This window comes from Anopheles marshallii, chromosome X (assembly GCF_943734725.1).
Source record: "Anopheles marshallii chromosome X, idAnoMarsDA_429_01, whole genome shotgun sequence".
NCBI lineage: Eukaryota > Metazoa > Arthropoda > Insecta > Diptera > Culicidae > Anopheles > Anopheles marshallii.
The window spans coordinates 12,002,464-12,146,642 of NC_071325.1; the positions used below are offsets into that span (position 1 = coordinate 12,002,464).

The 144,179-nt window shown below is 44.7% G+C and overlaps 7 protein-coding genes across 7 annotated transcripts in view; 1 reads left to right on the plus strand and 6 right to left on the minus strand.

Annotated features, from left to right (window-relative positions):
• Positions 1-15,549: 15,549 nt before the first annotated feature.
• LOC128719737 (odorant receptor 43a-like) lies at positions 15,550-16,845 on the minus strand. Its single transcript, XM_053813370.1, has 3 exons — positions 15,976-16,845; positions 15,658-15,855; positions 15,550-15,597 (listed from the first exon to the last, which is right to left on the minus strand). Exons 1-3 carry the CDS (start codon positions 16,843-16,845, stop codon positions 15,550-15,552), a joined length of 1,116 nt encoding a protein of 371 aa, XP_053669345.1.
• A 392-nt stretch (positions 16,846-17,237) lies between these two features.
• On the minus strand, positions 17,238-18,610 carry LOC128719758 (putative odorant receptor 83c). Its single transcript, XM_053813392.1, has 4 exons — positions 17,856-18,610; positions 17,693-17,792; positions 17,359-17,604; positions 17,238-17,288 (listed from the first exon to the last, which is right to left on the minus strand). Exons 1-4 carry the CDS (start codon positions 18,608-18,610, stop codon positions 17,238-17,240), a joined length of 1,152 nt encoding a protein of 383 aa, XP_053669367.1.
• An 11,325-nt stretch (positions 18,611-29,935) lies between these two features.
• LOC128712731 (netrin-B-like) lies at positions 29,936-88,221 on the minus strand. The gene is made up of 7 exons (XM_053807610.1): positions 87,015-88,221; positions 35,993-36,181; positions 32,423-32,572; positions 31,836-31,931; positions 30,483-30,548; positions 30,149-30,350; positions 29,936-30,077 (listed from the first exon to the last, which is right to left on the minus strand). The coding sequence occupies exons 1-7, from the start codon at positions 88,219-88,221 to the stop codon at positions 29,936-29,938; spliced, it is 2,052 nt and encodes a 683-aa protein (XP_053663585.1).
• Positions 88,222-93,955: 5,734 nt separating this feature from the next.
• Positions 93,956-95,435, plus strand: LOC128713140 (uncharacterized). Its single transcript, XM_053808004.1, has 4 exons — positions 93,956-94,058; positions 94,129-94,828; positions 94,904-95,105; positions 95,187-95,435. The coding sequence occupies exons 1-4, from the start codon at positions 93,956-93,958 to the stop codon at positions 95,433-95,435; spliced, it is 1,254 nt and encodes a 417-aa protein (XP_053663979.1).
• A 465-nt stretch (positions 95,436-95,900) lies between these two features.
• LOC128719769 (glycine receptor subunit alpha-2-like) lies at positions 95,901-97,168 on the minus strand. The gene is made up of 3 exons (XM_053813403.1): positions 97,089-97,168; positions 96,381-96,561; positions 95,901-96,308 (listed from the first exon to the last, which is right to left on the minus strand). Exons 1-3 carry the CDS (start codon positions 97,166-97,168, stop codon positions 95,901-95,903), a joined length of 669 nt encoding a protein of 222 aa, XP_053669378.1.
• A 9,337-nt stretch (positions 97,169-106,505) lies between these two features.
• LOC128707054 (uncharacterized) lies at positions 106,506-112,624 on the minus strand. Its single transcript, XM_053802003.1, is given in 10 exon segments — positions 106,506-106,569; positions 106,633-108,066; positions 108,139-108,324; positions 108,393-108,572; positions 110,038-110,148; positions 110,391-110,560; positions 110,628-110,925; positions 111,004-111,973; positions 111,976-112,078; positions 112,166-112,624. Coding segments are annotated over 10 exon segments (3,975 nt in total).
• A 29,422-nt stretch (positions 112,625-142,046) lies between these two features.
• The window catches only part of LOC128708548 (uncharacterized), a 4,064-nt gene continuing 1,931 nt past the window's right edge, over positions 142,047-144,179 (minus strand). Inside the window, exons 6-10 of the mRNA XM_053803529.1 lie at positions 143,460-144,179; positions 143,337-143,396; positions 142,687-143,267; positions 142,295-142,619; positions 142,047-142,214 (exon numbers count right to left, since the gene is read on the minus strand). The exon at positions 143,460-144,179 is cut by the window's right edge and continues 56 nt beyond it. Coding sequence (XP_053659504.1) covers positions 142,047-142,214; positions 142,295-142,619; positions 142,687-143,267; positions 143,337-143,396; positions 143,460-144,179 — 1,854 coding nt within the window. The remainder of the gene's footprint in view (positions 142,215-142,294; positions 142,620-142,686; positions 143,268-143,336; positions 143,397-143,459) is intronic.

Below are 144,179 nucleotides of genomic sequence, written 5' to 3' on the forward strand. Positions count from 1 at the left end.
AGATAAGCCTGGGAATCGATGGTTAGATTGTTTTGCTTATGAAAGTGCTCGACAGCTGCTCGACAAATATCAAAACAAAGCATTTTTCTAGCAGGTTTAAACTAGGTTAGGCCATATTTCCCATAGGCTTAGGATGTTAAAAAAGGAAAAAAAATACATAAATACGCATAATTAATACTTTTTTTTTAATTTCTGGTGTTCTGGTGTTTAACAATAATTATTTTTATAAAAAAATCAGTTAAAAAAATTTTATCAAAAAAGGTAAATTATTATTTCAATTTACTTGCAGTTTTCCAGTTCACAGTTTATAAAATCTAAACATCACTTAAATATTGCCTTGAAAATAACACGAAACATAAATTATGCTTTGAAACTGAACCGAAGTTTGCGTCCTCCGATTATTTCTCTCGATTATAATAGCATACAGATGAACATACCGTTTGTTGTTGCGTTGTGATGCGCAAGCTCATTTAATTTAGCTCACCCTCGTAGCTTTTATCCTTTTAAAAAATATGGTGATGTATTACTTTCTACTTCATGGAGCTGTTTCGTGCATTTATACATTTTTACACGGAACCCAAACTAAGCGATCTAGAGTAACTAACATTTTGTAGTCCTTTACTTTAATTAAACCCATTGCGGTTTACCGTTGTACATGGAATTTTATATAAAAGACCCTGGCATTCTGTTAGATTCGAGATTCACCGACTGCTTTAAAATTAAGCATGTGCTGTTAAGAATAAACAGAGATCTTAATTACCTGCACCATTTGGAATGTCAGTTTTGGAAAATGGGATGCTTGAGAGTGCTATGTATCAATGCTATGTGATGCTATGCTATGTAATGTATCAATTATCGAAAATTTCAAATCTATGCTTAACACGTTAGTTGCCGGGTATTTTCTTGAAAGTCAGTCATTTGATTTACATATAACTTATATACTTTTGGCTATCAAACATAATAGCCATAGCTACCAACGTGTTTAACAATACATTAACAACCTAATTGCTTTTACTTACATGTTGTCGCTAGGATCACAAAAAGGATGTTTCTTTAATCACAGTATTTAAACGAATGAGAACGAAAGAGCGAATGAGATATAATCCTTTGATTTTTTTTAACATGTGGCGTGACGGGTGACGGGTTAGTTGTCAGCATCGGATTGAATTCTTGAGTTCTTCGCTCGACTCAACAATCGATAATTTTTTTAGTTGAATGTTTTTTTTAATGTTGAAATAAAGGAATTTCATCCTTTATAAATCACATAAAATTGTTTTTGACTCACGATACTTGAGGAAATTTCTTAGCTTGTATTTACGTATTCCCATAAGTATGAGTATAAAAAACGGTTTGAACATGCTTGAACCAATCTTTTGAAAGACATGTAAATACCGAGTAGGATTAATATGCTCATAAAGGTTTTTGAACCGGCTTTTCTTGTTGAGACGGCTCAATTGACTGAGATATAAATAAGGTTAATTATTATAAGTATCTATGTATATAAAAAATGTAGATACAATTTTAAACTAAAATAAAAAAAAAATATCCTGAAAATCTCGGTACAGAATACCTAATGTCATTCTTTATGTCAAAAATCTATGTCCATATGTGATTGATGCAACCAGTTACCGATTCGCCGCTCGAAATCTGCTCGATTATTTGACACATACCGGCTTAAGCTTAAGCTTTCTAACTTTTGGGATGATCTACCTCAATGATGGGCAACTTTCCCTAAAAAAAAAACCTTGCGATAAAAGCAACCGAGCAGTACCGGAAATGCTTATACCGTTGTTTATGCTCCAGCACAACTATCTTTACCGGGCGTTGGAAAATTTGGCACACAAACCCACCACCAATAAGGCTACGATTTTCCGCTGCTATCCAATGTTTCACAGATTTCCCGCGGTGATTTCGGAGGTCGGAGGTGACTATTACGCTAACGTACATCATCTACCGAGCGCAGCCGAACCAAAAGTCGGCGCTACTGTTTTGCCTTTAATTATAATTTTTATTGCGCCCCAATTTGCGTTTCTTCCCGCGGTGTGCGTATTTTCTTTTTCCACCCCCCCTTTAACGTATGGTTGTTTGGGCCTTTATCGAAATGCGGTACGGGTTCGATTGCTGTTATAGGAAAATACGCACCGGCGGTAAGCATGGTGTATGCGTACACGGTATGGGGGGGAGTGTTAAGTATGGCGGAAGCGCCATGCTAATTGAATTTTATCGATTCGCTGCCATAACAGCAGCAGGTAGCCGATCGGACAAAACTATGTTCATTTCATTTTTGCTGAAGGTAAAAAGACGTTTTGCGCGCTTATTCATTGAGTGTTTGTTCCTGTTCCAAAATGCAAATGAGAAACTTGGTATGGGGGTGCGAAGCTGTAAGATTTTTTGTAAAGATATCGAAACCAGATCACTTGGGGTCGTTAGGAAACCCTTGAGGGAAAGAGAGATGTAGATGTAAACACAAGTGCTTAGCAATACGTCTGGAACAGAATATTAGTATTTCTGTTGAAGATGCTATCGAAATTAGTTCAGGAATTTAGCTCCAACATTGATGTGTAATTTCTAGTAGTACTATTCCTGAAGTACACACTAGACATCATTGCATTTCACGAGATCCATGAGGACCTCACAAAACTGAACATCGCGCCGAGATGATCTTCGACACCTTCGATTAGGTGTGAATAGGAACGGATAAGTGTCGCGGTTCATCCCACCTTTGTTATACCTGTCAGTTAAAGTCAACTCTGAGCGAGTGCCTTTGGGGTCGACCGGAGTCACCTGGCTGTACACCAACACCTTCGGTTAAGAGGCCTGTCTTGAGACGACTCCAATGCCTTCCATCCTAGCCCGTCAACGAAGTACCCACGGGGTGCAGCTTCACGCGTCATCCTAAGTGACGTTATAATTGCTTGTTCGTCAGCTCGTAGAATCGGCACCAAGGAAGTTGTCTAGCCGTGCACAATGCAATCAATCGCGCCCGTTTCTTCTTCGCAAACTGTTTCCCCGCGTTTTCCGTTCGCATCGCTGCCAATTCCTGTTCCTAGACGGAGTCTCGTACTCTCATTCCTGCGGGTCGCACTTTCCAGCCACCATGGTTCCCTTGTCTCGGTGCGGCAGGTTTGTGCATTTACCACTGAACCAGTCGTGTGACGGCACGGCTAACATTACACCAGATATTGATTGATATCTGGCGGTACCGGTGAAGTAAAATGTAAATATTTATTGTTACCTTCGGCTAAGGACCACGTTGCCGATCTGCCAGTAATGATGGTCTTTGCGTTCGGTAATGAAGATGACGATAATGACAGTGTTGGGGTTCTGCTGCCCCGTCTGTTTCTGTACCGTGTGGCACAGTTGTGCCGTTGACGCGTTGCGCACGCTTTGCTTTCGCGGTGCGAGATGAGCAGAGCACACAAACCAACTGCAGAACGACTCCCGCCTGTGATGACAATCCATTATGCTCCAGATTGTCAGGCAATATGTCGCGCAGCTTAGGCGGTGAAGAATAAGGTGGGAAATAGCAAGGAAGACAGTGTTGCCATCTGTTCCCATTTCTCACTCGAACGGCTCAATCAACCATCTCAGCATTGACTGTGCCGTCTCTGTTCTCATTCTCAGATTTCTTTATTTCTAATCCTAAGCTTTAACTTCCTCGCAGCATTCCATTCCGATTAGATATGCTCAATTATTAGCATTGCTTGAGGTTCTCCCAGACAGCACATTCTGATACGTTTTGTCACACAAAACCCCTCTTCTCCGGTGTCAATTGTTTCCGGCAGAACTTCTCCAGCTTGGTCGTTGCGATTCTGCAGTAGCTGCGCTCAGAAACAGGTTAGCCCACCCGTGTCAATCACAGGTAATGTAAAAATAATTATTGTAATTTCTTAATGATGATTGTGACTTTATTGCTCACCGTCGGTGAGATAATTTGAGTTTTGTGCTACTTTTGTGTGTTATCTCTGGAGTGGAGTAGAGGAGTCGGGAATAGACCTCCGAGGTTGAATTCTTTCTTCTTTATGTTGCCAGAATATATAATAACGTATACCATCGATTTATAGTATGAAGTGTTTATAAAATATTATAGCGACAGTGATGGCAACACTGCCATCACACACAGACCTCGAGCACGATGCGACTGCGGAGCTCGATCTCTTCTCTCGACGTTATTATTTATGATTAGGTTATTTTTAAGGTTAGGTTTAGGTAAGTTTACATGTCGTGTTAAATTTAGGAATAAATAAATTATAATAATATGTATAATATATGAAGATTGTAAATGCAATCTTATCTGTTTCCATCGTCTTATCTGTTAGCTCCATAGTGTAGTGCAACTCAGGAAGAATTCAATTTCTCAGTAGAATTACTTCCAAATGTTACTTAGCAATATAAGTAAAGATAGATAGTCATCTTTCATCGTGTACTTTATTCCGCCCGAACAATACATCAACGATTAGTGTTTCACTAGGTCACTCATACCAGCATCACAGTCACACCTGTATTCAATCAATTGGGTGCTAAGAAAAAGGACAAAATAATTAGCAGTCTCTTCCTGCTTAGTTCTGTAGTCTGCTTTGCAGTGTTACCATTTAGCTCGCTAAAACGGAAATACCTTTACTCGCACATTACTATTCTAACATTTTGCCAATAAATTCCACATGTGCACATCCCTCTCGTGCGCTTCCCTCCTGAGTGCTCACAGCTGCTTTCATGTTCGAGCCCACATGAAAAGTGTAATCCATTTTTCCGGTGCTAAGCATGTGCAAGATTGGAAACTAATCTGCCGAGAATAAAGGGTACCAGGTGCGGTATGGAAATAATCGAAATTACAACGCATACACACACACACACACATCAACACCTTCCCGGAGTCTCCGACGAGTTGGAACACTTCGGTATGCATGACCGTAAGGTGATGAATTTTACAGTGCGCTTACGACACCCGATCGCTTCGAACATGGGCTAGAAGTAATTACAGCTATCGTTACTATATTTAATTAAATTATGAATAATTTATATTGGTTTTATGGTAGCTTTCTCCCGGCCTGCTTTCACATGGCAAAAGGGTGCGATTTTGGAGTGCGAGTGGGGTGCGATTCTTCCCATCGCATTTTTGACGAGAGGTTCCACAAAAACCACAACCTTCAGCGCCACATATACATGTGTGACTGACTAACACACTCTGTCACCCATGTTGCTCTGAACGTACTCAATTCCAACATACCGTCAGCAGAGCAACGTTAACTTTAATTCCATAATTCAGAACTTTAGACAAGCTCTGCCCGTAGGCCGTTATTGGTCGGTAACTAGTTTTCATCTCCTGTGGCAGAAAGTTGGCGGAGTAGCCTGCCATAGGGGGAAAACACATGACACTTGCTTAGCTTTTTCCGGCCACAACTTTCTGTTGCACTCACGGTGGTAAATTGTGTTAGTAGGTGTCGAAAAGTGGACAACGAGTGAAAAAGAGCACATTGACACCCATCGCGCAAAACATTTCCCATCCCGATTGTGCTCGGCAAGATATATTCTACGCTTGGGCAAATTAAAACATCCAAACTTTCAGCAAATCGGGATGGAGTTAAGGAAGAGTTGTTTTAGGGCAAGTTTTCCACAACTTATTTCAACCAAGAGTAAGACAATCGATGGGGAAGAATCAACTGGAATGTTTGGTTGCCTGTCCAACGGCAACTAAATGGGGAGATAAAAACCCACAAAGAAAGCAGTAAGTAGCCGAACACGAACGGAGCAAAGCGAAGGTAACGATATCCCATATGAGAGGTTTGCAGAACTTCAGCCATATTCAACAAACGTGACTAAGCGTCTCGCTACATATTTTCCTGCCGTCGTACCTTTTAGCTGAAATTCTTTAAAACTTCATAAAATATTCACCTTTACCTCTTCCGGCCCAGTACTGGAAGGCCTCCAGCTTTCAACAGGGCCAGAGATGCGGGAGGTATATGAATGTGCCCTCAGCAACATTTAAGACGAAGCTTCCACAATGTCCCAAAAGACGCAAAGACGCGGAAGCAACCAAGTTGAAAAAACAAGAAGATTTCAAGTTTTAAAATCAAAAACTTCTTTAAAAGCGGTGCAGCTTGTTTGTGCCTTCAGACTTCAGAACTTTAGACATTGAATCACAGAAAATTTTGACAGCTCGCATTTTGAAGGTTGAATTAACCGGGAGCTTTATACTGCGGAGATGTTACAAAACCCCTGAGCTGTTGTCTAACGCATACAAACGCGTTCAATGATAGTAGCTTGCTGACGGACATTTCGTTCCAAAGCTCAAATGGCATAAAATGCGCACCGCTCTGGAAGTCACCGGAATGGTGCAAAAATGTTGCAGCTACACCATCCACCGTGCAGCATCCCGAAAAATCTCTCCGTATGCAATCGCACGACAAAAGCGATGACAATCATGGAACATATTTTTCATATTTTCTTCACGCCTCCCTCTCGGTGCCCTCATCCAATGGCACCCGGCTGCACCGTTGAACTTTGCATCGGTTTTCACCGGCAGCAGTTGCTTTTGCTTCCCCAGCCCCTAAGCCTTCTACGTACCGGTTTATGCTTGTAATTTTCAATTGCTACATTAAACCTGGGGACACGCTGTTCCCATTTTTTTTTGCTTCAGAATTCCAACAGCAGCACACAACTTCTTCGCAGTCTGCCACGGGGGCCTTTGTTGTCGGTTCGCATTCGCTATTGCGATTTGCAGATTTTAAACCGATCGCGTCGTCGTCCGAACCGATCCTGTTTTTTTTTTCGTTTCTTCCAAAGCAAATCGTTTCTTCCTGCTTCCAATACCTAACGGCCACTCCAGTCGCTACAATTTTTTCGATATTTATCGTACATATCGTGCGTGTGTGCTGTGAGTATTCGGTACAGAAATGGTCGGTTAGCCGAAGTTACAAATGGGTACGGATGGGCAACGGCAGCAAACTGAAGCCCTTTTGCTGTCCCGCAAAAGGAACGACATCTCGTATTTAATTCATCGATTCCAATCGGTAGATGTGATGTAGCCTTCGGTTACCAGGCGGATATTAAAGGCGGCATCCTCGGGACGCAGTGGCAGTGAGATCTGCTTTCCTGAGTTTCCTTTTTTCTTGTCCTTCAACCACTTTCAGCCACGGCCGAACCGTGGTGGTCAATAAGTTGCTTGCATACACTTTTGGATCACTTAATCCCCACGGCATGAAGATCGGAACCGATGTTGCTTTCATTGCCCGTTCGCCGTAGTAAAACGGGGAAGTTTCCATCCATTTTATTGCCCATTGTTGATTTCTACGTACGATGAAGCGGGCAGAACGATACCGACTGGGTGGGTGGCTAGACTCTCACAATTAAGTTGAGCTGCTTTTAAAAATATCAAGACGAGTATCGTTGACTACATTTGTACGGTAGTTGGACAAAAAAAACATAGCGAACCCAATAAAATCTTATGGGGAGGGTTCAGGTTTTGTGGTTATGAGAGAGTGTGCGGAACGTGCACGGTTCGATTTGGAATGCTTAATGTCGTTGGTTGACAGCTGGACTAGAAAGAATATTATATGTATCTCTAGGACTGTCGCAGAACAGCCAAAGCGCGCGTGACATCATGCAATGTTGGGCAAATAAAATAAGAAACCATTAAATTGAGCCTACTTAAGGATTATACGGGTGCACAAACTGAAGGATGTATCACGAGTTACTACCTTAAGCTAACATCCTCCAGACAGTCTTTAGTTGTTTTATGTTTTTGCCTCAGCATAACAATCTTTGGGTACAGAACAATATCTAAATTTTGGGAAAACAGGGCTACGGTCTGTGGAGTTTTTAAAGGTATTTGTGCTGTGCTCCGCTTTTGAACAAATCAGAATGATACGAAAATCTCACAATCCTCAATACGTAGAATTTATGGAACTCTGCTATATATGAGCGAAAGAGATTTATTGCTACATGCCGATGTCTAGTTAATCTATGTTATAGACCAGCGGTCTCCAAACTTATCAGCCCGATTGGTTGAAACTATGATAGCGTGAAGGCCACTTACACATTACAGGGTTTTACATTAGATAGGATATGATGAATCCAACCTACCGAATCGCGCAAACAGATAAGATAGACACGAATATCGTTATTCTAAAACAAGTTTACAGTAACACAAGTAACAAGTAAAACAAGTTACATAGTTTACTGAATCGCTAAAACTGGACATGGAATCGCGTGCACAATTTAGTGCAAGTCAAAACCAGTCGGACTGTTTACGTGCAAGCTGGTTCAAGAGTTGGACTTCAAACTTAAGCAGAAAATTTATCATCAGTATTTATCATCATCAAACCTAATTTATAATCGACAATTTACCCATCCTTCGTGTAAAATTTCGTACATTAATTTTGTGTATTCTATCACAACTCTTGAATCCAGCAGGTACGTAAACAGCTCGGTCGGATTTGACATTCTCTAAATTGTGCCACCGAAGCATTAAAATTGTAAATTTTCCCGTACGTAGGACTGATTATCCAGCTACGGGTAAATAAAGTCACAGAAAGCCAGAAATGACAGACATAAACCTAATGAGGTTGTTGTACCGGAAAAGAAAAAGAAGAAATTGTGCCCGTCCCTCTATATCCAGCGTTTGCGATTCAGTAAAATGAGTTGTGTTACATTATCAATGTCCCCGTTTATCTTAAAAGCTTAAACGATTCATTAAATTGGGCTCGTCATATTCTATCTGTTGTAAAACCCTGCATCTTCCGGATAATTTACAGAGATGTTGCGCTCGAGATGATTTTTATCACAATTTCTAGTATTAAATACTACTAACTATTACAGTAATTAATATTTTAAAAGTAAAAAAATATCACAACTTTCCTAAATTACAAATTTTCATTAAAATGGTAATATTAGCAATAGCGTCACAGGCCACACTGGAGACTCTCGAGGGCCGTAGTTTGAAGACCCCTGTTCTAGACCAACGCTGGATGTTTGGAAGAGTTTTATGAACTCTTACAAAAACCCTCAATAGTGGGGTGTCAAGATGTATTCTTCGGAAACTTTGAACGTCAATAAATCATTGTTTTTACTTATTATGAGGTATTCTGAAAGTGTCGTAATTTTGAATTTCTTCAACTCTTTTATGAGCTTTGCTTGTATCTTTTTTTAAATGAGTCAATTCTAGTCCCTCAAGAAGGAACCAGTGTTTTGCATCATACTGATGGTATAAGCTCTGTAACAAGATTCCAGGAGATTCCTGAAGAAAACTTTAGTTTAGATTTTTATACAAATTGCACAACCATACCATTTGTTGTCTTGGTTGTCCAATAGCTCACCGGCAGAACTAGAAATCATTCCAATATTAAACTAGTTGAAACACCACCTTCGCCGTCAAACAAAATATTATCATGGCAATTCCAATTCAAACATTGCCTTGCCTGTATGCCGCTCTGCTAAGATTCCACAACCGCGCCAGGTACGCGGAAGCACACTCGATCGCGTGATTGTATCGTTTGCGTAGTGTTTACATATCGGAGACATTTGTTAAATTATGCGAATTTATCTGTTTTAGATTCTAATCGGCAGCCCCGGTTGACTGTGCCATATCTCACACACAGGTTTTGCATCGTGCCCAGTATGCCGAAGGGTACCACCAACCGTTCGGCAGCAGCAGTCTGATATGACTGAAATATTAATCACACCGCGACGATATGATCTAATGAACGTCCTCCTTTGCTGGCTCTTCCCTTACGCGCTCGAACATTCCGTCGAGCTGAGCCGGCAAAAGCATACCGGTTGACTAATGGCCGGCAGCCATTTAGCACCCGCATAAAGCGAGCAACCATTTTGTCACCTGCCACCGGCAAACCGGTGGGAGCAACTGACAGACGCGTACGCGGCGAAAGCAATAATAGTTGCCACTTTATCACGCAGCCCCGGGTTCGCAACTGGTGGACCGTCCCGGGGGGGAGAGCGATCGATAGCGTGGGCGTCAGGAAGCATGGGTTCCGTGCACACCGTCAATAGGCAGATAGGCGCGAAGGCTCGCTCGGCTCCACCGGGTAGAGGGTATCAGGATCAAACTCTGCTCACGTCCATGCGACCAGTAGCATATTGATGGCCGTCACTTTGTTAGGTGACATTTGTGAGAAACTGCGTCGTCCACCGGTGGATCGGTGGACATACGCACAACCTCACACACACACACACACACACACACAATTCCGGAGCACCGGCGCGGTTGAAATACCAACCGGTGCTACGGTCGGTGCGTAATCCCAGGCAACTATCGCCACTCGAAACCATTAGCTAATTGACTTCAGCATCGGCGCGCGGGTTTCGCTTTCAGGGTTTTCCACATTCGCGCTTCCTTGCGTGTGCGTGTGTGGTGTGTGGCGGCGAAGGTGTCATGTTGTTTGTGGTGGTGGACGAGCCACGCACCAACCAACCGTATGGCACATAAATCAAAATATGGAAAACAAAAATGCAACAGTCGCGCCTATTCGTGGAGCTGACGAGCGGGAACCGTGGCCGTCGGTAAGGTGTTAATGGGCTACATGCATTTAGCTAATACTTGTAGAACGCTGCAGGTTGCCGGACCAATTTACACCCATTGTCCGTCACCCTCGATCTCCTCGAGAGAACGTCTCGCATTTGCGTAGTTCCTTCCGCGCCACTTTTTAGAATTCTTGTTAAGAACGAAAGGCACATAAATAAAAACTCAAACACGAGCTCCCCGGTTCGGTTACATTGTGGTAGGGTTAATTGATAAGCTACAGTAAATCAAATGTATCTTGGTGTCACGATCCTGTTCCAGGTTGACATCGATAAATCTCGCAACCAGCAATTAATCGATTTGCTACGGTGTACCGCACCGTTCATCAGTCGTTGTAGTCTAATAGATTTGACAGCTCGTCGTTCTTTGCCCTGCAAGCAGTCCAGTGTGTTGAAGTTACGGGGATGGCTTCAATACCATCTGCAGGAGTCACTCTTATCACTGGAACAACTAGTGACTACGTGATCATTTTGTTGTTGTTGCATCAAGATACCGGAGAATCAAACTGCACCGTTTTGCCCGGGCTATTTTAGTCACCTTTTCCGCACGGTCGCTTAATGCCAACACCTTTCCAGCGAGCTGACAGCAGGAATTCACGCAGAGACAATGAGCCCCTTGATTACTGTTGCGCCACGATGATTAACAATGCAAATTGTGCTGTGCGGAAGAATGCTGCGCAAATGAGCACGGGACCAGTACGCGCGTCACCCTTAGCAGTGACACCTCCATCCGTTCAGGTTGCTTGAGATTGTTGGAGATCCCGTTTATCTCGCCGGTGATTGCATGTGCCCCCACCGCAGCACGGATAGAAACCATCCTCATCAGGTATTCCGTACGGTTGTCCACGGATGTCATGGTGCGATGAAATGAATTATCAGAATTTTATGAAAATGTCCGTCCACCTCGTCCGTCCATGTTGCGCCGTGTCACAGTTGTGTTCCGAGAAAACCCTGCTATATCTACCCCCTATCTGGAAGGGCTACGTTTGTGGGGCGCTGTAATCGAACCGTTTGCCATTCGCTCTATGGTAGGCTTCGTTTGGCCTCCGTCGTCGATCAAAATCCATTTACCCTTCCCTAGCGCGCTGCTCGCGCTGTTCCAAACTAAGCCCCGAGTACCTGGGCGATTATGTCAACTTAATCATGTTCGGATCGATTTGATTTGATTTCTTGCACGAGCCGTTTCGGTACGAAGTGTAACTCGATGTGGGCTGACTAGACTTGCGCGTAGATTGTATACCGGAGAGTAAACATACCAGAAGTAGACGGGGGTGAAAAAGGCGAAACAAGATTTTCACTCTTCACCTCACTCCGCACACTCGTGTCAAAAATTTACCGACCCTCAACGAGGGTGCCCCGACAGGGTACGACGCAGAGGAACACGAACTGTGATGCTCCGGTCCCGTGAAGGCGTCCTCGTCCACATCTGAAATGGATCTCCCAAGATCTCCAGAGAACCAATGGGCCGGTGACCTTCCGCAACCTGAAGAATGGCTCCATCAGGAAAATATCTCCAGCGGTGCATTAAATGACGCGTTGTTCCAAATTTTAGCACTTCGGTGTTATCTTTGGACAACTTTTGATTTCTCTATCTGCCGGATTGATCTGCCAGCCACGGTCGAGTGGCGTGTTATTGCGTGCGCGGTGGGAATGCTGGAACCGTTTTCTTTCCACGGCGACTGCGCTCGTCAATACCGCATCCCTTCACGCACACCGTACCGCCTGGGTTAACGGTGAATTCCGGGCCGGGTTTGGGTGGTTACGGGAGGAGAGAAAGATCGCGAACGAGAGCCCACCACAGTGTCTTAGCTAATAGCTTCTTTGGTTGGCTACTTTGATTTCGATCATATTTTATGGAAGTTGATGCCTCGACCGCCACACGTTCGGGAATGATGGACGTTCGAGCGTTCCAAGCGTAATGACCGGCACCGACTCGGTCGCGCCGTGAATGTGCGGTTTGCCAGGCGGTTTTGGGGACCGTAAAACCGGTGAACTTTGGGGAGCGCCCCGTGCGCACGGCGTTTGCTGGTGTGGGCATACATTAGGCGAGCGGTTTCGGTGTGTCCGGTGCGCGTTTTCATAGTTCGAAGACTAAACGACGCACCGCAAGGAAAATATGGGAAACAATTTATCGGCTACTTCTGAGCGTGTGATGTCACGGAAGCGACCTTTAGTCGGTGGGATTGGCCATTTATTCTTTGTTCCCGGTGCTCTTGAAGCTTTGGAATAACTTCCAATTTCCATCTGGGAATAATATTCCTCAAAGATGAGCAATTTACTTTCGTTGATATGTGAAAAGTTCTTATTGGAGTTTTAAGAAATTTTTGAGTAATAAGAAAAAATATAGTTATAGATGGTATAATTACATTATATGTAAGATAATGTGATGTCATACCCGAACCACACAACCTTGCACAACTGACAGTTACGCCAATGTCAGTTGGATGAGCCGCTCAAGGCTCTAAAACAGACACTCCGAATCTGATCTTAAAGGAATAAAGAGCTCGTTCAATAAAAGAACTCCCACGACTTATTATTATATATAAACAACAGTTCCAGTTTTATTACTAAAAACGTATATCACAAAACAATCTTTAAAGTTGCACGTCCCTGCTTCACTCAGCGTTGCGCCAAGCCAGTTGAAGCAAACCGACAATGTTGCTTATTCTAATTAGACCACCCAATCAGGTACTACGTATTGCCATATTGAATGGTTATTGATACCATAACGCAAACATTATTAGACGGAGAGCAAAATAAACAGCACTGCTTTACGATTCTTTGTCAAAGCAGCATGTTTAACTATTCTGCTGATGTATCTAGTTGATTTGGATACGCAACTGGTGGGAATTATTGCAGCTGCGACGTTTGTGAGACGTGCTGACAGCACTATATTCAATTACAAAAGAATGTCTTACAGAATGGGGGTTTACTAAACGAGTACGAAATCATAAAATTGGGAATCTTATGGCTTTTGATTTCTAATTAGACTTTTTAATTGCCAAGTACAGAGTGACCAGAGCTACTTCAAGGAGTTGGTAGTTCCTGCTTCATTCATTAGATACATCTAATAGTTATTGTACACAGAAGTTGTAGGAGTTTTAAATTAATTGGGTGTATTTTGCTTAAAGATATTCTACTTTCAGCTGTGCTGTACTATTATTGAAAAAAAGATACCAAAAGCAGATCAGTTTTGTGACATATGATCTCGATGGTATCTGTTAAAGTTTAAGGCAAATTAGAGTTATCTAAGCCCACCATCCAGTCAGCAACACTCTTGTGAGAGGAAGCAATGGTTTGGACGTTCACGTTTATCGTCTGTTCGCACCCATGTTGCTTCCGCACCACCACGCCACTCGGCCAACGATGCCGATTACCAGCGTTGTCGATGTTTGAGTTTGAAAAGTTTCAAACTCTCCAGCTCTTCTGAGGCACACAACGTGACGAATACGTGGCAAGAGGAAACCAGGCGTTTACGTGCGCGTGTGTGTATATAGAACCATTCTCTTAACGCCCACGATATCCGCACACAGCGAGATGGCAATCGTGACGTTAACCCTCGAGTGCTACGATCGAAGGAAGCAGAACATGCGAGGACACCAGCTCCAAGAGGCAAAACTGCTTTCACTAGCGTTCTATTGCTTTCTCCCCCCCGAAAAGACAGTGCGAGCCGCACAATCGCACATAAACTTCCTTTCGAGAACGTGCAGCTATTCGAGTTTGCTGCTCATTCAAGCTTGGAATCTCGTAAAACGGGAGCGTCCCGATGCGTGTGTTGCACGGGTACGGTTGGCCGCTGCCCCCTTACGGGGTCAGAGCCCCAACGCCACGCCAGCGAAACGGGCGCAAACGCCGACCGAAAAGTGTTTCATCGATAAACATTCTTCCGCTGGTCGTCGTCGGGTGCGTTGAGTTGCGGGTGCGTATGTACGTGGTCTGCGATATGAAATTAATTAGACAAATTAATGTATTAACACGTTTCTCATCACACAGTACCGGGTGATGCGTGCGAACGCTTTTGAGCGCTTGGCAAACAAGTAAACAGAAGCGTAAAGGGCTCACGACTGCCGTACGATGGTGCAGGAGAAGCGGCATATGTCAACATCCGGAATCACGTTTTCTTTCCCGCTGCCTCTTAGCGTCGGCGAGCGAGTTCGTATCGTGATGGATGTTGGTGTTGAAGTTTGGAGAATATGGCCAGGCACAAGCACAAGGTAATCATGTATTTGCAGGTAACGCACGGAACAAAAATCATTTAAAATCTAGATCCAGCGAGAGCACAGACGACATTGACTTTACCACGATAGCCAGATCATGAGGGAACGCAAAACGCATGTAAGCTACAATATCCGACCTCAAACAAACGAAACAAAAAAAATTCGGATAATTTACAAAACAGGATCATGCTGAGGTTTAATGTCCGGAGCATCCTTTCACGCAATCATTCATGCAATCCTGCAATGATAAATACTTCATATTTGTAATTGCTCTTCAATTTTCCCCTTCGACGTATGATTCACCTTTATAATTTCAACTTACGCGTAAGGCGAAACTTGTACAACAAAACTGTGGTTATTGTTTTTATAATGAAAATAAAATGAAGGTGTGCTTGCAATTATAGTTTTATTTGGCAAAAGTGCTTTACGCTAATTGAAGCTTAAATCAAGCGTTCTTTAGTTGAGAATAACGAAGCTATCAAATGATTTTCTATCGCTTGAGATGTTTCGGATATTTGTGAGCTATATTAACCCTTACGTTTATGCGAATGTGAGATTGGAATAGCTTAAAATTGAAATCAGCGGGTAGGTTGCAAAGGTTAATGAGCGAGTGAACAATCGTAGGTGCATGAGGGTTAATACAAGAAAATGTCACTCTGCACAGGACGGAGAACTCTCTCTCTCTCTCTCTCTCTTTTACTCTTGAATTTTCACTTGCTCTCTCTCTCTCTCTCTATCTTTCCCTCTGTCTCTCTTGTCCTCTTTCTATTGAACTCTCTCTCTTTCCTTGTTCTCTTTTTTACATGCTTTTCATCATCATAAAAATCGAGTACACCTTCTTCATGACCTGCAAGAAAACAATACGTTAGTAAGGTGCGCAGGCTTCTATCACCGGACATGGTCGTACGTTTACAAACAGATTCAAGTCAATGTCCACCATTCCGGCACAGGTGAGTCCGCTCGGATGCTGACTGCGATGCAGCAATAGGTGAAAGATACGCTTGTTCTCCTTATTCAATTCGTGCCAGGCAATGCCGTAGATCGCTTCTGTAAGCTTGGACGCTTTCACCTGAATCAGCATACCTGGTACGCACAATATAAACAGCTGTATGGTGCAGAGTGGTATCAGAAATAACGCCGGTAGCCACAGACTCTGAAAAACCACACCATCAGTAATATCTCACGAATAAAGTATGAGCTCGTGTTGGGCAAACGCTCAACTTACAGTGCGCAGCACGTAAAGCATCAGAACAATCTCGAACGACAGTGACACTACCTCCACGATTGCCTGTCCTGAAAAGATGTACTCAATATATTGGACGAACTGTTCCAACCGTCGCTGACCGATAATGATTTGGCAGAGTTTCTCCCTCACGGCGTTGTCGTTACCGTGCTGCTCCGTCCGGTGTAAAATCTCGTCTAGATCGGCTATATGTAGCTGCAGCACATCGTACTGGATACAAATGTTGAGAATAAATCCAAAGTAAATGTTCTGGCTGGCGGTCAATCCGGGAGGTGTACACAGGACACAGCAAATCTGGAACATATAATTCAACTCGTACCCTGCCTGGCTGTTCGGGTCCATGAACGGCAGGTACACACCGAATGGCAGTATCTTCTCCCCGTTGTATAGGAACAACAAGGCCGGACTCAACGGTGCGAGGGTAACGCCGATCAGAAACATCATCGAGTAGAGCATTACACCGCGCCAGAATATCTCCGTATACCAGCGCAGAATGACGGTCTGTCGTTCATCCTGCATTCCGTTGAGGTACGTGTCCCGTGCCATCTGCATCAGCTTCGGTAGGTCACTCCGGTATATCCAAGCCCCGGAAACGCGTGACGAACCAATCACACAAAAGCCTAAGGTGGCCATCACAAACGACTTCTGGAACAGGTCGTCACGAAACAGTACGAAAATGTCGTAGAACGAGGAAGCGAAAAACAATCCCGCCAGCAGCACTACAGCCCCCGAACGTGGATTGGCATAGAGTGTTTTGGTGTACGCGTCCATGCCCAGTATACGAAGGATGTGGTACTGCCAGGACAGGATACGATCGAACCGGTCGATCGGAATTTCGCTGTCCACTGCCATTTTGAAACAAGCGAGTCGAGACGTTCAATGCGCTAATCCACAGTCAACTATGTCTAACGAATAGCTTTTGCAATCATACTTCAAAGTGATTACCAATTAAAATGGGGTGAGAAGATAATTAACTACGTAAGTGGGGTTTCATTCAGAATACCTCATTAGTGTTGGTTGTAGAACTACGAAATGTGTTGCTGTAATATTTAAAACCCTAAGCGAGGTCATTTCTGGGCGTTGCATTTCTTTGCACAATGCTGGATGTGGATGAAAAACACTAGCGGAACTTAGCTTTGGCGTGCTTAGCCAATTCCTGAGGAATGGGGATATTGTGCGTTACAAGCTGGAATACGCTGGAAATGAATGGCATGCAGAGACCTCTCATATTTGTCTGGGTTTGATTACGTAGTATTTCTTAGCATCATGAAAAATGAGTAAAACGTCCGCGACATCTGGAATGAAAGATGAACCAATAAGTATTTTTAAGGTATATTGCTTGTGTCTCACGCTACTCCCACGCACATTTAGGAACAGATTCAAGCAAATCGGTGTCATACGCGCGCACGTGAGCGTTTTGGTATGTTGGGAGCTAAGCAGCAGCAGGCGGAAATTCTTTTGATCCTTCGTTGACAGCTCGTTCCAGGTAAGGTTATACACATTTTCCGAAAACTTGACACCCTTGTGCTCAATGACAGTGCCGAGCAGACAGAACAGAAAGAGCTGAGTTGAAAACGTCGGTATCAGTACCAGACCGGGGATCCAGAGGGACTTAAAGAAAGAAAGCAAATAGCGAGACACACCAACCACGACGTATAAGACACATGCGTGAGGAACACGATCGGTTAACAATACGTACAAACTGCAATACAAAGAGTGTGATCACAATCTGAAGTCCAAGTGATAGTACCAGCACACCTGAGAGTACGGTGTGCGAATCTTCGATGGTTGAGATAAAGCTGTCGAGAAGGAATAATAAAATGAAGCTTTTTGTAAGCATTCGCTCGCTTACCTAACCTCACCTCACGAGTCGTTGCTGACCGCGCAGAATGCTCCGTAGCTTTTGCGAGATCAATGCCTCCCGCAAGGGACCTTGAGAACGGATTAGCTCGTCTAGGTCTAGTAACTGCACTGCCAGGATATCATACTGAATGCAGATATTGAGAATCAGTGCAAACACCATAGACTCCGACGCGACTAGTCCGGCAGGTGTCCAGATGATGCAGCTAACCTGATAAATGTAGTTCAGCTCGTACCCCACCTGGGAGGATGGATCGACGAACGGCAGCACTACACCGTACGGTAATATACGCTCACCATGCAGCAAATACACACCGAGAGGAAATAGGGCTGCGGCAAACGACGTCCCAATAAATATGATCGAGTACGCATCAACAGCACGTTCGAAAAGTTGCGTGTACCAGCTTAAAATACGCTTTTCGCGCTCGTCATCCTTAACTAACCGGTACGTATGGTAGGTTTGGTCCAGTAAGTTCGGTAACAGGTGATAGTACGCCAAACACACCGATATCCGACCGAAACCGATGGTAGCAAAGAAGATCGTAATCAGCACATAGACAAAGTTAAACATGTCATTCTTGAAGAGAACCAAGTCGTACAACGATGTCAGTAAAAACATAGATGCCAGACACACCACCATGACGGTTGGTCCGTTGATACGATAATTCCGGTCGTAGCCATCTAAACCGATCAGTTTTAGTAGCAGTCGTTGTCGTTTAATCATTCGATTCAGGGTGTAGATCGGATCCTCTGCCATTCTGATGCGATTATTGGATGTGGCCACACTAGAAGGTACGTTTAAACTGAAATGATTTGGCACGGCACGGAATGGACATTGAGCTCCAATAATTATCCGTATGTGTATTCATTAATTTTGAAAATGGCCGTTGTCAGTTGTTGGTGGCTACACAGATATTTCTTTCCAGCACTAACTATCGGTATTACCCCAGCACTCCAAGGAAGGTTAAACGCATTAAATATGGCGTTTCATGAAATTACAGACAACTGCTATCATCTTCACCCAACAGGATCACGGTAATCGGAAAGTGAGATGGGGCGCGTGGATCAATGGTCGGAACCATACTCTAAGCCAGTTTTTTGTATGCCTTTTGACGTTTCTAGGCTTATCCGCTAACAGCTCCGCCATACAAATGGCAAGCAAAGTTCCCTGTGGGCCGGATTGTGCGAATAGACTAGCTGTCAAACCAATCAGCCTATGCTTCCCTTGTGTAGATATGTGCATGATAGCGAGAGTGTGTATCACCTAGCTCGTCATTTGCCTTGTGTGGTTTTGTAACTAGCGTTGTTGGCAGTAGTGGTGACTCGACGTTAGTGCCAAGTAAGTTGCAGATTTTGAAAAGTTTGTCAAGGAATGCAGATCAACTGAACAAAAATTGTGCTACGAATTTGCATCTAAAAGTAAGTACCTATTACATACATTAGCTGGAAATTGTAAAGAAAGTCACAGTTTCTATTAGGCATGTATCATAACTACATTTCCTGATGGAAACTTCACTGCAGGAACCAGCACCAACTGCAGGAAGCCGATATCGGCACTATGGACGAATATCGCGGACAATCCAATACTGATCCTGGAAGTAGATTTTTCTGCTGCGATGATCATTCCGGTGGGCATCATCATCGTCATCGCAAGCATGGACTGTGTTCGTCGTGACTGGAGGTTTCGGTCGTGTGTTCCAGTTTCGTTTGTGAAGCGTCGCTAGAACTTTTTTGAATATTTTGCGGTAATGTATTGTGTAAAAACATTCTAGTGAAATAAAATATTGTTTACAAAAAAAACAAACTATTTTTAATAATATTTAATAACCTTGAAAAATAATAATTATTATGAACCTTGAGGGAAGCATCAGAGCTGTCAATCTGAATTGTATTTGTAGATCTTCTTGTCCGTACGCCTAATCGTACTATTCGGTCTATTCGGTGTACTTTTAGCGATTTTGTGCCATGTAAGCATGTTCAAAAAATGTAAACAATTTTTTTAATGAAAACAGCTGAAAAAGGATTATTTTACTAATAAGACTAATATATATTATTTCAAATGAATTGAAATTAAAATTAAAATTTTAAACTTTCTCAATTTTTTCTCCATTTGTATTTTCACATTAACGATTTATGTCATTCTTTATGTCAAAATGCTATGTCCTTTACGAATCTGTACAGAATGATACAGCCCGGTACCTGGATTATTTGGCAGATACAGGCTAAAAGCTTAAGCTTTCTAACTTAGAGTATGATCTGCCCAAATGCCGTAAGGATATTCATTGCAAAACGGGAAACCCAAACGTTATGACATTTCCAAACGCTGTTGTGAAGCTTTTTTTTGCTACATCTACATCTGCTTGCTTGCTACATCTTGCAGCCATTCATGTTTCACACCACCGCATTCACGGTACGTGCGCGCACTTTAGAACGCTAACTTCACACAAGATGGTGCGGCCAGAAAACAGTGAGGGAATTTGCATTTACCGCCGCAGTAGATGATTGCCAATGGGCAAACGGTCGTACACGAGGCGTGAATATATCGATCCCCGGTACGGCTGTACGCTATTCCGTTACGTTTTGCCGCCCCGTGGTCAGCCTCTCACCACCCCCACACAAAGTGACGGCCCATTTAAGGATCAAGCTCGGAGTGCCATTAATTAGCAGCGCACGGTGCGATATCGTGAGCTATAAATCATCCCCTTGGTCTTGGTCTTGGTGCGAGTCGGTGGGTGAGCGTGGCGGTACGATACGTGCGGCATACCTCTATTCGTAGCGCTGTAATTGCGCGCCAATGCAATCTAGTAGCTTTTGGGTGTGTGAAAAAAAAGTGTTCGTAGTGCAATAAATACATTGTTGAGACGGTTCCTGCGATGGGCTGCATATCCTTTTTTCTAAGATACAATAGTTTTGGACCTTTACATTGTTAAGTTTATGGGATAATTACTTCTTTTTTGCCCATAACCTATTGTCTATATCAATCGCTCACTAAAAAATCTTGATCTTGGTACCAACATTTCATCTACTTTGCGCCATCTTTGACGACAGTGAACAGAAAACTTTGAACTAAATCAAAGACTTTTTCTTGCCACAAAAAAAAATATGTATCCAAAAGCATCTACCAGACAAACTCTGGAGAAAAATACGGCCTCATCTCAAGACCTCGATGTAAGGTCGTCCTCTTTGCATTGTTCGACCGAGCTGTTGTCCTCGAATGTTTCGTCTGCACGCACCTCGAATACTGGGCGGCTGTTCCGTCTCTTCCCCGTGCCAGACCATCGGGAACCGTTGTACCATTGTGTGTAAATGGGACGAACTTATCACGGATTCGGAGAAGACGCTAGCACAGGCAACACGGTTGCGAGATGCGCAGCAGTAGTCGAACGAATTTAAAATTATCCTGTTCGAACAGAAGCTTGTCGATTGCCAGAAAGCAAAGATGCCGTTCGCGTACTCTTATTTCTGCACACTAGTCTTCACCGCTTTTTCCATCCCCCACCATTGTCCCACAGGATGGCCGCAGGAATGCTGCGAATGTTAGAATGATTCGCTCCCCCTTTTAAGGACGCATCGTTGTGCAAATGCAGTTTTTCTCGGTTGCATATTCTGTTTTCACATTTCTCATCATCGAATTGAATTGTTTTGCTTCGTATTGTTTGTTCGGTACCGGTGGTTCGTCTTCAATATTTTATTCGTGATTTTGGGAGCGCACGGGCTGCTCGTTGTCGAACATTTTTCGGACGTCCCGGGGGCACATAAAAATGGCACACGATGGCATAAAAAAAGGGCTGTAAGAAGGAAACGGATTCGCTCAATTCATACACATGCTAAAACAAAAACATACACAGCCACACAAAAACAGCACAACTCCCATGCACAGGCAGGAAAGCAATTGTGCAGCGCATAATACGATCGTAAATCAGACATTGATCGACGCTTGACAAATTATACGTGCCATAAGTGGACTTTGTGCGGTTTCCGTGCGGTAAAGGTGGTTTTTTTGTTGTTGCTGTTGCGGAAACCTAGCGATGACAACGATGTCAGCGGGTTGGGCGGCGAATTTATGGTTGCTGATCGCTATCGCTTTTGCTGCTGCACGGTTTGAAGGAAGAGAGCCGGGCGCAAAAGGTGGACAGAAACGGGCGAGAAAAAGGAAACTAAAATGTAAGATTTATTTTTTTACGATCACATGGTAAAACGCTACTTATGGCACTTTAGCTAAAGTGCCGCGGCTAGGGTAAGGAAGAGCCATTGGGTTATCTTTTAATGCGAAACGTTATAAATGCGATTCGTGAATGTTGTTGGGGTTGTCGGTAAAATCTAAAATTATTTTTAGTGATTTTGATGTTTATTTTGTGTTTAACATAAAATACTTCTTCTTGGCATTTTAACTCTGGTGAAGTTCATGCAAGGAACGATGCAAGTTGCGAAAATCAGAGATTAGAAAAATTGTTAGAAAATAACAACCAAGTCAGCTAGAAACTATTCTCTACAGCTGATTCTATATTTTTCTACGATTATGTCTAATCTAAGCTAATCAATATCTATTCTAGACTTAATAACATTCTTTTGGCAAAAGATTTCTGTATTGTTTTTCTGTGTTGTGATATAAATTCAGATATGAATGCCAAACCATACATTTTATTCATGGCTTATGAACTCCCAGGCCGTGCAGGGTGTGTCATTAATAAATATTTAACTTTCATAAAACAAACAAACAACCTTGCGCAACATTTCACTGGTACATCGCCGAGTAATTCCAGTCGTGTGTATCACGCACCGCACCTAGCGCCCATTTATCACTCCAGTTTATACTCCACGGCAGATTAGTACTATAAAATAAACAACGTTAGCTCAACCGTGCACAACTTATGCGAAGTAATAACGAACAGGCACGCATGTCCACACACATAGGCATCTTTCCGCCCGTAATGCCACTGCGAGATCTGAGTTATGTGTAGAAATTTTCCTAACGAATCGACCCATTTACCAACCACCCTCATTATTGGTTTCGCAAAATCCGTCCGCAGAACGTCCTTCGAAAAGGAAGGCACAGAAGAATGCCAGAATGTCCTGTCCCGCAGCGTTTTCGACGGCGTCGAACGGAATGAGGAATGAGCTGATTAATAAGCCTACTGTAGCCTGGCGAATGTGCAACATCTGATGGGAAACGCTGCGGAGGCCGCTTTGTGGCGGTTAGCGGTTGTAATAGGACCAATTAATTTCTATTCCTTCTGCTTACGGATGCCGCCAAGAACACGTGCGCATGATGTAGCATTGGCGCTGGCAGTGTGTACTGATTCACTTCAGCGACCTTCAGAGTGGTGGTCCGAAATGGATATTTGACCATTTCGGAACATTGCGCAAAGCCTTTTACTAGAAAAAAGTGAAAAATTTCGACGAAGTTGCATCATCTACTAAATTGAAGTGACGATGGATTATTGCTCTTGCAAAAACTTTCAGAAAAACAATAATTTTTTTACAAGATATCTTAAGTTAGAAATATGTAGAACATCCAACGCTCCAGTACGGTCAGCTTCTACCCTCTTTAATTCTCCGTACATTCCGGACACAGGGATATTTCAACGCCATCCAGTAATCTCACGAGTGCGAAATAAAAAAAGCCCAAAATGAAAGTAGTTTCGCTAGGACCAACAGAGACTTAGCTCGGATTCGTAACGCCGTAACGCGATTAGATGAACTGTCGAAGCACCTAAAAATTGTCGAGCGCAACGAGCGAAGAATAGCGAAAGGGCGTCCGAATGCCTGACGGTGCGCGCTGGCAGAACGGCCCCCGAAACCACCCCGGACGAAGATTGATGTTTTTTAATTAAATTAGGATTAAACGAATTTGCTACGCCGCTGGCGCTGATGGCGGTTTCCCCGGTGCACTGCCACCGCGTTGCCTTCCACCGTGCGGCGGAGCGAAACGGTCCTGAGGGTCGATAGGTCGTTAAGCAGATTAATATGGCCGACCTGTGTGAATGATTAGCTGGTGGGCGAGCAGGAAGCCGTACCGCAGGACGGAAGGATACTTTCGTTGCAAAACTTCACTGCGGCAAAGATGAAGACTCCGGGCAAAACGGCTTCGACCAGGATGAAGTTAACTCTCCCATCGACTTTTCGCTCAACGAACTTTCCTTCCGTTATGCTGCGAACACGCAGCAAGCTGCACTCACGGCAAACTCACTGTCAGACGATTCGCATTACTTCAGGTCTGCTGCAACCTGGAGCAGTAGCGCCACTCCACCACCGGGTCGTGCCCGTGGACACGTGTTGGCGGGCCCGAGTAGCGAACTTCCGGAACCATTTTACTGCCACTTTGCTGACTCACATCAAAACCCTGCGATAGTGTCGAGTGTCTCCAAACCGTGGGTGAGACGTGGACGCGGCGGATAGGGCAATGGGTGAAACTTCATGAAATAATTACTGGTAAATCGTTACCCGAGCAGTGAGACTCCCGCCGCACTTCGGTTCTTTCGCGTTACTTCGGTCGCGTTCTCTGTACGGCTAATTACATTTGATGACTTTTTAAGGAAGTTTTCCCAGGCAGGCGTTTCGCGGAAGAGTTAGATTGAACTTGGCTGTCGAAGTCAGCGGGTAAAAGGTAAACTAACAGTCGCGTCGTGTCAGTCTCAGTGTTTGCCATTACGAAATCCGTGGTGCAGAATGATTTAAAAAAATCGAGTTTTTAACTCCGAGCGTTATAAACCAATGTCGATCTACAACTAATAACAACATTTAAAGTGAGTGATAATAAAAGTAAATAAAAACTGTAATATGACAAACATTGCAAAAAAATTCAGATCCTAGCCATTCAGTTCCATTTTTTCTCCCAACTCCAACTCCAAGATTTGTGACTTTGGTGGTGTAATCTTTGTTGATTAATTTCTATAACTTCATCATTCTTTGTATGATTAGAATTCAAGTAAGAACAAGTCTTCAGTAATAACTTTACGATATTAGACGAGATTATTCAGTTTTTTGTCCAAATGTCCACAGATTCATTGAATCTATAACATTATCAATACAAACATCTTCGGTGTTTTGAGGAAGTAATATATTCCATACGAATAATCGTTGCATCAGCTAAGAGCGCTCTACGGTTATAAACTGCTATCCCACGGCATTCCTTGACCCTGTCCAACGCATCTCCCAGGAAAAAGTGATCATCGTAAGGTACCTTCCCGGGCCGTTTGTCACATTCAGCGGACGGGAATAGTTGAATAACCGGGCATGGGCAAGTTTGGGCCGCAACTCCAAACCGGAAGATCCACGGGAGGTCTACGCATTGGCGCGATTCTAGCTCCGTACCATTGTTACGTCGTCCCGTTTGAAGAGATGTATAAATCAGTCAGAGCTGCCGCCCCGCCCATCGGGGCCACAGTCACCATCGTACCGTTCCAGCTTCCCGGCCGGACGGATCCCGGCGATACGCGAAACGTTTTGCGGGAAAGATGTCGAATGAAGACACCGTAGCGCGACCGATCGGATCGTGGAATAATTGTAACAATACATCGGGCAAAACCTCCGTTCGGGATGGAGTTGAAGTCATTTTTCTCTTCTACCGCTCCCATCCGCGCCTTCCCCCCTCGCGCTAAGCTGTATTGTTTGATGTGCATAAAGCTATTGCACGGAAACGCCCGATACCGACCCGTGACTACTGCATTTGCATTGAACAAGCAAAGGCGAAACAAAAAAACAACGAAACGTGAATATTTTAATACCGCTGTACCACCTTTCTTGTCAGTGCGCGTTGCGTCCTTCTGCGGCGGGAAGGATGGTAAAACCTTAAGCGATAGAACAACGGCAGCCCTTTTGCGCGCGTAATGTCTTCCCGAACTCGCTTGTTCTCGCTTCCCGACGTGAAACTTGCAAAAACCGCGTGAGGAGGGAGGATTTCGCATTTCGTTCGCGGCACATCTAGCAAAGCCAGTCGTGAGACGATCGGTGGCGCTCAGATCCCAGATCGCAGACAGTGCAACAAAACCGGCGGGTCAAAGATGAGGCCCAAAAGGGGTCTCGGGTAGCTCGCGGCACGTATCTTGCCAAGGATTCGGTTCGCAATATCCCCCCCTGCTGATCAATGAATGGGTGAAAGTTTTGCCGTTTCGGCGCAGCAGGTTCTTCGATTGGAACAGCCGTCGGGTTGTTGCGATGCACTGCAAGTGCGGCATTTCGTTACCGTGCTGTTGTGGTATGCAAAATAAATGTTGCCTACTTTACAGCGCTTATGCATAGGCCGCTAGTGTTTTTTTTTTCGCAAAGCGGGATGAAACTGTTTTTCCGTGGAGGGAAAGGGAATGCATATCTACCGCTATTAAATGTCGATCATTATCATGTACATTTCAAGTACAGGATATTCAAGAATTCGGATCTTATGTTCAATATAGTGTGATACCGATCAATAGATATTCTTAAATAGTTTTTATTGGCGAAGCAACTTGCAATAAGAATGCTTCAATTACAATTTAATGTCTTAAGGATTTTATATGTCTTCTAAACAACTTTTTTGCATGAGTTGTAGTACACAAGTACTTTGTCTAGAAAGTATATTAGTTTAAGTTCTTGAACAAAAATTAGTTTATTTTTTTTTTTTGTTAGATTGGTCCGGATGGGGTTTTGGTCCGGTCGGTTCGTGTGAAGACCGACGCTGCTACCATCATGCCACCGGGCCGCCCAAAAATTAGTTTTTATTCCATCCATCCATTCGAGTTTGGACAAATGTCTAAAGATGCGAGCAAAATCGTAGTAAATTACTTAAATCATAATTGATGCCTGGAGGACGTTTTTTTTGCCCATGAATTTCTGGGAATGATATATTGTAAGCACGAAAGAGCGAAAAAACACTTACCTTGCGGAAGTTTGCACGTTAAGAGCAGTGTGTTTACAGCTTCCCATCCTTTGTTTTTATAGGAAGGAAACAAAACATTTTGCAAAAAAGCAAAACTAAACCATTTCTGGCATTTGTCGCTCTGCGCTGTTCCTGCACAGTAATGCTTCGGAACAATGTGATGAAGTAAAAGGCCAACTTTTCCCAGACAGTACCGCCGGCGTAAGACTTTCTTCGTGGCACTTTTACATTTTCACTGGTTTTTCTATGCCATCCTTTTACGCGAAGCTTTACGGTAGCTTTTCACCACGCGTGGCTATTGCGGGCTTTTTCTTACCCATTCATGGGTTAGCTTTCCCCATCCCAGGAGTATGTGTATTCGGTGCTTTCAGCCAAACCCGTCAACAGCAGGTGAAAAACTTTCCGTTTTCCAGTACACATTTTTCCCCGTGCCTTCCCGGTCGCAAAAAAAACGTTGTCCGCCTGTGCACGGTTTCCAGGCTACGGTGGACGACACAAAACTTTCGACATAAAACACTTAATACCCTCTTTTCTTATTTTCGTGAAAATATCCACGTGCGTACAGACGAGCAGCCATTGGCGGGAGGAGTAAAAGTTACTCATAGGATGCTGCTGGCAGGGCGGACGGAAACATCCGAAACTTACCGAAAATAGAAAACAACACCACTTTACTGCAAGCGTTTGACGTAAATAATGAACAGCATCTTTACGGTCACGCAGCGTAATGAAACTTGAATAAAAGTTAAATACTGTAAAAGAGGGTAGAAAAGAAAGGACATACAACCAGTACTACCATTAAAGATACGCCAAAACTTGTAAGCTACAAAAAAAACCTCTCTGTAACATATGCGGAGAATGACGCCGAACAACCACTAAAACAATTTTCTTTCACTTATGTTTTTTTTAATGAAAAATGGTAATTATATAAAAAAACGACACGAAAATAACAAATGAGTTATTGGTTAGGAAAACTTTATAATATATACAGATAAAATTCTCATCACAATCGTCATGCAAATTGTTTCCGCCTCGTGTACAGTACATCTGTTTATCGTTCTCTGTTTTTTTTTTACTTCTTCGTGAGCACATATACCATTTGCCGCTGCCACTCCGCTGTCACTAGTCTACTAGCTTCACGCTTCTTACTAGATGTTATCCTCTTCCATTATTCTTCTTTCGCTTGCTTCTACCCCTTCTTTGCTGTGTGTTAGTATTCGTTCGATTAATTATGCTTTGTGTAGGTATGCACTAAAAGGGACTTTTGCGCTTTTCCTTCGCACCTGTGTGTACCTCGGTTGAAGGATGCAAACAATGAAATGATTCGCTACAGCTAATGTGTTATATGTGTATATATATGCGTGTGTTTGTATATATATATATATAGATTTATGTTATGTTATCGGAAGTAACGCTCGTAAACGAATCTCCTGCACGCTACAAGAGCAAAAATACCCATTGGTGGTTGGCCTATACTTATGGTGTAAAAGTGAATCCTAAAGACGAACAGCATGGGACACAAATACAACACGCAAAATGCGCACAATATCTACCGCCCCTCCCTCTGTCGTTTACGCACCGCTCTTGCAGCACGTTGTGTACCGCTTGTGACATGTATTTGTGCGCTTCCATTTTGTTTCATTTGCGTTAGCCCTTTTATTTCCTTCTTTTTCATCAGAGTTTCTGCTTTTATTTTCGTTATAATTTTAGTATGATACATGGACCCTACAAAGTCAAGTCAATATTTGCTCCGGTTTGATGTGTATGTGAGCGCGCATGTATGCATCTCGAGTGCAGTGTGGATCGGGTGTAATCCACTAATTAATGTCAAGCGTTTTCGAGACCAAAAAAAAACATTTTTAAAATATGAAAATCAAAAGCTGTGTAAAATTATTTACAAAAGAAATCATTATCAAAAAGAAAAAAATGAAAGTCAATACGGAAACAAGAGTAAAGAACAGCGATAAACTAGGCAAAGTGAACATATTACAAAAACATATTAAAAATTAAAAAGAAATTCTCAAAAAAAAAACAAAAACGTATTAGAATTGATTTGAAAATACGGAAAACAAATGATAAAAGGTAAATATAAAACAGTTTGCATAAAAAATAGCATATCATGAAAGATGGCAATATTCGCACACAAGCACAATGTCTCACACTCACGAATTTTATCTTTTGAGCATACGAGGGGAAAAAAACACATACAATGTACGGAACAAGTACACGCATACACACCAACACACGCACAAATTCGTCCCTGGTCTGAAGTAATGAGTGGCGGTCAATGTTTGCCATGTACGACGGCTGTACTGCTTGGCTAAGTGCATAAACGCAACACTGTACCGGAAATGTGTCCCTTATTCACGATTCCTACACTTACGCGCTACTATTTAACTTCTCGCGGGTTGCTTCCTTTTTTTCTGTATGTTTTTTTTTATCTTATATTGCAATTCTGCAACCCCAACTCCCTACTGCAAATGGCACCGGAACGAAACGGTAAATCAGGCTACAATCGGGGATTAAAAGGGGTAATTAAGGATAAATGGAGGCGTAACATAACAGAGCCTACGAAATGGATGCTCCTGTTTGATTTACCTTTTCGTTTCTTTTCGTTTTTTTTCCACCCACTTCTTTGTTTAACAATTAAGCTTCTAAAACTGAAAACAAGAGCTCCTGTCCAGCTCCTGTCGAATGATATGACCGAATCTGCCTGACGGGTGCACACTACGCACCATGGCAAGATCACCTCAATAAACATTACAAAAAAAACTCTTACTGATATGCAGATAAAGCAGACCGACACTAGCGTACAGATGATTAATAGAGATTACATTTGGGTAATAATAATTTAGTGGAAACAACTTCGCACTACTGGCGGTGGTGCCAGGCAAGAAACGTCACGCTCGCCGCACCTGATTCCATAAGAAAAAAAAATCGAACCTGGTTGGCGGCGGGTATTCGGTGGATTCCGGGGGAAAAAGGGTGGATGATTGGTTTATTTGAGGTTAGGGGGGCATGAAGAATACTATTGGCGGTATGCCATCTTGCCGCTGCACCAGACGGATCCTTCCCGGCCTGTCAAGTACAGCACCAAAGAAAAAACATCTACACTCTAGAACTCACTTTCCTTCACCAACGATCACGCGCACGAATTACGGATCGAATTTGTTGGGTTCCGTTTACGTGGTCGGAAATTCGAGGGCACTCCACTGGATGGTGCTGGTCGGTCTAGTAGCATGAGCCCGCCTGTTGCTGATAGCGGCGCAGCCGCCTATTCCAGTCATCCTTCCACTCGATGATGATCGTTTTCGGGCCGAGCATTAGATTTTCCGCATTGCTCTTCGCATCCATGCCGAGGATCAGGTAAGACCTATTGCGACAAAGAGAAGCGAACAGTGGCAACACCTCCGGCAAGGTAACGTTTCACACCCATTCACTTACTTGTTGATCTTGATGTTGGGACAGCGGCAGTCAAGATTCTTCGACGGTACCAGCAGCCCAATGCTAGATTTGCGCTGGCTCGCCAGTAGCAGCGGTCCGTTCGATTTGAACACCGATTGCACCTGAAGATTGAAGCGGACCTCGTCACGGGGTGAATTTTTGCCGCCCGGGGTCGTACGGCCCGTCACCTTCGCCATGATGGCTGTGTTATTATACAACGAAAGAAAAAAAAAGGGAGAGAGAAAGAGCGGTGTAAGGTGTCAAGAGATACAGATAGGCTGACAGAGCCAGGCCAGACGTGTAGTGCAAATTGGAATTGTAAACAACCAATTACCATAATCGCGTTTGCAGAATTTGTTCAGGTTAAGCCGCTTCGTGTCGAATTTACATTTGCCACAATCTGAAAGTAAGAAGGATTATGAAAAAAAAGGAAAGCAAAAGATTTAATTGAAGGAAAGGAAGGATCACAATAATATTTCTGTGAGCGTTTTATTTTATGTAAATCTATTATTACTAACAAGTACGAATAACCAGGCGCACCCATTAGGTTGGAAAAGTAGTAAATTCTTCATTGATTGCTACCATAATTTAGCTTCAGGTGTAGAATAAGTTCTTTAAAATACGTCTTCTTTCAGGTTTAGTAAATGATAATTAATTCTTGTTAATGCTTAGCTAATCAAATATCCGGCATTTTGGGAAGAATTACTTCAAGCTTGGAAAAGGAATTAATGACAGACAATTTGCATAATATGATGGATCTAATTATTTTATCTAGATAGCAATAATTTTTTATAAATAAAATGATGTTGAAATGATAAAATTTTATATAAATACAATTATGAATATAATTTTTATAAATATTATTACATTGATTAGCCTATAAAAACATTTTAACCTTTTACTTTATATACTAATCCCTTTCTATTACTTTAAAACTTGAAAAATCATAAAACTTGCACAACAAAAATGTGCAAGTGAAAAAACATTTAAAGCTTTTCTAGATATCTATAATCTATTTTTATGGTTTTTTAAAGGCAAACTTGTGTACAAAATCTGTATTATGAACGCCAAAAAAAAAAATGCAACCCTGAAACCATTGCTGAACTCAACACGTATGAAAATATTTTTGTTTTAAAATCTCCAGTGCAATTTATTTATATGCAAATTTTTTGCCACCGCACACCAATGAAGCTGATGCTGGTGATTTTGTTTTTGTTTTTCATCGCACACGATACGGTACGCGAGTTTGGAACGCGCGTACGGCGGCCATTTTTCCCCCCCTTGCATCGCTTTATTATTGTATGAATTATCAGGAAAATAAATTCCAATAAGTGAAACGAATCGAAAATAACAATATTTTGGCCCGTGACCAGGCAGCATAGAGCGCTACTAACAAAACAATCTAAAAGAGCAGAGCGCAATAAAAAAAAACGCAAGCAGTCTGGCAGCACCGAACAAACAGGATGGCAAAAGGAAATGCACCGGTGCGATAATAATTGCACGGGTGAAGAATTGGCACATGGCAAAAACAATTGTTTTCGTACTATAAATTTATCTTCGTGAATGTGTTTTTCTTGTTTTATATCTTTCGCTTGCGTCTAATGCTCCGTAGGGCTCGTTGCCCTGTGGAACTTCCAAACATCATTCCTTATCGAATAAACATAAACAATACGGTATGTATACTTACTTTCTTTGGTGCTTTCGCTTGCATCCGGATCGTACTGGTAGGATTCTGGTGCAGTGTTCTGGGCTTGGTGGTTGATGTTAATGACTCGAGGTATTTCTATGTCGTTGGCGAAAAAAAAAAAGAGGAACACACGTTACGAACCAGATGCTAGGAGAGCTCAAACTACCCCCGCCTAAAGTTGAGTAATTTATATTTTTATCTTTAACAATTAATTTTGCATCTTTCATGTGTTGTTTTTCTTTTCTGTGTGCATCGCTAGTAGTCGCCTTCCTACCTTCTGGGAGACACCGATAAAGGGGACACCCTTATACAGCGGACCACTGGAACTGAAACTGACAACACCGAATGGAACCAGTCATTTTCATATTCAAAGTCACTTACACAGCTACGTAAGGAAACACTGGTTCATTTTAATTAACTGTCTCATTCGAGTGTTGCAGCTCCGTCCCGAGTAGCTGGTGCACAGTGCCCCGAAAAGGTGGAAGGCACGGCGCGGTACACGCTGGATGCCCTCTACCGTTTGTGTGCCCCGCATGTTTGCTTTTGTCCCCCCCTCGTTCAGCCCTCCGCCCGGTTGGCTTACGTACTTATGCACGGTGCGATATGCGAGCGGCTCTGCTGGTAGCCGCGGGCGCATCGGTTGCAGTTCAGTCCCGTTACGCCTTCCTTACAGGTGCACTGGCCCGTCGTGTGGTTGCAGCTCTTACCCGACGACCCAATCGGATGGCAGTCGCAGGCTGTCGGAGGAAGTTTTGCCGGGGTTTGTTTGGCGGATGTAACAGGCACAGGTAGGGAGAAAGAGAGAATAATAAAAAAGGGGAAAGAAAATGAGAGAACGTCGAAACAAGGAAAAATAAATCAAACGAAACTAGAGTAATAGTGTAGTGGAATGATTTATGGAGCTGGTGAGCCGTGTGTATCGGAGCGTTTGCGGCAGGGATTGTAAATTCAGCGGTGTTCGGTGCGCGGTACGATGTGGTACATTGGGAAAGGGCTGCAAACAGAAAGACAGAGTGAGATCTATCGATTGTTAGTACTGGCCCCACCGGTACCGATGCAGCAAGGCCACGGACTTGCTGTTATCTTCTGCCCTGTATCAGCCTCCCAACCCTGAAGGTTACACGTTACGCTGGAACGTTCAGCACATTCTACTACTAAACGATTTCTTTCGGAGCCCGGGGACTTCCACTTTATTTCGCGAAGCATACCGTTGGTAAATTGATTTGAACCGGTGGAGCACTATTCCCCCCCCTCTGGGAGGAGTCCGCACCAGCAGATTCCGCTACTGGCGCATGTCTGGAGCACCCGGGAACGAATGCTAATGATGATTGACTCCTGCAAATCGAGCATATCGTTTCCGCTGTTTCACGACCGATGAAGACGGAACAGTAGGCTAATTAGTTATGTCTGTCTGCATCAGAACCACCCTCTCGGAGACCTCTCCGTGCACTGCCGTACCGGCAGTGGCTGCAGCAGTTCTTGTTCTTGTTGCCCTTGACAGTGAACTTTAATCAAACTAGTCGTCGGTGGTACTATCGCAACAGTTAGTTGCATTTTGCACCGTGACTAGACAGATTGCAGATATCCCAAACTTCATTCTAAATAAAAACCTCGACATAGAATGGGAGATAGCTCAGAAAATCTGGATCTTCGATGCACAACATCATGTAGATAGACGAATGATACACCTGGAAATCATTTGTTTTGTTCGTCTACATCTTCCACGCGCTAAACAACTTCACACCAACAGCTTCTATGCACAAAAAAGCAACATCCAGCGATGTGATTCGCTCCAGCATAAATCTTGTCGCGTGTCGTGTGTCGCCCACGTACTCACCGCAATTCACTTTCGGTGCACTTCGGAACGTCTCTATTATTTACCTTAATTAAAACAAACCATCCGTTCATCACGCACCCTCCAGTGTAGCTCAAACCAGTCATACCGCAGCTCAACAACCGACATAGCCCGCAGAGTCTGGCACTTCCTTTACGTTGGCAAAAACGTGAATGGCTCCTAGCCGATGCGATTTTGTTATTTTATGTGACGCTGTTTTGTCACAAGCAAACCATTTCAAACAACACACACATTTGTCTCATTTCACCTAACACACGCACGGTCTAACCACGAGCGCACAAGCGGGTGGGTGGGCAGCAAAGGAGCCTCTCCAAAACAAAAATCGCGTCGAAAATCGAGCGGCTACTGAAGTTACATGTTACGTCCACACAAGCGCGGGCGCTCGATCGTTCAGGTGTTGAAGGACAAACACACCAAGGGTGCCACATCTGTTACGCACAACTGTTTGCTGCCGGATCAAACTCAAGCGACGCAGCAATCCCTTTAAAAAAACATCAAAGCGGCATCGGTTGGCCATCGCACTTTGCAAAAGCCGAAAAGTGCTACAAGTCACTCAAGATAAACAGTTACCACATGCTGCTCCCACGAAATGGCCAGCAATGGTGGTTTGATTCAATTATTTATTGAAATGAGTCGGATAAATCTAATCCAGTGGTCGGCAAAGTCCTGGTGGAGATTAAATTTGTGTTTCTATTATACAACAAATTTAGAGTACGGTAGAAGAGTGGGACCTCTCGTTACTGTGCATCGAAGGTCGTGGCACTAATCACATCAAAACCTGCACTCTGTAATAATTTCATGATTATCCGGTTCTGAGGATACATTAAGTAGAATGTATGATTAGTATGCTATGACTTAGTTCGGATTAAACCGATCACTAGTAACTTAGCGGGAATTAATCCAGTTATACTCTAGAACAGGGAGTATCCAGTGCAGCCCACAAGGCTATTGCTTATATAGCCATTTTAATGAAAATTTGTAATTTAAAAAAAGTTGTAATTATTTTTCGAGCTGTTCAAATATTAATTACTGTAATAGTTAGTAACATTTAATTCTAGCAATTGTGAAAAAAAAAATCATTTCGAGCGCAACATCGCTCTAAATTACTCGCAAGATACAGGGTTTTACAACAGATAGAATATGACGAGCCCAACTTAATGAATCGCGTAAGCTTTTAAGATAAACGGGTACATTGATAATGTAACACAACACATTTTACTGAATCGCAAACGCTGGATATGGAGTGACGGGCACATTTTTTTTTCTTCTTATTCTTTTTCGGTACAACAACCTCAATAGGTCTAGGCCTGCCATTTCTGGCTTTCTGTGACTTTATTTACTCGTAGTTGGATCAGTCCTACGTACGGGAAAATTTACTATTTTAGTGTATCGGTGGCACAATTTAGTGAATTTCAAATCCATCCGAGCTATTTACGTACCTGCTGGATTCAAGAGTTGTGATAGAATATACAAAATTAATGTACGAAATTTGACACGAAGGTAAATTGTCGATTATAAATTAGGTTTGATGATGATAAATACTGATGATAAATTTTCTGCTTAAGTTTGAAGTCCAACTCTTGAACCGGCTTGCACGTAAACAGTCCGGCCGGATTTGACTTTCACTAAATTGTGCACGCGATTTCATGTCCAGTTTTAGCGATTCAGTAAACTATGTTACTTATTTTACTTGTTACTTGTGTTACTGTAAGCTTGTTTTAGAATATCGATATTCGTGTCTATCTTATTTTTTGTGCGGTTCGGTAATTCGTAATTACCATATCCTATCTAATGTAAAACCCTGTAATGTGTAAGTGGCCCTCACGCTGTGATAGTTTCAACAAATGCGGCCCGCGGGCTGATAAGTTTGGAGACCCCTGCTCTAGAACTTTACTATTTACTTTGAATAAGTGCAACTTTCAAGTAACAAAACTACTAATCAAGTTTTAGAATTTTCAAGGATTTTTCTAAGAATAGGAGTTATACGAAAAATTTGTAAATCTCTGGAGTAAATTGATGTCAAGGCAAAGGTTTTCTGTGGCGAGGAGAATAGACATCATGTGCTGAGTGATAACTGTAGCGTGGGTGTTTTCACTCTTGATCGATAAACGATTTTGAAAGACGAACTTAACGCCATAAAATTGTTCAAGATGCTGTTGATTGTTCAATGAGGGACTCCAAAAAAAAACGGCCACATCACCATAAAATATATTCAAACAAAACTATGTCAGTCACCTACTGCCTCTGAAAGCTTGAATTAATAGTAGGTGTGTGCTAGTAAGTGGTAGTACTGTATACTTACGCTTGCAGGTTTTCTTGTGGGTGATCGGTTTGGATGGATCCTTGTAGAAGCCCTCACGGCAGTAATGGCAGTGGCGCCCGGCTGTATCATGCCGGCAGTCCGTACACACACCACCCGAAACACGTCCCGACATCTTGTACAGCTCGAGATTGAAGCGGCACTTCCTGGCATGGCCGTTACACTGACAGGCTGGGGTAGAAACGGGGGAAGCGGAAGAAGAAAAAAAAAACAAATGGAAAACGTTAAACACCGTAGCTACGTATCGAAGGTTCTATTTGGGAACGACATTCCCCAGAGTGTTGTTGGGGAAGCAGCAATCAGGAACGAACGGATTGGTTTGCGCGTCTTCCAACATTCCGTTGCCTCGCCACATGTACAAAAACACTCACACGCTTGCGTTTCAAATTGCCTGCAAATTGGGTCGCATATTTTAAAAATCAAAAGGACAGGCCACCCCTCCCTATTTCGACACCCGTGGTTCCGTGGTTGAGTAGAACGAAAGGACGTAATTGATAATTCATTGCTCCCCAGGGGAGTGTGCCGGAGCGCATTGCAGAAGGGCGCCGACATGGACGCATGCAGGCAGCACCCTTTTAAGGCGATTACGCCGATAGTCCGCCAATCCGGAAGGACGCTGCGCAAGCAGTGCTGAGCGGTAAGAGGTAACGAGGTGGAACGTGAAGAAAAGGAAGACATCAGCAATTTGTCGCTTCAATGAGAAAGTGCATCTTGCGGTGTGCAAGATACGGTGGGGATCTTCTTCCCATGCAATACACAGCCCACCGCCACGATGGTTCGGGGCGATCAATCGAGCAAACGACGACGTGTGGACGAATATGGAAACCTGCTCCTGCGTGATGCCATGTCGTCCACCAACAAGGCAATGCGCCCGAAACGGCATGATAAACGGCAAGATACGAACCGTGTGATAGCGAAGCGAACGGCAGTGCCGAGGGATCGGTTGGCTGTGTGTGCACGAGGAGATCCCCGTGTCGTGGAATCCGTCCACAGTTCCGCAAACTCGCGTATAAGGCAAGTCAATCGCCGCATCTCGCGAATTGCCTCGGGGACTCTCCGGCAGCATGCCCAGTATGGATGGATGCGCAGCACACCGAACCATGCAGCTGAAGTGAGGCCCACGGCCCGGGGTTGCTCCCGGCGGTAATGCCGTTTACCGAAAATTATTTCAAACCCGCTTCAGACCCCAAAAACGGTGTTGATCCGATTCTGCTTGCGGACCCAGGATCACAATGGAACAATAAGCGAACCAGACCGGCAGTCATGTTTGTTGCGATCGTGTTCGATGTCCGGGAACAAACAGCTGCTGTTCGTGACGGTTTCGCTTCCCTGGACCGCCGACTTCATGCAGCGTCTGGTCGTTTGAAGGTTACGGAGCTCACACAGCGATACCCACAAAAAATTGTCATAGTACACCGGGACACGATTTCTGTGCTCCGCACTGATTGTCAACAAATTTGCTGAACCCACCAACCCGTGCAGTATGACATGAAAGCGAGATAGACCGAGAGCAGCAGTTTTTTGTCTTCCACGCCTTTCTTGAGGCGGATTTCATGTTGAAGCATTTAGCAGTGGAGCGGGAGTAGTTGTCACAATAGAAACAAGACCAACGGCTCGGTTGAAGGGGAAATGACACGCGGCTCCCTATTAGCTGCGGTACAACTACTAATTCTGCCTCAATATCTAACCCGGGAAAGGCTTGGTTCCACGCAAACGTGACCTACACACACCGTGCCACCCTCTCAAAAGAAGACCCTTCTTGGTCACAGCGGTGAGCAACAAAAACAGAACCCCAAAGAAGGTCGTCCCATCGGCAACACTGGTTTCACTGGTCTACCACTCCTCTGCCACCTGCTAGATACCCGGGAGTAATTGCGAATGTCGACACGTCGTCGTACATCCTGAGAAGGTGGCAGCAGCAAGAGCCATTTCTGCGTTTCTCACCACCAGATAGCCAACCCAATAGCTGCTCCATTCTGTCCGTATCCGGACGCATTCCTGTGGAACGGTGTGCGGCAGGTGCGCAATGCCCAGAAAAGGCAGTCAAATTAATATCAATAATCATTTGCCACGAACGTTTACGTTTGGTGGTCGTCTCCCGGCGTACCGGGCCGTTGCGTACCGGTCGTCCAAAAACCAGACCCCGGTGAGTGACGTATTGGCGTTGATCGATCGATCGATTGGCCGCCTGCTACGCAACCTGTCCTGCTGGGCCGGTAACCAATCGACTTGGGCTTGCATGACAATTCGTCTTCGGCGTACCATACGCTGTATGTGTGTAAAACATGATCACCGCTGTTTTTTTTTTCTCAGTTACGCAAACATGCGTGTTTGCTAAGGATAAGGAAAAAGGGCAGATAGCGAAGGTTAGTGCTTTTGCGGGAATTGTGTCACTGCCGAAGGAGATGTCGTGTTTCCGCGTCAGTCGTCGGATCACTCTGCGCCAAGTTCTCGACGCCGTACTGTGTGGACAATCATCATACGCAGAGCCTTTGTGAGGCGAAAGGTCAACCGGCACGTCCACTATGTCTGAACAAGATGGCGGAAAGAAGATTACCAGCAAGCGACCATAATTCCTTCGGAACCGAACGTTGTAGCATTGTGTTCTTTGCCTTCGAATCGTAGCTATACAAATCAATCTATGAGTTTCCAAAGCAACTAACGAAAGAGACTTTATGACTCCTCGAAAATCAAGGTCATAAAGTCCCAGATGCCTCTTTCGTCTATTTCTCTCGGCCATCCTCAAGACTTCCAAATGCATCGTAAAATGATGTAAATTTTAAGGCACTACAAATGCAAGAATCAATAGAGAGTCCACTATGATATGGACAAGAAGGATATCCATTCTCAACAGGAAAAAGGAAACAGGAGTCAACAGGAAAAATCCTCTGGAAATACGATTGAAGTGACAATCTTCTGCGATCACAATGTTTACAATAACAACGGCAGACCCACCTAATTTCGGAGCCATTCGAACGGTGATGCTATTGCAGTTTAGTCACTGGTTCATGCTATACCCATTTGCAGCAGCTACTGGCTGCCTACCAAATCGGGTCTTCCATTTCCATCAATTGCCAAATCCATATATGGAATTAAATCAACACACTGAACACGTGTTGCTTCTGCCCCGACAGTGCTATTCGGGTCAGTGTGATGCATCACTCCGTTCGCAGGTGTGCAAAAAGGCATAATCTGTATGAAGGTGTGACTGCGCGATGGGTTCATCTTGAGTTAAGTTAACGATTAATATTTCACATCTGTTTTATTTCTTCTCTCCAATGCCTATTAACTTGTACCCAAATGATCAATAAAATAAGCGCCATCTAGAAAGTATTTAGGTGGATACCTTATATGTCTTCGCTTCTTACACCACAAGGTTCCGTATAAGTGTAGTGAACATGGGAAATAAAACCAAAACTTTCGTTCCCTTTTTTTTCCTTTTGGGACCGTCCGGTGGTGCCCGGGCACAACGTTTCCAGTTTTATATGCCCGAAACAGTCAACAAGGGAACAAAGAAAGGTACAATAAATCAATTAATTAGTGCCTACTAACGCCTCTGACCTACGGAGTAGAGAACAGCTCCGAGCAAAAAACAAACCCCCACCCCAACAGCAGAAAGTGGCAAACGGAATTAATTGAAATTTAAACGCAACCTGCTGCTTGACACGGGAGACCGAAAAAGAAGAGAAAACCACTCGTCCAATAAAATAACGACATAAAAGAAACTACAACCCACTTCGGTGTCTCCAATCAGTTTATGTGAGCGGTGGCTATAAAGTTTGGTGATGGATTTGTTTAGTCCGGGCTTTGTTCGCAGAAAGCACTGGCCAGTGTGTGTGTGTACTGTGCACGACTTTTAGGCATTGCAGACTCGTTAACATTTCCAGCCCGGTAAGCCGGATGCCCGCAGAAATGGCTGGGAGCGTTTCCTCGAAGTCGTCAGATTTTGCACACGGCGTTTGGTAGTAGCGTTGATATCCGGCTTCAATCTTCCCAAGTCATCTAGCGTTCCCAGGCAATACGTAAAGCTTTATGCGTGCATTAGGTACACAGCGAAAATACGTTGGGATAGGTAGAGTTCTCTGTTCGGTAGAACCTCCGGACGAGCTCACATACATGAACATTGCCAGGCAAAATATAACCACATTCTACTGAAATGAGCGCGGCAGTAGCGGCAATCAAGAGAAAAAGTTGATTATATTAATTAAAGTTCGATTAGCAAACAGTCCTACAATGGGAATTATAGACTTCAGGGTGCGAAAGGTTGGAAACGCAGAGAATGGTGATTGTCAAGGGAAACCCTCAATATCAAACCGAGAATCGAATTCCCTTCCTGCGGGATTGCCCGGGACACCTCGGTTAACTGTAGCTACAGAGGGAGTGGAGTCATCTAGCCAAAACTCCCTTGTTTTTGGGTAAGAGCTCATGTTTGTTTGATTTTATTTACTTTTTTGTCCATCATTTCAGTCACCTAGCATGATGATCACATATCAGACTCCTTCAGGAAATCGATGGAATTAGCACAAATAAGAGAACTGAGCAAAATGAACACAGTAACCGGTTACTGTGGTCCAATCAACAGAAAACCCAACCACCAAGACGATGTGGCTGTCAAACGCGAGGTGACAGCTACGATTCTCAAAACCGATCGTCCTCTCCGCCTGCTCCTGCAACCTGCTGCAAATGGTACTGCTCGGTCTATCATAAATTGCTAGCAGCTTCGTTACCTTGTACACCTATCGCACACAGGGCTTCAACGGAATTCCGAACGCACCCCCCTCTATTCACCGGGGTGTGTTTTGTGTAAATTATGCAAACAGCATAAAAATAGTGAACAAAACCATATCCCTGATATCTGTTGTTTTAGAGCGGAAAGCACAGCGCGTGCTGGTGCCGTTTGTCGTTTATCTTGTGCAAGACATCGACCTTACGCCGTGTGCTCGAATTTCGGGCGGCTTATCTACTGCACACCGCGCATGTTTGACACATATCGACACCCGCAGACATGTTGTGACTCGGTGTATGGAGCCGGTTGTGATAACTCGTAAATATACTGTCCTCTCACAGGGTCTTGGCAGAAGATAAAGCGGTAACCTGATCGCGAGTCAACACACTAGCGCGATTCACCCCGGCACAAGCGCTTCTGTTTTCGATGTGTCCCGGGCAACAGGAGCACTGAAACGTTTGATCAGCATACCGTCTAGTGCTGTGTAACGGTTGCAATAAAATGTGTATATAATGCACTTTTTTATCATTCAACAATCTAGAGAGTTGACGACTTCGGTTGAGGCGCAGATGAAGAAATGTCACTTTTTTCCCATTTTGTGTTTCAATTCTGTTTCCCTCTCTCGTTCCACGGGTTGAAAAGAATTGACGCTTTAACAACGCCGTATATCGCTTTCGAACAATTAGCGTGACGGCATCGGTTTCGACCATCGTCTCTCGCCTTTTCCTATCAGGAGTTCAGTGTCTAAATTAGTGGCGTTCATTACCGGGGGGGGGCTTAATGTCACTCATTACCGAACCCTATATTTTATATCTTTCATCCCCCGCTCAATCTACACGCCGCAGCATGTGCCACACTAATCCCAAAAATCGGAGCGCAATCGAGAGTAATTCGAGAGGTGCGAATCTCCATCTCGGTTTTTTGCACTTTCTTCTTGCTCTCCCGCGAGAAGTGCGGCTTTACTCCAGGTCGGCGCGCTCTTCTAGATTTGAACTACGATACACAGGGCACTGCGGGCCCAGGTGTACTCTGTGTCGCCTACCAACACGACCACCTGTATCTCCACGCTGACAGTGCGCTCGAGCGTGTACAGTATGGTTACGACGATCGTCATTAGCATTAATGACACGCCAATTAAAATAATTCTCACCTCACGCACGGGGCTCGGCCCAGGTTCGAGGCGAACCGATATTCAACCGCGGAATGTACGTTTCGAGTCTCTCACCTTATTATTAGGTGTGTTCTTTTTTTTTTCATCTTCTTGTCGTGTTGCCACGGCTTCATATATTTACCGTCGGTTCGGCGCTGGTCCGAGATATTTCTGGCCCCCTTTGCGACCGAAGGAACAAAGTGGTACGATTATGAGCTTGGCGCTTGAAACGTGAAGCGAATAATAACCATCGCCTTGCGCTTCCTGTCGTTCTCTGTTACACAGCGTGTGGTTTTTTTTTTCACCATCGTACGATTGAGACCTGATTGCATACTGCACACGGCTAATGCTTTACTTGCACAAGAAAACCATTTCGTTTGCGAGCACATTGACCGGGTAAGGAAATATCGCTATCGATTCCGAACAGTGAGATCTGGAATGTGGCTTGTGAAACGTTTAGGATGTGATGTGTATATGATCAATCCAAGTGTTTCGTGCGGTACCAGACAGGAACCATGCTCAGTACCAACCAGCATACCATGTTCGACGCAATGTCGGAAAAGCCTTTCGATTCATCAAGCTTCCCTTGGCGACAGTTTTTTTTTCCTTTTCCCTGTCTGATGCTTCATTCCCATACATTGCGCTCAATCGTTAACGTTCATCGGGGAAGGATGTTTAGCAAAGCGAAAGGTTTCAAATTTCCCAACAACACCAACCTGTGTCGCATCGGGAAAAACACCAATACGTACCGGGATTGCGATTGATCGATCGCAAACTGCCGGAGCCCCCCGTTTAAGCATATCACATCTTCCCATATCCACCCGGTCCACGCAAAAAAAAAGACAAGCACCACATCGACAGTCTTGACCTTTCATATCAAGCTGGATCCATCATCGGAAAAGCATCAAATGGTTTTAATGGAAAATTTATTTGAATTCCAATCCTCCGCCGAGCAGGAATTTGAGGCGAGGTCGAGACCCGGCGACTCATCCCTCTTCCATGCCTGCCGGACGGTACGGTTAAACGATCCCCCGTTGCCCTTGTCTCGCGCGTCGGTCCGGTTTTGTGGGACAAATTGGAATTTATGTGAGTGGGTCCGTGTTTATGACGATCCGAGCAATTAATATCGATTTATCGTACGATGGGGCGGCGGGTTTGCGAGCACCCGGGGGATTGTTGTAGAACGGAAAGATTTGCTGCCGCAAAAGACACCCGGGGTTGGTTTAGATTGTGGTGAAGATTTTGCTGCTAGTATGTTCCAAAAGTGGCACGACTACGGTGTTCATATGGTCGGCAACAGTCGGTACTCGGGGAAAACAACCATCCGGGGATAGACAAAGTGGTCTACGTGCAGTAATCTTTTCTAGCAGCTTGTTTAATGTATTTGATCAATTAATCGGATTTGAGACGATTCCGTCATAAGATCCAAAAGATCTGAATTAATTTAGATTGATGATGTGTACACGGGCACTCCGATCGACGCTTATATACGGCACGGCTTTTGCTACGTTCGCCCACAAGTGCACTTCCGAAGGTATTGTTGGCTGTAGCGGTCGTCTAAGATCTGCCCATGGATAAACCGACACCGTAGGATGGTCGAGCTCACACACTAACCGCCAAGTTACTCAACCCATTCCGTACAAGTACAAAGATCGTTGCCTAATGGTTAAACTTCTTCGAAACTTTCCCACACCCGGTACCGGGATGACTCCATTGATGACGATTTTTATCACCTTGTGTTTTAGTGCTTTTTCGCCTCGTAAATCTCGAAATAGCAATCCAAGTCGAAGGTCGCCCTAAAACATTGTAACCCACCCGTTCGCACCGTCGGTCATCTTGCACAAGTGCGCCATAAAAAGAGGCGTGCGGCCCTTGACGTACAATTGTACTTTTGCACTTCACGACTTCGGGCGCGTTTACACACCGCAACGGAAAAAAAGTGTTTTTGGTGCCAAACCACGCGTACCGAGCGTAAATTCTGGCAGACTATTCGTTTTTTTTTGTCTCCTGTTGAGCAACGGTCATGATCCTGAAGTGAACACATCCTGCAAAACCTCCCCCCGCTCGATGCCACGGATTTTGTTGGTTCGCAGCAATCAGGAAGCACAAAGACAAATAAACGTACGGGCAGCTCGTAGCTTTAGCAATGATTTATTGCTTGTTTATCGACGACTTTGGAGTTGGTTACTTGGAATCGGTGATCAGTAGCGCCACCATCCACGCAACTACGGCGTGGCGGAAGTGTTTAGGTACTCCCCGGTCGCATCTGCGGTGCAGCAACTGCGGTGCGGCATCAGATCTAAGCGATCGGAGCGTTTGGCAATCGTGTAAATAAACACGGCGACCGGATAGAACGGTAACATAAGCCGTCATCCACATCTGGACCCTTCGCTGCTGCCTGTGGTGAGCAGTGTGATTCCGCACGATCCCTTACCCGTACACGACCCCATGTCGCGTCCTCGGTGGCAAACGCTCAATGTGTTTCAGTGCAACGCCGTGAGTATGTGCGACTGTCATCAACGCCTCTCACTGGTCGTTCTGGTTACGACTGCACGAAATCGTCATACCGCCCGCAACTCCTACCCGACCGGTGACTTGTGCGAGCATTTGCCTGATTACAATAAAATTATAATAAATTACCAGTAATGGCGATCATTACCAGCGGTACCACCATTATGGTTGTTATTATGAGCGCAATAATATTGCAGGCTTTGTTTTGCTGCTTCCCCTGCCCTGCGAAAGGCTCTCGGGACTGTGCGTGGCACATTCCCACCTGGTGTTAAGCCCGCGCCCAACTTCGGCAAGTACAACGCCCGGTGAGGTCGGCCTACACGTACTGGGTTTTTAATACAGGCACGAGATAACGACGCAGCTCTTGACGTTCTCAGACGATCACACGAAGGGGTTAAATGGCATCTGGAAGAAGAACCATCGAGTGGAATGCGTGGAACGCCGTGGAGTAGGCACGCTAGAGGCGTTTTGTTAAATACCCCCACTGGATGCTGAAAGATGGTTAAAAGTGTGCTAAAACTGAGCAACAGATTAGACATCTCGGAGATCTTGGAGAACACTGTAGACAACAAATTTCGGAGCTCCGATGGTGGAGATAATGATGCTCAATATTTTAAACCCGTCCAAATACAGCACTCGGTAACATCCCACACTTTCACCAAACCTCAGATGTCTGAGAAATGGAAGATTCAACCTGGCCAACTTAGCCCACCATTTGCACGAGCTCAACTCAACTCAAGCTCACCCAGCATCATTTGCACGGTGTATCGATCGGGGCTTCGATCATCCCAAAACCGCAGCAAAAGAACATCTAGCACGATATCTCTACAACCAAAAACAAACGTAATAAAACCACGGAAGCGACAGCGTGGGTTGGTAAGTTGTCATGAACCTTCCAACGACTTCACTTTCACGCTAACCGCCGTGCTTCTTAAAAAACGCACCAAATGATACCCACAGAGCTTGAGCTGTAAATCCAGTCAAGTGCTGAAGGCACCTCCACAAACTGAACCAGTATACACGAGAGAGAAAATTGGAAGGATGACCGGCATTTTAGGTCAGAAGCGTGACCGAAGGCTATCCGGAAGGATGAGATTGATGTCGGTTTTCGGACGGGAAGTTTTGGTTCTTCGTGGGAACGGCTAAGATGCCTTAGATCTTAGACACCACCTTCGGGCACACCAAGTAAACACATCCGCAGTGAAATGTGCGTCCATGCAAGAGCTGCACCATCTGTTCAGCAACTGTGCCGGAACTGTTATTGATACCGCACTCGCAGCAGATGCTTGCTAATTCTACGCCGACTGCTCTGTTGACAGCTTTCAATAGTCGGACGGATGGCTTGTAATAATAAGTATCATCTCATCAGCATCTTCACGTGCTAATAGACGATGGCGCTGTGCAACGTTAGTTAACCTTCTAGTGTCTCAAGTTTGTTGTGGGTATGGTACGAAAATATCTTGAATGATTCTTCCTTCTATCAACCATCATGATATCATGGTAGTGTATTGGTAGTGGCGCCCATCTTCACACGACAGGACTGGTCCGAAATTCCATCCGGATCAATTCCTCGTCCCGCATGACTGTCTTTCTAGCTACGGGTAAATTAAGTGAAAAAAGCCCTATTTCTGGCAAGGCCTCTATACCTCTTGAGGTTATTGTGTCGATAAAGAAGAATATTGAAGGTACTTTTGCTAACGTGACAAAAATAAACCGTACCACAAATCAGCGTTATTTCTACCGAAGGGTTGCTTCTGTTTCGCACAGATCCGCTAGACAGCTACCCGTCTTTGCAAACTGAAGATTGTTTATTTGGATAGCTTATTGACAGCGATCACTTAATTAGCACTCGTTAACTGCACGGTACAGGGGATTCTTTTTTTCACACCCCTGCACATCACACGCACGGTTTACAGTAGCCGGTTCCGTGGCGTCAGCAGCATGAATTACAAAAAAAAGAGAAGAGACAGCAAAAAAAAAACGATCTAGCTGCATTGGATCGTAAAAGTCAATAAATCAGATCGTTTGTTTATATGCTCAGTAAATTTTCCTGCGCAAATTTCCTGGCTCCGTTCACGGCACTGCTATTTTATCGCAGTGCGCAATAAAAATAGATGAAAGATAAAGCCAAACATTCAACATGTCCTGCAGTAAGAGCGGCACAAGTACTGCTGAAACGATGAAGTCGGCGCCGGTCCTTGAGCAAACAAATAAAAACTGCATACGTGTTTCCTGTCGTGTACTGCTTTCCTTATCATCTGCAGATAATTTGTGCTTGCAATGTCAAAAGTAAGCCATTCTTGATCAATGTATCATCGAGTAGATTAAATTCTACCCAGTCCCTTACGACCGGATGCGAACGGTCGTTAAACGGTGATCTACTGCTGTACACATCAGCGAACCCCGGGTTTATCTTATTAATGGTTACCATCTGCCATCTCAGTCAACGCGAGTGCACACAGCTGTAAACAAAAAAAAACTCAACCCCGTATCGCCATCACTGTCTTCCTCTTTCCCTTGGGAAAGAAACACGAAACGCCCAAACCGTTGAGTCAACACCAAAAAAAACCGCAAGGCTACACCCATGATGAAGCTCACACTTACGCCTGGAGGACGACCTGGTGGCTATTAAAATCAATCAATGTTGACCGTGCGCGGTCCCTTTGCGCACAAAGTGATACAGCCAAGCGGAGTTACCGCCGCAACAACCGAGAAAGTAACGTCACTAATTACATAAGTACACACCTTTCACGGGACAAATGGGTTCCTCGCAGTGCTGCGTGCAAATGGAAGGAAGGCTCGAGAATGAAGATGCAATCGAATTATAATCATTTCCAAATTACCGAGTGCTTATACCGTTTCCTCCATTACCTGGGGTTTAACGTCCGGAGATCCATCAAATGGCGCTGCGAACCAAAGAAAGTGAATGATGGGATCGTAAGGTGTTCCTTCTGCTGTTGAGCAAGGTTCAGCTAAGATTGAGATTGTGGAGCCCCACGCTAGTGCGAGCAGTGTGGGCTCTCCCTATGAGATCCTACAGCTTACAGTGTGTTCCAGCTGTTAAGGGTAAAGTTTGCTTGGGATTTGAAATGATTGGAACACCCAGGGTCAGTAAGCCGAACCCGGTTCCCCCAGAAGCCTGTGAGAAATCTTCAATTTGTACAGGAAGGTAAACAAAGCAGTCTAATCTATCAAACCCTATTTCAACGCCAAAACCAACCAGATGGAGACCTTGTACCCAACTCAAACGTCCGTGCCGTTTTGATGCAATCATCACGAGATGCGTTGGTAAATGGTTTTTATTGAAATGCCACAGTTTCCTCTGCCCATCGCGGATGCTCGTTTAGAGAAATTCCATCAAACTCTTCACCGCCGTCCGTGGCCATGACGGACGTGTTGTTTGGTTGTCGGTAGTATCGATTTACCCATCATTGGAAACGATCGACGTATCATCGACACAGCGACAGCGGGCGCGTTTTCGAGTTCCATTTTTACGATCACTATCAATTTGTCCAACTCCCTTTCCGAGCCGTGTGCGTCGTCTGCTGACGCGTATGAAAGTGTACGTGCGTGGTGGCCGTACGGCCAGAGTGACTCTGTTAGGTAGACTAGCTCCAGCGCTGGAGGCTTAACGGAGACATTTTTGAGTAGCCGTTAAGTTTCATCGCTTCTTCCACAAACTCTTTGTTGCTTAAGCCGTCAGAAAATCGATCCTACAGCACGAAATAGATTGATACGTCGCCACACGTGTCTCGTACCGTTCTCGAGCACTCAAACACCCGGCTCCATCTGGGACGTTTCCTTTTTAACAGCGCTCTTCTGTTTTGGTTTCGTTGCGCGATACGTCCAAATATTAATCGGGTAAGCTTATTGCAGGGCGGTCACAGAGGAGAAGGGAGTTAAAACTGATCTCGGCAGACCTACCACACACTGGTCGAACATTCGACATTCCTGGGAGCACTGTCGGTAGTGATGGATTTAAAATTTATGCCAAAAACAAATGTGTTTCATAGCACCAATTCATCTTACTGATGGATCGCTTCAATCAATCGCCATTTTTTGTAATGGATCAGCTATTTTTCCCCCTTTCCGAAAATGGAAGATCTAGCTCTATCGCCTTACAACGCCATTATTCGCATATTCCAATTTACTGAGATCGCTCTTTTTGTAAACAACTCGCCAACTTTCCCGAACATTAAACTGCCGTACCGTGCTGGCTGCACCGATACATGGGACGACCACCTACTGATCGCCGCAGCCTCGGCACGATTTGAGGAAGCCACTAATATACCGCACTCAAAACCCCAAATCGCATCACAATGCAGACATAAATGCAGATAATACGATCATGAGCACCGCTCATAATCTTGTGTGCGCGATGACTGACGTACGATGGGTGGATGCTGTTTACGACTCAACCTTCAACGATCGGGTTTAACGACGCTGTTCGTAAGAGTTAACGATCGCCACAGTCGTAAGCTGGTGGCTAGGGCCTCGACAAACGTTGGTAATGATAATTCCGTACGCTCATTGATTGCACGTTAACGGAGGTATCGTAATTTATAAATGTACTTTAAGACCCGCCTATAGCTAAAATTCCCGTTCCTCCTGGAACGAATCGGGCCAGCATGGCTAAGGATTTCGCAACAAGCAAAACCCGTACACGGGGTAATAATCGTGAACCATTAAATCGGAGTAAAGTTTAGGAGCTTGTTTTTAAACATAATAAAACTAAGGACAACGCCAACGGTTCTCCACGCCAATTTCCCCTTGAAGATACTTGAGCTTCCTAGTTAAACCTGTTTCATTAGTAGAATTGGAAACAAGATGTCTTGCATGTTACCATGATCTTATCCTGATTACATCCCTCACATTTCGATACCATTAATTCAACTTAAAAATACAACTTTTAGGAAAGATCTGGCTATAAAACTCTAACGTGCTACCTTTTGCTTTTTCTGATTTCCTTCATCTTCTGCAACCAGATAGGCCATGCCAAGTTTCTCAGCCAACAGCACATACCCTCACAGTGAAGGGAGTTGCAAATCTGCTACCAGCCGTAATTAGATGTGAAGATATTCGGTTGCGATTGATCTTTTCCGCTGGTTTCGCAAACCATCTTCTGATGTTGCGGCGAAGGTGTTGCCACCCATTTACCTTATTATCTTTATTACCTCCGCACAGTGGTTGCAACACTCAGCACGGCAATATGTGTACGGTGCGGTTTGAATCAACAAGTAGCATAGGTATGATTGCATTAGGCACTTGCTGCATTGAAAGTTTTTGGCTCTTCGGTAAGGTCTCTCTTCAGAATAACGCGTTTAAAGTAACGCTTCATTCATCATATTCATGTACAGCATGCTGACAAGATATCTCCATAATCCGTTACATTAAAGCTAAGGCAATGTCTTATCCATACCGAGAAACTCTCGGGAACCTTAGATTTGCAAGTCGTCAGTCGCCCAACCTGAGTCCCACGGGTGCATCTTTCGCATCCGAATCCAACTGTGCGGAACCGGCCCATTCTGCTCTCTGCCTCTCAAAGCGTCCCGTCGCCTGGTTTTGCATAAAATTGCCATCATAAATCTTCATTCGAAGGTAATTTAGTCATCATAAACGTCAGCCATGTTAAGCCAATGTCACTCAGTGCGGGGCACCCGAAGGTGGGTAGCGAACGGTCTTCCACCACCGCCGGCCTGGTGACTACACCTGATAGCTACTAACACTACCAGGTCCGAGCAACACTGACCGATCCGAGACGCGAAAGCAAGATCAGCTGCCCGCGCGATGATCTGTGGTATCTGCACGATATGTTTCGTTTGGAAGCATATTCAGACAAACAGTGCACGCTCACCCACTCTCGACCGTCGCCGGTGCCGCTGCTGGCAACCGTAACGATTACGTGCAATTTGCAGCACTTTGCCAGCGCCCGGTGAAGATGAATGTCTTACCTAAAACGAAACGCGAGAGAATGAGAAAATTATACGAATGACCATTTCCATGCACGCCTCCATGCACAATCAAACCGTTGCTGCAAAATGATTAAAAGTGTACATCTTGCAGCAAGTTAGCACCCTGTAAGATGGGTTGTGGACGAATCTTTTCTTATTACTGTCAGAAATCCATTTTAAAAAAGCGAGACGGGTATCTTCGCCGGCGTCTGATTCATTCAAACAATGAGCTTACTTTGTAGCACTAGAAATGTGTGTACATCGGATAACATCCGACATCCGCCAAACACCTCTAGCAGTGAATGCGTGTCAGTGTGAATGTGACAAGCGGAGGCCCTAACACGCCCGGCTAGGACACGTGCGCAAGAAATTCGGTTTTTATTTACCGTCGTACAAACATTCAACACAGCACCGAGCGCGGCCCCGTCGGGGAATGTCTTTTCGTAAATAAATACATCCTCCCGGCTCACGGCTGCCATTCATTGCTCACGCTCGCTCGCGAAGAGTTATCGCTTGGAAACCCTTTCTGTTTTCGTCGGGTCGCACAGGATGTCCTCAGATATGCTGGGAGGCGTGCAAACGCAACACGGAGCTCCAGAGCCAGCGCGCCGTCTTACACATCGCCGGCACAGAACGAGTACGCTGTGGAGGGTTCAAAATAAAAGTGCCCACAGTTTGCTTGCACGCCGCTCAGTTCCTGCCAGTGCCGCGTGGTTCTGTTTGGTAGGCCTCTAACGCCTCCAACCAGCGCACCACCCGTCACCCCCACCACGGTAAGATCCGGCGACTATCGGGGCATAAATCTTGGGGCAATAAATTAACTGCTCGAGCAACGAATTTGTTAAGCCAACGGGATTAGAGTCGTTGGGTAAACATCCCTGAACTAGGATAAAGATAGATACCGTCGTACTGTCACACCAGATAGATAGCGGCACTAACCTCACTCGTGCGCCAACTCCCAGCTGCGCCACCGCGGAAGTACACCGACAGCAACCCAAGCGCTAACACGTATCGGTACGCTAATGTTGCTGGTGGTCAAGAACGAGACAAAACCCGTTTGCAAACATTCCAACCCGGAGAAAAAAAGGGTTTGCCACCATTGCCGCCCAAGCGCTCCTAAGCGGGTACTAATTGATTTCTCACTCCCAAAAAAAAAAACAATATGTATGTACAATTTCTCCAAACAAATACCGCAACGCGTCGTACGAAGGTAAGACGGTAGCATGTTTTGAATCAGTCAGATGCCCTAATGCAGGCCGCTCAGCATGCATTAAGGTAGCGCATTAACGAAAATTATTATCCGCAGAAGGGACAAAACACTCCAACGAAATCATCCAAATTGGGGACTTAACCCACCATTCCACCGGCGGTCCGCATTAGCAGGTTTTTAGTGTTTGTCTTTTTTTCCGGCCTTTCGTCACCTTGCCGAACCCGCCAGATGGCGCATCCTCTTATCTGCCTCTTAATTGTGTTGACCTCACTCGTCTTTAATATTTTCCCAGATCCCCCCCAAAAAAACCTTTGGTCGATTGAAAATTTCGGTATGTTTATTTCCCCCTGCCTCTTCCACTCCACCCCTACCTACCCCACCCCTCGTTTGTCCTCACATAGCCCATGTGTGTTTTTTTTTTGGATCTCCTTAATGCTGCGACGACGACCGCACCGTTTTGCGCTCTGGCGGCACTTTCATCGAGACGGCCAAGACTAATGAGTCATCCTTCATCCGTTTGACAGATGTTTTTGGTGCGCTTTGCATGGGTGAGAAGACCTATCAGAAGAAAATGTTTTCTTTCGCATCGTCAAACCCATTACCCCACCGCACTACAAAACCTCAAGAGAATAAGGGTCGGAAGAAAAGTTTACGGTTGCCCTTTAGCGCGAAACACGCGATCTTTTCCACCCACCCATGTGGGAAACGGACTCAGCGGGAAGAAGAGAAACAAAAGGCAATGTTTCGTGTTTTTAGCGTCCTATTAGCGGACCATAAAAACAGCAGTGGCATGATACATGCTTTAGTATACCATAAATAAAACCGGATCGGTTGCGTCCGCAGAGCGCCTGTTGTCTAGTGCGGATCGGCGGCAGCTAAGCTCAAGGTTTTTCGGCTGGGAACCTTTGGACGGTGACGCTGAGCGTTCTCGGAGAAAGTCAACTATTGGTGCAATGAATGGTGATCTAGACGAGGAAATGTTAAGGTGCGTTGCCTCCACCTCGGTAGCTCTCTGAGCGACATATATTATCAAAAGCCTTATCAAAGTTGGTGGCTTACACTTCTCCAGATATTCGCAAGCACTGCTTCAACAATGCCAGGAACTTCCAACTGATGTCCGCCAACACATTACCATCAGCTACTCTTCTCGACTACTACTAAAACAAACTACTAGCCCCTGATGTAGGACGTGCGACAAATTGAGCTCACATTGCCACTAGATCTATAGACAGTGACGTCTTATCGTGTAACGACACCCATGACGAAATCTGCTACGGCCAGCTCTGCCAAACCACGACCGGCTACGGTCACGGCATGGATGCTGACCCCGTAGCGTTTGTGTCCGTGTTTACTTGGCTGCCTGCGAATGCCGCACATATTTAAGCCAAACAGCATGCACCGCCAAATAAATAACAAAACCAACAACAGCAACGAAAAAAAAAATGGGAGAAGTAAAAAAAAAACGCAAGATAAATTTCAAGCAAACGTGCAGAATTAAAATTATTGAGGATTATCCCCCTATAGCGTATTAACGTCGTAAATGTCAAGGCGTATTTGATTCGGATTGTGATTCTTGAAATGCGCATATAGCCCAGCCAGCACGCAAGATCACGACCCGAAACGGTGCGCTCCGGCTCCGGTTGGTTAAGTGTTGCTAGTCGTTAAGTCTACCTTTGCACCGTCCGGCACGGAATCGGTTGCCGTGTAATTGAAAAGCAAAGCTACTCTACTTAATCTACGCTCGGCGCACACTGCCGGCCGGGCCCATCCACAGCTCATTGAAGTCACGGTACGACTCAATCAGCGGCTGTGTGTGTAGGGCAGAACCATAAAAAAAAGAAAACAAAACAACAGGCGACCATCTTTCCGTTTCCCGCCAGCACGAGCGTTTGGCTTTGGTCCTGCATGGCAGTTGCTGTTGTGTCCCTTCCTTTAGAAGAACATCTCCCTCCCATAGAACCTCCACTTCGGGATGGAAGGGGCTCGCACAGTAAAGCGAGCAGTAGAAAGAGAATAATAAATTTATTGAATGTATCATCCGAAAGGAACTCTTTCTGACTTCCCTGCCCCAAATAACCCCAAGCTCCCGAGTTTCTCGCGGAGTCGGCCTACCCAGACTGCTATTGCCACTGGCAGCAACGCCAAGAACGCGTGCAACAATTGGCGAAGTAATGGAATGATGGAGTTTTGTTTCGCCGCACTGTCTAACCGCTACTTCGTCCACCGACGTTCGCACCAGGCCACTGTCCGTCACTGACTTTTATTGGTGTTTACTTTTTATTTCTCCCTCCCGGTGAGCATCATTACCGCAGGATATTACATTCAATCTCATCCATACAGCGTTTGCCCGCTAATGAGACACAAATACTGCCGAGCACCTGTAATGTCTAGTGAAGTGAGGGTATGCAAAGCGAAGATTCATGCTTTAGCTTGCCTATCTGTCAAGCAGGAGAGCTAAGCGCTACCTCGTTGCGTTAAGTACTTTAATTACATTTTATTATTCCACAACGCTGACACGCGTTCTTCTTGCTGCTTGTTGACGCACACATTGTACTGGTCATCAAACAAACGTTGGCGTTAAAACAAAGTGCCATATCGGTGAAGATTTATTGGCTAGCGATGTGGAAGATGATCAAAATGATCGTCTCCTCACAACGAATTTTTGGCTCAGTTTTGGGGAAATGGCTCAGTGAAGTAGATACTCGGGTGCGGTACCGAACCGTAACAAATTTATGGCCCAAGTCAACGTGACGACAACTCTTTCCATCTTGATAATAAAATGGGCGACCGATGCGTTCGCATTCCACTCCAGTGCCACCTTCCCCGGGTCGACGTGGTTGGTGTGGGGGGGTGGTCGTTAGCGACCCGCACCCATAACCGAACATCGTGGGCCCTTTTTAACGCATTTCTCGAACGCCCTGCCCGATACGGCTCGTAAGTCGTCCCAACCACCCGCGGGTAAACCCGTACTCGATCGACACTGATTTTGAGCTCGATTCGAATAAAAACGCTCTAGAGAGAATAGCCTAATACTGTCCCTTTTTTTTTGTTTTGTGGCCCAACACCCCCCCCCCCCCCCCCCCCCCCCTTCCTCCTCAGAAACTCGCGACCAGACAGTGAAGCTTTCGGGGAGTTTGGAGCGTGCGGGTCGGATATGTTGTTTGCGTCATTTCGTTCTTCGCATCTCCCGGAACCCAACGTCCGGACGCGAGAAATGGGCGTTGAGCGTTGAAATGGAGTGTAAATACCGTCCCGTTTTCGCTGGTGTGTTCGATCGACGGTTGCTGCTGAAATTGCCACAAGACAGAAACCAGATCAACCCAGGCGGCGGTTCCCCTTCGCCCCAGGAATCCGGCTCGTACCCGAAATCTTCCGGGCCAGAATCATCCGCACCGGGGACCATTCAATTAATTTTATGGCCGCTAATTAGCGCTTCTAGGCAACTGGTGGCAGTTGGACGGGCGGGCTGCTTTCGAATCACTGCTGCCAACGATCTGTCCCTTCGCGTGTGAATAGGCTACAGGAGTTGGACGAGAAGTTCGGTGCGGGTTGCGTTCCCGGTTACATTAACCGTGTTTGAACGGAAAGCTGTATTCCATCCAACAGAACGGTTACAGCACCTTTTAGCAATCGTTAAGTCATCGTGCGTCTTGGCACCTTACAACTTGGCGACCTGGAGTACAAAGGCACGAGAACACCGTTCGACTACCGGCTGCTCACAGCGGGAAGAAATGCTCGAGAAAAAAAAAACATTCCCTCAAAAATCACTACCCTCACACACGCCAATTAATCATACCGCACCGCTGATATGCCCGCTGGCAAGCAGATTAATGAAGCGGCGGAACGGTCGCATCATCGCGTCGGTCGGATCGGCAAGGCGCAAAGAAATCAATGCACCCGCATCGTACCGTGCCGCCTGCTGGACACGAACCACCGTAATTGTGTGGCAGGGAGTCCAATGACCATGTAACGACCATCCTGGTCACGTCTCATGCGTATTTTTTTGTTATTACTATTAAAGAAAATCATCCACTTGTTAGCTGTTTCTTCCAGTGTTTTTTCGCTGAGTTTACATTGTTTACAAAACCCCGGCATCGCTGCACATTACCGCCAAACGTATTACAAACGCTAGACGATCAACTTTAAAATGTCTCACCATACGTCGTGTAAGACACAACACAATTAGGCAGGACTGCGAGGAATTACTTTTTATAGATACGCTGGCGACGGTGGTCTGGAGTGTGTTTTGAGTGGCAAGTCAAAATACGCCTCCAGCTCGTTTGCGGCCGGATATTGATGTTATTGTGCGTGTGCCGGGGAAGCGCGGGTCTCGTGCCAACAATCCTGCGCGTAGCCACTTAGCGCTCGGTGGTGTTCCAAATTAACAACAAGCTTGAAGATATACATCCAGAATTTACTTTCAGTTCGGCAAATTAATGCGTTTTGGGTTTGCTGTTCGGTTTGTTTAAGTTAAATGGGAATACCTGAGGATGATGTTTGACATTTCTTTGTCCAACCAGTTTGTATACCAATGGCCAAATAGCCCATTTTGGGCTGTGTAAAATATGGTGGGAAAAAATGTTCTAAACACAGATGCTTCATTGCAACCCTCCGCCGCATTGCAGCGTACTTGCCATCTTGCCATCAATCGATGTGACAGCCGGTGTCTTGATGATTGGATCGAAAGCACGACATTACTACATAGGAACCCGCATTCTAACCAGTTTCGCAATGTCCAAACCACCGCTCGCTCACTCGGAAAGGCACCCACAAACACTTATCCGAACATCATCGGAAAACATTACGTGTTTGGACAGTGGACCCATATATACTTCTTTCGGCTAGGAAACCGACCAACCAGCCGTTTTTTTTTTCACGGACATTCATCTTGTTACCGTGCAACTTATCATCTGCACCGAATCGAACGTTTAATACGTTTCGCGAACGCTTTTAATGATAAATCTTGGAAGTTTTCAAACAGTGATGTTGAAATGCCTGTACCTGTTCGGCACCGCCACCGCCACGCGTTGCGAATAGCAAATGAAACTGTCAGGTTTGCATATGCACACTACCCGCCTCACGACTTTCCCTCAGGTTTTCCATCGAGGCGTGAGATTTAAATGGCACTTGTCGGGGCGACAAAAAAAACACACACACTGACCGGACGGCAACAACGTTGCTGTCGTTTGGTATTCGATTCCCCAATCAAAACGGTAAATCAATCACATCGTAACGTTGTTCGACACTTTCCCATCGGTACCACCTGGCGGAGGCACCGGACAGCGGTAAGGCAGGGCTGGGGGGAGGGGGGAGTTTTATTTCGCTTTTCGCGAAAGAGATCGCGCGTGCGAACGAAACCGACCAGGGGAATGGGTTTGGCGGAGCATACAAGCAAATACACAAAAAATACCGATCGAATATCCGGTGCGAAAGGCTTCAACTCATGCGGGAACCCTTGTGCGTGATCGTGCTCCGGGTACCCTCTTCACGCTGGGTGCTATAAATTATGAAGAAAAGCAGCTTGCTTTAGCATTCCTATTAATTCACATTATCTGCTATACGTGCTATGTTTATCTAGCATCACTAGAGCAAAGGACCTGATTAGCAATTAAGACGTTTTTCGATAGCACCGGTGGAAGGAATTTCGGTTTTGGAAGTTAAACAGCGGTCAGCGTTTGCCATAAATCTTAACCGTCCACCGGTGTTGCCTACATTTAGGCGAGAAGCGAGCGACATCTTTTATTCAAATGTGCCCTGAAATGGTTTGTATATCTGTCATTTTTCACCACCACCATGAGGAATTGCAAATTCCTCATCCATCTAACCAACCAAAAAAAAAACCAAATTTTGTTATTATAATCTAAAATTTGCTCTGTATTATTTCTTGATGATTTAGATTGTATTTTAGACGACTTCAATGTTTTTTTTTTTCGTATAAATTTTAATTAATTTTCAACCTGATGCAAAACGTATTGAAGGCTGAAGCACTAAAGTGCTTTAAATGCCCATTCTTTTCACTAACATCTAGATATAAATCTCAATTGCAAAACTTTATGACAGTCTATCCTGGAGAGCAAAATAAAGAATTCGACCTCTCCAGGGTTAATCTCAGCTGTAGAAGTAGCTCCAAACCCTTACAAGGTTTCACCAGCGATAAAGCACGTGCCCGGCTTAACTCGCGTGCTTCCCACCACCACCGTCGGGGATGCTGCAAGCCGGCGAACCGTCGGCAAACAAGACAAAACCAAATATCCTACCCTTTGCCGGACTGATCTTCCCAGTGGTTCCCCTGTCGCCAAAAAGCGTACGTGACGCTTAATACGCGAGCGCGCAGTTGGGGTTCGCCACCCATGGCGTGGCACTTTTCCCCACGACCGATGGGCCAAATTTTGGTCCACTTATTTACTTTTGGTCTCGTTTGTTTCGGGTTGGTTTTTTTGCTCCCTTGTTTCAGTTCTTTTTTTTCTGCTGCACTCTAAAGGTAACAAAGTTATTAACTCGTAAATCGGTTCACCCTTCCTGTGCGCGATGGTTGTGAAACACCCGACAAAAAAAAACCCCGAGTATGCAATATTCGTGCACTCGTTCGTCTTCGATAGCCCTTTTTCTTGAGCTTCTTAGGTTTCCTTCCCATCGTGACGAGATGCAGTCGATACACAGCCAAAAGAAAAAAAACTGATCCAAATTATTGGCGGAAATGCGCGAACGAAACGAAACCGATTTGCAATCACCGGGCGACCGGGACTCGGTGGTTAACATAATTACTTTGATCGACAATTTGAGTGAAAACTGCGGCACGCCAAGGCAAGTGCAGACACTAACCTGGCGGAAGCAATCATCTCCATTCACCAGTTGGGTGAGGTTAAAAACAGTGCAGGGAAAAGAGAAAAGACCAGATCGTTCAAAAATCGCAGAAACCAACAAAAAAAAAACAGCATCGAAATACAGGAACACCGTGGTAAATCTTATGGACACCACCAAGAAAAAAAAACTACAACAAAATTGAACGTCGGGGACAAATGAAGGGCAACCCTGAAGAAGATTGGTTCAGGTGCTGGAATGCACGGGACGGCGAACACACACACACACACGAAAGTGTCTGGATTTCTTCGTTCGCTCGTATCGTTCCTTGGCTTATCTTTATTTCCCCGTTTTTTTTTACATTATTTCACTTACCAAACCCATGAAAAAAAAAGTTGTCGGTGGTAAATGAATAATAAAAGAGGATAGGAAGGGAACGAAATAAAAATACAAACACACATCAACCACTGCGCTTCGTTAAAGCGTAATCAAAAATAATCAAAACAAACAAAGTAAAGACGCAACAATAATTTACGAGTTGTGAAAGCACCGATTACGGACAACCAGCTTTAGCACCGAGACCGCTTGCCCAGTTTCCACCCGGTGTGATGACGTGTATCTTTCCTCTTCATATTATTATTATTTTTATACACCCATACCACCCAAAACACCGCACCGGTTTAGTATTTGGGCTTTTTTTTTCGTTTGCTCTCCGTGAGATTTGTGGAAAGGAACATGGAATTTCATTGGACTTTTTGGACGGTTTGGAATCTTGTTATTATCACACGATTTCAACTAGTGTCGGGTGCATTGAATTCGGATTCATGTCTCGCTGGATCTGCGTTTTGAAGCTTCATTTATCCTCAAATATTTTAAGAATATGTAACGTTTAGAACTTAAGTTAGAGGTTTGACACTTCTGGAGTTCGACACCGGGTGGCTGATCGTCACCAATATAAACGTGAACTCAATGTAAATTGTATCAGTTGCGTTTCGGTAACAAACAAGACAATATCGCGTTAATCGTTCAACTCTGCCGTGTCTTTTATCAAAATCGTCCCTCATAGATTTTTGAATCCTCAACGTTTCGTGTATCTCTAACAGATTCTGAATTTATCCTGCTAAATTAAGAATTGATTCGGAATCTCCTGATGACAAATCAGAAGCCAAACCCACTCTTCTTTATCGGTGGTTGTTGAATTTAACGAGTTTTCGAAACCGTCGAGAAAGGATGCGTTTCTCAGTTCGATTGCGTTTGGGTCTTTTCGAAATGACACCTGCGTTCTGAATAGCCTTTGATCTCGGGCTGGCACGTCAGATTATCGATGTGTCACATGGGAGTGCGCATGGGAGAGAATTTGCATGCCAAAAATTCTCCCACCTTTTACTGCGTGGTCGGTTAATGAAAGCTTCGTGAACTTCGTAGATAAAGCAAACTGTGATCAATAAAACTCCAAAATACGTTTGACGGCTTCGTGTAAGAACAATCGGCACAACAACTTCAAGAGGTCTAGAGGTCTGTCATTTCTGGCTTTCTGTGACTTTATTTACCCGTAGCTGTGTAGTCAGTCCTGCGTACCGGAATCCAAACAGTAATTAGAGATAATATCAGATTCCTTACAGATTCACGCCTATTTGTACGCTGCGGATTCATGAATCTCTGAGGATTTGTACATCTGTGAGTAATTATAAATCTTTCCGTACTTTGAGTTGAGGAATTAATGGAATCCTTGTGAAATCTTTAATCTTTAGGGAGTTGTGTTCTTTTTTGTATGACTTTTCATTGAAGACTCATAAGAGTGGCGCTCCCATCACGCCAAAACCTTCCTGTCCACCGTATAAAAGCAGAAGTAATAAAATTTAACCTTCAATCCCCCGACTTGCGCATTTAAAAATAAACTCATCCTCTAGCATGCAAATTTTTGCTAAAGAAACAACTGAGATAACTGTTTGCAGCACCTAGTTTCCACGAAGGTTACGCAAAGACGCACTACCGAGGTTAAACCAAGCAAACCGTCACACGCAAAATATCGGTTAAGCAAACATAAGCCTTATATGCTGCCAAAGGAATTAAAAGCAGCATCATTTTGCATTTAAATCCACGCGGATAACTTTCACAAAAGCACGCATTGTAGCAGATTCAGGGGGTCGCCCCGTTTCAGCTGAATCGCCATTAAAATTTATTCAAATGTGACGTTTTGCGCTTAGCGATGCGTCACCATTTTTTGTCCAGCTTTGCCAAAAGCTCCGAATTTGAGCGATCCAAATAGCTTGCGACTGTTTTCCTAGGGTTTTCGGCTTTCGTTCCCTTATTTTTTCAAATGACTGTTTCTCCTGCCGCTTTGGCGACGATCTTACGCGTTCTGTTTGCTTCTAGGCTGCGCTATCGTAGCTTTGTTTACGACCGGCAATTAGCATAATATGCTCATAATCTATGCTAAACGGATAAGCCGAAAATGAGTGATCGAACCCGACGATAATGGCTTGGAGGTTTTTTCGTAGTTCGGCGGGCATGCCAAAACCACCGTTTTCCCCATTCTCTGGTTGTGCCGTGATATCAGAGGCGCACAAAACCGACCCCGATAAAAAAAAACTGAGCATCCCAAAGGTGGAAGGTGCTGAACGAATGAATTCACCACCGATTTGCAGAACGAGACAGCCGTTTTGGATAAGAAAGATTACGATCCGGTGATATGGGGTTTCGCCGGGCTGTGATGGGGAGGCAAAGGAGAAGGCTAAATGGAACTCCTCGTCCTACACACGAAATATATTCACCCCAAAAGCACTGAACGAGCTTAATTTGGACCGGGGGTAAACGACACTAAATATCAGCAGACGATAAATCACGATTCCGGTTGGACGAAATTAACGATAAGCTATCAGCGAGCGGAGATTTTGCCACAGCGGGAGTTCCGGGCAAAACTGATGCCGGGTTCGGAGTTTTACGGCTCGTAAACTACCGTATTACTCTATCACCGGCATAGTGCTGCACTTGTCGGAGGATTCGTTTTGTATAATTTAGAGCGTGTAGTGTGGCAGAGCCGGTGAAGTGCAAAGCAACAGGGATAGTGGACATGCGGCACGATGCGAAATAAGTTCGCAGAAGTGAGCAGAGGGATTACTGTGTGTGAAAAAGCCGGATGATCAACTAACGCTCGAGCTCCGTTGATAGTGGATATCGATGCAAGCTGTCAAGCGTAGACATTTTTTTTTTTTCTATTAGAAACTTGTCAACCAGATCAGACGCTGGCATCGTAAAATCCCTGGTGCGAGACTTTTGAATCGTAATATTTGTTTAATGATACGCAATAAAAAAAAGCGTCGCAGGATGTCCTTCGTCATATGCAAAGCTTCGCATTTCAATATTCAAACCCATCATCGCATCGGACGGCATTCTGGTGCTCGATGGGGAGGATTCGACGCGGAACAGTCGCGCCCATTGATGCGGACATAAATCTTCATCTTTTCCCAATTTTTGCATACACCGAGTCCCTTTCCGAGCTGTGCGCTGCTGAGCGCTTTGATTTTCAGTGTTTGTTTGTTTGCGTGACTGCTTTTTGCACCTTGGCCCCAAACGAGTTCCCCCGGTGGGAGCGAAAATGGTTCCGTGTTCGGGTGCGTAGGAGTGTCTGCATGCATCCGTCCGTTTCGATGGACGGGGTTTTTTTTATTATTACGAACGAATACAAAAAATACAACCAAATCCACCATCTGTCAACGATTGCACGGACCGTGTGACACTTCACATTGCCGGCAGCCCTGGGTCCCTTTTTTGAAGGGACGCAACATGCGGGATTCTAAGAAGCGTTGACAGGCGCAAGGCACCCAAACTCGGCAAAGACATTCTGCCGTTCGAAAATCTCCATGCTGCGTTCGCAGATCCTGGGTGTGTGTCGTCGTCGTCGGTCGTATGCAGAAGAGCGAAGTAAAAATCGGCTCCTCTACATGTGCCGGTCATGTAATGTTCCTGCCCACCCGATGCTTCAGTACCTTCACCATTCGGGGCGAGAAATTCGGAGATGAGCAAGTGCGTCCCAGCGCACTCAGCGGTACAGATGTACGCTGGTGTCTCGTCACCTTTACCGTTTGCCTTGCTGCACCCGCCGTCTCATCTGGGTGCAAATGAAAAATTTGGTTGATTTATTTTTGCACATATGTTTGTCAGCATGATCATTAGCTGATGATGCTGATGTTACAGTTTGCCTACCGAGCAAAACGTTCAATGTCCCATTTTTGGGTAGCGTCATCGTCATCCGGAAAATTTGCGAAACATTCTGGAGAAATGTGGCGAGCGTATTGGTAGGGGTTGCCATTGGGTTGCCCTGAGATTCTTCTACGCTTCCCGAGGCCGTACCAGAGCGCACGGCGAAGGCAGATAGCAAAACGACGCAACAAAAACCCATGACCATCGACTTGAACGTACGTCCGTATGCGCTCTGTTCGCATACGATCAACCTCTTCTGAATTCAGCACCGAGCATCCAAATGACAGACAAGACTTAGTGGCAACACGGAGACAGAACGGAGTGAGATAGAGTGATATATGGAGAGAGCGAGTGAGGTTAACAACATAATAAATTAATTGTGGGCTTGCTATAACCAGCGCGGAGACACTGAAAATAGAAATTAAATGTTTGGATAAGTAAGATATTTCGGGTGTCAAGTGAAGGCAACTGGCAAGCTCCGTGGTACCGCGATGTAAAGGCATGCAGATCCCGAAATTAATTATCACCAAGACGGCGTACGAGATACCGGTAGGATATCTCAGTTGCACATAGCGCAGCGTTGTTGGGGATCTTTCGGGTCTGAGCCGCAGACAACGTGCGATGCGATTGAGCGCGTGATCTCGATAAACAATATCATCTGTTCGGGCACCCGCTATCGCTGAGTTATTGCGCATGGGTTCCGCAACGCTGCCAAGCCCGACCTTTTGCCAGCAGGTATCGCAGTAGCCTGATGCCGGGTTAGTCGCACAGCAGGAAGAGAATCGGTACATCAGCAACGAAATCAACGAGAACACCTCTCGCTCTCTCTCTCTCTCTCTGTGCAAGGAAGTCTAGAGCCCTATCATCTGTCAGACTCGCCAGCTTGGAACAGGTATTCTACACTCGCCACCTCCATTACCTTCAAGTCCTTGGAATCGAGAGTACGCGGGCACACGATCAGGTCTGCTCCGGTCATCATTAATCGCGACACTTCCCAATGGTGTTGTTGTTGCACAAAACCCTCATTGGGTTTTTTTGTTGATAAAGCCCACACGAAGATTTATGGACGGTGCCGGGCAGTGGCGTCGACACCATGTCTACGCTATCTGGTACGGTTTCCGCTACACACGTCACGCGCTCGTTCTGACACCTCGTCACACGCTCACACACGACCAAACACCGGGCAGTGGCGTCGACATTGAGCGAATTTCTTGCTGGAACAAGCTGTTTATTTATCTCTCACCATCGCACGGATGAAAACACTGTCCCCCGGCGTAATAGGCACCTAATGCACAATAAGCCTACATCATCGTCACTTTCGGCTTATATCCATACCGTGCCGGTACGGGACAAATAAAATAAGAAAATGTCACATATCCGCGCGCACGCACATCAAGCGACGCGGTATGCGAACAATTTGTCGTGACGCGGATGAGTAGACGAAAACAATCAAACATCAAAATACGAAGTCTGAGGGCACGGGACATGCAGGCAGAAACGCGCCGACCAACGGCTCTGACAGAATGCAACTGGGCAGCGGGATAGATAGACAAACACACAAAAAAGTACACGAATTGTTATTTTTAGCTTAAAAACGATACGCTGTGTCAAGTGTTGAAGATAAAAAAAAATACGGAGATATAAACGATCTTTTCCACCCTCCCAAAATACATGCATACAGATTTTGGGGAGGTCAAAGCACGATGCCGTTTTCTGATGTGATGTCCCGAATTTATACCTGCAGCAAAAGTAAGGGGCGAAAAAAGCGAAACTAAGCTTGAATATGTACTCAATACATTTATCGACATCGTACGCATTTCGCTCAAGTGTTTCCAAGACGCTAACCCTAAAAGTCACATCATATCGGGACGATAATCTCGACCGGAGGTCTCCCTGCCTGCCGCCGGTGATGCAGGTATGTGCCCAGACAAACACGAACCGGATGACGATATGGTGCACGGGGCAGACATCAGCCATAAGCGCAGAACGATGCAGCTCCCAACGTTTCCCAAACCCAATCGAGATAAGTGGTGTAGCATCAACGTATCAACGGCTCGTAATCGTTCGACAAACAAGCAAACATCCACGCAACCAAACAGACACGCACGACAGGCCGGCGACCGGCACACACCACGATCCATTATTGTACAGGGACGGTGCTGTCGGGTTTTGCCATTCCCCAGCCAGCCAAGGTAGAGCGGGGCAGTTCGCGGGAAGAAAGGTCGAAGATCTACCCAGGTCGACCACTTGTTCGAAAGGAAGCTGCACCAATCGCGTAGGTGTCACGTGGCTATCGATAGCAGTTGAAGTTGGAGTTTTTTTTTTCTTTATAAACAACACTCAACACCCGACGCCATTGAGGAGGACCTCTGCTTGGTCTGCTGATCTTTTGGTCAAATGACAGGTGAATATTGAGTGTTATATACGCAGATCAACTACAAAGTACCCTCCACTAAGAATTCATACTGTAGAACCCGTTGACACCGACTATATAAAGAGACCCAACGACACTACCTCCAACTACGCCACAGCAAGAATTTCGATACATCCACAACGTACGCTCTTAAGCAATTTTGACTCTTTCCTTTCCGTCCTAACTACCACGACTACTCGGCTAATATTGCACAACACCCAACAGCACAGATGTCATCGAGAATTATCTCGCATCGACATCGCTGGTGGGTTTTCATTGGTTTTTAAACGATTGCCCAAAATTTCTTGCCCACACCCACACCATAAAACCCGGACCAGAATCCCAAACAAGCCGGGGCCGTTTACGAACGGCTCACCCACGTGAACGTTCACGCGAACGCACCAGACGGTGTGTCGCGGCGAAGCAGTTAAAAGTTCCCCAATTTCCTAGACCAAATCACAGCTTCGAGCAGTCTATTGGTTTTGGCCATAAAAGCGCTCGCGATAATTACTCCCGCTCAGTGTGGAACGAAGTTGCCACTCACTTTCAATCAGAACCTCAACTCCAATGCAGGCTCACATACCTGCGGGTCGGACTCGACTGTTTTATAGCGAATTCTTCGCCGGCTGTATTCATCCATCACCGCAAAGGCGAAAAGGCGTTTCGTATTTCATATGAAAATGGCTTCTTCTTCTGCTTGGGTCATAAAGTGGCGGCATCGGTTCATCGATCACGATCGGAATCGGTGCAGTTACAGCAGGCCTATGTTGAATTTCAACCATCACACACGTACGGCGGTGCGTGTTTCAAAGGACTCGGAGGTTTAGACCGTGACAGCCCGGATCCCAGCCCATCGGTCCCATTTCTTTTGAGCTCGAAACACCTCTTAACCGCAGGACCATAAACGTCATTCTGATGCACCGCCAATGTAAAGCGACAGGTACGTTGGCAAAACGTGCCGTTGCATCTCGTAAGCGAAAACATCACAGAACCGGGTCTGGTGGGAAAATGGTTTTATTTCCTATATCGCCGCCGGTACCAGAAGGCCTCTGGACATCAAGGTGGAAATAGCTTCCTTCGCGTTGTCACCGCGTAGTCATACAGCATGTCACACAGCTATTGTTTCACGTCGCATCACTACACAGCTACATTGGGGAAGCTACCTTACATAGCTATTTTAGCGCTAGCCCGTCATCCACCGCACAGCTGGCTCTTAAATCTTTCAACCAACGCCACTCAACAGCTAGCTCCAAAACCGAATGTAGCAGTGGAGTGCTTACTTAAATACCAATTATGGTAGCAACAATCGTTCCAGTGTTCACCCTACCACCAGACGCGCAGCCCGTTAATTCAAGCACCCAAAAACCCTACGAACGGCCGTAAGAAACAAACCCAAAAAAGGGGAAAACTAAAGCCTGCGGTACGACCCGGTTAATGTATTGATGCTGTTATTGTGCGCTCCGGCGCAGCTTGTAGTAATTAAACAAACTGACGCATGTCTGCTCAGTTCCATTTGCCTCGGCGCACTATCATATCGGTGCCGCTTGAGTGAAACCGAAACTCTTGCTGCAAACGACAACAAAAACTGACCCTGATGCATTCAATTTGTTTTGAAATTTGAATGTTTTTTTTGTTTTACATGTTCTTGATCGTAACTAATCGCAACTAATCACGACAGGGAACTGTCAACGAAGAGTTTTACCATGCCTTTGATGGTTGGGTGTAAGCAGCAGTTCCACACCTCCCTAATTATACACCCTCAATTACGCTGAGAAAATCACCGGCCGCTACCGGTGGCAGGCAATCCCGGGGGCCCCAAAGCTGCAACCGTCACCATGGAATGGTTTTTGAAACCGAAATGGAATAACATAAAACAAACCGCTCAAACTGCTGCTCATCATCAGCGTACTGGGCTGGTGGACGGTGTGTATATTGTCACCCAGTGGTGCGTGTACTTTCTTCGCCCGCCTCGCATCGGGTGGTAAGCGATACTCGCATGTGTTTGTCGTTAGTCATGATTTCAATTAAGGAACGCTTTTACAACGCACTGAGCAAAAGCAATATGATCTTGTCAACGGTTTACGTACCGCCGGCGCACGCATCGTTACGGGATGGAAAAAATTGACAAACAAACTACCATGTTGTGTTGCTTCTGCAACCGGGGTAGACACACTGGTAAGATTTTGATAGGGCAATTGCCGTGTTGAAGTATTATTGTGTCACCTTTAATCACCATAGCTAGCTAGCCCGGTACCGATGGTGTAAGTATGGGGAATAATTACTTGTTAAAAATAAATACCAACGAGTTGGCACTGGATCACTGCACTAGACATGGTAATGGAGGTGAGTAGTAGTAATAGTAATTGATATATTTTGACATTGAATACTTTTTTACAATAGCGTTTTACATGAAATACATAGACATGCGTCTTTCCACGCAAATTTGCGATGTTTAATGTATATTAGTTTACCTGTAAGGCGTTCTGAAAATTATGTGTGGGAAAAATTTTACAAAAAAACCTTACGACAAGCTCGAGATAAAAAAAATCTTTTTTAGACTAAGCTTATTTCCAAAGTACTATAATTTTTACCTAACTATTACATTATCCTAACTAACCTGAATTAAGTCATTTCAAATTGGTTGTATTTTGATTGTGTTATTTGTAATCTGGTATTGGGGCAGATCATACTATAAGTTAAAAAGCTTAAGCTTTAAGCCTGTATCTGTCAAATAATCCAGGTAACGGGCTGTATCATTCTGTAGAGATTCGTATAGGACATTTTGACATAAAGAATGACACAAGGGATGATTTTTGTATAACTACAATTTGAGAAAAATCGATTAAAGTTTGGATATTTTATTTTAATATCAATTCATTTGAAATAATATACAAGTCTGATTATTAAAATAATCCTTTTTTCAGTTGTGATCGTTAAAAAAAATTGTTTACATTTTTCGCACACGGCAAACATGGCCTAACCTGGCTCAGACCAACTAGCAAAATTTTTTGTTTTGACATTTGTCGAGCTTGGGTTAGCTGCTTTCATTAGGGAACCAATCTAATCCTACTTTTCTAGACTTAACTTGGCTTGCTGTTTGAATGGTGAGCTGTAAGCGGATAAGCCTGGAAACGTCAAAACGCATACAAAAAAACTGGCTTAGAGTTTGATTCCGGCCATTGCTGGGGAATAAGACATTAACTGCCTAAGAGCTTAGACTGCAGGGACTTACAGGGAGTGGATTTGATTGGCATTTTGATATGTAGGTGGTCTGAATATTTTTAAGATGTTGAATAATGAGAGGCAACTTACATTTTTCGTTTAATAAGGATATGCGGTACCAAGGAGGAACGTTTAGTATAGCTTTAAGATATTTGTTTTGAATTCTTTTTATGGCAGTTGGCGCAATCTGACCAGACTGGCGACGCATATGTAATTATTGGCCTTATCGCTGCTTTATACAGAAGTAGCTTATTTTGAAAGTTAAGATTAGATTTTCTGTGCAGAAAACTATATAGAATTTTAGATATTTTTTCCCATTTTAGCAGGGTAGCTTCGGTGTTGATTTTAAAGGTTAATCTTTTGTCCAACAGAACGCCGCAGGTATTTGGCCGAATTTTCCAGGTAATTTCATTGTTGTTATATTTTACTATTTTGTTAGGAAATTTATTCGGTTTCGTAAACCTAGAGAAGAATATTGCTTCTGATTTTAATCCATTTAATGTGAGCTTCCATTTGGCGCATTTTCACTTTCCACTTTGAATATTTTTGAAGTCCCTTGTTCAGAGAGTTTATTATGGATTTTGAATGTTTTGCAGAAGAAGCTATGACTATTTCGTCAGCATAAAGATATTTTGTACAGTTTTTCATTCTAGGAATGTCTGATGTGTAAATATTAAAAAGCAGAGGAGATTATGTGTTGCCTTGTGGTACTCCTACTGTAAGAGTGTACGCTTCTGATGCGCAATTTGCCTATGTGTACGTAGTTTTTTCTCTGTTTTAGGAAAAATCTGGTAATTTTAATAATAAATTTAATTTTAATAATTTTTAAGTTTAGTAATGGAGATCAAAGTATTGCCATATTCTTGTCTGTCCAACCTACTGTGGGTTTCTCAATATTCTGCCTCAGCTGGGTATATTCTTGTTCGGCCCGCAACCGAATATTTCCGTGCTCGCACTCTGCCCACCCAGCACCAAGCATGTGTTAACATTAAAGCGCGATCCAACTGTTCTAAACCGGGAAAAGTTATGAGTTATGGTACCTCCGCATTGTTTGCGCAATGCAACGTAACTACGCCGTGGAGCACCGCGAGTGAAATCGCTTTGATGTAGACAGTTGCACATTTCAAACCGTGCTAGGCGGCGGTGAGTTCCGCAGTTTAACGCTGCGCTCAAAGACTTTTGGCCTTTTCCGCTGGGGCAAAACCAACCAAAACTACTGGCTACTGTCCCAGGCACTCCCACGTTCAACCGCGGTGGTAAGTTTTGTTCGCGGTTTGTTGGGTTGCATGCACACGTCTCCCGACATATGTTAGCTTGAAAGAGGATCGCTGGTATTGCAGGATGTACGCTGAGTTCCAATGATATGTTTTGCCGAGGGTGGTTTCGATTCCGTTGTAGTGGGTGATTCCAAATATTGAACTCGTCCATCGACAACATAAAGATGAGCTCGAGATAAATAGTGACTGAGCGCAAAACATCTCTCGGCCCATCGCCCTCATGTGTTGGTGTTGCCGTGAACTCAAATAATAAACTTTGTATCGATAGCTTTGAACTGAATCCTACGAAACTATTGAGCAAAAGGGATGTTCTGAGGCATTCCAACATATTTGGGTGATCAAAATCATTATTAAAACTGATCTTCATAGCAATTTCCGACCACTAGGCAAAGAATATCATCATAATTTTGGCGAACCCTCCAACCGACTGTCAAATGTGTAATGGGAATGACCCAATCAGTTAAGCTACGATATCCGCGATACTGGTTGTGACTTTGTCCGTGACAGCTCGCCCCTGCGTTTTTTCTCCCCCGTGCCGCAAAACCAATCTCGTCAATCGACCGGCATGATGCATTGCACCATGAGCCTGATTAATCATAGCCCGCTTCCTCCTGCCCTGCCCGGTCTTCGCAAAGCCGGCATTGCGCTCACTCGGAACGCAACGATACATCATCCAACAGGCATATCAGCACCCCCCCCCCCCTCCCCCTCCCCTACCCCTCTGTGCAGCATTTCGCCGTGCAGCAGCGACACTTGCACGCCACGCCAACGAGCGCCATGAGGCGGAGAAGCAAATCCTCAACCAAAAAAAAAAAAGCACGTGCGTACCCATCATTACACGCGCGGCTACTATTATTAAAGACGAAAGTCGTTCTCGCTCTCGTATTAAGCAATCGATCATCGACTTCGTCAAAGTGTTTCTTCTTTCTCTGTATTCATCACCTCGTCGCTAAAAAAAAAAACCCGCACCGGAATGGAAGACGAGATGAGCCGCGGGGCCGGGAGCTGAAGACTGACAAGGTCTTTATACATCGGCTGTATGGACGCAGCGCAAAACGTGCACAATTTGCACTTCCTAAGCGCAGTCGCTTTGCCGCGCCAGTGCACCGGTCGGTTTACTTCAAACGTGTTTGCTAAAACGCCTTCCGGACGCCCGGTCGAACGCCGCGAATTTGCGGCGCAACGGCGCTTCTGGTACGACATGCGATGCGACATAGATGGCATTCCCCAGCATCCGCCCGAGCCGTGCGAACTCGGCGAGGGCAGGATGCTTTTTTCGGTCGTTTTTTTCTGCGACACAATATTGTCGACGCGCGGTGGCAATTAGTTTGCTAAGTGCAATAGTTACCGCACCTTTTACGCCGCTCATTACGCCTGCGGGAAGGTGTTTATGGGTTTTTTTTTGTCACGGCAAAAGTGGTTCGGCCGGGTGTCTATTGATATATTTGACAGAAGTGTCGTCGAGATTCGGATACACCTTTCCGCTGTTAGGATATAATGATGCCAATCACCCAATGAAGTGTAGTGAGATGCGTTGATGTTATGCTTAGCTTTACGTTCTTGCGGTTTTTGTAGCGTCAGACATGGAGTACATCAAGGCGACGTGACTGTTCAAGCAGCACAGCCAGGAAGTTTTCGAAAGGAGGGTTTTCACTTTCTCCTCGTGGTTTTCCACTCCCTGTGGCTATGATTCAGACAGTCTCCAGTATCACGCTGTTAATAATCATAAGCGGTACTACATCACTCCAGGACCAAACAAGATCATAAGCCCAGGCCACTTGCAGCAGAATCAAAAGTCCAAAGGTATTCTCCTTCTCAGCCGCTAGTGTTTGTTCTAATGGTGGACTGCAGCTTTGGTAACGGTGCACCTTGCACCGGAAAACCAACCACAACACTTCACCTGCTCAAGTACATTTCATTCCGCCGGTGGGGCTGTATAATAAGCAGTGAGTCAGGGTTCCGGAAGAAGCATCCCGAATGGAAGAACTTCTTACCGTGACTAAACCGCATGACACCTGGAATGGTCATGGTAACTCTCGAGAGGCTTTTCCCGGTAGTGCTCTTGTAGATGCACGGTAGTTAAAGCAGTATCTAACCTTATCACGAGTGGATTGAATGACCTGTAAGCTTGTGCTGTGATACTTTAAGAAACTTACAAACAATCGCAACAGCACGACCATACAGCATTCTAGCTGTTTGAAAGACAACACTTTTTTGATTCCAGTCAGTTCGATTAGTCTATTAAGATTTCCTCCAAGAAGTCGAATCGGTCGGAATAATTTCAACCTACGTAAAACGAGAACATTTACTCTTAAAAGCCAAGACTACTAAAGAGGGAACTCTTGCCCGGTGTGCAAAACACCAGTTGACACAAGGTTAAGACAAACGTTGGCGTCACCAATATACAGGCAGTCTCCGAGATACGCTTTTATAGCGGACCGCTATAACCCGGGAAAAATTCCGCTTAAGTCCGGTACTAAAATCGTTTATACTTTAACGTTTGATAGTTGACCTTCTCGGCACCTAATTTTTTCAGCAAATTAGGCTACTTTTTTATAGAATGAATTAAAATAAACTAAAAACAAAAGTTTAAAATGAAAGAGGAAGCTATTTTAGACAAATTTTTCGCCTATTTGCTAAGATTTTGTGCTATAAACAAACTCAGCTGTCAAACTTCCAAAAACCGCATATCTCGGGGACTGCCTGTAGACGGAAGTTTTCAAAAAGGCGGTTACTGAGGACGAAACATTTCAATTACCTTCCGTTACTAATCGCTTTGCAAACGTTTGCTACTTAATTAGAAGAAGTAGTTGCTTGAGCGAACTGTGTGTCCAAAATAGCTACAATAAATTCCTCCATTACCAGCAACAGCCAAACTAGTGGAAAAATGCATAAATAAAAGTGAAACCACACCACACATCGTTGGTAGATTTATAGCACTACAGGGGACCGGGCAGTGGTCTAGCGTGCTGTAGAGTACGTTTTTTTGTTGTATTCACTGACCTTTTTGCCACACCACTGCCGGTAAATAAATGAGCATATCACTCAGTCACTTAAGTCTCCTAAGGGATGTTCTCGGTACGGTCAACATCCCGCCGTGCCGGATGCAAGTAGAAGGACCTAAAATAGCCAACGGAACGCTAAATGTTCGCACCGCACGCTAGAGTGCGTGTTTGCAGCCACAACGTATCGAACCGCCGGAAGCGAAATGAAACAAACACAGCTCACTCACCAGACATCATTCGGGTGGTTATTTATTAGTCACTGGTCAATCGGTGGTGGTACACCTGCTAGACACTTGACAAACGCATTCCACCTACAATGGGTGGCAGGGGATGTGAATTCTTTTAACTTTTTTTTATAAATATTTGTTATCATCTGTCATAAAAACTGTTAACTTATTGGAAATGTTCTATCCGATACGTCACGCAAATAAACACCAGCAAACCCAACCAAAGGAAAGGTCACGCTCAAGGTGCGTCCGATAAATCGTCAGCTGCCAAGCTCCGCGACATGTACGCGACAGATACCTACGCGAGCCATTCATAAATCGTGACGACCATCCAAACTGTGTTTTTTCCTTCCTTCGTTTTTGAGTAGAAATTTGCATGTTTAATATTATTTGTCCATCGTCACGTGTGAGTGTGCTAATACATGCAAAATCAGCCCTGCGCGGGCCACTATAACCGCCGGTCATCGGATGTCGGCCATGTCGTGCCGCACACACACGTAAGCATCCTGCGCACGCTGCATCGAATCGATACGATCGATTGGCTGCGATAACGATCGGGACCGGGTGTCACACGGCGCGAAGACAGCAGAGTGAAACCGAACGCACCGTACACATCGTGACGTTCCGTTTTGGTGAGCACTTGGAAAAGCTGGTGAAACCGGCCCCTTGTGCGGTGTGTTTTCTTGTTCGCTGGCGGTACACCGGGCACGTTTGCTGGCGAGTCCACCACATCACGTTACCAGATAGCTCTCCCGCTTTTCGGTGCTCACTGATGATTAATTCATAAGCGTTCGAGAGGACCCATAGGAGTGTCTACATTACACCTACTTGAGACATGGTTCTGGTGCAAGTGCTAGCATTATGTCCTACACCCTTGGCGCACCTGGCGTTCAAAGCTGCTACTAATCAAATAGACTCTTCCAGAGCGATTAGCAACGCTGCTCAAACACGAGATTTATTTTTTTGCAGCAAAAGACAAACATCGCTTGCAATATCAACCTAGCGTCGACTAAAATATTCATCACCCAATGTCCACAGAGTTCGGAGTAGTGGTAGAGAGAGAGAGAGAACAACCACCCCAAATTCTTTTCGCAGGGCAGATTCGCACACCCCGAAAATATATGCCAGCTTCCGTTACCATCTTCCTGCCCGCATCGTCTGCAAGCTGTGGAATGCCGGCTAGTATGCCGCTTACGCCACAGAGTATCAGAAACCCCCCCCCCCCCCCCCCCCCCCTTCCCCTTACCCGCACCCAGCACAGCACGGGACGAACGGGATGCAAATGAACAAGCGGAAACGACCCGGCAAAGTGACAACCACCACCAGCGGTAGTTGTTGCACGGAAAGTGATGGTCTTCGCCTCCTTTTTTTTTTTTTGTTTTGGTATTTTGCTTTATCACACCAAGGCGCCAAACGACATTCATCGACAGACGGCGTTTCGCGTTGGTCCGTGTGTCCACGAAGCACACCGATGCACCCGATTCCCAATTTCGCTGCATCTCACGAGCAAATTTCCCGGCCGTTGCACAGGGCGCAACGCCGTCACCAGGGGTGTAGGACGAGAACAGCTAAATTTATGGAAACACCACTGTCAGCCAATCTGGCGCACCCGTACCGCTGGCTGTTACGGTCGTTATAATGTCGATGGTACGGTGCAGGGAAAAAGATCGTTGTGTCACTTCCTTTCGCAACAAGAAAACGCGTGCTGCGATTCCAACCAGGCCGCTAGGCGGAGACTATTCTCTCCATATTGCTTTCTTTTCGATGGTTTTTTTTTTTTTCTCTTCGATCGCAGCCGTTTTTCATTTCGCGTAATTATGTCTAAGACCTCGACGGTCGGTGTAATATCTTGCGTAGGACGCGTTCGGGAGGGACGTAACGGCATGTGGAACAGGACGGTCGCATGATTACTCACAGCCGAGTCGCTTTCGCCCCATTTCCTGTGCGACGTTTTACTCCGGCGAAGTTTGGCGGAGCACACAATAGCAACGTTCCGAAGACGTCAGTGCACGGTAACAGAAGGATAGAAGACATTTTCTTCCGATGTCTTGTTAGCAACATTTTAATTTTGAAGCCAGCAGTAAGAACTTCTAGTCAGCATGCCGTGCTTCGGTCGGGGTGGAGAACACTTTCCTCAGAAACATCATTCTACTTTCTAACGTTTGATTGATTTTAAAGCGTAACAACACCTCCGTGCGGTCATCGTTGCGCCAACACTGCTAGATACTGTCTACAAACGCCCCAGACTACCCTCTCGCAGTTTGGCCCAATGCCAAAGTCAACCTGAGCGATCCGATTAATCCTTCGCTGTTCAAACGGTGGTCCGTTTGACGTTTGCTGTACGACTTTTAGCAAACGACAACGCAACCACCTTCCCATCTACGCACCCCCCCACAGCGGATGCGTTACAGCCCGTGGTGCACGCCAGATCAAAGATCGACAACGTGTCGGACAAGCGGTCGGTATGTGTTCACTGTATCACTGGGACGAATTCCGCATCGTTGCACCGTACAGTGAGCTAGAAGCAAGCAGAATTCGAGATCTGCTCTTCCGCTGCAACTGCAAAACGATTTGAAATGTAGCTCGCGTTGCAAAGTGTAACCGTACCACTCCCTGGAAGATCTCAAGGCAACGCGCTACTGCAGTGACGTCAGCTCTAATACGTTGAACCCACATCTTTGGCACCGAACGCACATTGTATGTGTCTCTCATGCCTCGGATAACCTTACGCAAAAAAAAGAAAGGAAAAGTGTCAGATGATTGGGAGATCGGTTGAATAGTTGACAGATACGGTCTACGTGATGCAGAGCGTGCTAATTGTGATCGGGATTGCTATCGCTCGCAAGCCGATATCTGAGGGTGTTGATCAGTCAGGTGCAACGGTTTGTTCCCGTAGGAACCCGACAATACAGGCACATCTCGAATTACCCATACGTATACCGTATGCCGTGCGTTTGCAGATATTTGGTGGCAGTAGTTTTTTTGACATTACACCGCACTTTGGTATTGGTGCTGTAGCTGTATATTCGACACCTGGCGTTGCTACCATCACAGCGATCACGCTCGGATGATCAAAAATCGATGCAGCCGTAAGCCCACACCGGAAACTGAAGTATTTAAAAGCAATTTCCCCAACCAACGGTTTGGCGTTCCCCCGTTTCCAACGTGCCAGACACTGACGCCAGTACCTGACGGCACAGCAGGCTACTGAAAATAGCCTCAACCTTCAACGTTCGACGCCGCTTGGGACCAAGGGAGCGTGCCAAAAATTCTACCCAAAACACTAACCCGATGTGTACCTGTGCCACTACTGCGCCGGGCAGGTGAGATCGGGGAGATGGGGTTTGCACCTCCACAGGCATACCTGTACACTGTCTGACCTTTTGACGTTTGGGTGCATGTGTGTGGGATGGTTTAGACACTATCACACCACAAAGGGTATATTTTCCGCCTTGATCGTCTCATTATCAATGCATCAACGCTCTGTTGCAGATAGCGTTTCTTGTTCAATCAGCATTCCAAATGTGTTGAACATCCAGACATTCACGTAAGATGTCGCTAGTAGGTACAGGATTTGACTTTTGGTAGTAGTTTATACATCCGAAGACACTAATGGGGTTATTAGACTTGTCCGATTTTGTCGTCTATCTGTCATATCGTGTTTGACAGATAGACGACAATCCCAAAATCGGAATCGAGCATGCACGATTCCGATTTGCTTTGGGCTGTCGTGTATCTGTCACAGAGGTGATTTGTTTAATTTTTAGTTGTTTTGATACAATATCGGTGATACATGTTTCGAACGTATTTTTTTCCTTCGACCTTTGCAGTTTTGTTTTGCGACCTTTGCAAAGACATAAAACTAAATTTATTGATGATTCGCTCCGCAGCGTTATTACACTATCGGACGGTATCTATCCGTCAATTGCCCTGGCAGAGTCCAGGTTTGACAGATAGACGACAACATCGTTTGGCAGAATCTAATACAGGACAGGTCTAATAACCCCATAAGTCTTCTTTATACTTCCTGTTCAAATTTGAAGTATAACACAAGTCGTCACAGACGTAAGCCAAACATTCTACTGACGTACACAAACATCATTAATGTTTTGTAAGAACAAGAACCCTATAACAGTTTCCAACAAACACAACGTGTCCTTACAATAAAACTCTTTATATATCATGATGATAAAGCGGTCTTTACGCAATTATCAATTTAAACATTCCCGAAACGTTGCAAACTGCAGTAGCGGCGAAACACATGCACACTCTGGGCCTGCCTTCAAATACCAAATCAAAACCACTGCTTTCAGACGGGCGATAGTGGAGTAGTCACGGCGCGAACCGGCGTTTGCGTGGCTCGTAAATTGCAGTCTTGATAGGCACGTTTTCATCGCCATAATTGAATTGCCGTTCGTGCATGGTTTCAGAATACACCGACTCAGTGTGGATTGGGTTCTTTTATCTGCTTCACCAAGAGCGCCTAAGCCGAGCTCGGTGCGAAACGTACAATAAAAGAGATTCCACAGATTATGTTGTTTTGCCATCCTGGCATGTATTCTGTTTTCTCTGCTTTGTATTAATACGCCGTGCTTTCCATTATGCTTCGGCAGGGCGATCGATTCATTCGATCATCTTCAAAGATAGTTTGGGAGCAGTTTTTGTTTCTTTGGTTGGTTTACTTGCGTCGGGCCGGTAGATACAAACGGGAAGGCAGTTTAGACGCAAAAACGGGATGCAACCCACGGTGGGATGAAACCTGCCATTAAAGCGTGCTCGTCTGATTGCAAACAGTGGGCCGAAACAATACTCGAAAAGACGCACAGACGTATATTAATTTTACCAGAAGATCTTCGCTTATATTTAGACTAATTTGTTCCAAGAACTTATTCAAGTTTGCAGCATCATTAGATGGCGTGTTCCACGGCAATAAGATATCGGTTTTTTTGCTAAGATGGAAGAGATCGGTTGGAGCCTGTTCGGTGCATTTTGAACTCTCCTCCCGATAAGTTGACGAGTTGATGATGAAGGTGATAACAGTCCGCCTCTTCCAGCACCAGAAAGAGCGCACATAATGTATTCTAAACTGAAACAAATCACCCAAAATGAAAACATGTGTTATTTTGCTCCTCCATTTCGTCTCGTTTTCCACTTCGTGCAGCTAAATCTGTGGAGCAGTGCTCGAGAGCAATATCGAAACTGTCAAGTGCTACCGTGACTACCTGTCGGTGCCTGCCCTGTTCGCTGCCATTCCACTCAACTTCGACAAATGTGAAGTGACAGTAGCTAATTAAATCTCACCGGCTCGGATGTACCAGATGGATGTGGGCAGAGCGGTAACCGGTAGCATCGTGCCAGCTTCCGAAACGAAATTCAAATTTGTTTCCACTAACATCGATTGAGCGCTCGTGCACTGGCCGCACTGGGTTGGGAAGTTTCAAATTTAAAAATCCCCCACTTCACTTCCCTTTGTGAAACTCGATTCCTTGGTGAGCGCTCACTCGAGATTGATTTTAATTACAAATTAAATATTTTCAAACACAATTTTATTGAAATTCCTTTCCTTTGGGTTCGGGGTGTCTCTAACCTTCGGTCATGATTGGATATAAAAACCCCACCAAGCTGGAACGTCTCTTTATAGTTGGAAGGAACGTTTCCATCTGTTCTGCTGGCATTTCCACCGAATCGGTTGTTCTGACGCGCGCGATGCCACTTTTTAATTGCTTGGTTTTCCACGACCAGCACACAAAACCGCAAACACAAGCCGGACTTTGCTTTCCTGCACAGATTGTTATACAAATAAACCCGAGCTGGACCCGAGCGCACGTCAATCCGGGTCCATATATTGGCTAGCATAGCAGGTGACACAGACGCGGTACGAGCCACTCGAAAGATAAGTAAAATCCTCCTAAACCGACCATAAAAGTCGTGGGAAACACGATAGCGAACGGCCAAACTTTCAATCCAATTTAGACAAGAACACGTAATAGATTAAACGAAGTAGAGGGGAAAAAAAAACCATCCAAAAAATGATTCAAACCCTCAATCGAACCAGATAAGCACCCAATGAGCTCGAGCGCTTTAATGTCCCGCACGGTTTGTCGATGGGCTTTGTGGGCCCCCAAAAAACGTGTCTGCAGGCACGTTTCGCCCAATTAACAACCCAACCAAAGCGGAGACCCAATCGAACTCGCAAGGTTCTAACTTTATAGCGAGATATATCACCTACAAAACATGGGTGACTTCATTAGACCGACCACCAGTGTGTGCCATACATTATTGGACGATGGTATTTCGCGGCCCCCTCCCCAACCTCCCTCTCCACTCCCTCCCCACACCCAAAAAAAAACAAGATGAGCCGTAATCCTCACCAGAATGCAAAACTCGAAGGCAAAGCAAATTTGAAGACGCCTGCCAGCTCGTTAAATCAAATCCAATTAGGCAAACGGTCAACGCGGTTTCCCCGTAGTCTCCCTCTAGTCACCTGGAGCTCTCGCTTGATGTGGGCCACCGTAACACTATCCCCCTGCTCGAATGAGCATTATAAACATCCTGCGATGCTTTTTTTTTCTACTCTCGCAACTCCATCTCCACTCACTGTCGGTATCAACTTCTCCCCGCTTGCTGTCGACGACGTGTGGTTCGCATCAACAAACCTGCACCAACCAGCGTCCACGCAGTAATCTCGCATTACTGCTCGATTTTCTATGCATATCAGATCGATGCAAAAAGGTCACAAAGATGGCGCATAACACGGGCGAGGGAAATGGATCAGAAACGTCTCAGGATACAGCAACATAACGAAAAGACAAATCAACCAGCACCGTATGCACCACCCCCAGTCCCGACGATGTAAATGGCCCGAGTACCTTCGACAACTGGCAAGGGTTCGATCCTTCGGTCAAGCGATAAAGGTGCCATTTTAATTCTACGCACGTGAGCGTCCGGTCTAAAGTGCGGCCCAGGGGGTCTAAAACAACCACACCGCTTCCCGAAAACTTGCCCGCCTGTCAGATTCGCTCGATGTGTGTTTTTTTTTTGGGCCAACTCGAACTCCAAATTAACCAGCCCGGGATGCTGGAAAGTGCGGGGGGGAGGGGGGGGGGGGGTTGCCCGCTAATGAAACGCAGCAAAAAGTAAGCTGCCATACCGCGACGATCGCTTTTCTGCCACGTTTAGACGATCGTTAAGGCGAGCGAATGGGCACTTTTAAATCGAGTCCGCTGCACATTGGCGGTGGCTCTGGTGGCGGGATGTATTTGGCTGCGGCTCTGAGGTGAGAGCGCTGGAAACGGCGTAGGTCCGTGTGTATCAGTATCATGTTGCGCCCGGGGTTTTTGCGCTCGCGTTTTCCAACGGTTCGACAGTGCGCGGCATGATCAACCCGGCGGTCCTCCAGCGTATCAGGTATCATCTCAATCTTCGATAAACTGTCTAGCCGCTGTTCGTACCGCGCCCTCCGGCTGCCTCCTGCGCCCGCCATATTTTACGAGGTCACGCAAAAGCCATGGCAATGTACATGACGCGCTCCACTTGGTCCCGCAGCAGGGATGCCGATCGTTTTGATTATCGAAAGATCTGGACAGTCGAACAGAAGCTGCCAAACCGCACCAACCCCACGCTGCCACGAGTTGGTTGGAACCCCACATCCGCAGGGCGAATAGTTGGTGGGCTGTGCTTTGTGCGGGGGTCAAATCGCTTCGGGGTCTAATTTAACTGTCAGTCAGGTTGACGGGATTCCCATTGCGATTCGCCTGGGCGCAGGCGAGGAAACTCTCACCGGACACAGGAAGCTGAACTCAAACCGTTGGGCCGTGCGTCATCCGGATGCCTAAATTTCTGAAGATGTAGACCAAATCTACGAAATAACGCAAACACTGGACTCAAATATTTCTTTTTAAGCCAGAATTTTGTTAGGTAATTACAGAAAAAAAGCACTCAAAGCAACTTTATAAATGCACTGAGATCACCAACATCGGCAGTCTTCCCATATCTGATGCCACTCTAGAACCTCACACAAATCCTTTCTTGGTCCGAAAAATTCCACAACATGCTAAGCGCCTACGAAACCGAACTTTCTAGCGTTATTGTGCGATGCTAGCAATTTATTGTATTCATTTGATTATTCATGACACAACTTGCTTTCCCTTGCTGAGCCCCGGCAGCCTACATCAAACCGCTCGTCAGGTCGCTCCGGCACGGTACCTTCAATTCGCGACACCATAAGCCAAGGTGTTTAATTAGGAGCAACCCTAGAGCAGCCTGCTTGGGGAGGTTGCAATAAACAGAACCACGATACGCCCCAATACATAATGTAAAACGAGCTGCACGAGCGTGAGACGTACGCTGCGAGCGAGATGCCAGCAAATACCAACAAAAAACCACCCCCTTACACGCCTCGCAAAGAATATGCTAAATTTGCAGTTTTTTTTTTGTTGTTTTTTTGGACTTTATTTTTGTTTTGAAGGAAGTAACTTTTCCGGTTCGCAATGTTCGGTTACGGTTGGTGCTGCGGGGCGTTCTCCGTACGACAGTTTGTTGGCAATTTTTAGCGAGTTTTGCTTTGCTTCTTCTGCTTTTGTAGCTTTCAAAAGCTTCTGCAAAACTCACCGCTCGACGGGGATGAGGTGTGTTCGCCGCCTGTACCGGGATCGTCTTTCCGGTTAACGAACAAGCATTATTAATGTTAATGTATTTGAAAATGTGTAAATTACGACCCTCGGTGAAAGGAAGAAGTTGCCGACCGTCAGCCATTTGATGCCGGAATGATGGCAGCGCGCCCAACAGTGATTTTCCTACACAGTGAACAATCCCAGTTTGAACTTAATCATGATTTTTTATTTACAATTTACAATTTACTTCATACTTGAAATTAGAAAAAGTATTTTTTTAGAAAATTTGAATAAAATATTTTTAATAATATGAATTGACTGTAAAACAAATATAACACAGATTTGTTTTCCGTAACGTGTAACGTGTTACAAGTAGGGACATGTTTTATTTTCTGCAACCTAAAAACCCTTTTTCAGAAATTAATTGTAAAGATACAATAATAAACATGTTGCTTGAAATATAGAATTGATGTACAAAATTTGAAACTTCTTGTCCACAGTGCTCTTTCGACGTGCAAAGCGAATTGGATACGATGAGCCGGCAGCAGGACCGATTAGAACCATCAGCAACCTGCGAGTGCGTGCCAGACGACATTCGGCAGAGGAACGAAGCGAAGATAAACAGGAAAGCGCACCGAATGTGGAACGAACAGTCGGAAGACAAGGTGCAGCAGACGCCCGCAGACACCGGTCGTCCACCATGCTGTGCCAGCGAGGCCGATCGTGCTGGGGATTTGTGATTTAATACGAAAACTTTAGCATCTCGATTTTAATCTACGCTCCGACGATCCGACAGCAAACTGCTGAGCAACAGTACCAAGTGCCGTCTGTGCCAGATTGAAACACGGTGGTTGTGGTCATATTTGGGTGAAATTAGTTGACCAGCACCGGCACAAGTGTCGCAAGACCCATTCCCAGGTTCGAAATTTGGGATTTCGTTGAAGTCTTCGGTGACGTAAGTCTTGCACGCTTGTTTGCTCACAAAAAATCACATAAGACCTGATGGGTACTATTTGCTTCAGCCTTATCTACGTTGCGGACGCATCGTTTAACCGATATTACCCTTCCGGTATCGGTACTAGCAATGGACAACAGATATCATTCATTGGCTAAACCTCCTCGACGCAGTGATACATCTATTGAACGGTCGATTCCAGGGTGACTCAGTCAAAGCCTTCCGCCGATAGTGCGTTATCTAATCGGCAGGGTGTTCCCTCTACGGTTTACAGAGATTTACACAGATTTCAACGTCACCTTCGGAGCGTTTCGTGTAGAAAGACAACATTCGAAACCAACACGGTTCCTTTCCCATCCAGGCAGGTCGGTAATAATGCAATTTGTTCATAAAGCTGCACAATGCCGAGAGCTTCACAAGAATTGCAAATGGCTCAACGAATATAATAATTTCATTAATTTTCCCTAACGAAGTATATTGAGGAACGTTCCGCCGTGGTCTGTTGGGTATTCGTCTTCGAACTGCTTTTTTTTTTTCTTCTTGGCAGCAAACAAAAGAACTTTAATCGTATTTCCAATCGAAATCAAAACCACTCGGTCACAGACTTGTTCCGATTAGCCGATTCGCTAGCAGCAAAGAGACCACTTCACATTCACGACCCTTGTTGAAGTTTATTTGAGTTCCTTGCTATACGGGCAAAATCCCTGGACGGGAAGTGTATTGTTTCAGGAGCATTGCAAAACGTGAATCTGTGAAGGGTTTTATGAGGGGGGAAATCAAATTCCATCAAATTCCATCAAATGGGCAAAGACACAATTCATTATTGGTAATAATATAACATTAAACTAAATTATGCAGGGTTTTATATAATGCAGATGTACCTCAAAAACATGTCCAACAAAAATTAAGTATTATTGGATACATCTAGAATCCATAGCGACCGCAATGGAACGGAAAACTTGATATATTTTCTGCAATATAGCAATAGAATAATTTATCATTATAATAATATAACATTAAACTAAACTATGCAGGGGTTTATATAATGCAGATGTACCTCAAAAACATGTCCAGCAAAAATTAAGTATTATTGGATATTTCTAGAACCCATAGCGACCGGAATGGAACGGAAAACTTGATACATTTTCTGTAATATAGCAAAGAAAAAAAAGCATCAACATAAATACAGACCACCCGTGAAACATTCTTAAGCTGCAAATCCCTTACATCCTTGGTGGAGTCGATCGCCCAGCAGCAAGTGACCTTTACCGACGACGTAACACTTCCCGCACAAAGTGACAAGTAGTTTCGCGTCGAGCGTCATTAAATTTGCAAAGATTTTTGTTTTCGTTTGTTTTTTATATCGCTGCCAACCACAAAGTACGCACCTACGGACGTTCGGTGTGCTTTGCTGGTGGTGCGGAGACCCGCCACGGGCCTAGGCACCGCGGGATGCCTTCCAGTCTGCTGTGCGGCTGGCAGGAATGGTTAATGTCCACCGGGGGTCTTAACGGTGCGCGTAAGGTTAATGAATATAAATGCAACCTATTAAGCGGATCGCTTCCTCAATTTCTTCGCCGCGCCAAACAAACGAGCATCGGACATTTGAGGGCTGCCAGCTGCCTGAATGGTCGTACCCCCGCCGGTATATAATTCGATTTTTTTTTGTTCGGTGCACACGCGAAAGGGATGTGTGGAAGATGAAGCGGAAAAGGATGGCATTGACTGAGAGGAAAACCTTAACCCATCTATTTGTGCAGCCGCAGTGGGCTAATCGCACATGCGACGCGGGTGCAAGCGTGCAACGCCATGCGAAAATCAAACCCGAAAATACACCGAACCGATATACGAAAACAAGGATATCTCTAATCTTCCACTTCAAACCACCGAAAGCCTCCGTACCGTACCGAGGCGATAAAGACATCAAGCAGACAAGAGCATCAGGCACCGGAAAGCAACCACTCGAGCGGTACGGTGCCACTCGTCCAGCTCAAGGACCCTGAGGCTTCGGAAGGATTGTTGCTGTGTTGCTTTATTCTATCCACCGTACCCCGGGCTTACCGGGATTACCAGGGGGGTTTTTGATTCCGTCCCTGCGCACGGTGCGTGCTGCAGCGCGTGTTGCAACGAGCCAGCAATGGAGCACACACGACACACAGCTGCAAAAATAGGCAGAAGCAGCCGAACCGCGCACACCGGCAAGCAGAAGATGGCGGCGGCGGACGGAACCACGAGGGTTATTCTGGCAGAAAATTTATCCCATCCATCTCGCACGACCCGGTTCGATACCGTCCCTGGAAGGGGTGGATTGTTTTGGGCCGCAATCGAATGGGGCAGGACTGTTGCTGTTCGTTGGTTGCGAATGGTTGGTGTGGACAGTGTGCAAAGCGGACCGAAATTGGGCTCGGGAGATGCGATTGCTTTATGCTTTTCTTCCTGTTCCTAAACCATCCACATCGATTTTCAAGGTTTCCCGGAATGAAAACGTATCCAGCGTATGGAAGTTGTGTCAAATTGCTCAATGTTTTTTTTTTTTGGATTATTGGGGGTTGTCTTGTTTTTTTTTAATTTAATCTTTCTTTACAATATTCAGTTCTTTCAATTTTTTTTTTTTAGAATTTCTTGCCTTCTTTTCAATATACGTAATGTAAGAACTGTCTCGCAATTCAATTAGGACTCTATTTCAGATATGTTGTGTGAGATAAAGATTTTGCTGTAAGAACCACCGATTTTACACCACTTTACCCTAACCAGGTTGGACAACCCTGCAGCAGGCGAATGCAAAGTTATCCTCAAAGAAAGAAAAAAAACAGCACAAGCGAGACAGTGCCCGGCCATATTTACCAAACCCATCACGTGCAGTCATCCGTGTCGCGTGGAAGAATCGACGACAAGTCTATCCTTTCCGTCCTTTCCGACCCGACCGCGTCTGGTTACCGGGACCGCGCCGAAGGCCGCCTGCTGCGAACAGTAATCCCTTTTTGGAAAGCGCAACAGCAACACAAACACACTCACCCACACATCCTAAAGGGAAATTTCGATCCGTTCAAACACACACACACACGGCAAACTAGGACGGGGTGCGAAAGAGGAGTGTTCGGAACGAATGGTTCCCTTTACGGTTCGGGTTGCACACCGCCACACCGGGAAAACGGGAATATGAAACTGGAAAAAAAGGAAAACGGCAACCCGGAGAAAAGCAACAATGGATCGAAAGTGGTAGTCGACCGGTGGTCTCGATCGTGTGCAGAAGTTTTTTGGGTCCGTTTGGAAGCTGGGCAGGCAACGCAAACCTTGTATGTGTGCCGTTTGGGGTAGAATTTCCGAGGACGGGACAGTTTAGTGCAGACGGCCCAGCCATCCCGTCGCCGTGTGATCCTGTGACGAAACCGTTTGGCGAGCGAGAGCCTCGGTGGAAGTGTCACGTCCCGGGGACACATAAGTTATTTATTTCACCCGCTCGAAGCTGTCCGATCGATTGTGAACCATCCTGCCTAAGAGTTGCATCACATTCAGGTCAAATGGAGATGAAACGATGGAGTTTTTTTTTTGTACTTTTGGATAGAAAAGACAAACATGGGATCATATCGATGACTGAAAAGTCAGCTCATATGCAGGGTACTTTTGGGTTAGGCGAGCAAAAAAAAAGGTTGACACTGTACACTTGTATCCAATCGTCAGAAACATGAAACTTCCTTGTGGAACAACAAGTACACGCACGCACAAGATGATTCGTCCCGAGCTCTATACACTTCCCTTCCCATTCCAGCAACCCAACAAGGTTTTGCGACTTATTTTCAATTACGCTCGAAACAGAGTGAAATAATCAAGTTCTACGATGATGAAGAATCATATCGTTGAGACACACGCGCACAACACAAGACGCCCAAGAGTATCCTGCAGCAATTGCGCCCGGAGGCCATCGAGGCCGTACAGCGACGGAAGAAACAACACGCCAAGCATAAATATTTATCCTAGGACACGGCCCAAACCAACGTTGGCTGCTTGGCAGACGGTGAACTTTTTCGCCCATCGCTGGTACACCAATGCAACCGGCCCTTCGGTGGCTCTCCGTTCCACCAACGGTAACCAACCTTTTCTTTTTTGTCCACAGGACACAAAGTTCGTTTTACGTCCGCTTTCCACGTAGCTCGCCCGTGGCACCGCTCCTTATCTGGTGTGCCCATTCGCCATCCTTCCACGCTGCTAGGTGCATGCAGGGCCAACAAAGAAGAAAAAAAAACCAAACAGGACAGAAACAGAATCCATTTTTCTTGTTGCTTTCAACCCATCACCCCGGGCTGCAAACTTCCGACTAGCCCCGGAAGAAAAAGCAAAGCACCGAAGCGAAGAAAAACAAAAATACGAAAACAGTTTCAGGTCGCTTTGGCAAACTTCAACTTAGACCCAAAGGTAAGCGTTGGTGTGGGCGAGGTGGTCCTGCCCTGTCTATATTAAGTGGAATGGATGGAAGCTTTCAAGGCGAAATTGAATTCTTGCTCACTAGGGATGAAAACCCTGTCCACTCTCCCGAACCTGGATGGAGTTTTTGTTATTGCATTTCAACCAAGTGCAACTCGCAAAATGGAGGCATCTAAAACCTACCCCCAATACGTTCATCAGAATAGCCTCCCAAAAAAAAACCATTCACTTGCAGACTTTGTAAGGTTCTCCGAGGACTCACCCAAACTTACTGATGTCGAATGGGACATTTGAGACGAATCGGCCCAGTGCCACTTACCTTTGCATTCGTTCGCGTCGCGCATCGTACCGCGGCCCCAGGGCCGATCGAAGTAGAACGGTTTGCAGCGTTCGCAGTCTCGGCCGGCGGTGTTGTGCTTGCAATCGCACTCGAGCTTCTCGTCCGCACCCTTCACGCACCGGGACGCGTGCCCGTTGCACTTGCACCGTCCACCGACGGCAAAGTCGGACAGCGCGTACGTCAGCACGCCGGAACCAACGCCCTGGGTGCCGATGTCCCGCGGATGGGACAGGAAGTCGGATGCCTTCTTGGGCACGCCGCCAAACTTGCCGCCGCCGAGCAGCTCGGTTGATTGCGATTTCGTGAGGGAGGACGACCCGCCGCCACCACCACCACCACCACTCGCCGGCTGGAGCCGATGGAAGATGACGCGGATGTCGGTGGCGGTTACCCAATCCTGCAGGATGACGGAGTTGTCGAAATCGGGCGCAGACGGGCGTCCCTCCAGGGTGCTGAACGCGATCCGGGACCCTTGCACAACATCCACGCTGTAGCGGTTGTGATCTACGCAGCGTGCCTCCTGTTCGTTGCTGGGCGAAATCGTCGCCTTCGTCGGGCGGCCGTACAGCTTCCGGCACTGGGAGCTGTAAAACTGGAACGGCAGCCAATTCTTGCCATAGTCCGCGCTCTTGTAGATCGCCATCGAGTCCGGCCGGATCGCGTGCGGGCAGAACGTCAGGCTCACGTACGTCAGCTCGAACTTTTTGCCGAGCGAAAGCGTTAGCGTCACGTTGTCTGGACCAGCGTCCAGCGTGCCGCTGCGCGGTTCCGACCGCCAGCAGGTCACATTGTTCGTGTTATGCACATCGGTCAGGGCAAGGGCGGAGTAGCGCTTGGTCGCGTCCGCCTCGTCACAGATCTCGCAGGTTGACTCCACCATCCCGGACCGGCCACCCATCAGCCCACCGTCGGCCGATTCCTTCAAATCGCAAAACCGGGCCGGTTTGCCCTGGCCGCACGTCGACGACGCCTCGATCGGTACGCCGAACGCCGCGTTCACAAAGTCCGGCATGCAACGGAGCGGACGATCCTCGTCATTGCACGGGTCGTTTGCCGGGTGGACCGGAAAGCTGCGCGGATATTGGCCCCGGTGTACGGCCCACCCTTCGCCGGCCAACAGTAGTGTCAGGAGTATCGCACACCGCCACGGACTTCCACCGGGCACCATCATCGTTGTAGGTCGCATGTCGCACCACACCGCACTGCACACTTCACCACGACGCCCTTCCGCGTGGGGCGTAGCACGCGCAACACCACTAGCGACCCTCCTTCGGGGTTAAAATTGATCGGCAAAACTGCAATAAAACCTACGAGAGAAATTTCCGTCATCTAGGGCCATCCAATCGATTCAGAGCCCTCGAAAACTAAAGAACAGCTAGAAACTCCTGTTGACTAAAATTGTTAATCTCCAACATAGACAAAATAATTGCAGAGTGTTTTCCAACTCGTCCTTATGCAAGTCTACGGTAAAAGAATATCTAGACAGGCATGTCCTGGCAAAAAATTGACAGTACCTTTAGCAACTCCTTCTTCAAGCCTCAAATTGAAGTTGCGTACAACTTCCACAAAACGCCTCCCGACATTCGTCGCGGGCACAAATATCTTCAATGGCTGCCAATTTCCCAGCTCATTGTTCCAAGAGGTGCTGTACCATCTCAAACTGCGCGTTGATAGTAGCGTACGGTGTTGATTGTAGAGGCCCCGAGTTCCAGTCACTTCCGTCCGAATGGACACACACACACACACCACCCGAAGATGCACTTTGCTAAACTACACCAGCCTCAACGCCAAAGTGGGACCTTAAACGTGGCCCGGCAGCCCTGAATAGCCTATTAAAGTGCAACAAAATGAAAAGCCCTCTCCGCAGCGGAACAATGGCAGACGGTGCTACTAACCAAAACAAACACACCACACACACGCGCGCGCGTACTTTTGCCTCCTCTAGGGGGATAGCCGGGATCCCCAAACGGTTCAGGTTATAAGGACGTTTTGGACGAAACAAAAAAAAATTCTCCCGTTCTCACCACCCCCTTCAGAATTCCCCTTTCGAACGTTCCGGTACCGCTTGAATATACACGGTTGGACACTGTTGCTCCACTGCACCACACACACACACACACACAACACTCGAACAACACTCGACCCGCGAAGCGTGTGGCGCGTACGGGGTAGAAAACGGCACAGAAAACTAACAGCGGACGAACGTCCAACAATCCGCACGGTCGTGAAACACAGATTCAACTGAACGACCCGCGGTGGCCACCGTATCCTCGCAGCCACTCTAGTCGGTTCCGACCAGCCACTAGCGTGGCTCTCAAAATCTCGGCACCCGGCACCAAAGCCGAAGCAACAGCGCCGTCGCCTGCCCGCGCGGGTGCACAACGCGAGAGTGAGTGCCCGACACCCAACCGTGCCGGAAAAATCTGCTCAGAGTGGAAAAGCCAGACACAAAACCCAACCGTACGGTACACGAAGCTGCTGAGTGCAGCTGAGATGGCTATACCGCGCGAGCAGGACAGGTGATACGCAGTTTTATGCTGCTTCACGAGTGCAGGTTGAGGCGGGAAAATGAGTTACCGCCAACGAAGTGTGGCGGAGAGCTGCGAGCACGATTCCGCGCTTTGTGCGTGCAATCGTTTGTCAACCGTCTTCTTCGGATTGGTTTAACCGGGGGCACTCACTGCCTTGCCGAAGGGTTGCTGTTGGCCGAGTGCGTGCTGCGATTGGTTCGCGACTCGTGGCGGACCGATGGTTTTTCCCCTCCATGCTCAACGAACTCATCGGACAGAAAAAGAGATTTGCTACACTGTAAACTTTCGAGGCACAAACATTTCTTCTAGCGCTACTAAATATGTGAAATTTGATAGAATTTTGTTTAGTTTTCTTTCAGTTTTTCACTACTTCTACTGATTCGAGATTATTTCAAACTTATTTTAAAAATTTACTTCTTGTTTCTTCAATGATTTTTTTTTATTTTCTTATTTTAAATTAGTTGAAAGTTGAGAGTTATACGAATTTAGCCTAACAAATTGCTTAGATAATTTTAGATATTGCCACGAAGCCGCAGCATCTAAATTGAGTTCGAGGCAAAATTTAAAGGCCAAATCTGAAGCATGTCACATAAATATGGCATCATCCCGCATAAAGTCTGCCCTGCCAAGGGACAATGTCCTTCATTTGTAACACAAACATACTCACACACCCACACACACACACGCAGTGACATGTGTGTCACTTGTGTGCTTAAAATCCTTCCAACCTATCCGGCCAAATCAGGTCACCGTGACAATGCGTGACTTTCATCACTAAAGCCACATTTCGCTGTTTGCAGGCTGCGGGTAGTCGTACTTGGTTCATTGGAGGCGAAAAACAAAAAATCGTGCTACCGCCATCACGGTAACGAGTGGTCCCACATGATCAGAACCGGCGGTTTTCTCGTTCGTTAAAAGATACAGAAACAATAAGCAAAACCGCCGCGATCACTTCGATTACTAATTCTGCATGCAGTGCGGCCGAGTGACAGACCTTTTCAGACCGAGATCGTGATTTAGCTCGTGAGCGGTTGAGCGGAGTTGATGGCCGGTAGTAAAATGGATAATGAAACCGAAACTCGATTGGCAATAATTTCGTCACCAGTGTCGATCATGGAGAATGTTTGGTGCATGGTTTGCATATGTGTCAGGAGATTAAGGTAGTTATAAGATAGTTACAGCTCATTTTTTATATTGTCTCATCTTTGGCCTATACCAGCGAATATATTTCAGAAGTTGAAGATGTCTAATTTAGACGAACCTATATAAGTAATCAGCGAATATATCTCAAAAGTTGAAGATGTCTAATTTAGATGAACCTATATAAGTAATCAGCGAATATATCTCAGAGGTTGAAGATGTCTAATTTAGACGAACCTATATAAGTAATAAGCGAATATATCTCAGAAGTTGAAGATGTCTAATTTAGACGAACCTATATAAGTAATAAGCGAATATATCTCAAAAGTTGAAGATGTCTAATTTAGACGAACCTATATAAGTATTCAGTGAATATATCTCAAAAGTTGAAGATGTCTAATTTAGACGAACCTATATAAGTAATCAGCGAATATATCTCAAAAGTTGAAGATGTCTAATTTAGACGAACCTATATAAGTAATCAGCGAATATATCTCAGAGGTTGAAGATGTCTAATTTAGACGAACCTATATAAGTAATAAGCGAATATATCTCAGAAGTTGAAGATGTCTAATTTAGACGAACCTATATAAGTAATAAGCGAATATATCTCAAAAGTTGAAGATGTCTAATTTAGACGAACCTATATAAGTATTCAGTGAATATATCTCAAAAGTTGAAGATGTCTAATTTAGACGAACCTATATAAGTAATCAGCGAATATGTCTCAGAAGTTGAAGATGTCTAATTTAGACGAACCTAGAACGTAGATACTACGTTAGATGAATATGTTGAGCATTATCAGTTTCAGTGGACAGTTAGAATCTTTTGAAACTAATGGTGAAGTGTTAGATGCCACATCTATTATTACAAAGACTTTGAGACATAACTTGTCATACGATGTTCATCATTTTCAGTATCACATCCGACTACATCGTGCTTCAGATCTAATTAAGGTTGAGGAAGCAATTTTTTATAATATCCACAGTAGAGATGTGCGCACAGAGAAAGGGTGATTGAGTGAGTTAAAACCTGCAAGAGAGTGAATGAATATTACTCAGCATGAAAAATTTTAATCACTCCATTTACCACTCTTTTTCGTTTATACTGTCTCTCTCACTCTTTGTGCCGATTAGAGACTCACTCAGGAGTGAGTAAAACTCTTTTATCACTCTTTGGATTATAATCACTCTTCCCATTCCGAAATCCTCTAACGGGCCGTGAATACAATCCAAAAAGAATAACAACACCCGTTCTCTCACTCATGCTCAGTGATTACTATCCCAAAAGAGTGATAATAATGTTTTACTCACGCTTACAGAGTGATTATAATCCAAAGAGTGATAAAACAGTTTTACTCACTCCTGAGTGAGTTTCTAGTCGGTACACAAAGTAAGAGTGAGTGAGTATAAACGGAAAAGAGTGGTAAAAACATTAATGCAGTGTAGTATTCGTTAATGATTCTCAAAAGAGTGAGTGATGTTTCAAATCCTCAAACCCACTCTTTGACTCTGATTCAAATCACCGAAAAGAGTGATTATTCTCATCTATAATCCACAGGCAAGTAAAACAGGAAGCATATTAAAAATCAGTTCACTACTTTTATTGTATCCATCCTACACTAGAAATTATTAATATCCATTACATGATTTATTTTGAATAAATCATATAATGTTTGATAAATGAATCGCAAATCTTCTCAAACTTCATTAAATTGAAATGAATCAGTTGTGAATAGATTTTAAGTTCGATAGATGTGCCAACGCTGTATTATTTCATCGACTAATTCCAACATATTTGTAACGACCTCTTCACTAACTCCTGTCCTTCCTGGTCCTTCTTAGATGAGCATTAATCTAGTAAGTTTTTCTGCGTTGGAATGAATCATTCTAGAAAAATGTTTTTTTTTTTTTTAAATCATAAATATCAAACGACCGTGTATCTGAAACATTCAATATTTCTCAACAACACAATTTAAAACCTTGATATGTAGATGTGCCATACTTTACATCTATTTAACGTGCTGTTACTAAACTCAACTCCATGCATTCATACAATTTCAATGCTAATGAATTGTGCTTTTGCCGCTGCCAGACATATGAACTATTCTAAGCAAGGTAACACTCGTCATAAACATGGACAAACAATTTCACACTCGTTACTTCCTTGTCTATCGTTGATACGTTTATTGCTTTGAATTAATCGCGAGCAAACTAATCTCCCTGCTAACCACTCATTAAATCTGCTAACATTTATTAACAATTTAAAACAGGAAGAAAAACACAAATTCCATCCTTTTCAAGCCGAGCGAATGTGAATAATGTGGCCAGCGCCGTGACAACAAAGAAAGTTTCACGCAGCAGCAGGAAATGAACCCGGCCGAGTGGGCAGATGATGCGATACAACCCTCGCGCTCGCTAACACTTTTATGACTTCATTATTCAAGCGCGCACTGCCGCAGCAAACATTTGCTGCAATTAAAATAGCCCTCCACAACCAATTGCACGGCTCGATTCGTGGTGGCAATTAATCGCCGTATGGATCGATCCGCATCGGAACGCGTCTCCGCCGTGCGGTGGTTTCGCAAGGAAGATTATAAATTAAAGTCTTCATTGTGGCATTATTGCAAAACCCATAAAAAAAGTGTTGAGTTCATTTGCAAACGGCCGACTCTGTTCATCGATCACGGTAAATTACATGCTTGCCCGAAGTAAAACACGGATGGCCGTGCATGTTGATTTATCCTCATTCGTTCGATCACTGCAGCTCGGGTTGAATATTCATTACCAACAGAGGTTTTGTGATTTCACAAGCTAGTAGTCACTGTCACCGAAAAAAAACATAACTACCATTAAAAACGTTGCTGAGTGTGCATAAATTAGTGTGGCATTCTGGGAAGTAGCATAAGTAGATGAAGTATAATTGATTCCTCAATTCCTTATCTCCAACAAACAAACAAACAAACAAACAAACAAACAAAGAAGTACATGCCTCCTTTGTGTCATCCCATTATTATCTAGAGCTTGTGTGAAAACATGCCACCCAAGTAAAAACTACTTTACCAACAAACTTTGCACCCCACAATTTCAAATTCCCACCAAATAAAGTTCGTCTAGAAATTCGGCACCTTCTTCACCGTTTTTAATTAACTATGTATGAGCTTCCCTCCTATATAAGAAATCAATATCCTCAGCAGCCGTCCTCATTGGTGCCAGGTGCTCGCCCCGAGCTGGTTCTCCGTTTCTAGCAATGTCGCTTTGGATCTACTTTCGGCAGAAGCTATCGCCCATTCTGGATCTCCGGGCAGACAGTGACTTCTTTATGCTTCTCAACTGGCAGTACATCTTCAATGGTAAGTCGGCATCATTCCTCAAGGTACCGCCTTGAAAACGCTTATTACCAACGCGAACTTCTCCTTCCAGGAGTACGGCTGAAAACTAACCGTCCCTGGTTGCGAGCGTTGTTCCTGCTCTATCAGCTGCAGCTGCCCACGCAATGCGCCATCTGGCTGTATCGAACGTGGATTGTGGCGTACATCGAACACAACACCACGCTGACACTGAGTTTGCTTTGCGGTCAGTTCGCCCTTACCAGTATTGTGCTACGCAATGTACTGTTTCTGCTGAGCTACAATCAACTGGAACCCGTGCGTAACTACATCAACTGCAAGCGTTTCCTGCCCGGACATGCTAAAGCCCGCGAGCTGAGACAGCGCGCATTCCGCACGAACAATATCCTGATACTCGTAATGATGGTATACGGGTTGACGAACTTTTGCATTTACGAAGCGACTGGTCTACAGTGGCACGAGATATTCTGCATGCCCAACTATCTGATGCAAACGAATCCCGCACTCGGCTGGACGCTACAGATCATCATGCATCCGATGACGCTGAACGGGCTTGGCGCGTTCATTGCGAACTTTCTCAGCATGCACACGATGCTCACTGCGCTACACGCGGAGTTTCTGCTGGTGGAGTTTGCCTTCGATGGGTTGCTGAAGCGCGTGGCAGAACAGGTGCGGGAAGTACCGATTAAGGATGGCCTTAAGCAATGCTTACTGTGGCAAACATTTAACGCCGAGCTTGGTAAATGTGTACGGGGACACTGTGAGGTTGTGAAGTACGTAACGCTGAAGTGATTAGTGACGTTGTTGGGCATCCAACATTCATTTGCTCTAATTACCTGTTGTTCTAGACACATTCGAGAAGTGAACCGGGTGCACAGTTTCTCCATTACCGTGCAGTACTACACCACACTCCTGTCACTCGCCATCGATACCTTCTTCATCTCGTACCACGGGCTAGACTTTGTCTCGCTGTCGGTGCTCACCTTTTCTGCCCTGCTTGTCTTGGAGTGGTACTACTGCTGCAAGCTCGTGGAAGATCTCCAAGCTACGGTACTGATACTTTGTTTACTGATCGATAACCAACTATTCCACTTCCAACCCCGCTATACTCTCCTTTTCTTGTGGCAGCAGAACAAACGTATCGGCTGGACGCTTTACAACGATGACTGGCCAGCCTGGTTGCAACGCGGCAAGCATCAGCAAGATTTACTGCGCCAGTTTCGCATTACAGTAAGCATTGTACTGCTCGCCTCACAGCAAAGTCTATCCTTTCACGGAAGTGATATCGTCGAGGTGTCGTGGGAAACCTTTGGAAATATGTTCAAGACAAGCTACTCGGTGATGATGTTTCTAATCGAACTACGAAAGCTGAATCGTTAAATCGAATAGCTAAAACCGGAAAAGAAAGTTATTGTGCGTTTTCCTAGCTGTTGAGGTTTTGAGGGGTTCAGGTTCATTCTATTCAGTTTCAAAAATACTAAACAACGCGAAAACATATCTATAGTTGACGACTGAAGCTGTTGCAAAGATAGTCCACACAAACTAGCTATGTTTCTACTGTACTCATAAATACTTGCTAGATCAACTAGAAGATCCTAGGAAGACGAGGACGCACATTTTTTTTAACTGTACTGTAATACAATTTTAAACAAACTTTAATTGAAACTGTACTAATGTTTTTAGTTGAAATAAAATTAATTATTGAAAAACTTTATGAACAACATACAAGGCTCAATTGTGTCCTGTAGAACATTTCTTTTATACTTACGAATTTGCGTGACTTGTTGGAGACCAAACATCTGGAAGTGAGCTCCTGCTCCATGTTGGAATTTAGTAGTACCAATGCTACTCGTAAAATAAATCCATCGATCCGCAGAAAAAAACCAGACAACGCTTCGCCAAATCCGTTGCCAAAGACCTGCAAAACCCTGTACCATACTTACAACTTTCGATCATCATCGAACAAATCTGCGTATCGTGCGGGTAGGACTCGAACTTCATCGCACAGGAGAGCACGAGCGTCAGCTTGGACATGTACAGCAGCGTCTTGTCGTGGTACAGCCAGAGGTAGTGGTTGGGTATGCTCATCTCGTGGAATGTCACCTTTTTCGCATTCTTGAAGAAACAGTCCGGCCGCCAGATGCTGTGCAGCCAGTCCACGTCCAGTATCCGGTACTCTTCGCTCATGTTTTCCGGTAGCCGTAGGCGAGGATCACGCCAGCTTTGTGCCAGGAAGATGTCCGCTACGTACGTCTGTTAGAGGCGATTGAGCAAGAAAAAACAAAACTGCACTCTGGTGGCATCACACGGTAGTACCACGCTTACCATGGACTCCTCGTTGATGGAGTCGATCGATAGGACAGTGACATGGAAGTAGACGACTGTCGGTTGACCTAGCAGCTTGGGCGCTCGGTTTTTATCGTACGTTTTCTGGTGTGTTGGCAGTATATCGGATAACGATAAGCTGGCATGATTCTTGGACAATTCACCAATGTCGGAGTAATTTCTGGAAAGATGAACAACGTGTTACTGAGGTGACTCCAAGCGGAACTGTTACAGCACATGCCACATGTGGAACAATGCTCAAAACTGCGAATGAAATTTACAAAGTGCATTGGTTACAACAGAACAACTTCAAAATTCAATGTCTGTAACGTATAGTTGATTGAAGAACAAAAGTTTGATAGAATCATCTTAAACATTCAGTTTGATTGTAGATCGACAGCTGCATTGAAGGTAGATATCGAGCAGCATTCGCGACTCACTTCTGACAGTTTTACAGTCTCATTATGTCAATTAGTTCCATTAAGCGTTCCAAATCTGCTTTTGGCAGTATAGACCAACTTCCAGACATTTTCAACAACAACCACTACAGGCTCTAATCCACCGTCTTGCATTTCTTTCGTTGGCAATCACACTACCATTTGTACACCACTGCATGTCACACAAACCACTGAACAGCGATGAAACGGGCAATACTGTAGGTAATGTGTACACTAAATACATTTTACCTCCATATTATCTCCTACTTACCTATAGCTCTTCCCATCGACTGCCATCGGTCTCAAGCTGGCCAACACCAAGCCAATCACCACCGCTACCCTGGTCGCCATGTCCGGTGGGTTCTTTCCCTCGCTATTCTGATGAATTTGTCAAACTTTACCACAGTGCAAATGGTACCTTCTTCACACTCCACCAGCTGGCGCTAGTGTGCTGATCATACGTCCCCAAGCCCGGGAGTCCGATCTGGAACGATCGTTGGGAACCCAAGTCCCAACCAAACCAACACAAACAAAAATTTCCAACACACTACAAGTTTGCGTTTTTTTTGCTTTTCTTCTCTCTCTCTGCGGCGATAATGATGATAGTTGTAGTTTGTGTGCTCGTGGTCATCCACACTGGGCGAAGTAACACTGCAAGGGACGAGCCGCGGTAGGTGGTGTGTTTTTTGTTTCGGTTTTTCCCCCCTGCGGCACTAATCGTCATCGATTTTTAGCCTGCCTGTGTGTGATATAAACAACCTTGCCGTCGTTGGGGTTTTGCCTCCTTTTACAGCTGCGCGACCCTCGATACTAACTTCCGCACGACTTCGCACCCGCTACTCGCTGCTGGCGAACCCGGGGTTCCCGCTCACTAGTACCACCGTCTCGGTTTGGGCTTCATTGCGTTTGCCGTTCGGTGCTGTGGCCGGGTAATGTGGCTGATGTAATCCTGCTTGTTTTGCGACCTACTGACAGCTTGAACCCCGACGGCAGCTCCGGCGACTGCGGTGCACTAATTAATCGTTCCCACCGAGGGTAATATTTGGTGGAAGGATACGCACAACCTGACACTGGGACGAGATGAACTGCTAGCCTGTCGGCATGCTACCGAGTGATGGCGCGCTTATGCGTATCTGCTGAGCTGCTGAGATCTCCTGCGCTGCAACGTCACCTTCCCGACTGTCCCGCACTTGAGTGCGACCGCTACCACTGCTCAAATGGAATTAACCTCACTTTACGCTGCGCCGCGATTACCACTAGCGGCAGCAGTACGAGATCCATCCGCTTCGCCAGGTGCGTGAGAAGTCGCACCCAAATGCACCTACAGGGCGCGGTGACCAACGACGAGGTATGCGATAGTATCGGGTCTATCTTCGGGATCGAACTGAGCACGAACCTGTTCGCGCAATTGTGGCAAACACCCCCACTGGATGGTTCGGGTGCTGCCATCGGGTCTTCGCTTCCAAGGACCTCGGCTCACACAGTCAGGCAGTTCAGGCCGGTTCGATGCCTTCGCGCAATTCGCAGGTTTGCATAATCCTATTTACGGCCGAGCGTCCATTAGCGTGCGAAGGCGAACCTACCGGCCCAGATTGTCGTCGTGGCCTGCCCTTCGCACGGTGCCTATCCGTTTCGCTGGAGCGGTAACTTTTCGCGGAACCAGCTACGTCTTCTGGTCCCTTCGCCGCTTACCGCTCTTGCCGACGACCGGCGTGAGATTGGTGCTAACGAAACTAAATAGCTGGATTGGGAAGCATAATCCATAAACGTATAGTCACACACATAGTCCGGTTTGTAGGCTCGCTTTCGTAGTGATTTGCTGTATGGACAGTAGGGCATTGTGCGGTAGCGCTTCCATTTCAGCGAGCCATGACGATTGGTTCACGTAATCGCCATACCTCCCGACTCACGGTTTATATCGCAGATACCTAACTATAATGGTAGGCGCATATGCAGAATTGATCTATTCGACAGTTGGAGGGAGTTCTAAGCAGTTCTACGTATCTCTACCCTAGTTGTTCTATGAAGCTCATTCATCCGTTCAAGAAAGCCGGTAAGACATTCTCAAAAATAGAAGAACACACTAGTTCACATCAAAAGCAAACAAATAATTGAAATACATCAATGTAGAGGCTAAGAACCTGCGAGAATAGAAGCCCTGCTCATGTCATGCAAATGATACCGAACAACCCGACTAAATTGCGGAAATAAAACGGGATCTAATACAAAAATCCGGAAATAGTAAAGCGAAAAAAAGCGTTATACGTTATCTGCTATATCTCTACTGCAGTAGAATTTAAAGTGTTTGACTTGCATATTAAAAACCAACTCAGAAATAAAACACATATTTTAATTTTTTTCTTTCGGTATCATACCCCGATTAGTTGCTTTGGGGAACATTTTATCTCTATCAGCGTGTTTATATTTTTTATTGTAGTTTTATTTGATTCTCTCTACAACATAATGATATAGTAATGTTTCATCGTTTTTCTTTTTCCTTCCAAGTATCCAGTTTGTACGTTGAAATCTGCGCACGATGTACCGACTTTGAATTTCCACTTCTTCGCCCAAGTCACTCTCCGAAGTCAAGGAGTCTCCGAATCGTGTGCGAGACAAGCTAGACAAGCTATATTTTCGCGCGCATTTCTCTTTCCCTCCCTCTCACTATCTCCCCTTCTCTCTCTCCTTCGCTTCTTCTTTTTCTTGCTCTTTTCCTTGTCGCACTTTAACTATGTTCCATTCAACATTCGCACACGGGAAATCATTTCTCAATCCATCCATCCATTTCACAAGCTCCTGATCGAATCGGTCACACGACCTAACCTTTGTATTGTAACGCTTCCAGTTTTCCAACACCAAATGCCCCATGATGGCGACGGCAAGCATAACAACTCTTCACTCGGTTCCCGTATCAATTTTATATCTTTAATTAGTCATAACATTCACAGCGATTTAGGAGTTGTGGTTTGGTTTGTTTAAATTTTGAATTTTACATCAATCCAATGCCAACGCAAGGAAACGGTTCTGCAAAATGTGGTTGTGAGTTGTATGTTTGGGTTTATGTTGCGTTAACATCTTTTTCTTGTGACAAATGGTTGGTTTTGCTTACCAAATCGGGGTTCACTTGCACTCTACGTATAACATGGTTTCGCATACTTTCATTACAACACGTTACCGACAGGAGTTACAAACACGCACGCAATAATCGTTTTGTTAGTAAGATGCGGCTGTTGACGCTTTCTTGTCAATCAAACTGAGCTGTATCCAGCGTACACCGACAAGCGCTGCTATCCTACTCCAAAGCAGTCCGCCGCACAAAACAAATCAGATCTTGCAGAGATGCGCGAAACGTTTCGCGTTAATTTCAGGTTGCGAATGATTTGCAAAAAACAGCTTCTAGCCACGCTTTCCACTACAATAGCCGAGCACAAGTACAATTGGTAAGTTTGTTTTGGTTTTGTTTAAGTACAAGTCTAAACTTAGAGCTAAATTATCGTACAAATAAGAGGAAATGAAATTAATCACCTATTCTAAACATGATTTTGATTGTTGCTACGATTGATTAGTATATTCCGTAAATGGATGCACAAAACTCTGTCTGTCGTAAGGTAAAGAACTAAGCCCAGACCTATAAACGCAAAACATTCCCTTGAGCTAGTAGGTGCTACTATTTCTGCCTTACTAACCCATATATTGGTTACCCTTACGGGAAGGAGATCGAATTGAACTAAACAGAGCCATCAACAGTCAATCAATCAATCAATCAATTAAATGAAACTAAGTAGGAGGTTTTTTTCTAAGTCAATTTCAGAAAAATAAACAATATAAATGCTTTAGATAAAGTATAAAATAAAAAAAAAATAACACAATTTGCGGGGGTGACCAAACCCCAACAGTTACTGTTACATCTGCTCCTATGCATATCAATTTCAAAATGGGGTTTTGAGTATATAGTGTTTGATTGAACGTCTGCGTTCCGGCTGCCCACTAGGCAGCAGTTGGTTTTTTGTTATATATTTGTTTTGTCTTTTTATATTTCCTACCATTCTCTTTAGCTCACCACGCTGGTTATGCTCTATACGCTATCACTCTTTTGCCCTCTTTCATGCACCTATCTGTGTGCACCAAGTGTTGTAAGATAACCTGTTTGTTTGTTTGTTCTTTGTATCTTAATTATGTCTCACCATCGAAATGAAATACGCACGAACCAATACGGGTGTAAAAAAAATGCATATTTGTCTAACCCTACTTATTATCGCCCGCGTTTTAGCTATATATACCCCACATGAAGCTATTGTTCTGCAATATTTTTTTTTAACACTTAGACTTGGAATTTTGTAACAATTTAATAAATTCACCAATTTCATCTAACCGATCCCTTCTACTCATTTTCTCTTCTCTTCCCCTGTCTCTCTCTCACACACTTTCTCTCTCTCTTTCCTTTCAAGAGTCTTTACATTTTCTGGTAGATTTTATTACTCCTTGTACTATTATAATACCCTTTTAAAGACGTCTGCCGTCTACTAGTTGCGTTGGAAAAAAATCTTCCCGTCGACTTCTAATTAGGCTGCATATCTGTGTCTTGTAGTTTCCACTAACTTCCTCCTAATTTTAAATTTATCTCATTATTAATTTTAGCCCTCGTTTCATATTGATGTTGTGCCTTCGATTATTTCCACACGTCCAAAGATCTTTGCTTACCTCTTCCGTATCGGTCCGGACCAGTAGACCGCAAAATTTTGAAGGTTAACGAATACTTTACGGCAGGCCAAAAGTTCTAGTGCAGAGTATACTGTAAATTTAGGTTTTTTTTTTGTTGCGATTTTCAATTTTAAATGGGGTTTATCTGAGTATGCATCCAGTATTATTATTCAATTACTTCCTAACCGGTGGCATGTTTTACATACTTCGTTATTTTTTTTTCACTTGACTTTACTATGTTCAACTAGGTGTCTTGCACCTCATGTTGTCACCATTCCATATTTGCCTACTCTTCCTTGTAATAATCTTCTTTTCTTAGACCGCATAAGTTATCCAATTTTTGTTATCTTTTTGGGGTTGGCTGTGTGCCATACTGCTTCTTTGGCAATAATACAATTGGGCATTTTTGGTGAAGTTTTTTTCCTTAATGTTGCACTCGTTTCAATGTTCTTTATGTATCTCTTTTGTAGCATATTAACATCTTTCGGGTTTAGTATTTTCTTGTCCCCTTTTTTGTTGTATTTATCGGAATTTTGTGTTTTCTTTTATTTGCTATACCTTCTATCGTTCTGTTTTTTGTGCTGTTTCTCACTCGTTATCATCCAGTTTATAGGAAACTTTTTGCTTTACGTTCCAGTGTACCATTCTCCCGTCTACCAATCCTAAGTAACACACTCAGACTGCCTTTAGATGGATTAAATAATGAATTTTTGATGATAAAATTAGGGGAATAAAATTCCAAAAAATAAACCATATGTTCATACATTAATTAAAATAAATGTTGGATATTTTTATAAATATTACCATAATTCAATAAATAATAAAACAGTTTTACTGTATAATTAACAAATTGTTCATTAATTCATAATGTCAAGAGTTACTGAAGCTTTACTTAAGTTTCCGAACCATCTTAGCGTCAGCATCCTTCTGTACCGTAATGGACCTTCTCATGCAGCATCACCATGCCGCCATTTGCCTTATCTCGTTCATTTAACAATGTATCCATTGGCCAGCCAACTGTTACTGCACATTAGATAGTTATGATTGAATAACAGGCATTCCCGAATGGATTTTTAACTATTTGTTCGAAATGTATTTCTCCTCGCTTTGATCTAGTGCTGCCCGCACACACACACAGCTACACACTACACACATACACGTTGTGTCACAATCTGCCATGGGGTTTCCTTTTTGCTTTGAGTTCTATTTCATTTAACGATTTGAGCTTCATTTTCATCTGTAGTTCTTTCCGTACTCTTGTATTTCTTCTGCGTGTTTTTTTTCTTTTCTTTTTTATATTGTAAGAAAGTTTTCCTATGCAATCTTACCTTTCTTTATTATCAAGTTTGTTTTTTTTTCTTTTCTATGCTAGGATTATGAAGGTTTTATCTCCTGTTTCATGATTAGCTATCGAGTAAATAGAAAACAGGTTCTAGTGTATTTGTGTGCGTCTGCTCCCTTTGCAAAGTTCTTTGTTTGTTTCCGTTTTATATTGTTAAACAACAACCATTCACATGGATAATTATGAAGTGTTTTCAGACATATTTGGTTTTGTCTATTGTTCGGAAATTGGGATTTTGTTTAAAGTAAATATGTTGCCGCCCTTCCCTCTCAGCCCTACCTTACATTCACGATCACCCGGTTACTATTATTGCATGCTGTCGTACTATTCATTCGATCGCCAAACCATTCATTAGCGGCTACGCGTACACTTGTATTTGTCCTCACAATCAACTGTATGCGGCGATGTAGGGATTGTTGCACATGTGTGAGTTGTAGCAAAGCGTAGTATGGTCGATGTATGTTATGAACCGTTTACACATTTGGCACAAAGCGTTTGATAGCATCGAAAGAGTGTCCAACACGTATCACTGCATCATCTTGAAGATGCTGCCCGAGTCGAATGTATAACGTGCATTTATGCGTCACTAATTACTAGACCTAAACCAAGTAGAGTTCTTGCTTTTCCATGAGAAGGTATTTAGCAAACCAACAATTCCAAAAATTTAATTATTAAAATTCACCATAGCGCTAATATCTTGGATCAAATTACGAAAATTAACAACCAATTTACTGGACATACAAAAAATAGTAAACAATTTGGTGTTACAGCAAATTTCATCTATAAAAAGTAAGTCCTCAGCTTTGGAGAAAATTTCACCGCACAGAGTTCATCAAAGTACATAACTATACTGGATGTAGAAGTTTCGTTATAGAATCAGAGTTTAAAAAAACAGTGTATATGTAAATACAAAACCTGCTCTATTAATATCAAACGAGATGTACTTGAACGTGACATCGAATGCCTTTTCATGTTTTAACACATTAAACCTATATCGATTCCGCCTACAAACCTCCAAAAACCCCTTTCTAACGGGATAATGTTTTCCCACCCCAAGCTGTACCGTACCGTGATCCTCACTGCCATACAATATTACACCTAGCAGCTAACCTCTTATTATTTTATGGTAGTTACGTGCACTAGCATCAATCGTCATACTATCTGTAGTACCATCTATATTAATCGAGCGCTAATAAACCTTAAGCTTATTTACTTGAGATAGTTTCATCCGGACTGCAGGTTATTTGCTAGTCGGTATTGCATTCGGTTGATTAGAGGCATTAATTATTCTGTTTGTTTTAAACATTTTGTTACAAGCATCTATGGTGTAATATTGCAAATTTTACGTTTATAAAAAGACGCTGACTGTCATTAAATGGAGGGGGGGGGGGGGGGGTGGGGGGGGAAGTTGGTTTAACGCAGATGCAGGGGTGGATTGTGTGGGACAATAATTTGTTTAAAGCGAGTGGAAGTGTAGCATTAGAATGAATTGGATATGTTCAGACCGATGGGAATTCGTGGTTAAGTTAATTATTCTACAGCTGTTGCGACTAGAGAGTTAACAACGCTTTACGTATTGCACGAATTATCTCGCATGATGTTAAATCTCCAATTGTTGAGCTATACGGTATGTCAGTATACAGATAGGTTGACAAACGATAGCACTAAGGTGAGGTTTCGGTAATGTGCTGGGATTCCTTCCTATACCCTATATTGCGCGTGAACACTATAATACCCACGAATGGGTACCATGCTGGCTTTACAACTTAAACTATGCAACGTATGTGTTGTATAACAAGTGATAATCTATTGCTTTGCTCTCCAAACCGAACGCTTCTAAAGCAGTCAAGGTGTAAAATATTGTCGCTTGCGATTGCAAAACAATCGCAAGACTTTGCAACGACCACAAGCTGGCGTATCTAGATGCGTACCGGACTACTCAAGGAGGTGAAATCCGTACGACTTTATAGTACACTCTCGCGAGAAGAGTTAAATCAATTGCTTATTTATATAATGGCCAGTGTTGTTCGGCAAAGGAAAGACGTTAACTTGACGTATGCATAAACCAATGTACAAACAAGTTGTTAGCAATAGACTTTAGTGTCGATCCTGTATTGTTTCTGCTGCACTCATTTGCATCATTTGTACGTGACAAAAGCTGCTAATATCGAACCGCCACCGACTGTACCAGCATATAAAGCTGATAAAGTACCTCTCTACCTTCCTCTGTTTCCACGCCGACTTCTATCTTTCTAACTTTCTACTTGAGTAATATATGTATACGTCACCGTTACGGCAACAGGTTATTAATGTGGTTTTTCGCCCTCTTCACACGAATGATAGTATGCTAAGAGTATGGTATGCTAAGACGTATGAGTATGTAAGTTACCTAGTTACATTTTGAGATATTGAAATTATTGCACCGCAACCGGCTAACCTGAGTACCTGGCAGCATGCATCACATCCTTGCGCACGATATGAATCACTCTCAAATCGGAAGACTGATATTACTGCTAAAAGAGTGCTGCTTTTACGACGCCAAACAAACATGCACGCTTTCGCTCACAACAGCGTGCACAACACCTTAAGCCTACAAGTAGCTCCAGACTTCTAGTCAGACTCCCCCACCCACGCGGTCAATGTTTCGCAAATAGCCTAGCTTGACAGCCATATACAGTTTTTTTTTTCTTTTGGCTCCATGATTTGTCAGACCTGTGGGAAGGTTGCTGGGATGGGACGCAGATAGGTAGGTAAAGATCACCCGTCGAACGACGTTCGTGGCACGGTTGCAGCAGGGGCTCCAGCTTTGCACCGTACCGTGATGGGTACGGAGCAAAAAATGTCTACTGCCTGTTGTGCAATGAACTACCTTCAGTCGAAGGCAGCACACGAAAGCCGCTGATGATGATCGCATTTACAGCCTATCTGCATCGTCCACACCACTCATACGTCCCACAAGGGTGCAAGTCTAATGGCTTGTCAAGGCCGTTGTATTTGCCACAACGAGAATCGATATCTGTTTAAAGTTTGCAAAGGCATTTGATTGAGCAAGATATTCGGCATTCACCTTCAAGTTTCACCTACGCTGACAGTTTCAGCAATGTGTGAATATGGTTTACCAAACACTACAAGTACAAACTTTCTAACAGTATCTTTCCATTTATCTGTAACATATAGGTGTACACAACAAGGTGAAAATCTACCCTCCCACCAACAAATCTTAATGCTCGAACAAAGAATCCTAAACATAGCCCTGTCCCTCAATGACTCTGTGCAGTCGTCGTACGAATGTAACTGAGGCAACCAAGAACTCCCAAATTTACTTCTAAACGTCAAAACCTCTCCCACCTTCAAGTCGAATGCAACTAATTACAATTAAACGCTAAACTAGTGACACCAATATACCTATATTGATTCGACTGCAACTCAACCTTGAGTACCAGGCAAGCAATAGTGCAGTAGCTACGAAAGGGAACACTCGATCTCATCGATGCTTTGATCAGTATTGCTTCTCGCTCAGCTGCACAGCTGAAGGTGCTGTGTGTTTTTGCTCCAGTTCACACACACACATTCTTCAACCATACTTTGCTACCAACTTTGCACCAAAACCCCAAACTGTACACTAGCTCTAGCTCCGTGAGTAGTCTACAGATATCCCAGCGTGGAGTAAGTTTTTACGTACGGCGCATCGTCCGCTGCTGATTCGCTTCTGTAATGAGGGAAAACAGGGAATGAATATAACACGTACAACCCACACCTGATGAGCGCTTACTCATCGTCCCACGGGCAAACGGCGTTGCCCTTCCGTTCGCTGTTCTCTTCTTCGCTCTTTTGCGCACGAATTGTTTCCTGTTCCGGGCCGCGATCCTTGCGCTCCTTCCGCTTGCGGCGTCTGGTGAGATCGTCCACGATAACGACCGTCGCCGTACCGGACGTGCTGGAAGGGGGCTCCGGCGGTTCGCACGGTTGCACCACCGCCGACTGTTCGAGCTCGTCCGCTTCCGCTTCATCGTCCGGCGGGTCCAGCTCGACCTCGGCCAGCGGGGCTATTGACGGTGCGGGCGTTGGGGCGGGCGCTACACACCCGGGCAGCAGACCACTGTCACCACCGTCCATGATGATGTCGTACTCGGATGGTTGCTGCCGCAGCGCCTCGACGTAGAACCCATCCTCTACCTCGGTGAGGGGTGACATATCGTGTCCGACGTCACCCTGCAGTACGTCAATAGTCTGCGTGGCCGTCGTGCTAGTGCCGGCCGGAAGGTGGTGCTCTGTACGGCTGGTACCGTCGGTCGCTACACTGTGTTGCCTTTCTGCACCCCTTGCATTATCGAGCGAGTGCATGCGATAAAGGTCCTTCTGCTGCTTCCCTATGGCTTTAACCTCCTGCTCCACCACCTCATCCTCCTCCTCCTGCTCCTGCTCCCGCTCCACCTCTTCCCGCTCTTCTTCGGGCGTATTAGCATAGATAACACTTATTCTAGGTGTGCCTGTGGTTGATTCCGGTGCAGTGTCCACGTTCGTCGGACGCTGACTGTTCGCATCCATCGTCTCCCTACCTCCACCGCCCATACCGGCCGACGAGGTGCATATAGTAGTGGTAGTCGGTGTGTGACACACCGCTTTCGTAGTTGCTGGGACGCTGCCCGTATCGTATGGTTTCTGCTGCACAATGTCCGCACCCACCGTGTGCTGTGCTGCGGCCGTACTGGTGGCATCTGACGGCGCAGTAAAGATAGTACCCGTACTACAAACAGCTGTTAGCAATGATTGGGGAAGTGTTTCGTCGCGCACTCTGGTAGTCACAATGTCACCCGCAGCACTGTTCTCATGTACCTTAGACCCCTCTGCATATTCATCACCCGATTTTTGCCGATGACGATCTTGCAATCGCTCGTTTTGCGTGGTACTGTCAACCGGATTGGTACCACCGCACAACACAATGCTCTCCTCGGAGATGGTGGGTGCTGCAACAGCTTCCTGGTTGTAGAACACTGTTCCAGAACCCTCCTCCTTCTCCTCGAAGCTCGTCGATAGCGATCCTTGTGAAATGCGCACCGACGATTGATGCTGCAGGTACTGCTGATGTCCGGCAACAGGTTGCTGCTGCTGTTGTTGCAGATTCGCCAGACATCCGGTACTGTCGGGTGGCGTTGCACCGCTACCGGTCGAATTTGCACGCATACAAAACTGTAGATCCGACAATCTGTTCGTGAAGAAAGTGAGGAACGGAACATGTCTAGAATGGTTTCATGTGTATCAAAGGCTCACTACTCACCTCGGAGCCATCGTCATGGAAGCCCGTCGCTGTTCGGTCACAACCGGTGCCAAACGTTTGGTACTGTGAAAGTCACCATCGAGGGTGTTCTGGCGCAAGCCGCACGATCGTTTCATTCGTTCGGAAACCTCGCTTATCTCGGTAGTGCTGTGTGGTATATCACTGTACTGCTTCTGCTTACTGCTGCTAAAAGACATATCTCATTAGAGTTAGCACAGCTGTTACCCTCCAATTTACAATCATTCATCTCTTACTCCGTCTTTGTTGGTGGTTTTGCATCGGCACTATCCCACGGACATACCGAGACGGACACGGAGGTATCTGAGGCCGGTTTCTCAATGGCAGGCGTATCCCAAGGGCAAACAGCACACGACCCCGATACCGATCCTTCCAGCGTTACTTCGAGTGTAGTTCCTAGGTTTTTATTCACATCTCTATCGATGATGTAAAGATAAAGAAAGCGAAATTAACCGATTACTTGTCTAAGTACAAACAGCGACGTCAGACAGTGGACGGATCTGTGAACCAGGTTTGTCTTTTAGCTAAATGAAGCACTCCGCTGGAGTGTGAGAGATAGATTGGATTATATGACACCTAGATGCTGGAATCGGTACATGGCACACAAGGACAACGGAAACATTCAGTAAACAGACGTAGTGGGGCGTTCACAACAAGCTTGTTTAGAAGGAACAGGACGGGCGGTAGAAGGAAACATTGGGGGCTGTATTTTATTATGCTATTTACGGTTGATGAATGTGTAAGATAAGTGAGCATGTGCTAAGGAATAAAAACATAACACGTCGAACAGTTCGCAACAGACGTCATAACAACAGTAACAGGAGCAAAAAATAACAAGGAAACAATCCGCACCGGTAAGAATTCACAACAGAGGATGAAAGATCTCGGAACAGAAAAGCACTTTCACATCGAAACAGGTATCTAGTAACAAAGAATGGCTATGGACTCGAAGAAGTAAATCTTGTAGAGTAAAAGAAGATGAAGGTGCTGCTTACGGAAAACGATGATTCTTGTGCCGCTACTTAAGATCTGGCGATACTGTTTGGTAGATGTATGAGAATTCACACTCATATGGTGCTTCGATAGGAACATCGCTCTAATTACTCCAGTACATCCCCAGAATTTTACAGTGCAGGTCTATAACTTAATTCGTGACATTTGTGCCATTCTAACGTCGCGAATTAAATTTCAGACCCCCGTTGTTGAGTTGTACTAAGAAAAACCATGTCTAATAACTGTCTAAATTACAGGCGGAATAATACAGGGTTTTTGTTTTGCTTCGCTTAAAGTTCATGAAACATCGGAACATCGCTTAAGAGAAGATATCAGTAAGAATAGTGACAAACTATTACCACAGTAAAAGGCACAACAAGAAAAGAAGTAAACAACGCGAATAGCTCAATTTGGCATAGTAGACTGGCATTGTGGAACAGCAAAATACACACACATAAATATTTATATATATATATATATGAAATACAGAGTACAGTCAGAGAGGTAAAGTTTGGTAGGGGATGTAGTCATGGCGTTTCTCTCAAGACACACAAAAAAGGTTGGAGTTGTACATCACACTCGACACGCTTCACAGCAAACGTTCAAACCAACGGTTTGTGGAGTTGGAATTACTATAACCGGGCCAGGTACGGTTCGCTTTAAAACATAATTCTAGATTACTTCACATGTTGCAGGTCGCAATCATAATCACTTCAGACCAACGGGGGGAATTGGAAGGAATCTACACATTGTTATAAGAAGTGGTTCAGATAGTAATAGTAGTAGAAGTAGTAGTTAATGGTTGTGGTTGACTTGTACGTTAAGTCCGTAGGCGGAACGTTAAATAGAATCAAAGAAGTTTTGTTAGCCGTGCTAGTGTATTCTTACTGTTGCTTTCCACCAGTCACTCGTACGTTTCCCCGCACGGGTGTACTACTAGATGATGACGAGACACCCTCATAAACACCGGACGGCATATCACCACGGTAGATCGACACGCTGGAAGATCGTCAAAACAAGCACACGGAGGAAAGAAAAGATCAACTCAGCGAACCGAAGGTAAAGGTAGGTAAAACAAGACTCGTCACACAACAAAACTTCGTATACCGTGACGAGTGACGCCTAACGAGGCCCAATTTCGCGAAGGATAACAATAGCGAGACTTTGAGCAGTAATACTTCACACACAGAATTCCCGACTCCGTTGATACCCTGTGAAGGTGATAAAAACGCACTGCTTACCTATAAGGAATGTCACTCAGATTGCTTTGGCTATGAGAATGTGGCACTTTAGAACAATCCTTCACGCCCGATATCGCTAGTTCGTGCGCTGATCCTGACAGGCTGCGGTCACTACCGCGTCGCTTGGACAGACTGTTTACGTTGCCCGTACCTGTTGGTCCGGCGGAAGGCTGTCGGGATACAGGAATTCGATCGATTAGTTCCCGTTCGCTACAACTCCTTCACTCCATTTCCTACCTGCGTAAGCATCGAAGGATTCGGTGCGGTCGAGGTTGAACCCTTCTTCTTTGCACCTCCACCGAATCCAAAGAAACGCTTCTTGAGCGATGGCTGTATCGCGTTCACCATCAAGCTCTTATAGTGTTCCGAGCGCACGAATCGTGGATAGCAATCCTTCTTCAACAGCAGCGTGTAGATGTGTTCGGCTGCTGCATCGAACGCAAATCGGGACGGATTTTTCAGACCTTGCTGCACCTTCTCCATCGTTTTACCGTCGATGTTGATCTCACAGGGTGCGCCCGGTTCCAGGAACTCTCTGCAGGTTGGTAAGAGAACGAACCGATAAGTCACCTTGTTGGAGATGGTAAACTGTCGATGCGATTTGGTTACTTACTCGTAAATTTCCTTCACCTTGCGCGAAATCTGTGAATGGGAGGAACGTCTTAGATCGTTCACAGCCATCCAGAAGCGTATGTTCTCGTGCGAGTATTCCTTCTTCAGGTAGTGCGTAAACTCCTGCAACCCGGTCGGATCCGATACGACCTCCTCGATGGAGATGCCCCAGCGCTTGACGCGCTTCTCCGTCGGTATCTCGACGACCGGATTGTTCAGTTGCCAAAAGCTCACGTCCTCCGTCACCCACGGGTTCGATGGTAGTGGCGGCTGCATCATCGGATCGTACTCGCTGAACGTTTCGTAGTACACGACCAGGCTCTCGCACGCCTGGGACATCTTCACGCGGTTGCGCCCGAGCGACGCCTTCAGTATGTCGACCTCGCGCTGCCAATCCTCGACCGTGCGCTTCCGTGGTTTGCCTTGCCGGTCGCGCGACGGTATTGGACACGGCTCGAGCGGCGTGAACTGTCCCGGCGGTGGTCGATGCACACGCCAGTACGCCCGTTCCTGCGAGTCCCCAACGATCTTGTCGCCCTTTTTGCGATCCTTCGCCAGCCGCACCTGTTCCTCGGCCTGCATCAGTATGAAGTCCCACTTGCCTTTTAGGTTCTTGTGCAGGCTAGCCAGTGCCTCGGTTTCATAGTCCTCCAGCCCGTGCCGCTGCTTGTTGCGCAGCGACCGCTTCGCCAGATAGATTGCGTACTCGATTTGATCGGGTGCTTTCTGCTGCCAGGGCCAGTAGTATGGCGTTTGGAAGCGATACAGGGAAGAATCATCCTTCACCATCAGCGTCTTCGAGTCGGACACGGGAAAGAAGTAACCATGTTGGCACAGCTGGTTACTAATGTTCAGTGCCTCTGACTCTTCGATGCTGAGTCGCTCCATCAACCATTCGATCAGATCGTATCCTACGGTAGAAGACCAATAATAGCATGGTAAAACATGAGGTACTGAGCAAAACACAGAAAAAACTTACCCATGAAAGCGGATGGAATGGACGTCAAGAATAGTTTCTGGCTGCGTACTGGTACGCCGTTCTCCGAGTCTTGCATCTCACGGACTAATGATTCCATCTGGTGGAAAAAGGAGAGGAACATTACGGTAAGACAAACGTAACTTCACAGAGCTTGTTCCGTGGCATTCCTCAAACCATCACTCACCTTATCGAATGCCATAGGGCGTGAAAGACGTTCGATAGGAGGCGCTGGCTGCGAGACGTTTGTTGAGGCCAGACTGGAAGGTGTTGCCACCGCCGAACTGTTCGATCCACCGGCTACGGATTGTAACTGTCCGGCTGAAGCAAGCAACGGCACAGCAATGCTCGTAAGCTGGGTGGCACCAGCACTACCACTGCTACTGCTCGGTGGCGTCACCGTCGCCATCGTCGTCGTCGATGTAGTTGTGGACGACTGCTGCAGTAGCAGCACTGAGCGTTGCTGATGCCCAGCTGCATCACCTATACTCCCCGCTAGATGAAACGCTGCCGGTGGTGTCTGTGGATGTGCGCGGTGCTGCAGCTGTAGAAGTGCCGCCGTGGTAGTCTTGCTTCCACTACCGGTTGCTACTATACTGCCTTCACGCTCCGGCGATAGAACTACATCAGGATGATCCATTGCCATCGCGTTCGGTGTTTCGGTGATGTGCTATCGCACGCAGATGTAGAGTTAACGTCGAACGGTCTTGGACACCTTACGTTAACGTCAAGATCGGTTTTGGAATCGGCGACCACGACAGTAATCGTCAGCAACTACCTCAGCGAGTTGTTCAGGATTACTGTGACGCAGTCGACAGGTCGTCGCAGCTGTATAGTCGTTATTATTGGGTAGTGGTTATCTCGGGTTTTAAGAACTGGAGTAGTGGTGATTGTTGGTGTTGCGTTTGGTAGGTGTTATTGATTATATCTCTATTGGTATCTGTATCAGTTCACGCCAAGATACCCCAGATATTGCTATTGGCGTGCTGGTATCAAATCGGGCCAAATATTAACTAGTTACGGTGGATGTCTTGAGCGACAGACAGAGAGAAAGATAGCCGACGATAGCCCAGTAAGTAGTAGCCCGATAGTGAAGGTGGCGTAAGAAAGTACTTGACGGTTATATCGTAACAGAGAATCTTACAGATATTGTAGCTTGAAGTCTATTGTGTGTAACTACGTTCCCTGGATTACACAAACATAGTGTGGCTAATTTACTTGGAGTTTACTTTGTGCTGAACAGTAGTAGAAAACAGGCACTCTCGAAGACTTGGAGATACTACGGAGGTACTGGTTCGGCGTTATCCAAGAGCCGAATCTTCCACTCCACCTCGTACCACCGCGACTGCTGCTCAAGTGCCCGGGTGATCGGTAATGAAAAGTTGAATAGGAGCAATACCCGTTTGGTTTATGGATATGGTGTTCGGAATTCTTTCAGACGCTGGCGTTGTCTGTTTTTTTTTGTTTGTCTGCCACTGGCTTTACTTCCTTGCTGGGTTATGAATGCGTCTGCGATAGGCGTCTTCGGTTTTCCTGCTGTGATTTTTTTTTTTTTGACTGGAGTTCGGTCACCCGTGTAACAGTGTGCGTGTACTTTACTACAGTTACTTTCACTCCCACACGGAACGAGATTTGACACCTTCGTGTTTGATCACTGACGGCGTTCCATTCCTAGCCAAACTCCATCATTTGTGCGTTAGTTGAAAACTCTGTGCGTGTGTGTGAGTGAGAGGGGAAAGTATCGAATGATAAATTAGTCAAACCCATCGGCTGCTAGTTGTGGTGAGTTATTATTCATTCGCTTCACCGGGATCAATTTCCGGTTCCAACTTACCATGAAAGTTTGAAGAATACGTCAAACGAATGACATCCACCGTACGCCAATCGTACTGATGTACTGCTGCGAATAGTTGGTGTAGTATGATAGTGGGGGCCACCGTAGCTGTGCGTGATGGACAGCTGCACCGGACTGTATATTTGTACCACAGTGGCTATTGCTGCATCTAGTCAACGCAAACCGTACGCCGCACGTTACGCGGCTGCTCGCAACACTACCGCTTCTTCCCTCGCTGCTGCCGCCACTGTTGTCCTTAGTATGCGCTTGCTTCTTCGATCGCTCGAAGAAATCGGTACGAGACGGAAGCTGGGGGGGCTGCGACCGGGAGAACAGAAAGAGATCTGCAGTTGACGGTTCGAGCCCCTGGCCCATCTCGATGTCACCCCCTCATGTATCCAGGCTTTGTGTGTAAGACAGAAGCCAAACGCGTGCGGGTCCACAATGTGCGGGAAGCAAAAGTTGTTGATGTAAAGAGAGGAAGCGAAGATTAGAGAAAAATGCCTTTAAGTTGCTTATTTTGAAAAGTCATCAACAAGAATGGTTTCATATAAAAAAAAAAATCTTCCCCAGAAGATTTGAGAAAACCCAAAAAGACACTCATATTCAAAAATAAAATAAATTCTTGAAACCCCTGATTCCACCGAAACACGTCAGATGGCCATAAGTGTGGATTTTTTTCCAGGGTCCTAGTCCCATCTTCACACATACACACGATTGAAATGCCATTGATATGTCCAACTGCCACCAGCAAATAAAATAAATAATTCTTAACTCACGCTTGAACTAAACTGGCCTAATAAAACAACGGTGACGTTGAGAATATGCAAATCTTAGACATTTGCACTATGAGACTGGGAAGGACAAAGATTTAATTTACTTTAAAATAATATACAAAGTTTTACAAAAACTTTTAATTTTACCAGAGCATTAAATTGAAGATACCACCGGCATTCAATTTAATTTTGTTTTCGTTCAATAGATGCGATAAATCCCTTGTTTTAGAAACTTTAATACGAAGAAGCAATTAAGTAGAATATATCAAGATCATAACATGATAAAATTTTATGAGCTCCTGCTCTTCCTTCGAGTATGATGTAAAAGCCTTACATGTAATCATAAATATGATTTAAATACATTAATTTTAAGCACGACGTTTGTCCAATATCACCCCATAGTGCATTCCAGCACTAGCTAACGAGTCCACTACCGCATACTGCCGTGCAAAATCAAGCTAAACTACACGAACCGATCGATCAAGGCAGTTGCCCTGCTTACTACTATCACTCGGCCACGTCGCATTTTATCCACACACCGTCAAGGGAAAGCACCCGAGAAGCAAACGGCACCAGTAAGATTGTTTGCAATGTAAACAATTATAGTTCGCATGGGTACATCCGCATAAGCCTCGTCAAGGTGTCCCCCGCAACTAAGCTGCTGAATGGTGGTGCTGAAAATTTCCCCTCATCTTACACCTCTCAGATGGCAACCATCAACGCAAGTCTAAAAAATTTGAACGAAAAACAAAAAATGCACGCGGGTGACGATGAATTGTTGTTTCGTTTCTTTGATTTTTCACTGAAGCAGCAAAGCAGGTACATCAAATGGACTGGCGGAGTTCGTGCGAAAAGATCTATTGGGCGTGCGATGGATTTAAGCGATTAAAATCTATACTTAGCGTCTGCTGTGATGTAGCTGATCTCGCATAAATTGCACCCAAACACATTCAATACGCCTTTTTATGTCATTGCTTTCGCATATAGCGCAGTTGCAGTATCGCTTGCCGTCGTAGGTTGGTTCGGTATGGCGGCTATATATATAACGACGCCGTCAGATAAATCCTTTAGATTAGATTTTTCTTCCGCGTTCCGTAACACGTAAACAAAACTATAAACTGGGCGAGACTATAAACTGAGTAAATCAATATAATGATTATCCTTGGAGCTTTTTAAATTAAAATCGAAGGATCTTCTTCGCTGTGAGGTTATCTCTTGAGAGAATCTAGCTTGCCTTAGTCACGCCACAGGTTTGAGCACCAAGGAGTGTTTAACAGTATCCATCATCGTACGACCGGCAGCTATTGGTCATACGTAGTATGTAAGGACCATGAAAATCCCACGATATTTGTGAAGATTTAAACTTATCAGTGCTCTTTTTTTTTTTTGCTCTAGGAACAAGTTACTCTTTATTAATCACAATAAAATCTTCCTATGATGACTTTATATCATCTTTTTATGGAATTAGTACATGAAGGTCGACGATTAGATCATTGCACTATCATAAAGGAGAACCCTTTTTCCATTAACTTTAACTACTCTATTCCCAATTTCACTACTCGAGTGAAAACTATCGCAACTCTCCTACCATATCAAGTAAAAATCTGCAACAGTTCTTCTGCGTGTACGAAAGACACCTCAGAGTGGCCCACCATCTTGTCTTGCTAGTTACCGATGCTATCCATCGTCCAGCAGACGAGCGTTGCAGGCCGACGAACAGCCAAACGAAATTGTTCGTCGTAAAATATTCATGTTTCCATTACCCCACGGGCACGGTGGTATGGATTCATTTTTTTTTTTTTTTTGCCAAACTCCCCATGTCCAGCAAGCAGTCCATGTCACGGATCGGATCGTAGCGCCCAGGAGAAAAACCAACAAACGCGGGGTGTTGCAAAAAATGGGAGAACAGATTACAAAACCGGAACCATAACTATGTGACACGACCGTACGTTTAATCGTTCAAAGAAGCGATAATAAATTGTGAACTACGTTGCGGACTAAGAACACGGAGCGGATAAGGAAAGAAGCAATAAACGGTTTTCTTCCCATGCTGGTTTTTCTTCGCTCTTTATTTTCCTTTTACCAATTGTAGCAATCTCTATACCTATGTAAACAACCTGTTTCCTTATGTGTAACGAGCTCGGCGAAATATACTTCACGAAATTGAACATTTTACAAGCTTCTTAGAACGGAGGTTCTAGCACTAGAGTAGACACGCTCTTACGTTTAGAGGACCGGAAAGTTTCAGTTCGATTAAGTCTTGATATGTAGTGTTTAACAACCTGATGGCTTTGATTGCCAATAAAACGATTGGTAAGTTGCAAAACAATGCACCAAAGAGAGAGATTTTTTACGCGCTGGTGGAATATTTTCGTTAATTAAACTTCCTCATGCTATGATACCAATAAATCGTAATGTTTGTACAAACAAGAAGGTGAAATAAATATTCATTTCTACAATAAATATATTAAACTTGAATCATTATTAAACTTGAATCAATAAAAAGCATAATAGTGAAAAATAATGATATAGCAATTACGTATCTAAAAACTTATTTATTTAAGCTATATTTAACATATGACGACGTGGTATAAAAACTCTATGCATCCTGGCTGTTTTAATTAATAACAATCAATAAAATATATACAAACTAGAGCAAATAATACTTAGTATAACAGTGAGTTACTTCAATTCTGCACACTTTTTAATAAATAAAATTGTGTAAGCATTTAACCCTAGCCTAACATTTCTATCTGTATTTTAAGTGGACAGAATGGCAAATTGTGTTAGAAAATTACAAGTGAATAATCTGAAGCTGCTTTTCAGTTTTGATGGATTTATAGATAATAACGGAATAATAAATATATTATTATTCCTTTCCGCCCTAGATTGTATTAAATTAAATTAAATAAATAAATTTTTGTTGTGTATTTACTAATTAATGTAATGATATAGGGTTTTTTTCTACAATAAAACCATTTTCCAAACATTAGGTTGCCACGGTAAGCTCAACGGTGGTGTGCATTCATGCATGAAACTGTATTGATTGATAAACATTTTTATTACTTTATTTATTTATTATTTATGTAACTTTATTTTCATAACATCATTAAACCAATGTGAAGTTTTTTATAATATATATCTAAAGCACATTACAGATAAGTCATTATCTGAACAAAGATCTGTTTATTTTTCTTTAAATTACTGTTTTTAATGCTTTGTTTGTATGAAAAGACTTGTATGTTAGAAAAAAAACGATCCCCCGATGGAGGCGCCCAGTTACAATCCTGATGGAGGCGCCTAGTACTTGTTCTGATACAGGTGTCTAGTACCAGCTATGATGGAGGCGCCTAGTATTTTTCCACAACTCTATACCATTGTTGCATATGAACATAATGCGCCAGAAAGAAAATCTGTTGAAAAAATAAATAACATACATAGACTACGATTCTGTTTACGCAAAATAATACAGCTCATCAATTTATTATTATGTTTACTTGACGAGAACTCAGTGCAGACATGTTTATGCTGCTGCAAAAATATTCCCTGTACTCATAAATTTCGCTGTAACCACTCGAGAACCTGTGTACGTAAACAATATTTTTCATGTCAATGATCACAAAACAGTTTCTTCCAGTTCAAGAAGGATGCATTCAATTCTAAGCATGCGAGATCTAAATATAAAAGCGCACAGATCGAACCGTGCCTTATTGTGCAGCAATATCAAACTACCATAAACTGCAGTTCGCCCTGAATGTCACCAGCAACAACTCGGTGCGGCTCCCCGGTGGTGAGGAGCGAATATGCATTCGATCGCCTGCCAGCAAAAGCATGAAGGTCACTGCAGCTTCAAATAAAATTATGAACAATAAACATTTGCGATTGCGAAAAATTCCGTCCGCAACCCACTGCCCTAACTAACCCATCCAGCTGGAATAGCAAAAAAAAAAAACAATAAACAAAATCATCAAAACAGTGCGCTCCAACTAAACGCGAAACTCCATAAAACCGACACGATACGGTATCGATAACGACGATGCATCGAGGAAGTTTCACTAACGAGCTTCACCAACTCCGGTAACGATGAACGACACCTACACACAATGGTTGAAACATCCAGCATTCACCAAACCAAACCGGAGTTTACACTCGAGAAACAGCACCGAGCATAAGCAGACGGGATTGATCGCAGTACTGGATGACTGGTCCAGGGTTGGGAGAGTGGAACTAAGTGAAAAGGAGGCTCCCAGATAGGCAGGAGACTTCGCACAACCCGGAGTCAATTGAACCGTACGCAAAATCTATGAATAATCGACCATAGGCGCTGTATCGACCCCACACCATTCCCACGGCTGCTGGCGCACTGAAGCGCGCGGAGATTTTTATCCGAACAAACTCCAAACCACCCGACCGGCACACCGGTATCGTGCGGATCCACGCAGTACCATTCGATGCGTCCTAATTGCGATCCCTTCGGTACGCTGCCGGGAACCACCGCATCGTAAACAACGATCTTAAATGATTTTAGGGTACGTTTGGAGCACCTTCTTCCGTCTTGACACGGCTCTACTAACACGGTTCGTTATACACTTATCGTGTTTTGTAGCAAAATTCTTCGTAAATAAGTTCCCTGCCTGCTTCCGATTTGTTTGTCGAATCTCTCTGTGTTTAATAAGCAGTTGAGCTTTCAAAATTGGGAATGGGTAAACTGCGACAATGCCGGACAATCGACACTCCTTTCGAGCTTACCGGCAATTAATTGTTCATGCATTTTCAGAAAATCCAAATTTTTACATCTTTACAATCACAAGAGAACATTCTGTGAAGCATTTGAGTGGGAAAGTTTTAATGGGTTAACACCGCGCTATATTAAGAAGCTAATGAACTGCTTGAAAATCTGAAAAACTTACAATTGACTTAGAAGAGTGTGTGTTCTCCTAAAACTTCGAATATATAAGGTGAGCTTTGCACTTAACTTAAGATAATTAAAGTTATGAAGGATCCAAGATATTATAATGTGATAAGATGATGATGTTCTGTTAATTGTTGTTAATTTTTTTCAGTCAATGACCCTCATATGGCCCTTTTGAAGATTAAATATACATATACAAGCAGTCCCCGAGTTACGCGGTTCCTCATATACGCGGATTCGGAGATACGCAGTTTTTGGAAATTTGACAGCTGAGTTAGTTTATAGCACAAAATCTAAGCATAAAGGTGTTAAATTGGTCTGAAATAGCTTCCTTTGTCATATAAAACAATTGCTTTTAGTTTATTTTATTGTACTCTATCAAAAAGTAGCCTGGTTTGCTGAATAAATTAAGTGCAGAGAAGGAAGTCGACCATCTAACTTTGAAGTATAAACGTTTTTACTCCCGGATTCGACTTACACGTAAATTCGAGACACGCGGATTTTTCTCGGGTTCGCTATAATAGCGTATCTCGGGGACTGCCTGTACAGTCAAGTCCCTCTAACCTGCAAGCTGAAGGGACCTTATCTTACCGTGCATCTACATCTAGCGGTCTTCCAAGGTGTAGATGCACGGTTAGAGACTTGCAGCTTTGGGAAACTAAGACACTTGAATGGTATACCTATGGCAAAAGCCTTCAATCATACTCTGTAAACGCAGCCAAGACGAGCTGTCACTGGCAAACACTAAAACACGGCTACCTTAGAGAGACATTGGTGTATAAACATCGTGTTCAGCCTAGAGAATGCCATGTTAGGGAGACTTTGCAGCTTTGAGAGACAAAAAATGTATTGAAAATGAAGGGACTGTCAAAAATGTTCTTCTTGAGGAGACTTGCTATCTTTGAGAGACACTACCTTAGAGAGACTTGCTATCTTTGAGAGACACTACCTTAGAGAGACTTGCTATCTTTGAGAGACACTACCTTAGAGAGACTTGCCTGTACAATTAACACGTAATAGGCCGCACAGAACGAATGCAATTTAAGAATAAGAAACGTGACAAGTCAGGTTCATAACGATCAGAAACAGCGTTGAACTCTCGGCACGTGGACAATAATGGATCAGAGGAGCCAAAACAACTACGACGCCCCTCTACGTCAAGTAACAGCCCGGCACGGAGCAATCGCTTTTTTAGTGACTCCAGGCCAAGTAACGCGCAGCGTCCGGCATAGTCAACTTGGACGCTCCAGGAGCGCAGAGCAAACCGCGCAAACGCTGCGCTGGATGGACTCCAGACGGGCCAGGGAACGCGCAGCGGTAAACCACCACACCACGGATGCGTAATCCATCGCCGAACGTACTAACGAACAATAGAGCGCCTTAGTACAGACCGGATTAGTAGTGTCGCGCGCTAACTTCTTCAGCAGCTCAATTAGCTTGGCTACCCTTAGTGGCAATGTGCTCTAGCTGGTCGCGGAAGCCCATCTTAACATCAAAGTTCTGAGTCACTATTTTAAAATCGCATGAATTATATCCATAAATCCACAATGTAATTTGTTACAGCTTCGTGGCAAATCAATCAATACAATTCAGGTTAGTGCAAGAACCGCAAAACCTGATTAACACACCTTAGCGTGAGAGTGAAACCAAGATGCACCACCATCTTTGCACTGTTAGAACGTGATATTACTAGAAGTAATTGTGGTCAACCAACAGTGCGTAGGTGAATGCGTTACTACACGGTTCCATGCGCCTTGAAAGATGCTAGCGCAAACAAGGCCAGTGTATTTGCATTGCCTACTTTTAATTGGTCCCATCCCGGGCTCCCGGACCGAGCGCAAGAAAACCTCCTGGTGCGTCTGCCTTCTCCACGTCCAAAAGTGGCTGGTAAATGGTGTACGATGCCGATCCCACCCATTCGCCAACCCAACACTTCCTGCATACGGCACCGTCCCCATGCGCCCAGGCGCACTTTCCTGCCTTCTCATGCTCATTTCCTGCGGATAGCTCGTGCCGGAGCGTTGCGATGCACCGGCGACGAACCAATATGCACCGTATCGTTCAAACAGCACGAGGTCCCCCGCCGAAGCCTAAGACAACCGGAGTGCAAAGTGCTTTCACCCCTCGTGCCCGTATCACGGCACGGGGATAAAACAATTAAAGGAGAAAAGGAGTGCACAAGCCTCGCCTTGCGTAAGGTGTGGGTGCTGCAGCGCAAGTGATGATGCAGAAATGTCGCATGTAAAGCAATTTCCGGCGCCTCGTCTTCCGGATGCAGTGTTGCCACTAGTGTCAAATGCCCTCCCCCCCCCCCCACTCCCTCCGCTGCTCGCCAATGCATCATGGAAGATGAGACGATCAGCCCAGACACCCTTCCTCGCCCCGGGGAGGGCCTTTGGGGGGGGGGGGAGGGTTTGTGAGCGGTGTTTGTATGTGTGTCGAAGCATTTAGATCTACCCACAAAGCTCTCCACGGACCATTAAGATATCACATCAAGCCGCACAACAGCCCCCCCCCCCCCCCCCCCCCTCGGGTCCAAGTGCGCGCATAACGAATCGGACACTGATTTAATATTGATTCACGGGACACCCCGGAGAAATGGATGCGAAAAACAAAACACACGCCGCACGGTGTGGACACAGTGGCTCACCTACCCACCGATGGTGCGCCGATGAAATCGTGAACTGCATTCGATTTGTGTGCTGATTTGCGAATGCCGGGCATTCGTGTCCCTGGGTCGCCGCTGTCGCGAATCGTCCCTGGTGCGTGCCTGAACACCATTAAATGCGTTCGTCTGTTCCGGCGAGCCTTGGTTTGGTACACACGCCATCGGCAACGCCGCTATGTTTTTCCCCTCCACACCCCCCCCCCCCCCCCCCCTTCTTCCTAAACGTCCTAAAACGTGATACCCACGGCGAGATCCAGCGTCCAGTGCGAGGCTGATGATGCTGATGATGTGGTGTTCGTGCGGGAGAGGCGATTGGAAGAAAGTTTACTCAGTTGCATTCTCTATTTGCGTTCTACAAGTGGTTCCGTTTTCATGCGAATCCATTAGCAGGCGGGAGTGTGTCTATTGCTTCAGCCCACCTGCTGAACTACACGGATTTTTTTTTATGTTTCCTGGCTTATTTTTTCTGTTTTCGTCCCCTAATAATTCATACCGCTTTGCTTCAATGACAGATAATGAGCAGTCAATCTTGTAGCGGTTTTTCGAGTATACCTCGAAAGAAATCTCAAAATATTCCCCTTATTTCATATAGGATAAGCATATCAATAGTGATGGTAGTGAAATAAAATACCATCCTCACGACAAACCTATCATTATAGGAAGAGGATATGTGGTTTTCTGCGAATCGTTTAACACACAAACGGCCTAATTTTGTGTTAAAATGGCTAAAGTTTTCAACTTTTGCAAAACAGGCTGCCGAATTATGCCGAATTTCTTAAGATTTCCTAAGGAAACTCAACTTTTCCTTATGGCTATAACTGACATGAAAGTCAATAAAACCGCATTAAGGCTTCACGAAGATGCTAAAAAAAAGGTTGATTTTTGCCCTTTTTTTCAAAATTCAACAGTCTTCGAGTGTAATTTCAACGATTTTTTGTAATTTTGCACAAAGTGCCTCTATAGGTATCAAAAACAACAGGCATGGCTCTATAGTTGTCGTAGTAGGAGTTGCATAGAAAACTCCTGTCCTGTCCTAGCGACAATTGCAGACTATTAGAATTGAACGCAATAAACAAATTAGTGAACGAGAAAAGAAGTTCTTGCCATTGCAGGGACAAATTTACCTCCATAGCTAGGGCACACCGGTCCTAAGAAAGATGAAAAACGAATCTGGATCATTGCCTCATTACTGAGGGAAAAGCGTAAGTGATAAAGTGATGAACAGAAAATAGCACCACTATCGGCAAACGGTAGCACCACAATAGGAGCTATACCACCATTATAGGTACAATAGAACATGTACAAAAAAAGGCTTTCTTCGTTAAATTCCCTATGTTTATTGGTGGATCACGTTGTTTGTTTAAGAGAAGAATGCATTATCTATCGTATTTCGTTGAAATAACGAAATTTTCTTCATCCAGACAACGTCAACAAGTTCCAATCGTGCGTATGCTGACTAATTGCACCACTTCTCGTAGCTACTGAGGTATTATCAGACCCACTAAACACAAACCAGATCGGGAACAACTTTTTCAATTAAGTAACGAAAATGACCCGGGCAGGTCAGGTTCTCGCTCACCGGCCTAGGCTGGCTAAGTAACACTTTTATCATAGAAGAACTTTATTATCATCTGAGTTATGCACTGAAAACTTGATTAGAACCTAGACCTGTACTTTATCTTGCACTCAATCAATCGTCAACAAACTATCACTGAATGAATTCTGAAATTCAGAAATTTGAATTTTTTCCTATTGAAATTCCGTAGTTCTCAAGTTTTTATCAAACTAAATCTTTATCTAACTAGAGTTTATCAGGGCCCCAAGCCGATGAAGTCCCGGGCTAAGTCTTGGGTCTCTTCAGCAATCTTAATGCCCTTAACCTACATTTGAACCACATTTTTGGATGGTCGCTAAGGATCTGTTGTCCAAAGCGGGGGACTCCCAATCAGGTCGCATTGGTTAAAACTACAGTAGCTGGAAGCCTAAAGACATGCAACAGTTTCTTTTAATCTCAATATGATCAAAAACGTATGCACTTAAAAAAGGATTTATTTTAACGATTCTTCATAAGAATTCCCTGCTGCCTCGTGGACAACCCACCTGTTAATAAATATTAACGGCCCGATCGAATCTGACAACATTTTCACGGTAGATGGCGCTGTCATCGTCGGCCAGTATGAAGCCAGGTACGATTAGAACGAAATTGGGATTCCGCCAGGGGTCACTGATCAGCGAGGATCATAAAAAAGATAAATGAGATCGGCGAAGGGAACACATAACACAGGGATAACACGAGGAAATAGTATTTTTTTACCCTACCTTGCTTGTCTTCATGAATTGTAATAAAGGTTGACAAAAAACAATTCAGCGTTTTATGAGACAATTCTCTGTTGCAATAACGACACCATCAGAGTTTTGTCTTTCGTAGCTGTTAGGATACGAAAACAGGCGGACAACTACTTCCAAAGCTTTGTTCGGCAGCCGTCTTACCAACGTGAGGAAGTTTTACATGGTTAGGCATTACGGAATGGTCCGATAAAGCTGATCCATAATTTAACGAAACATCAGTGTCAAAGAGTAGTCCTGATCTGGTTAGCCTACAACAAACGTGACCGTAATTTGCAACAGAATCTCAAAATTAAGATCAAGATCGAAGTAATCCTAAGACTTAGGGACCTGTATTTTGAACCAATCGTTCAAACAATTAAGAAGTAACGTAACAAAATGGAATTTGTATGCTTTTCAGTAGAGACCATCTGTATTTTTACCAGTAGAAAACATCTTTAAAGGAGCTGAACTGAACGTTCTGGTGCCAACATTATTTTTGGTTGGTTAAGGATAGCGTTTTCTTGGCTTAGAGGCCTTGTACATTTAATATAACCTAATAGGAATGACTGCTTAGAAAAAAAAGGAGAAGCAATCTTTTGTGCAGAAATGGAAACCTAGAATACTAAAATTTCCTTGAATTGCATCAGTGCGAATTTTGGTAATGCTTTGGTAAAACCCAAATTTAGCCATAGCCATCACCCAAATGCACATCCTTTAATCGCATTAAACAACAAGATGCATATCGCACACAAACTCGACGCAGTTTCCCGAAATGTAAAAGCACCAAAATCAATTATCAACTCCCCTGCCAACTGTCAAACGTCACTCGTCAATCGGCCAAATCGTATCACCGTTACTGAGCAATCGTGTAAGAAATGCACCGTACATGATTTGCATCATAAAAATGCTGCCTAATTGAGTGACGTTGGCCGTGAAATGCGAAATGCCCACGCATGTTCGAGAACGCTGCGCACTGCTGTCGGATCGAATTTGCCATCGGAAACGTTTCGGAAATGTGTCCAAAAACTCTAGACCATCCGAAATGCCATCCGTCAATGGGAAATTGGATTGAAAACTTTTTCTTTCCGCAATTTAAAACCAAACCAAAAAAAAATCCCCTGATCTGTATTTGATGCCTAGCCATTTTCCTCGCACCATTTCTTTTTTTCCCCACCGCCCACCACCCTTTTCCATCTATCAGCTATCAATCCATTAATGCTGTGTGTTGCGCCAGGCGGGAACCGGATCCATCATTCACACTAAAACTAATTGTTCACTGGCACGCCAGGCGACACTGGAAACAGTGCATTTTGCCTATTTATATCTCATCCAATCGGGCGCCGGACCCCGTCCTACCAGAACGCCTTAACTTCCATTAGGTCCTTTGGTTGGTTCGGTCCCGGATCGTCGATCAAGTCACTTATCGCTCATCGAATCAGATGCGGCGAACAAAAAAAAAAAAACCAGACGCATCGCATACAGGGTGGTAACGCGTGAGAGAAGAAGCAGAAAAAAAACATTGTACGGTAACGAGCTAATGATGTGAGCATCACTGACAGCCCACACACACGCACCCGTGCAGGACAGCCTTGGCCGGGCTAAGGCAGGAACCCAAATGCAGCGGCTAAAAATATGCATTTCGCTCGGTGGAGAGCGCACCAGGCGAACGAAATCGGCGAACCATGATTCGCTATCCGAGATCGAATCTTAAGAATTAGATGCATTTCGAACTGCGCGATGGGTGCAGCTGCGATGGAGCAGGCGAGTAATCCATTCCGTTTTCAAACTCGAAACCCTCCTGCCGCCGGTTGGATAGTGCGCGGCTGACGCATTCATCAAGTTCGCGTATCAACTTATCTTCATCTGCCGCACCACGAGTTGCTTGTTAGGCGTGCAACAATTGCAGAGCGAATAAACCCTCCCCCCCCCCCCCCCCCCCCCCCCCCCCCCCCCCCCATTCCTCTCCGGGGAAACCACAAAATGTCCACCGCGATGTCCTTGCAACGGGTGAAGCTGTTTAGTTTTGCAGTGATTTATCTCATTGCGGAGCGGATAAGGATATGTGAGGGTTTTTTTTTTCATCTCGTCTTCTATTTGGTTTTGTTGTGTGCTTCGCTTTTCTTCCCATTATCACTGTAGCATAATGCAAACCGCGGAAACCACACAGTGCCATGGGTGTGAAACGCGAGTGTTGGGTAGTGAAGGGAAGGACGAAGGGGTAAACACATCTGGGCACCTCTTTTGTCACCCCGAATACAAAGCGAGCTCATCTGTGCTCCTTTTGCGTTCTCTAAGCCGTGCGTGTGTGTGTGTGCTCAGATCACATTAATTATGTATCGGTAGCGTTAGTTAACTTGTTTAACAACCCCGGGGGAAAAAAAATCTCCAACATCGCCCGTGCTGAGACAATGCAAGTTAAGGCCATACACTGGGGTCAGTTATTGCGCATGAGACATATACGGCAAACATCATCGATAGCATTGTGGCCGCGGGTAGGTGCCAGCTAAACTTTCTGGCGCATTTGCTTTTGCGAAACTGTGACCTTTGAATGAAAATAAAAAATACTGCCTGACCTTTGCCGGCTGTTTGAAACACTTCGCTAATTAGCATTGAAATCGAATTCAAGTTCATATTGGCTACAGGTAATGGAAAAGTTTATCATCTCATTGTTTTTAACGTACCCAGGTGCCTTTGGATGCGATGGAGAATGTGTAAACAAATGCATAAACTCGAGTTTCAGCCTATCAATTAAAAATACCCACCGATGGCAAGCAACTTTCCATCACATTATATTTCTTGACTTATAGAAAATAAAAACAGCAACGGCAAGGTATCAAGACAATTTATATTTAGGACTAATTATTGATGTATTTAAAACATGTTGCTGTATGAAACAGTTTACAGCTACGATTTTTATGCTTATATTTAAAAAAAATTCGGGAAACCCAGCGGTATGAGGTATACTTAATATAAAAAGCCAATATTACTTATAATATAATGTTAGCTATAAAATTATTGAATGAAAAAAATATCTTTAGTTGATATAAACTAGTTCTGTGTTTTAGTTTATCATATTTTTGGGATATGTTTTATTTTAATGAAGAATTAAGATGTTAAATAAATGATGGATTCCTCAGGATTTTTTAAGCTACTCGAAAAACGTAATCCGTTCTTAATATTGATCTAGTGAAGAGCGAATGGTGCCTTTTGAGTATTGATATTTAGCTTTGAAAAAGTAAATATTAGAAAGATATTCTGTTATGATATTTAAAAATCGTCTCCACCCATCGTGGTATGCTAGGTATACCAATTAAGGAAAAAGTATTACACAATTGTTACCCAAAAAAATCCAAAAATTACCCAAAGTTAGGCAATCACAAAACGCTATATTTGGTGCAAGGGCTATCGAGGTGGACCAAAGGTTCCTTAGTGTTAGTTTTAGCTAGTAGTGAATATTGTAAGTAATCAGAAATATAAATTTCTCTTCTGTTTCAACAACGACAATATTAAAATATAAACTGATTTAAAACAGTCGTACTGGTTGCCTGGCTGAGGGAAATCGTTTTCATTAACTTAATTGTTATTAGGCAACACTTATACCATCGATATGGCTGACTACCACCAGCATGCGAATGATTCTAACTTTGCTGAGCTTGTGGCGAAACATCTACTTTTGAGAACGGAAAGCAATTTTAATAATAGCTCACCGAAGTTTATGTCTCTTTGATCCACCTTTTGCCATATGGAACGACCACTAAGCCGGTAGCATCTGTAGAAAATAGATCAAGTGTCTCAACAATTTTCACTTTCTATTCTTCTGGTACGAGCAATCAGCCAAATTGATTTGATCAAAACAATTACAATATCGATTGATAATTGACGCACATTGCACAGCTAAATTTATGAACTCATTCCAGGTCTTGTTATTGCATTCAGTTATATAATTAATAGTCAATTATAATTATAAATTGTCAATTATAATTATAATTATGGTTAACAAAATTTATGGTTACAAAAAATATGGATAAAATTAAAAATAATGAAAATTATGGTTTATTCTACAATTTTTTATTGAAAAGCATCATTAAACTGCAACTGTAAATTTGCATCTTTAAACCGACGAGGCGACTTCCAAGGGACAGCCTATATAGAAATAAAAGGCATTAGAACTTCATAAGCGCATCAGATCGGACTTGTCCAAGCTTTCCAAGTTGCAACATCCGACACTTCATATTAGATCCCCAAAACTGACTGGCACTCTTTTCTTTTTTGGGCTTCGTAGAGGGGCATTCCGGAAATAAGATTTGTGGCGTAGCGTTCTCCGAGGTCTCTTCAGGTTCGTTCAGGTCACCGTAATCCATCGTACGGTCCCTCGTTTTAACTTTGTCTACGCGAACTTAAACTTGTTTGCAATGTTCCAATGCCTCAGAAACATAAACATTCGTTTGCTAATTGTGTCTGGGAGCCTTCCCAGACCAATTCAAACCTTTTCTTCAAATCCATGATCTACTCAGTTCGATCTGCGAAACTATCTTCTTTTGATGGGATGAATATTGCATAGCGTAACCTTAGGTTTTAGCCATAAACCATTTCGGATGGTGTACCCTTTAGCTTCTCTTTAAAAGCGACTCTAATCTCCAAAAGTATCAATGGTAAATGTTTCCTCCACTGTGTGGAATTATTGTACTGTACTGTAGTGTTTCTTTCAATTGTCTGTATTCCGGTATTCCTGAATTCCGGTAGATTGCGGGAGTTTATTGTGGTGTACTTCCAATATCTTAGATAGCTCGTCGAACAGCTTTGATGTTAATTGTCTGCCTTTGATGATTGTAATCACCGCTGGACAGCCAAAATGTGTCACAATTTCGTCCACGAATTTCCTGCCTGCTGTTGATGCATTGATGTCGTTTATTGGACAGCATTCTAGCCACCTTGTAAACCTGTCTACTATCGTAACCAGGTGCATCATATTTTCGGACAGTAGCCTTGGTCCATCAAGAGCCATAAGGATGTCTTCGAACCTACTGTTTTGTCGTTGTAAACTCTTCTAGTCCCCTAAATATTTGCTTTCAGGCATCCTTCACACCTACACGTCCTATTTCCGATATCTTCATGTTCATGAAGAACCAGAAAAATCTATCTGCTACTAGCTTGGGTGAAGCCCGTCTTCTTGGATGTGACAAATTATGAAGACTTTCAAACGTTTGTTTCCTTAGGGTTGATGGGACGTACAATTGGTTGGTGTCTTTGCTATTGGTGTCTATATTTTCAGAGTCACCACTTGTGGTTTATTACAACATTACATTAACTGCTATCCTCAGTGACACTTTGATTACTTTTTTCAGTGTTTGAATGCTTTGATGTATGTAACATATTTTTCACATAATCTCTAACTCGTCAAGAATGTTTGGAACACTTTCGGGTCTACGTCTAGGCCGAAAAGATCATAATTGATATGCCTTTAATTTAGTTAATGACAAATGGTATCCGATTACAGCGAATTGATAAGCCTAGCTACATTTGTTCACCGTAAGAGAAGTACTTGAGCTATTGACATCTGATGAGAATCGAGATAAAGCGCAAGCAAACGTTGCAAATACCACAGATTTAGGCGGAAATTCACTAAATCAAAAATCACATCATACATATGGCAACTATCTCTGTATCACTCCATCACCAAAGTGACCGATTAAAAGTAGAAATTACCGCTGCATCCTCATCAAAGGCGGGAGTACATTAAAACAACAAGGGAAACTAAGTAATTACACTGCACAGAAATAGCCAGAACCTGGCCGTTCCTTGAGATGCTTGCAGAGCAGCGAATGCGCGTACCCAGATAGGTACGGGTCGGTAGAACTTTATATAGCTCCACCATAATGCAGCGCCATGGAATTACATTAAAATGATTTCAACCACGCATCCAGCACCGCCAACCCCCGGATGGGATCCTTCCGGGCGCGTTCGTTGCAATGAAACGTGAACGGCACGAAGGCGAACGCAACATCTTCCTCCCGATGGGGCGTTTTTTCCGTATGGCCTAATGGCAGTACCGGCCAGTTCAAAGGGATGAAGTATTAGAAGAAAAAAAATGAAAAGAAACCATACGCCATTGTTCTAGCAGATGCAGCGCATGGACAACAAAACCGGACATTTGCGTCCGGTGTCCCGTTGAGGACTGTTGCGAATCCTCAAAGATGGAAGACAAACGCACTGCAATCGGTTTACCGACGTTGGTGAGGTAGTCATATCACGCTGATGTGCCTATTTCGTCTACAATAATTAATCAATGGCGCTATCGCCGAAAAGTGAGCTGTTACAATTAGGCATTGGTTTTGGAGTTGGAACGCACGCACCTCCGAGGTCCCTTGAGGTTATCGTTGCTAGGGTGCTTAATGTATAATAGAATATTTCAAGATGAGATTCGTATGGCGACCAACTCCATTCGAACCCATAATATTGTTCTTTTATCGCCCATCTCCCAGCCAGTAGACTGCAATTTGAGTCATTATAATTCTTCATCCCCATAAATTTTAGCTCTTGCCAAGCTCTGGCATTAAATTGGTTTACAATAAATATGTTAAATAATGTCACTATACTTAGCATCGTTTTCCACACATGCAGGGTACTTACCGACTGAATCAAGCGTGTTGCATGTCGCCAACCGTCCACTCTACTCCATCCACTGCTGCAACCTTGGATGTGCACTATCAATTCACGCAGTGGTTCGGTTGGTCTGATCTTGACTCGATCTCTCCGGATATCGAAACACTAATGCTCTTTAGGTTGGAATACGAGCCCTTTGAAGTGATCGAGAAGCAAAATTAGGGAAAGAATTCGTGCACGGTACATCATCAGTAAATGTCTAACCAAAGCTAAAAGCTACAAGAGTCTTCAAGTCTATCTGCAAGGCAACATTTCAAACCTATCTTTCTCAGCAGTGCGCAAACCGCTTAGACTAACAACTTATTTAGGATTTTTTTTTCGAATCTGCACAATAAATTAAATACTATAAATTCACTCTAGCTGACTGAGACACGGCCAATGGGCAATCGCGGATACGTGCGGAACTGGAATTGGTCTAATTCGCAATAAAACTAACCAAAACCTCTATAAAAAGAACCCCCTAGCGGTGTATTGTGATGCCGGTTTGTTAGGCGGACCACACCAACGTCTGTTGAGTGAGGTCCTGGAGTTGATTGTTGTGATACGCGGTACAAACAACACCGGAAAAGGTTGATAGATGTCTGCACAAAGTCTGCACAAAACACCATTAAAACAAAACCAATCTCGTCTCGCTGCTAGCCAGGGATAGAGGCAAAACAAGTTACCGAAGTAGCACCGACACCAGAACTACAGCCGAGTCAACCAAACCAACCGAAACATTGACCAGTAGCAAACGCACCAGCGACTGCACTTGCACCACTACTAAACGCACTGTACGAGACACTGCACTGGAATAACGCTTGCGGTACCAGTGGCCGTCCTATATGAAGGCAAGCGCACCCCCCCAAAAACGGTGGGTTGATAGTTGGCCGTCGTCGCTCTGCCAGTTTCGCTCTCGGGATCGGGATGTGAGTGCACGGTCCGCACGGTGACCGCCGTCGTCTCGATACCGAGAGAATCGCTCCGGAACTGTCACTCCAGCTGGAAGAGATTTTGTTTTGTACACGACGTCGGGCTTCGGGGTGGAGTTGGACCGCTGCTCAAACCCACCAAGCAAGCCTACTGCTGCGTGCAACCGATCACATTCGGTGCAGCGCGAAACGACACACATGCCAGCACACACCGCGACCAGTGGCGCGCATTCGTGTATGTTTGCTAAACCGTACTGTAATCGCTGCAAACCGGGATCTTTCTTACAGCTCTCCGTCGCGATGCAACGCTCTCGCATCTCCGAACAGCGCGCGTAATTCGCAGTTGCTCGTTTCCCTGCCCAAACACTATCGCCAACGGTGCCCAACGGCAGCAACGAGATGAAACGAACGGAGAATCGTGTGCGAGTAGCGCCCGTGGGGTGGGGAATAATGGTTCCTCGAGGATATATTTGCTTGTTTATTGTAGCCCGCCAGCAAATGGTCGCTCGCACAAGAACGTTCTATGCTGCCCTCGACGTTTATTGTTTGCGCTTCTTCGGAATCGATGCAACCGACGCGAAAAAGCGTACCAGTTTTGTCCTTCAGTTTTTGTACAATTTTTTTTTCTTATGTATCTTAATCGTCCCGAGCAGCTCGTTGAGATTTGCAAAAACAAATACATCGTCCCACATTGAGCTACGGACGCATCTAAAAGTGGTTTTCGCTGCTTCCTGATTCAGAATAACCGCCTGCAAGTATGCAATACTAGGTTTTTTTTGTTGTTGTTATATCACGTTCGATTATTTATTGTTTGTTCTTCGCTTTCTTGGCATAATAACCTAGCAGGCCGTGCCTGGGCATGTGATAGCTACCTAGACTTATTTTTATCCACGCTTGCCCAGGGGAGAACCGATCATTTGTTAGCATCAATCGTTATCAACCAATGCTGTATCAATCAAACAGTGCATAACAGTGCATTAGACTGCAAACCGGAGGAATAACAGAAGATAATACCATGCACTTCGCTTCACAGCAAATTCCAGCCAGTTTTCCACCCCACGTAACGCAATTAATGCACAGATTACTATATATTGCATACTTCTAGGCGTATAGTCATCAACATCACAACCGACCACACAGTGAGCCGTTGAAATCGGATACGCTTTTTGGGCGCATAAAAATCTCATTCTTAATCTCCTCGCGACAGAAGCACCGCATAAAAATGTCGATCGGCGCACTGGAAACCTAATGGAACAGGCGATTTGTGACTGCAATCTGACCACAGCATATGCGATCTTGATCTTCAAGAGTTTCGCACGCAATTACCAAACAAACAACGCGGGAAATGGTTGCAATTCCGTCTCCAAAATCCCCCACTACTCGCCCGAAACCGACGTGTGGATTACACTTCAAGCTGGCAAAACATACTTAAACAAACATGCATCACCAGAGGAGATACCTCCCAACCATGCACAGTCCCATACCTACCGCCCAAAACCCAACGCACACATACGCACGCGTGATCCAGTCTACTTTATTGCGAAACAGACACGTTACGTAAACATTTGGAGCAAACAGTCGGCGAACGATCGCACTACTAAGCAGCCCCGAAGAACCCGGCTGATGTATAGTTAGCTCTCATGCGTTCGCGGATAATGGGGTAGATCATCCCAAAAGTTAGAAAGCTTAAGCTTTAAGCCTGTATCTGCCAAATAATCCAGGTAACGGGCTGCATCATTCTGTACAGATTCGTAAAGGACATAGCATTTTGACATAAAGAATGACACAAGGGATCATTTTTGTGAAACTAAAATTTGAGAAAAATCGATTTAAGTTTAGTAATTTAATTTTAATTTCAATGCAATGAAATAATATACAAATCTGATTATTAAAGTAATCTTTTTTAAGCTGTTTTCGTTAAAAAAAATTGTTTACCTTTTTCGCACATGGGAAACATGGCCTAACCTGGCTCAGACCAGCTAGCAAAATTCTTTATTTTGACATTTGTCGAGTTTGGGTTTTGGGTACTTGGGTACTTTCATTGAGAAACCAATCTAATCCTTCTTTCCTAGGCTTAACTTGGCTTGCCATTTGTATGGCGAGCTGTAAGCGGATAAGCCTGGAAACGTCAAAACGCATACAAAAAACTGGCTTAGAGCGTGATCTACCCCAATGTTGTAAAATCCACGTGTGAACCATTGGCCGCATGGTACGGCGTTCGTGGTTTACGAGCAAAAAGTTTACACGCATATCTTCTGAATGGTGCGTTGGGGACACGAAAAGCGGTCGATGGTTTTCCTATTGGAGGGTCCAAAAATAAAGCAGTTCTACGGTGTACCCCTCAGCACTTTACCTATTGGCACGCGTATGTTCGTTGTCTAAGTCTGTGGAAGTTATATCGATAAAGCAACACCGTATAGCTCCAGTCTACTGGACAACAAGTTCTTCAGCAGCTGTACGCAGTAGGATTGCGTCTCGAGCGGGTATATAATCAAACAACAAGTTTTTTGTTTTGTTCGATTCTTGGTGGGAATTCTGAGCAATTCTGAACGCTATAGCCCGGGCTGTCATCACATAACATCCCGTGTAATGCTAACCTCTACAGTACATAACTCCTGCATGTACACACACACACACACTCCCACGTGAACTTGGGTATGACGTTACCCATGCCTTCTAGTCTTTTAGAGTCTTGCGATGTTGCTTTTTTGTTTCCACCACCCTCAACCCCCCCCCCCCCCCCCCCCCCCCACCCTCCAACGCACACTTCTTATCTAGCTGCTGCTAATTCATAGCTTCTTGAATACCGCCCGTCTTCCCATTCCACAGCAACACTATTGCGAACGCCAATATTCTTGGCCACATCTCGTTTCCCATCGATTTCGGTCGCGCTTCGCTTCATCAAAGAACAGATTTTCTCGACCACCCTCCTCCCCCCCATCACGGTTAGGGTGTCTTGGCCTGAACTTTCTTCGGTTCTCACAGGTTTTTTTTTTTACAATTACTGCCTCGTTTTTTTTCCTTCAAAAGACTGGCGGTAGATTGGTTTTCGGAAGCATTATCTCTCTCTCTCTCTCGCTCTCCTGTTCTCTGCCATATATGGGGGATTGTTTTTTTTCCCCCAATCATTCCCTTTCATTCCGGCCCCCGGTTTGAGTGCTACCACTGCTTCACATTCGCAATCGGCAGATGTTGATGTGCCTCCTTGACATCCTCCTTGACAAACTCAACTACCCACCCGACCCAACACCCCACCCCGTCACTACCCAGCACCGTGCATCGGTTCGGGTCCGCGCTCGTGCGCGCGCGTTTCATCGATAGAGGGAAGAAGCTGTTGGGTATAAGATGACGATATTGTGGAGCGCTATTGCGCTTCCGTCAATCTTCCGAGTCGGAATACCGTCGAATAACCCGTCAGAAAGGATAAGGAAAAAGCTATGGCAAAGAAAGGTGAGACTAGGATTCGCTACTCTTCGTGGAGAAAAAAAAAAACGCCCGGTCTCCAGTGGGGGAGACACACATGTGCAATGACGTGCACATAGCACATCTTCGGCGGTAAAGCTACAGCGTACACAGGTCCAACTTCGTGATTTTGCCCACATTACAGCAAGAGCTCGAGCGGCTCAGTGGCCCCTACCTGCCCGTGTCCTGCCCGGCTCGGATCTCGATACGCTCAATCTAACGTGCCGTCCTGCACGAACTGACATGCGACGGGTTGCCACCTAGACACCGACCAGAGCCTACCCGGTGGAGGCAAAAAAGAATCCTCCCGAATACCGCGGACGACCGTACGCACAACTGGAAGGTAACAATATCCACCAAACATTTCCACGGATACATTAAATAATTCTCCACAAACTCAAGTCCCTGGTCCGCAACAGCCCGAAGAGTAAAATTTCATGAAGCAGATACCTACTCCCCTCCTTTCCACCCACCTCACCCCTCTTTCACTTCTTCGTGCCAACCCCTGTTTGCACCTGACAGAGAGGACGCACTCTGCCCTTGTCGTGTTTTTTTTTTTGCTTCTCCTCCCTGTCGCATTGGTTCAATCTGTTTTTCCCTCCCCCCGGGCAAGACGCTACCCTATCACGCAACGGTTCTCGCTGATGGCTGACGCAGGGTACCGGGCCCGTTCCCGGTACCGCACCGTGGTCGGGCATTATTGGTTTCTTGGTGGTTTGGGAAATGGGAGACAAATGAAAATAAAGCCTAAAAAACCAACAACCACGCGCACAAATCCGTGCACTTCCCCACAGCCTGGGAGGGGGCCCGGGGGGAGGATTCGAGAACCGCGGCAGACAACTTGGGGACTACTGATGGTGGTCGCTTTTTATCGCTTTGTTTGTGTTGAAAGGGGGGGGGAGGAGGCCGTAATTGGGCTTGAACTCAGCTTGCTCTGTGTTCAGTGCTGTAAAGTACCAGCAGCAATAATGTGCCGACCACCCGCTCGATATTACTTGTTGGCCATTTTTAAACATTTCCTCGGTAGAAACGGTTCAGTTTCCCACCATCAGGGACAGGGAGTCGTAACAATCGCAACAAACAACAACAACAAAAAAAAACCAGCCAATCCGTTTACTGTTTCCCTCTATCTCTGCGGCTATTGTCCTTCACCATTTCTTTCTCGCCCATTCTCTCTTGCGCATACACACGCACGCACGCACGCACACACACTCACAACGCATACGCCACGGTTTGTTCCTTATTGCAAAGGACACGCAAAAGGACACAGATCACCTTCGCCTCTGCGTGCCTTTTCGACGGGGGTTGATCGGTGTTGGCTACTCCGGGGGAGCACCGGAAAATGACACGCACTTGCACACACACACACACATACATGTACGTGACATCCGTGTGACCGGTAACGGATGTATCTGCTGTTCGTTGTTGGGGAGCTTGATCGCTGGGTACGATTGAAGGATTCCGGTGACAACAATAAGCCCGACTAGGGCCATCGGTCAGAACGATGGCGCGGATTAGATTGAACCAATTCGCGTACCTACGTAACACGGCAAGCAATCACCAGTGAACTTTCCACACCATGAACCAAACCGTACACGTTTAATCGTCCCTTCCCACACGCTCTGTCCCTCTCTCTCTCTCTCTCGCACACACACGCGCGCTGTCTATCTTTCTCGCACGCTCTGTTTCTCTTTTGCGCAAGAAAACAAATCGTGCTCTTGCACTCCAACAGGCAGCACCTTAGCATGGAGAGTCATCAACGTCCTTTCTCCCCCCCCTACTCCGCCTCCACCTCCTCCTCCCCCTTGTAACCGTGAGGCGTTGGGGGAAAACAATAGGAGCGTTTTGACAGGCCGCAAAAAAACAGGCAGGCAGGTGTGGGACAGCCACCGGGAGCGCACACCACTGAGCTTGTGCCCGATGAGCCGTGCACCGTGCACAGTGGCCACGCACGAAAACGCACGCACAAGTTACAACCAGCACACACACACACACACTCACACCAGCAAATGTGCGGCACAGCGCACCAAATAATGCAAACAAATCCCCGCAACGGTTTCGGGCGCACCTAGAGCGGGTTATGTAAACTCATCGCAGTGGAAGTCTTGATATGACTGGTGCTGGAAGACAAACTATAAAAACGTTCCACCCGACCCGAACCCGCGCGTGTACATTTGGGCTTGTGTGTTTTTTTTTGTATCGGTGTGTCGAATGCGACTGTGTGGAGAGTGGCCCGAGCGCGACTTCCTGTCTCCCGTTTCGCTGTGCATGTTTGCGCACGCGTTGCATACTGTCTTCCCTCCCTCTCGCTTCGGCCTGAGTGCCTGTGCTGTGTGCGGGTGTGTTGGTGTTTCGGTGTTTGGCACACGCAATCTTAGTACCGTTTCTCTTGTGCTTCAGCTCGTGTCTCGCTGTGTGTGTGTGTAGAGCTGCTACCATACTCCAGTGGAATCGTTCGGAGAGGAGGTTTTTTTGGAGGTTGGTGCGGACTACTTGGGCAAAAAGTGATAGAAAGTACGGCGGAAGACCTCTTCCCGGGGAAAAGTTTCACGGGTTGTAAGAGCAATCAAGTGAGCGGATCTCGTCACGGCTAGTGCCCCGTACAAGAGCAGCCGTGAGAGTTTGCTTTGTTTTTGGGGGGGCAAGGGATAGTTGCAGCTTCGTTGCATCTGGTACGCTGCTGCTGTGTCGTATGTCTGTTCTAAGTAGAAACAAAACAATTAGCGCTGTCTGGTAGAACTTTCAAATACCTTAAAAAAGAATGTTTCTTAGTATGTTTTATGATAAGTTGCTAGCTTTTTTAATAAAATCTCTCAGTAAAATGCACTCTTATCATTCATGCGCTCTACAGACAGGAGTTCCATGTTCTTAAATGTCAGCGTCCCAGCTCGTTCGTGCAGTCGATTGATGGAACGTCAAACTACAATTATACATCAAACCGTTTAATAGTTCATGCACCGAGTTTACCACTTCCCTGCTTGACGTACTTTCACTTACATCATACAGTAACTGCAGATTTTGCAGCTATGGTAACGGATTTTGAAATATTGTGATGTTTACCGCGACCGGGTACTGCTCATGCGCCGAAACCGTACTGTTTACATTCGGCGGGCCCCACCGTCGGGAGTTATCTTGGCCCGGTTCTGACCGCACGCGGGTGTTTTGCAGCTTTCGAAGCGAAATCTGTTGGCCTAGCTCGATATGTTAAGGAGACACTGATAACGGTACGGATGGTGTTGAGATATCATTAAAAACCATATCGAATGAGGTATATGTTTTTTTTTGTTCTGTGTGGTTTGTGATAAATTATGATCCAATTACGCATCCCAACGTAATAACACGAAGATGGAGTCAGAACTTTGCCTTACGTCTTAAAGACCTTAAAGGTGTTGACCTAATCCACCATATTGGTAATGTGATGCAAGGATGACATTCATACTGCTTGCAAGTCTAATCATTGCTCGAGCATTGCTCAGCAATTTAATCTCCAAAGATCGACACTCGTCCTATTAGGAGTGAGCAAACATGTCAGGCACCAGGCACCTCCACCCGTATAAACTTTATGTAAAAAAACTAACACACTCTTTTATCATATTTTCGAACTTCGACCTACAAATACTTGGATTTCCTTGGTGACTTGGTGGACATGGTTTTGTTTAAATACGAGAATCCAAATTCCCCAATAGAAAGATTTAAATAATATAAGAATTTCCTTCTAATTCTATTGAAACCAAAAAAAAATTATGTGTTCTTAGAAAACGACTCAGTAATTTCAGAAATGATGATTAAATCATCAATCAAATATTCCAAATAATGTTCATCAATTCCGGTAAATCCTTGAGCATGTCTAGGCGGAGCATGTCTTATTGAGTAAAGCACCAGGCGTCTCCAGCAGTGGGCTTTTAGCGACCTGTTCAGAAACAGAACCTAACTGTGAGACATTCAATGCAAAAAAGAGCTACAGAAAGAGTTAAGCCTTAAACCTTTGAGTGTTCTGCCCTTGTTCATCTTTTGTGGAACATTAACCAGCAGAATTTTCGAAAATCAGCTTGACTCCGATCTTAATTATACAAAATGGAATGTATCTATATGGAATATATAATATAATATATATGGAATATATCAATTAGGGGTAGATATTTATTTACGCATCCGCTAAGTCACACCGCGCAGCCTGTAAACATTTACCTAAGAAAATTCATATCAATAATATGTGGGTTTAGAGAAGAACTGTTCCCACCAGTTCAGATGACACCAATACATTCACAGCAGCTTAAATATAGTTTAGAATTTATCTTCTCTCTTGTTTCCTCTTCTTTCCATCACTCCGTTTATGTTGGTTTTTTTATCTATTCGCATTAATTGCAAGATTTTTCTTCATTACTTTTACAATTTGTTATTAGTATTAGGTTTGTTTATAATGAATTTGTATTGGTTGTTGTGGCTTCTAGACTATTTAGTTTAGAATCGTCATCTACTGGCACTGTTTAAAAGATGATTTTTTTTATTATTATTCTTTCTACCACTCATAATCGAGCAATACAAACAGATTAAAACACATAATATTTCTTTCATTTACAACAAAAACCAGATGATTTTGTAGCATCGCTCGTAAGAAGTATATTAACCATTCGTTACAATAGAAAAACAAAACTATTACAAACTTTAAACCAAAATATTACCATGTCTATTTTGCTTCATATTCCGATTGGTGAAAAAGCTTCATGTTGCGACCAAATAAATATTAATGAAACTAAAAAACAACTACTCAAATAGACTTGGTTTCAGACGGTTCGGTATTTTATGTGGCATTATCTACCAAAATGTTCCTTCCTACATTTTCTTCGCGAAAAGGTGTATCGTATTTATGAACGCAGTGTCAATGTTTCGATCGATTTTCAGTTAGTTATCACGTGCGATATCTTGAGCTTTTTAAACTTCAACCTTCTGCCAACCTTTGTGAAGAATGATCTAAATAATTTACAAACCATCTCAAATCCATTACGTTCATCTACGGTGTCGCACCTTCTGCTGTGGATTCGCCGTTTACCATCACTAAGCTATTGTATTTCTTCGTGATTCGAAGTAAAATCATACACTATCTCGAGCGGCTTGAGTCTTATATACGACATCAAAAAATAAAACATACACGATAAAACGAACAGCACTACAGACACGTCCGAGATGACACATTACACATTCGAACAAGACAGCTAGAGGAAACGCATTAAAAAGGTAACACCCGCCAGAAAAATGCAAACATTAAACGGCCAAATCTACCGTACAGCACCGTATCGAGTGATAGAAGGTACTAAACCCTACCGTTACAGCCTAAACCGATGGTGATCACATTCACACCGCGCACATTTTTTTTTTTCTTTTTGTTATGCACATATTTCTCTTGCATCTAGTTGAATGCCGAACATTCCACAAAACGCAGCACGTATTTAACTAAATTAAACATATCTATGGAAAAAGGTTTTAACAAAGCGCTTCATGATGATGCGCTTTAATGATACTCAAAAAGCGCTGCAAAGTATGCAATTCGCACTTCGACAAAGTAACACTAGTTATCAGATTCCTACCATTGAATTTAAAAAAAAAACTTTATTTTGCAAGGATTTTCACAAACGGATGACTTTGGGTACAATAGAGTTATTGTAAAAACACATTCAAAACCAAAAGAAAGAATGTAAATAAAATCCTATCGAAAACAAAAACGGCTACTTTTCTGGCTTGCCAAACGTACATTTTACACACTCACACACAAACATACACACACATCTATACATATCTCATTTACTTGCTAGCATTAAATCCATTTAGCACAGTATGTGTTGAACAAACGAGTTTGAATAAGCGGTCATCCCCCAAATCGCAATTGATCACACCGTGTATCTGTTCACTTCGGTCTCGAAGCGAGTGCCTCTATCCATATTCGAACCATTTTCCTAACTACCGATAATCGCAAAATCGCAAAACCGTCGACATGTGGATGCTACTGGGTGGGTGTTTTTGGTTTTTCATTGTTTTTTTTTCTTTAAAACAAATCACTACTTATGTCACAACTAAAACAAACAGCCCCCAATAAAAAAAAAACCAATCACAATATCACGTCCAACGGTTGTACTGTAACTGTACCGTTTCGTGCGAATCGCCTTAAAGTGTACCGTGCGCAGGGCCCCGTTTCCTAAATGCCTTTAACCGCTATCCAGCTTTACGCGAGAAAACGGAACGCTTTATATTCCCTTACCACCGGTAGTAGGTCGGTTCGGTTGAAAATTTTTAAATACTATCTACAGCCACATAAGTCGCTTAAAGTAAATCCCTTGTTCAAGAATATGTATATCGACCTTTGTTTGTTTGTCTTTTTGTTATCAATTGTAATTACTACGGAGCTTTTAGTATAGTATTCATTAAACACTTGCCCTACCGTTTGTCGCAATTGGGCAGATGGTTAATAGTCACAGCAATCAATGAATCATATAGGTTGTCGAGCATAGCGGCATCACGGTCACATAAAGGATGGTGACGTTTTACGCGACCGTGACGATTTCGATGCTTTCGACGGGCTCTTTAGGCTGTGGCGTGAGCCACGGTCCGATCTGGAGCGCTCCGGTCCCCGATCGCACCACGGTTCCGGTGCTCGGCCGCACCAGCGTATCAACTCCTGCACTTCGTTCTGCAAAACGAAAAATAAAATTCAGTATTACTATCCTGTATTAAAAAAACAATGAAATGTGGGAAATGTGGACACGTTACCTGCAGATACACTGGGAGTTCCTGGAAGATGTCGAGTTGCGTCAGTTCAGTATGCTGCGATAGGTACGATAGGCACCGTGCCTTCAATGCGGCCGCATTAAAACGATCCGATATGCCGTACAGACAGACGACCGACTCGCTGTCGATCGATGCGACCAGCGTTTGCTCACAGATAGCTTTCAGATTGTCGACCGAGTACCGGTCGGCCAGCAGCATCAGCTCGCACAGCTGATCGACACCGACGGACCGATCGACTGGTGCACCGTACAGGTAGAGTAGCAACCGGCGAAAGATCACCGGCGAGGTATCGTAAATAATAATCTTACTGCAAAGATGAAGGACGGCTTAAGTGAGCATGTGAAAGCACAACCACAAAACAGAAAACACATTACCGATTAATATCTTCCTGCATGCCGGACAGTAATGCCTTCTTGAACCATTCGCACCGGGCCGCCACTATCACACGATGGGCCTTGAAGCAGTGCGACTGTGCACCTTTCGTATTGTTTCCTTTAGCATTACTACCGTTACTACTGCCACTACTGGAAGCATTCACAGCCGTTGCGGTTTCACTTCCACCTCCACCACCATTAGCACCCTTGTTCGCACCGTTGAGCAATAGGCCCTCGTCCGGGCTAAAATCGCACGACGCCGTCGGCGTTACGTTATCGTGCTGCTGCTCCATCTGCGGTACCACCACCTCAAACTCCATATCCGCCAGCTGCCCCGAATGCAGCAGCTTCAACGCATTCTTCGACAAGCTGCTGTGGGCAGCGGTCGGCGATTCACACAGATTTTGCACCAGATTCATCTTGACGGTGGCATACTCGAGCTGTCGCTGGCCACTCGAACGCACCGCACTGCGACGCGCAGCACACTCGTGCAGCAGTGCCGGATCGACGCTCCGTTTGTCCAGCAGTCCCAATTCGACCAGCGCACACGTAAACTGTTCCTTCTGCACTAGTGTGGAGATCTACGATGAGAGAAGGAAGGTGAATAAAAATTACTGTCTTAGGAAGAACAAAGGAAAACAAACGCTTACATAGAACATTGCATCATTTAGGGCAGCCTTGTGTTCCAGCAGCTTTGAGACAATGCCGTTCTGTAATGATGAAAACAATCAATTACTTCTCTAAACAACAAGTGCCATACACCACTGCATTACCACTTGACTAGTGAGAAACTTGAAGCAAAATTTAAACTCCTTCCAACCGATCTTCTCGTCTATCGTATCGCAAAGCTCCTCCAGCTGACCAATGGCGGACGGTACCTCCATCGCCAGCTGCTCCAAGTTGCGCATCACCGTCTGATGCTGGTGCAGCAAGTTCATCTCGTTGAACGTATTCTTCTTGTGTAGTAACACCTCGAGCGCGTTCGTAACGCGCCCATAAATATCACGCATCTTTTTCACCTCGTACATGTACAGGAAGAACTTCAGGTCGGACTCGGACGTGCTCTGGCCGAGCCGGGACTGCACGGTGGTACTGCGCGCATGGCTACGAGTACGTTCCGCACCGGCACGGTTGCCGGCCAACTGCGTCGATTGGGTGCTACGACCGCTCCGGTGAGTGCCGGTCTGTGTACGTCCCTGAGGTTGTACGGAACTTTCGTGCAGCTTCTGCTGCTGCTGCTGCTCCTGCTGGCTGCTTTTCAGATCCTTGCAGACCTCTTCCAGCGATAGCTTAATTTCGGAAACAGCGGATGTAAGTACCTCCAGCGCACCGGTTATTTCCGGCACCAGGTAGGAGACTAGATCGTTACGATCGTCCGGCGATAGGCTGCCCAGTACTAGGTTAACATTCTGCAGCAGCTGATGCACCTGTGACAGATAGATCGGCATACGGGTACGCACGTACTTGATGATCTCGTGCCGCTGCTGACGCGT

Coding starts and splice junctions, on each gene's coding strand:
- LOC128719737 (XM_053813370.1), bottom strand. CDS start 16,845: ATGGCAGTGGACAGCGAAATTCCGATCGACCGGTTCGATCGTATCCTG. Junction 15,856..15,975: donor TGCTTTACGTGCTGCGCACT/GTAAGTTGAGCG, acceptor TGCACCATACAG/CTGTTTATATTGTGCGTACC. Junction 15,598..15,657: donor ACTTGAATCTGTTTGTAAAC/GTACGACCATGT, acceptor GTTTTCTTGCAG/GTCATGAAGAAGGTGTACTC.
- LOC128719758 (XM_053813392.1), bottom strand. CDS start 18,610: ATGGCAGAGGATCCGATCTACACCCTGAATCGAATGATTAAACGACAA. Junction 17,793..17,855: donor GGTCAGCAACGACTCGTGAG/GTGAGGTTAGGT, acceptor CCTTCTCGACAG/CTTTATCTCAACCATCGAAG. Junction 17,289..17,358: donor GCTTGAATCTGTTCCTAAAT/GTGCGTGGGAGT, acceptor CTTTCATTCCAG/ATGTCGCGGACGTTTTACTC.
- LOC128712731 (XM_053807610.1), bottom strand. CDS start 88,221: ATGCGACCTACAACGATGATGGTGCCCGGTGGAAGTCCGTGGCGGTGT. Junction 32,573..35,992: donor CCACAAGAAAACCTGCAAGC/GTAAGTATACAG, acceptor TTCCTCCGACAG/CCTGCGACTGCCATCCGATT. Junction 30,549..31,835: donor AAGCGAAAGCACCAAAGAAA/GTAAGTATACAT, acceptor TCTTACTTTCAG/ATTGTGGCAAATGTAAATTC.
- LOC128713140 (XM_053808004.1), top strand. CDS start 93,956: ATGTCGCTTTGGATCTACTTTCGGCAGAAGCTATCGCCCATTCTGGAT. Junction 94,829..94,903: donor GGACACTGTGAGGTTGTGAA/GTACGTAACGCT, acceptor CTGTTGTTCTAG/ACACATTCGAGAAGTGAACC. Junction 95,106..95,186: donor TGGAAGATCTCCAAGCTACG/GTACTGATACTT, acceptor TTGTGGCAGCAG/AACAAACGTATCGGCTGGAC.
- LOC128719769 (XM_053813403.1), bottom strand. CDS start 97,168: ATGGCGACCAGGGTAGCGGTGGTGATTGGCTTGGTGTTGGCCAGCTTG. Junction 96,562..97,088: donor GTCGATGGGAAGAGCTATAG/GTAAGTAGGAGA, acceptor TCATCTTTCCAG/AAATTACTCCGACATTGGTG. Junction 96,309..96,380: donor CCATCAACGAGGAGTCCATG/GTAAGCGTGGTA, acceptor CGCCTCTAACAG/ACGTACGTAGCGGACATCTT.